The 144,179-nt window shown below is 40.5% G+C and overlaps 1 protein-coding gene and 1 long non-coding RNA gene across 2 annotated transcripts; both read right to left on the bottom strand.

Moving 5' to 3' along the window:
- Nucleotides 1-2,781: 2,781 nt before the first annotated feature.
- LOC310986246 lies at nt 2,782-4,190 on the bottom strand. The gene is made up of 2 exons (XR_014595399.1): nt 3,793-4,190; nt 2,782-3,191 (listed from the first exon to the last, which is right to left on the bottom strand). It is a non-coding gene; the product is annotated as an uncharacterized lncRNA (long non-coding RNA).
- Nucleotides 4,191-30,804: 26,614 nt separating this feature from the next.
- On the bottom strand, nt 30,805-140,555 carry epha8 (eph receptor A8; the record flags this gene model as incomplete). The annotated part of the gene is made up of 20 exons (XM_083972302.1): nt 30,805-30,919; nt 31,863-32,021; nt 32,959-33,149; nt 33,247-33,396; nt 35,877-36,086; nt 36,896-36,957; nt 38,492-38,677; nt 39,206-39,331; nt 39,650-39,717; nt 44,362-44,458; nt 46,607-46,769; nt 53,043-53,167; nt 54,839-55,267; nt 55,490-55,645; nt 89,085-89,400; nt 92,467-92,616; nt 93,142-93,285; nt 94,014-94,067; nt 111,821-111,885; nt 140,468-140,555. The coding sequence occupies 20 exons, from the start codon at nt 140,553-140,555 to the stop codon at nt 30,805-30,807; spliced, it is 3,054 nt and encodes a 1,017-aa protein (XP_083828428.1).
- Nucleotides 140,556-144,179: the final 3,624 nt, after the last annotated feature.

The following is a 144,179-nucleotide window of genomic DNA, read 5'->3' as shown; positions in this document are numbered from 1 at the left end:
TTCTAAGGAGGACAGGGAGCTTGTTGGAGCCATGCTCTGGCAAGGAAATGAGACAAGAGTCCACAAACACACCGCCTGGCAAAGTGGATCTGGATGGTTGCTCTAACAGGCCATATTTCTCTGTGTTGACTGAACTGACACACATACAGCCTTCAAGCAGCACTTTTTGTTTCGCTGGAAGGACTTCCTGTTCTCTCCCTCTGAGCTTCACAAAACCAAGCTTTCCACTTGTTGCTTGTTTTTTCCTCAGTTGCAGTGTACGAAGGACGTGACTGTAGCCATGGCAAGGTGAGTTATGGGAAAATGAAGATTCATGACAATACTGATCAAAGAGAGGGTCTAAAGTGTTGGTGCCGATTAGCAATGGGACACCACTATTCGACCTGAGATCAGGAACAATTAAAGCCAAAGTTGAAATTTCAGGCTCGGACTCAAGAAGGGCTTTCGGGAACTTGAGGTCAACCTCCACATATCCCAGGTAAGGAACAGGTTGGCCATTTGCTCCCTCTACTTCAAGGATATCGCTGATGGGTCTGATAGGATGATCAGACAGATGGGTCTGATAAAAGGACTTGGCCACTGTGGTGACCTGTGACCCGGTATCAAGCAAACAACTGCAGTCCACCCCACCTACATTTACACTGGCCGTACATTTGCTACCTACAAGATGTTTCGGCAATTTTCTTTCTGGTGTGACTCTGTGGGAGTAAATTGCAGGGTTTTGCTCACCTGTAGATGGGGGACATGGTGGTTGCTTGGCTTCCATTTTCCCCTCAATGGAAGCCCGTTCTAGTTTAACCGGGGCGTGGTGGGTGAGCCATTCTGGACTTCCCAAGCGCGCTGCTTCTCCCTGAGCTCTGCTTTCTTGGCCTGCACAAGGGTGGGGTTGGGCATGTTGTTGCAGGTGGATGCAATATGGCCATCCTCACCACATTTAAAGCAGTACCATGGCTTTGGTTTCAACATGGCTGTCATTTGCTGAAGCTGTCCATCCGGCTGGGTATTTTTTGTCTTATATTTCTGTGTTGTACTTACTGTGGCTTTCTTTTTTCCAGGCTTCTCCGGACTGCATGCACTCAGTTTTGCGACCTGAACCTGAAGTTCAGCGATCTGCTTCTGGATGTCTTTGGTCATAGCTAAAAAAGCTTGTTCTGCTTCCTGTGGCACGCTAATATCCTCTGTGTAGGATATGTGTGCAGCCTGCACATTTGACATGGCTTTTGGCTTGGTAAAACCAAGGTGCTGTTTCATTCTGCTAGCTTTGTTAGCCTGTTTGTCTTCCTCGGTTCGCAGTAAGAGAAGAAGCTCTGCAAATGAGGGTGGCTTGCTCTTGAGCTGCTCAAGCTGAAGACTGGTGATGAGAAGACTATTCCAGCATCCACGGCAGAATTGCTTGAGAAGTTGTTTGTCAGCATCAGGAGCAGAAATCCCTCCTTTCGCGACCACATAGTTTAATGCTGTGTGAAGTCGCTGCAGGTAATCTGACGCTTTCTCCCCAGCATTTTGATTGTTGTTCAAGAATCGTGCAAAAAGCTCATCCCCATCTTCGACAGTGGCGTAAGCAGAATCAAGTAAGGTCAAGTACTCTTTTGGTGAAGCTTGAGGTCCTAATGACTTGATTATGTTTGCTGCTGGAGGGGAAAGACTTTCAACTATTTTCCTTACCACTTGGGAGCCAGGGACTGACGGATCATTCAAGCAGAACTCCACACTGTTGCGCCACGTGTCGTAGTCGACCTCAAAGGTTGGCTGAGGAAGCCGTCCGGAAAACTGTTTCAGTTTACAAGGAGAATGAAGGTGAGATGAAAGTTCACTGCTCTTGACTATGTGTTCAACCACAACACGTTGCACTTCCGGCGTGCTGAGTTGGTCTGAAGGTAAGTGGAAAGGGTTGGTTCTTTCTCGTACAGGAGAGAGAAGGTCTCTTACCTCAGTGCCAGTCTGGGGTCTGGAGAAGGTCTGACTCACCTCAGTGGGGACACTGACAAAGCTAGGAGCAGTAGCTTGGATATCACTTTGTGTAAGGGGCGGCTCAGTTTCCACAGGGGCTTCACTGGTTTCAACTGGGGTCTCAGTGCTGACGGATTCACTGATCCTAGCCAGCTCCTTACGGAGGATATTTCCAAAATCCATGCCGCTCAGCTTAGCTAAGTCTTTCAATCCAGAAAGGTAAGTCTCTGTCGCACTGGTTCCCACATCACTACTGTAAACGCTGGCAAGACTCTGCACATGGTGAATAACCTCAGGTTTGGTAACACATGGTCTTCGGAAAGGTAAGCGAGTGGTTTCAAGGTCTTTTACGGCACTGCCATACTCAAACTCTACAATTACCTGAGTTACAGGATCTGTGGTAGGTACTTTGATTATTCTAGAGATAGACCCATATTGCTTAAGAAATTCAAAGACCTCATTGTCAAACTCAGTATCGGTTAATCCACTGACTAAAACAGCATTTGGGATCTTTACCCCCTCTTTCTCAATGATATCCATCTTTCAAACAAGGTAAACAATTGTCAATGCAATGGAAAATGAGATGAGTCAATAAAACCAAAAATACCTCAAAAAAAATTTTTTTTTTCAATTACTCAAAAGGTGTCCCTTTAATCTGATTATGATAGAAATATATTAATTAATTGTCTCCCTCCTGGCTGGCTCGCCAAGTTTTACTGTGTAACCCACCTGAAGGGTAAGTGACACGGACCAGAATTTCCTAGACTCGAGAGGGAGAAATGTTAGAGTAATGAACTGGACACCAATTAAGCAAAAGGGAACATGCAGAGGTAAGTTTAGCAATATTTGAATGTATTGAAAGTATTAACACACATGTAATAAACAATGTTACAATTTCGGCCGGCCTTCTATATCATTTTCAATGTCTCTGAATCGGGTGCACCCTTAAAATAAAATAAAATAAAGTGTCTCTTTTCCGAGAGTAGAAAAATAGTGCTCCTTTAATGTTTGAGTCTTTCTCAGTTTGTTTTTCCAAAAAAAAGAATAAAAATAAAAAATAAAAAATTTGTATCGTTCTCCTTTAACTATGTGAATCCTTCACAGTCCTACCCGACCGATAGGACGGTGGTTGACGAAGAGATGTCCTCTTTGATCCAAGTGGTCACACGGGTTGGCTCGCCACTCTCCCTCGTCAGGAAGAGAATCTCACTCCAAGATCCAAGGTGTCCAAAAAACCCAGCCTGCGTAATACAACAGGGCTTGAATAAATCTATTCACCTTTTCTTTTTAACTGTACAGTTTGCATTTACTCAGTGTAATCAATATCAATATAAAACAACTTTTCCCACTGTTAACTTATTTCAAGATAACATGTTTTACAGTGTTAGCCTGAGGTTAACTTTAACTGTTTTTCTTTTGAAATGAAAAATAAAATCATTTAAATCACTGATAAACAATCAGAAATCACATGTAAACAATTTCAATATTCACAGCTCGACAGTACACTCGCACTGGATTAAGGTAAGTGAAATCAGGTAATATGAACTTGTTTTAAGTTGATATCAAGACCTTTAACCTGTGCCTGAATGGAGCAGCACCATAATACACATAAAAAACAAAGCAGTCTTCTAAATCAACACACAGCTTAATGGCGTTTCTCTCTGCTCACACAACGTGAATAACAGGCACATATACTCTTTCCCCACACATACACACGCATTTCTCTCGTCTATCAAGGGGAAATAAACACCATACAGTGAGCTAAGGCTCCGGCTCGGCAGGTTAGCACACACCGCGAACGAATGCTAACTCATTGAGCTAGCTACTTTTCACCGTACTCACCGGGCAAAGAAAGGAATAAACAAAGGTGGGGTTCCCAGGGTCGCTTCTCGTGGTTACCGGACGCTCAGGTGCCAGCTCCAACAGCTCCTCTTTCTCGATATCCAGTGTTTTCTTCCGAACTTTTATCACTCCAAACACCTGTGGCTCTGCTCTCCTCATGCCATCATGCGCTCTGTGTGTGTCTCGGTGTGTCACACGAACATGCGCCGAGGAGGCGGGCACGAGCTGACTTCCTCCAATCGCAATTCAGCTGCTCCACTCTGAGCGAATGAAACCACTTGCTTCCTCACAGAACCACTACTGACCTCTGACCTCTGGGATAACCCAAATAAATAAAATACAGAACGAAATAAAGACTGCAATTAGTAATTAAATGAAAATTATGCTCAATAAAAGGAAAATATAAAAATAAAATATTTCTAACTGTTGTAACATTTTTTTCTCTTTTTCAGGTAGGTAACAGGTAGGTTCTTTTTCTCTTTTTTTTTCCAGGTTACATACTAACATACATCTCTTTTTCTTTTCAACAGGTTACACACTAACATACTTCTCTTTTTTTTTCAACAGGTTACATTTTGTATTTTATACTCTTATTTATTTTTGTGTTAATGCAGTTACAGTAATTGGCATACTACTGTAAGATCACATTTTCCCTTAATTTTATGAATCAATTAATATTCTATTGCTCCTTAGAAAAAGGTTAATTTAATTACCTACTCATATTAAAAATATACTATGTTTTGATATTAACATTTATCATGGTGCGGTGCTCTTTACATGGTTTTGGTCGTCTGTGTTGAGAACATGAGGTTATCACTGTCTGATGTTCCTCCAGTCACCGCCTCTGTATGTCGGAATATATTGTATTTGATTCATGAACTTCCCCCTCCTCTATGTCTGCTGGTCAAAGGCATACCAGTCACGGAAAGGGTCTCTCTCACACACAAACACACTAGGATTCAAATGCATGCATTTTTAATTGATGAGCAGACGAAAGGCAGGGAAAGTGAAAGTTGTAGTAAAGGAAAGCGTGTGTGTCAGAATGTGATCCTCCATATTTCAGGATGTGTGTGTGTGTGTGTGTTTGCGTGTGTATGCTTAAATTGCTCATTAACCCCACGTCACCCCTTAGGCAGGCTTCCATGTCATGATGTTGTGTTTTAGGGGCAGACAGACACACACACACACAATTACACACATGCACATGCTTGCTTGCACGCACACATACACACACACATCTGGGCCACTGCTTGCGTGCAGCACTCTTTAACCCCACATCAACCCAGATTAGACCGGCTTCCGTGTCGTGTCTGAGGGCATAAAACACACATACACACACACTGACTCACACACATTCACACAAAGTTACTTTTAAGCTGGAGAAAATACAGAGTCTACAGACTGTTGGCAAAAAAAAAGAAAAACCTGAATAAATGAGGGGAGAAAGATCATGCAAGTGCTTCCATACGGTCACAAGGGTTTAGTGAATAATTTGATGAGTATATAAACAATGTGAATCACATGCTTTGATCTTCACAATCACCAGATCTCAACCCAGCTCAACATCAAAGAAGAAACTTGGCGCTTCCACCACCACTACCATTAAAGTACAGTGAAGTTATTTTGACTCAAACTGTAATTTTTAAATGGACCTTTGGTCAAAGACAGTACATGTAAAATCTATTGACTTAAGTATTTTTTATTCTAAAAAAAAAAAATTAAAATAAAATAGAAAAATTAGAAAATCTTAAAGGTCCAGTGTGTAACGTGGGGGGTGTGTAACATAGCGATTATACACTATATACAAATATATTAATGGGTAATATATTCAGATTTTGCCAATAAACCTTGCCAATTATTACACACTGGACCTTTAATGAAAACTGGTGCACTCTATGATGCTTTCAGTGTCCCTGGGTCAGATGAGGTTTAGGTCTAGCAGTCTAGATGAGGTAGATGAGCTGACAGACAAATGAATTTCCCTTTGGGGATTAATAAAGTAATTCGTAATTGTATTCGTAATGTCTGCCACATCACAATGTCTTTTGAGGAACATCCCCATTGGCCAAGTTCAGAAGTTTCCATTTTTCATTACGTATTGTGTGATGTGTATTTGCATTCACAGGAGTTTGTTGGTGCTACATAATAGATTAACTGTTGGCTTTAACATTTTCTTCCAGTGTAGAAGAAACATTGCAAGTTCAGTAATTTATTTGTTTTGTTTTATTTCTATTTTATAACTTATTTTCTTCTACTTTAAGCAGAAGTAAGTGATATATTTGTGTTAATATAAGTCTTAAATAGTTATATCTTCCGACAGCAATCACTTACATAGAGTGTTTGGACCGAAACACGGGTCTCTCAGTCCCTCTGCTCTGCTCTGAGCCGAGGAGAAAACATTTATCGTATCCTACAGTTTTTATCCAATGAGGAGAGAGAACGGCATGCAGGGCTGTGTGTGCAGCCAAGGGACGCCGTGAATGTGGCGACGTAGGGACGAGGACTGTTATGGTGCGTTCAAGGCAACTCGTAACTCGTGTTTTTCCGACCTGTGAAGTTGTACCAGTTTGATCTGGTACGAGTTCATGGGTCGGAAGTTACGAGTGGCCGTTATAGTGACTTTCACCGGTAAAACAGGTCGGGAAAACATGAGTGGGTTGCCTGGAACGCTACAAAGTCGTAAGTTGTGACTTGAAGCTGTAATTTACGATTTCAAAAGCCTACCTGGAACGCAGCATTAGCGAAAACGACCGGATCACTTACTTCTGCTTTAACACAAATATATCACTTACTTCTACTTAAGTTTGCATGTTAAACCTTTCAGATACAGAGTCATTATTCAGTCCAGTCAAACCTGAGTAGGAAGCGCTGAAACTTCTTTGTAACAATTGGCCAGAAAACTAATTCAGGGAATGTTTTTAGGCTAAAGTAAGGTGTTTGTTTCTTCTTTGAGGAAAACAGAACAAACTTAAAACCTGATGAAGATTCTCCTTTGTGGTTGTCTTTCTGATGACCTGATTACATTAATGCCAAACATTCACTCTGTTTTTGAAAACTAAAATAATGAGCTAAAAGATGCTAAAATCTGGATAGAATATTCAAATGTATATAACAATATTCTAGTGTTCATTATTTAGGATAACCATTCACTTTGCTTACTGTGCTTTGACCAGTTGAGAAGAATATTTATAAATCCAGCTTTTGCTGTTACTGTGAGCACCTTAAGGCAAAGTGGATGTTAAAGTCATAGGATACAAGCACAGGCCACTGACATGAGATATGAGCAGCTTCATATGATATAAGCAGTTCTGTTGCTAAATAACTGCTATTGGCCTTCAAAAGCTACTGGATAAACTCTGTGTTGTTTGAGGAAGGCAGGAATCCTGCTGATGTTGGTCATTTTTATTTTGGGAGCGATTAGTCTCTGCATTTGCATATTGGTAGCGCCTGATCTCCCTGGCACTTGTTCATTCATCCATATGCAATACATCTGGAGAGGAATAATTTTCCTTTCTCTTGCTTCAGGCGGTAAGAAAAAAAATTCAACACCTCAAGAATAGTGTTGTGCTTGTGTTTAATGTATGAATTATATGCATGATGCATTTTATTTTTTATTTTGCAGTCAATTTGAATTCCAAATTAACTGGAGGATATGAAAGGAACAGGTCAACAAGGTCTGAAATTTCAAAAAAAGAAAGGCTTTTAAGTGTTTCTTATTGATCTCCTGGGGTTCAGCGGAGAGGAAAAGGTTAAAAAACACACATGATCAAACAGATCATGTGATCAGCAGATGACTGGATTGTCTGATGCAGTGCATTGACTGATATATGAGACAATATACACATACACACACACACATATATATACTTATACTTCAACTACTGTTCACTTAAAGCAACTTAAATGTTTTGTTCTCTTGTTGTAATAGCATTAATCCAATTTACTGGTCCTGTTTTTGATTTGGGATTGTGGACTAAACTTTTTAAATTATGCCAAAAATAATAACATGTAGGATTCTTACATTCATGATGAATTAAAAAACACACGTCCTGCAATACAATGAAGTGTGTCAGCCAACCTGCAGAGCTTCCTTCAACCAATAGGACTCTAAATTTTTCAATCGGCTGCAACTGAACGGGATTTGTCCGGCTGATACTCTGCTTTCCCACGGCCCCTGAACTAGATCGTTCTCTCACAGAGGTGTCACGAGAGGAGCAAAAAAGCATTTCTTAATTTCTCTCTAAACTATTGGCCTTTGTTTGAATATTGTGTGAGTATTGAAGAAAAAGTGAAATTGGTCAAAAAGCAAGCAAAGCCACTCCTGGTTAAGTCTTTCATCATGCTTTAATGCTGAGGTTCTTCATATAATATCAGTTTACACAGCAGAGACTATTTTCTGTTATTTCTCAAAAGTAAATCAAGTTTATCGATGTGCTGTGTTTTCTGCTTGCCTGTGCTGTGTGTGAGACACTGCTCCGCTTAGCGTGCTCCCTCTCCTCGCCCTGCGTCAGATTGCAGCAGGGTGCCGTCACATGCTGTGAACACAAACCACTGGCAGGGTCTGTGGTTAAACTGGGACATTCCACACTCCCCCACCGTGGGCAAACACTAAAACCACTCACACGCACATACATCAGAGACACGCTGATGCATTCATACACACGCACACCTGCAAACCTGCAAACCTGCAAACCTGCACACATGACATGTAAAATGCTGACATAGGGACACTCTGCCTCTCTGCACCGTGTCTTCTTCTGTCGATGTTTAGTTTTAAACTGTCTGTCTCTATAAAGTACATTTAACATGATTATACATTCGTCTTCTCTCCTTTAACTCTCTACATACATGCTGTGAGTCTTGAGGCTTCTGCTGTCTGGCACGTTCCAGTTATAGCATGAATTAATTTCCCATTAATCTCACATCTTTTCCAAATGTGTGTTTAGTTGAGATACCTTTTTTTTTGAATGTGTGTGAAATTAAATAAGAAAAAGAAAAAACACTTTAATATAAAATGAATACTCTTTTGAGACTAATTTCAAGACTAGAAGTTTTAATTAATTTTCCCTCATCAGTCTCCTCTCAGTACCCATTAGTGACAAAGGAAAAAACACTGACTTTAAGAAGTTTTAAGAAATGTATTGAAAAGAAAAACCTTCACCCATTGTGAAGACACTTGAAATTTTACTGAGGGGCCTCCGCTTCTCTCCATCTCTCATCTTGATCTCGTCTTTAAAATGTTTCTATGCATTGATTGGAGTCAACCTGTAGTCAATTCTATTGATTGGACATAGAAAGATAAACACCTGTAGCCATGTAAAATATCTTATCTGACAATGCAGATGAAATCATGGAGGAGGAGGAGGGAGCTGTCTCTACAGCTCAGAGACAGGCTTGTGTTGGTGATCTGGGGGAGGATACAAAAACATTTCTGCTGCTCTGAGGAGAGCACACAGGCCTCCGTAACTCTCAACCAGGACTCTGCCTGGTGCTGAGTAATCAGGGGAGAAGCGCCTTGGTAAAAGAATCAACTCACTGCTGTGCTTAGGGAATCCTTTATGGCAGAGAGGCCTCTATTTAGTTAATTATTGCATGAAAGAACTCTCAGAAATTAAAATTTTCAGTCACAGACCTGACTCAGACAATTACATTGGTATATTTTACTTTGAAAATCGCTCACTCACCTCCCACATTATGCAGAACCTTAAGCTTCAACACACTTAAACAGATGAGTTGTACAAATGCACCACTCAACATGTTTTACAGAGGCACAGGCATGCATTAAAAGAAAAACATTAAGTTGAGATAGCATTAAGAACATGTATGTAAGTATTGTAAGCCCTGATGTAAAGAGACCAGAGATGTATCTGGTGCCCAAGACCTTTTAGTGCTTAATACACAGGTAGAAGGATTTAAAAATCTATCCCTTGGCACATGAACTGCTAGTGCAGTGACTTAAGGCCCAGTGTGATTACCATAGACCCAAACTGTGATTCGCACCAGGCAGTAAACACATTTATTTCTGCTGTTGGACATTTTAACACAAGTCTGGTGATACTGGATGGACTCACAATTGGATCTAAACTAAAGTGGCCATTTGAGGAACTAGAGTTTTTGGCACTTGGCACTTTGTTGCTTGTCTCCAACACAAGTCTTGAGAAAACAGAAGAAATTCCAGCTCTTAGTTACTCTGCGCCTCCAGCACACAAAACTACAAATCAGCTTGTTTTCTTTTACTCTAAATATGAATCATGCCATTCATTTCAGTTGTGACCTAGAAGTCTCATTTTGGTATTCATTAGCCTTGCACATTCTTGGTAAGATCTTGCATTTTGCATTTGCATTCATCTCCCTCTTTCTCTGAACTCTTCCTCTATCCTCTCCTCACCCTTCCTGTTTTTCCCCCCACTGGAAAGAGTTAGTTTAGTCAGGGCGACATGCCTTTGGCACTGCTTGAAAATCAGGTTTCCCATTAAGCCCTGGAAAGTTGAATCTGGGGGCAGGATGTGTGCATGTGTATCTCTCTCTCTCTCTCTTTCTGTGTGTGTGTGTGTGTGTGTGCGCGCGCGCGTGCATGTGTGTTTGCATGGTGGACTTTGTATTTTGGAGGTTCTTGGCAGAGGGAACCACTTTAACGCCAGTAGCCTTTGAGCTGTTGTTTAATATATCGCTGCTTGTCAATCATGAACTACAAACACACTGGATTTGAATTCAGAACATGAGACCAAACAAGGCGTCTTAACTGTTTTCTTGTGTCTTTATGAGAGCGCTTTTTGCAAAAAGGGGTAGCAATGGAGAGAAAAAGTGAAGACAAAATGGATCTCATGAATAATAGGACACACATTCCACACAGAGCTACATTCATCATGCATTATCTCCAGCTGTAATAATGCAGAATCAAAATCATTTAAAGGGTACATTCAGGCAAAGTAGCTTTTTATCTTCACACAGAAGGTGCTGGTGTTCAGATTTAACATTTCACCCTCTGGCAGTTCAAACCGATAAACGCTGTTATCAGTTCCTCCACGTCCAGCCTTTTAAATCTCTGCGGAGTTAAAATGACTGCAAGCGCTGGCAGACGTAGACGACACATTGTGGAACGACAGACAAGAGCAAGCCGTCTTCTCAATCCATCTCCCAGCTTTTCATTGCAATATTACAGCCCGGTTTATTGCATCGATTTCTGTTGCAGCTTAATCTTTCTGCCAGGCTGTGGCAACTCTTCACGTTTTTGAAGGTGTTCACTGCTCCATATGTGCTTTCCACAATCCCCAAAGCAATCCCCACTAACCTTTCCCCAAAATGCAAAAGAAAGGTTACATCAGTGCAGCTCTCTCTGGGTGTTAATACACTCCCCATCTCACTTCAGTGCCACAATTTACCAGCCATTTTTGCTGTTTATTTAGTGAAATAAGTTTGAAAGTCACCTCTTGTCTTTTTTATTTTCCTCCTATTTTCCTTCCGGCTTTGGCCATCTGAACTTCTCATCACACCAAGCATGCTGTCAAGTTGGATTAGTCCATGAAGTTTAACTTGTGGGTATTTTTTATTACAGGAAAGGCACTCTAGCCTTACGTCTGACAAATAAACCTTGCTGAGTTGCAAGTTCAAAGTTTATCCATTTATTTTCTGCCGGCCGTTTCGCCCCCCGATTATTTCTCCTGAGTCCAAAGTTTTTCTGCTTCAGCTTAGTGCTGCACGTGTGGCATCATATATAGCGAGGCAACAGGGAAGAAGGCCAAGGAAAAGAGCAGGGTGACTGAGAGGTTGGTTCCTCCTGTCTCTGCCTGACAGAAGAGACAGACCGAGCATGGAATAAAAATAAAAAAAACATGAGGGATGAGTTGTTTAACAAAATTAAGGAGCTTTTTGTGAACTAAAGTCTGACAGATTTCTGAATTTTGAAATCTTACACTCCACAGTTTGTTCTGTGTGTGTTGGGTAAAATCACACTACATTTCCACATCTGTATCCAGGATCTGTGCTCATGCTGCTGCATTAATTGGACATAACATGTGGAATATCTGGTTAATCTATTCACTGACAATTCAGATAAATGTAGATGAAAAAATAAAAATAAAAACAGTGTCCTTACACTGAAAGCAAAAAAAAGAAGAGATTGAGATTGATTTTATTTAATTCATGCTAGAAAAGAAGTTTCACTACAGTGTGTCATGAGATAATTAACTCAAAACTGATTGTGAATTATTAAAATTTGACAGAGCATTTATAATTCAACAAAGACAGATTTTCAAGCTAATGTATCACTTGTCACGATGCAACTTCAGCCCATTATTGGGACTCGTGTCAGTGAATGTGATACACTCAGGGGAGAGACTAGATAGACTGTAGGTGTGGAAACTGAGGGACAGAGAGAGAAAAGGAGGTGTTACAGTAGCTGAGATGTATTGATACTGTTTTTTTTAAAATAAAAATTGGCAAGACTGGTGAAGACCATTCAGCAGATTCTTCAGGCCTGGGGTGCCTCTCTGTGGAGTTTGCATGTTCTCCCTGTGCCCGTGTGTGTTCTCCTCCCAAAATCTATAGACAGGCATTGTGTAGTTGGGAACATGCAAAAATTGTGAGAGGTTTTGCACTGAATCCAAGTCAAGGCTTTAAATCATTGTTCTAAATGGTATTTTAAGCATGAGAAAATCACAGGATGTGCAGTGAAATAAACAATATCTCTCCACTCAACAAAGCCAAAAAGAACCTCCGAGTTGTTGGAAAGGAGAAGGTGAGAGATTCTGTGTGTGGTGAATGTTTGACAGTCATAACACTGTCAAATAACACAAATACATGAAACACACATCATTTTCACAGTGAATTATGCAGCCAGATGAAGAAAAAAAACAGAAATTAAAACAGAACAAGTAGCTCACTTCACAAGGATGTAGCCTCCAATGGGATCCAAATTACAGCTGGACCTGTGAGTTGACAAAAAAAGTAAATTACATAATGGCAACTGTAATTTCTACTGGGATAGAGATGAAAAATGACCCATATAATGTAATGTTAAAATCACCTCATCTCACCCAGGGAAATAAACTCAGCTACAGCCCAAATGGGACTCAGATACCTACAGTGTCCAATCATCATGCATCTTTTAGACTGGTGGTTCCACAGGTATCACATGGCAAATTAAGGCGTTTCGCTGTGATAAACCAATGACAGGAGCAGGACCACATTATATACTTGTTTTCTATCTCAGTCTAATTTTGTGCTAGATTAACACTGTTAGCCTTTTTCCTGCTGTTTTACAATAACATACTGGCAGCACCGTTGCCTGCTTATTATTGTAAACGACTGTTACAGTAGTTACTGTAAACGGCTAATACAGTATGAAGCAGGCAACGGTGCTGCCAGTATGTTACTGTAAACAAAAACTACAATATGTTACTGTAAATGAAAACTACAGTATTAAGCAGGCAACGGTGCTGCCAATATGTTACTGTAAATGAAAACTACAGTATTAAGCAGGCAACAGTGCTGCCAATATGTTACTGTAAATGAAAACTACAGTATTAAGCAGGCAACAGTGCTGCCAATATGTTACTGTAAATGAAAACTACAGTATTAAGCAGGCAACGGTGCTGCCAGTAAATTATCCTTACTGTTATACCGTTTTACAGTAAGAAATGTATTACTGAAAATATTGATGTATATTATTGAACTGCAGTGGCCTGTAGATTACTGTAAAATAAAAAATATTTACAGTGATATGCAGTAAATTCAAATTCTTTATTTAAAAACATACACACAAAAACAGTACAAATTTTGCAATACATAAACTTTTTTAAAAATCAAAACAGTTGTAGTATTTCAGTACAATTAATTCAATACAACAATACAATTCATACAATATGAAAGTACAAAGTGCTTACAAATGTTTGAAACATAAACACTTTTCAAAGAGTTAAAGACTGCAATCAAATTTTATGCCATGTACTAACTTAAAGGGACAATTAGGAGTTTTGGAAAGCAAAGTGTTTTCAGACTACATTTCCCATGAGCTTACGCGCGCACGGTGAAATTCTTGGACCGGCACAAGATGGAAAAAAGTGAAAACATTTGCTAAGAATGTTTTCATTGATCAAGAATAAAATTCGGAGGTTCAAAGACGATCAGATACCGTCGTAGTTTCGACCATAAACGGTGATTCGACAGCGTTATTCCCATGACCCGCCGGGCAGTGTTTGCGAAACCGAAAGTAGGAAATGCTGGGCGAGCCGACCACTAAATAATATCAAAATTACTATAAAGACAAAACAACATATTTATTGAAAATTGACCCATTAACAAGTGGTAACGTAGATTCATCCACATTAATATGAGACTCCTCGTTGTCCCTTTAAAAAAAAAAGAAAATTCCCAGGAAAGGTTGAACAATACCTCTAACGATGGGGCAAGGGGTCAGGGGAGGCCACAGACCACAGAGCTTCGTTTGGTGATGGGTGTGTCGATCAGCGGGATGTTGGAAGGACTTCAGTGGAGAGTATCTTTCTGAAGTAAATGAAGGAGATAGTTAGATGGAGAAGATGTGTTTAAAGATCACCTGCCAAGGGCTGGTAAAGTACACTACACTGAACACACAAATGCCACACTATCCAGACCTTAATTTGTGTAAGATTTTATCTGGTTTGATTTAGACAGACATCTTTCCTCTGTTAACAAGGCTACATCACTGTATAGATGAAATTTGTTCTTTACAACCACACATTTCAGAATGTGTGAGATGGTTGAAAGTTTTCCTACCTATGAAATTTATAGCTGGAATTCAAGTGTGTGTGCATGTGTGTGACTGTCTGAACATTTCAGGCTAACTAACATCATTCAGAGTAACGTCATGCTAAGCAAATGTTAATTCAAGTCAAATTTAATCAAGATGTTTAATTTGTACAATACAACTTACCAGAATCTGACGCTCTGGTTAGACAGCCCAGTGCCAGAGGCCCCTGGCCAGTCTAAAGGTTCCTCTCTCCTGTCTGGATTTCTCTGGAGCCTGGTATTCACCTGCTTCTCTGGAAGGTCCCTTCCTGCCTCCTGATGCTACAACCAACACAAACAAACAGACACACACATTAAGCACATACACAATTGGCTGCGCCACTTATCAATAGCATTTCCAATTTATATTTTTCCTTACATAAAAACTTACAAATCTCTGGTTAGACAGCCCAGCACTGGACTTGCATGGCCAGCCTCAAGGTTCCTCTCTCTTGCCTGGACTCTCTTGGAGCCTGGTACACACCCCCTTCCTTGGAATGTCGCTTCCTAATGCTACAAACAACAAATTAAACAGATGTAACGTATAGATTCAGCTGCACCACTTAATTTATATTCACAAACTACCATACAAAAATTCGATCACTTTCCCATATCTTTCTATTTTTTCCAACAACAACAAAAAAAAAAAAACTTTCAATACTTTGATAGTTTTTGCCACAAATTCTGTCAAACTTTTAAGAATTTCAAAGACCTAAGGGAACCCTGGTAGTGTAGTGATCTTTTAGCTTTTATGTGCTTTGTCCCACCTAATCCAAACTACGGTACATTACTAGAAAATACACAAACTGTTGTTTACTGTAAATTATCTATAACAACTGTTATCAACAACGGTACCTTACTTGAAAATGTATTAGTGTAGTTAACTGTAAATAATCCAGTAGGTAACCATTTTTGCTTTGTGGGCCCATGATGCATTGTATAAGAGACCAGTATCATACCGTATTTTTGAAATTATACAGTTTTGTACTGTTTTCAATGTTTCTAAGATTTTTACTGGGCATTTTAGTTGACAGTCAAGGCTTTCACAATGGTATTGAATCAAATTAATATTACAGACGCACACACAAGATTATAAATCATAATCTTCTCGACAAGAAACGTGACTGGGCTGGCTGCCTGACTCTCTAAACAGAGTGAGCGCAAGGGACGACAATAGCAAGCAGGCTAAGGCTATCCTAGCATGCTACTAAAGCTAGGACATTAGGGACAAAAATAAAAATATATATTTTAACGGACTCAAGTCTGCAGGACTCACACAGGAGGGCTTGGGTGTTACACCGAGCAGCATACAGCAGTTTGGCCGCATTCAAATGATCATATTGTATGAACATTTATCACCAGAGAGCACATAGCCTAACTAGCTACTTAATGTTACCTCCTGTCATGAAACACAGGCACGCACGCACTCACGCACGCACGCACATAGACCCAGGCGAATTAATAATGTTTTGGTTAAATTCATAAGTGGTGTCTATCTAGATATTAATCTTCTACATGACTTTAGCAGTTACATAATGTTAGCTAACCTTGGTCGGTAAGTAGCTATGTGTTTGTGACTGTCTGAACATCTCAGGCTAATAACATCATTCAGAGTAATGTTAGCATTATGCTAAGCAAAGGTTAAATCAGGTCAGGTTTAATCAAGACGTTTAATTTCTACATTTAAACTTACCGCAAGGGTGTAGCTCTCTCCACCAAGGTTGATGAATGAACTTTAGGGTAAGTGTACCTATTAAGCCCACGTACCATATAAGCCCACTTGTGACTTATGAGTCAAATAAAAAAAAAACTATATCACCATTTTTGCTGGTTCATGGTTCTTCCAATGAAGCAGCTTGTTACATACATTATACTTTTTATTCTAAGCAAATCAGATTTGTCAATCTTGAGTTATCGAAGCATATGTGTGACATGTGCCTGCTGCTCCCGAAGAAGTTGCAAAAAAACTTCAGTGATTTTGATGCCCTGAAAAAACAATATTTATTCCATATTTCTACTCCGACTTTAGCTAAGTACTCATTTGTAACCAAAATTTAAGAGATTAGTGCTTTAAATAAAACATGTGTTAGAATTTTACTAAAATTAGAAAGTTTTTCTTTTGAATTCAAAATATGCATTTTAGCATGCTAGCAAACAGCCCACATGCTGCATCAATACAGCCACTGCATAGCATTGTTCATTGCCATGACATAAAGCATGATAAACATGGATAGTTTACATTTTTGTATGCAGAATATCCTATTGTATTGTTAAATTGATAATACATATGAATATTTATCTTTATTTATTTTTTAATTAACATTTTTACCAAGTGGGCTTAAAGGGGACAGTAGCAAAAAAATCACACCATTTAGGGCAGATGTAAATGAGTATAGCTAATTACTTAAATACATGATCAATTAATACTTTTCATGTTATGTTAGTGCAGCTTATATAGATTCATGTCATGTAGTTGTTTTTAAATGTCATGTGTGTAGAATAAAAATATTCAGATTTTTAACCAGTAATTCACTGATGTTCCCTTTAAGCCCACCTGCTCCCATTAAGCCCACTGGCTGTGTTTCAATGGAGAGTTTCTTCCTTTCAACTTTTGAACCATTTTCCTGCCTAAGTTTGACCTCACCTAATCAATCAGCTTCATAATTCAGATAATTAAATACCCAAATTTAAATATTAGTGATATTGCATCAGCCAGTTCATTAATTTTTATTAATTGTTTCTATTTAAGCTGTGTTTTTATGTTTAAAAAGTTATTTGTTTAGTTGTAAATACTGAAATTGATTCATTTATTATCCTTAAAATAGTATTGAACCAGGAAACTGTCTTTCTCTCAGTCATTGGGTCTTTAGAAATCTAGATAAAAACACTTTCAACCAGCTGGCTGGACCAGAAAATTTGGCCAAATGTAAATGCCAATTGTATAATGTAGGATAGAGATACAGACAAAATGACAACAGATATTGAAAGCTTAAGTACTGAAGAGTAATTTCCATTCTAATTTTTATTTTGTTCATGAATAGTTTTTTGGCTACATTCCAAAGAAGACATGTTGTAAGTTTAGCTTTTTCTGTGTTGACAACACAGCAAATAGGCCGATCATGCCTATTTCAAATGCCATTTACAGGGCCAAGGAGAGGAGTGGAGACAAAATGAAAATAGCTATTGAGAGCTAAGGGATTACCTATTTTAATAGAATAAGTTTGGATTGTTAAGATTCTTAAATATATATATGTATTTATCAACAAATCATGAAGTGGGCTTATTTGGAACACCCATGGGCTTAAAGGGTACATTAAGTACCCATTAAGCCCATGCCAGATTTTTGGTATATTTTGACAAATTAAACAATAAAAACATTAAAAATTGGTATAAATGAATGATTGACACTTCAAATTAGACATTAGACTATCATTTGAACTAAAATGTTTTTACTTAAATTGGGGTGGTATATATTAAAAATGGCTGAAAAGCAGATTTGGTGGGCTTAATAGGTACACTTACCCTACTTGTCCACCGTCTTCTTCGTCCTCTTCTTTTGTTTAACGTAACTGGCAACTGGTAAATGGCTTTTAGATGCATTCCCGCCTAATCCAAACTACAGTACCCTACTAGAAAATACAAAAGTGTAGTTTACTGTAAGTAATCTAGTAAATAACCGTTTTTGTTTTGTGGACCCATGCTACAACAGTATACTACTGCATTTTTGAAATTATACAGTAATATACTCTAGTTTATAATAAAACTCCCATGATGCAATGCATGTTACAGTTTTATACTGTTCAATGATTTTAAGTTATTTTACTGGACATTTTAAAGTAATTAACTGTAGGTTTTACAGCAAAGGCTAACAGTGAAATGCATCGTAGCATACATGTGATCTCTCCCCCGTCAAACAAAAAAATGAGAACTGAGCTTTCCTGCTTTCAGTCCAGTCGATATCATTACAATAGAAATAGAATTTTTCATCTGTATTATTACAGGGTCAGATGTGGGCCGCAAACTTCTTTGAGATTTTCAAGTGGGCTTTGAGTTGGGGCTGACTGTTTAAGAGCCTCAGAGGGCAGGGGACGATAAAATATTGTGCTGGTAAAGTGACGGTCAGAGCTTTAATCAGTGTTACAGACTCGAAGAAGCACTCAAATAATAAAATAAAACAATCTTGCTTGTCATTTTGCCAGCACTACCAGATCACAGCCAAACCTTGCCTTTTCTTCACCTCCATGTTATTGATCTGTCTCTCCTCCTGTAGCTCCTGTCTCCTCTCCTGCTCCTCCTTCTGTTTCTCTCTCCACTTGCTTTTATCTCCCCTGAACTTTTCCTATCCTTTGTCTTTCTCTATGAGTTTGCTTCTATCTCCTCACCTCCAACCATGTTTGTTTCCTTCCCCCCTCTCTGATTCAGCGCTGCCCCTTTGGCTGTGTCGCAGGAAGACGAGTTTATCATCATCATTATCACCATGTTAATTCCAGAGCCTTATCTTCCTAAATAAAGTGTGTGGTTTTGTCTCTTTGTGCTGACATCCCCGGGCTGCAATTGAACGTAGCTTATTTCTATCTTGCTCCACTTAGCATTGAAATGAACCGGTTTTTTGGGGACTAGCACTAGCTAAGCTTGCATCAGCTCTGTGCAAGCTAATAGGGGTATCAGCAGTTGCCTGCATTGGAGAACATCAAAGCGAGCAATTCCCTCTGAACACAAAATCTGAGTGCACACAGCGGGCAAGCATGCAAAAACACACACTCAGGCATGCACATACACACACACACAGACTCGGGTGCATACAGCGGGCATGAGGGAAGGAGTAGCTTCTTGTTTTCACACAGTATTTCCATATATGTTAATAGCATTCTTGTTATTGTGCAGAAACAGCCGGTGGTGTAATGAAGTGATGAGCTGTCCTGACTGCAGGGAAGAGGACAGACAGGGTTAGAAAACAGTGCAGTCTGAGATTTTTTTCTTCCAGCATTGATTTTGCTCTAAACTGTATACACACTCATATGCACACAACAAAAATACACATTCGCACAATTGATTTCCCGCCATTGTCCGTGTTAGTGCTGATATGTATGATGTGTTTGATGTGGAGCACGTTGAGGTGAGTCATTGATGTTTGTGCTAACACCACATGATTACCCTGTGAACGGCTTCATTTGATTCTGCTTCTGAAAAAACCTGCATGGGAACTGGGTCATAAAAATTTCAGACATTCAAACAATCATACTCCAAAGCTAGATGAATGGGGTTTATTTGGAACAAGCACAGCTTTTGACTGGCTAACTGATGCACTATCATGTGTGACTGGAGCGTATTTGCGGCTTTTTTTTATTTTTATCTGCACACCGCCGTGACAAACAAAACACATCAGGGCTATCAAAGTACTGTAATCATATTTGGCCAAGGAGCTTTTTTCTCCCCATTTGTTGTATAATTTGATTTGCACAGTGAGTGGCCACAGAGCTGCTTCTCATTATCATCTGAATAATTCATAATGAATTATGTTTGTAATTTCTGCCTAGTTATCGGATCTCTTTGATGTCATGGAACAAATGTATTGAACAGATAGAGGTTAATATCTTTTAAACACATGTTTTTTTTCCTCCAAGTAGTGTGTGTCTCATTATTTCAACAGGCAAAATTTTAATGTGGGTTGTCAAATGATGACCCAACTTGGCCGTGTACAAATGTTTTAGTAAGTTTGATGTTTTTTGGGGGGTAATGTCTGATTTACTCCAAACATCACCTGCACATAAAAAGAAGAGTGAATAAAAACAAAAGATTCCTAACTAGAAGTATTCCAATCATTCGTGCAACCTTGAGGAGAAGCCGTAGTCCAACTCCTCCTCATTGCATGGATATAGGAAGGTTCATGGTTGATCCAGATCTACCTGAGTTCTGTGGACTTGGGTAATCCATGTGTAACCTGGGGTTTCCTCTGGGAGTCCTGCACATCCCTCCATTGCTTTCCCCCTCCCCCCTTACTCTGCCAAGTGCTTGCTCATGAGGGAATGTAGGATCTCAGTAAATAATATTTCAGAGGTAGGTTTAGATCTGCTCTATATGAAACGTGCTTTGATAAAGCTTCACTGTTGGGATTTGGTGTTATAGAAATAAAATCATCTAATTTGACTTGACAAAATTGCTGTAGAATTACAGTCTCTAAGAAGCAATTGGTCTTTGTGTCTGAATCCCTTGCATTAACTCAAACTTTTCACTAAAGTTGGTTTGTTGTAATTTAGGATCAGGGACTCCAGCATTGATCGTTCTGTCTGCAGACCACAGTTCTGCCTGTTTGTGATCATTCAACCCTGGGACAGTAATAATATTAAACCAGCACTAAGGAACTTTTCAACCTTCATAAAATATTTTCATAACTTTTGTGATGATACATCGACTTACAACAAGTTGAATGACACCTCTGTCGTGGTCTCAGGGGGTCTGTATCTCTTTCTCTGGCACTAAGCAGCTTTGAGGAGCATGGTAGGAACCCTGCTCTCACTTAAGTTTCACTTTCACTTTTGCGAGTCACAACAAGGAGGGAACAGGCAAAACGGCACTTTAGCAATGGATTATGTTTGTGTTTTCACTTTGAAATGATCCACTGGAAACAGAAACTTAGTTTTGATGTCTTCTGTTAATTTTAATGCAGGATATTTACAGGGCTTCACGCTAGTGTTCATGGGAAATGGAGTCTTCCTTCAGGCAAAACACTACCGCTTTGGTCCACAGGCGCTGCCAAACTCAACCAAAACTGAAAGTTCTTTAGTACTGCTTTACAGTAATATACAGTTCTGCTGGTAATGCATGAACCAGATCCACAGGTAATATTTGATTCACTCCAAGTGCAATGAAAAATTATTATGTGTATCTGTTGTTGTATTTGATTTGTATGAGAAGGGTGGTGCTCAAAGAGGAAAAGAGAATCCTGTTGTGTAGTGGCTGTAATAAAATATATGTAATAGTAATTAGGGAAAACCTGATGATCTACATTAGTTTAAACCATAACTAATGACTGTCAATTAGTGAATGAGAGAATGACAGCAGATACAGTGGACTGAAGTGACTTCTTTTCAAGGTAGTTGAGTTGAGCAGCTGCTGCAGTTGAAGCATCTGATGAAGATGTCACACACATGTCTCCCTGTGGCTGTTTTTCCACACTGATTGGGAGGTGATCTCAAACAAGCTGCGGGGACCAGACTGTAAATTTTAGCTGACCTGAGAACGCCTCAGGATCTCACTGGAAGCGCTGTAGGCTTTTCGTCAGGGCTTTACTGATTAGTCTGCTGTCACTGTGACCGAAGAGGTGCCACGAAACTTGATGGACAGAGTGTGTAGAAAACATGATGAACACACACTACAATCCTGTTTCTCACAACAGCAGGCTACATGTGTAACAATGGTTCATTAATCTGAGACAAAATCTCCATCTTGCATGTGTACAGAGACTGACCCCCTATGATGGCGGCTGATGAGGAGACTCTTTAAGACAATAGTATCTCCTGTGATGTCCATGCGCTGATTAGCAGCAAAGGCTTATACGCACCATAGATGTGTGGTCTCGTTGGTTAATGATTAGCAGGTCGTGCAGCTCCTGGAGCAGCCTTTAATGACAGATGAGTTTAAACTATCATACATGTGCTCAGATAAAAGAACCACCTACAAACATACACCACGTGCACATCAATACCTACTTGCAAGACGGCACCAAGCTTTAGCTGGCCCTGCCTGAAGCCAAGGCCAGCCATGAATGAGTAGAGGGCCACTTAGCCTGCCAGTCACAAAGAGGATATCACCTGGAGCCAAGGTCCTTCTTGTAAGAGCTGTGTTCCCAGAGGCATGGTATGTCAGGCCTTGTACTGCCACAGTGAAAACAGCACACACTCAGCAAATGGGGGTGTTGCCTGCCACGTCCATGCGGTGGAACTTGATAGAAGTGGATGAGGTCAACCGAGAGGTCACCTTGCAAATCTTTGATTTTGAAGGGCACAGGGCACCTTGCCTTGGGCTTTCTGTCCTGTCTTCTTTCACGAGAGACTAGAGCTGTGGACATGAGTCCGACAATTCCTCCAGCTGGGTTGGATTTCATATTGGGCAATGACCATGCAAGCAGACCTGATGACACAAACTGTCCTGTAGAAAAGACACTGTAGAAAGGTGGCTTATCAGAGGTCGTTGCTGAAAAACTGTAAGGTTAAGCAAAAACAGTGTAGTTGCATTAAAACCAAACATACAGAGAATGTGGAAAATTGGGTGATAAATTTTGTTTAGGTTCATCAATTACTCCTTTGAATTCACATTGTCATTTGATCCGGTGTTATGTAATGATGAAACAATTTGAATTACTCAACTTTAATTATTGCATCAATGTTGCTTCATTTTAAAAATGTTATAGCACTAGAACTGCCCTTCACCAAAGATCTTTTGAAGAGTGCAAAACTTCACATCGTCTCCTTGTTACTGCCTCATGACATGAACCCAAACAACTCAGCAGGCTTTCCTTTTTTTTTAGCTGATTTAGAAATTGGGCTAGTATCTCTGGGACTGTCAAGAGTTTAGACTCCTGTTAGGAATTCTGTTTCTTCTGTTTTATTGATAATCAACATTGACGGTTGAGCATCAAAGGTAATTTAACATTTTTTATAAGGTAAATATTATGAGACATAGATAGATAGATAGATAGATAGATAGATAGATAGATAGATAGATAGATAGATAGATAGATAGATAGATAGATAGATAGATAGATAGATAGATAGATTTTTTTTAGATGGACATGCTCTTAAAAATCCGGTGTGATCCACTTTTGCAACAGGAATAAAACTCATTTGACAAATGTGATGAAAGTTGACGTCAGTTAAACAATTTAATGATTTTTTTTTAAAAGGTAAAATGATTAAACTCGTATTTCGACCTGACGCTTAGAGGCAAATGAGATGTTTTTTATTTGGTGAGAGAAATACTGTCCAGCAGCGTCTGAGTCTGATTAAAATCTTTATGTCAATATAATGACTTAATGCGATTCATTCTGAACAAACACATGAATAATTGCACAGACACAGCATTAAATCTGTTACCATGTGGCAAACATTTACAGAATGATTATTATTCATTCATCTGCATACATACGTTATTTGGTAAACACTTAGGCTGGCACTTAGAGCTGTCGGCTGAACACAGAGCTTATGTTTGTGTTTTTTTTAATTGTAAGCAATTTATAAATCATTTTGACCTTTTATATCTTTCCCCTGTGTGCCTTTATCGTAATCTACATCCTTTATTATGTTTAATATTTTATTGCTTTGAAAACACTTTGAATTGCACTTCTGTCCAAAATTTGATATACAGCACAAATAAAGCTAAATTGCCTCAAACAACAGATTGAAAAGATCCTTTTGTCTCAGTTTATTGAAATGACCCCATGACCTGACCGCAGCCTGACTCAGTAACACAATCCAAAGGACTCAGCACTATGTTGAGTCTTAAGTATCTGTATTTCATTTGAATTTACATCCCTTTTGTCAGACTGTACCTCATGAATTATATATGGCCTATTTACATGGCAGCACCATTCACTTATGAATATATGCATTATATGATAGTGTTTGTGCAAAACATATTGATTACTGTCTACTGTGACAATCACTTTTCCTGTTACTTGACTATTAAACGATTATAACATTAAAAAAAAATGTTATGCATGAGTGTTTTTAGTGTTATTTATGTCTTCTTATTACTTTTCATTGTTTTTTAACTAAAAATTTCTCTAATGACACCATTAGAACATTAGAACACATTTATTAATGTGTGTGAATAACACATTTTTCAAATAACCTGCATAATTAAACCTCTTTGTATAGGTTTACTATTTATTTGGTTTAATAAATAAAATCTAAAATAAGACAATTGTCTGATTTCACTAAAAGTTGGACATTGTAATTTTTTTTGTATTGGACATTGACAATATTTATTTTATTTTTTATAATAGGCATCAATTCAAACAATTCCTTTAGGATTAAAAAAAAGAATCATCCCTTGGTTCAAAGAGCTGACGTGTAACTAAGTGACAAGATCAGTGTGCTGTCAGCTGTGTTGCACTGCTGCTTTACTGTGGAACATTTTAGTGGAGTTTATCTTTTTTATACAGCTATAAGTAAACCGAGATATTCATATATTTCACCATTCACAAATATGTATTTTATTTGCACTCTCTCTCTCTCTATATATGTATATATAAAAGTGCATTTGATTGGCAGAAGGGGGTTGTTTCAATATTTGTGAATGGTTATGTGTATCAGAGCTTAGCACTGACAATACAACGAGAGGTCAGGCTCTGTGATGGAAGCACGCAGCATGAATGTGTCTGAATATCAGTCAAAAGCTGTGGAAATCTTTGTTATGCCCACGCTCACATGCAGGAACCTGATTAGCAGTCTGCTTACATGAGATTTACTTTCTCCAGGAAAGTAAATCTGCTCTACTGAGGGTTCTTGATTCATGATGTGATAGAAAAATCTGATTTCTCGTTTACATGGGACTGAAGAATGAAGAACAGCTGACAGGGATGTAAACACAGGTGCCTATGTGTTGGCAGGGCAGCCTCCATCTCTCTGGCACATTTCCAGAAGTCATTTATTTCTTTCAGGAGGTTTATTAACCAGTCGTTAGATTGTTCATAGAAATCGTTGCCTCCATATTACTGCTCCCTTTTTTTTTTTTTTTTGGAAAGTCAGTATGGCCTCACGCTGAACCCAGAGCTTTAGGCTTATTCAACAGTCTTCTGTTGCATACGGAGCATCCTTCCTCTTGCAGCTTATTAACCACTATCGGGCATCAAACTGGAGCAGGTTGATTCAATAAGATTCAGCTGTTGTTAAAGTTGCTCATCTTTCTGCCCGTTCTGTCTAAAACAGTATGCTGTGTTTTTGTAAGAGAAGGTCGACTCCACACAACCGTGTCAAAATAATAAAGAATAAAACTAAAACAACCTATCCAGTGCCAGGAAGAGTGATCTGACAAGACAATCCCCAGTGACATCTCGCTCAGCTCCTCCCGGATTGTCTCCTTGATGAAATATACTGGTGGAATTACAACACTGCAAAGCTGTACACACGCATTGTTCCAAGGTTGTTCACAAAGACTTCATTATGACTGTGCAGAGATTTACACAGATTTTAAGTCTTGTTAATGAATTTACATTGTTGCTACTTTATGATAGAAGCAAACTTGACAATAAATGCTCGAGTGTTTAAATCCATCTGCATTGTCTGTTGCTCCCTCGTGATGCGGACCTGCTGCAGGGCGATAAGAAACCGCCAAAAACCACTCGTCGTGATGATTGGCTTTTTGTTCTGTTTGCAGCAGACCTCGGGACATCCGGGGGACACGAGGACACGAGCACAGCCGAGGCTTGGAGAGTTCGTGATTGCAGATACAAAGTGCTATCACTGCTGTTCTCAGAGAAGTCAGGCAGGGGACAGTGTAGATGGTCGTTAGTGATGGGTGGGACTCTGTGTCGTCATGGGGACAAGGCTGCGGCTGATAATTGGGCATGGGACTCGGTGGCAACAAAGCAACACGGCCTTGGTAATGAGATTAATGATGTTGTGTTAGGTCTTGTTTCACCAAGGAGAGGATTATCTCCTAACAGCCTTCCTAAGGTGAAGGAAAGGACAATTACTCAGACACAGATTCATCAGGCCCATTCCCTATTCAGGCTGAGCTCAAAATTATGTTTCAGAGCTGGGTCAAGTCTCATTCCCACACACACAAAAAAAAGCAATTTACTCAAAAACTCAGCAATAAGCATTAAGGAATTCAAAGTCAATTGTTTTCAACCTGAGTGTTGCAGCGTGAGCATAATGGTGCTGCAAAGTTCAGACTGACTCCTGATCAAACACCTCGGTGTAAATATTGAAAGATGTGACCAACAAGAATGAGTAATGATGGTTTGCTTTGTCAGAGATAAGTCTCTGATGACTTTTCCTGAGGTTTCTGAACACGGCAAAAAAATATTTGTTACAAATAATGTTTGGACCGCGTGAGGCAATTATTCAAATTATACAACCACCATGAAGTAGGTCTCTCTCCAAGGGCCACATGTTCATGTGTGTTTCATGTTTGGATAAATCTGTGGAAAAACACATGCAAAGAGGTTGAGTGCATTCAGAGGTGAAGTATAGGCCTACATTAATTTAAACAACACCACTACACTGCACTTGAGTAAGAAAGAGTGAACTGCACAAGACAAATCACTGACTGGAGTTCCTTACACAGAGGCTCATGCATGGACCAACCTGCACATCCTTTTTGTGATGTGCTGAATGCTAAATAACTTGACTTAATTTTCCTTCTGCTTTGGTTTTAACCAATTCCTGAGAACATTTTTTTGTTTTTAAGCTGCTAAATGTAGCTTAGCTGCAAAATGTTAAAAATCTGTTGTGTTTTGGAAGATTTCACGGCCACTGTTCCCATGTGAACTTGCTCTTGGTGGGATCTGTTGGGTCTCTGTAAATACTGATATGAAAAGAAGGTTTACACCTCTTTTTGTTTAGCGCCATATGGTAATTTTGTGTGAATTGGTGCTTTTGTAAACGAGGCTGAGATTGTGGACTAGACAAGAAGAGAATGAGCTAAAGGAGGATAAAATATTATACAGCTGAGGAAACTTTTCTGTGTTCATGACTGCGAGCAGCACCTTTCACGTTACATGCATTCATGTGATCCATTATTGATATAAAAATGTTCATTAGCACAGCTTTAAACGATCATAAAACAAAGATCATTTTGTTTGCGTTCAGCAGATACAGCTCCCATGTGGTTCAGAGTGTGCATGTATTAACTACTGACAGCTAGTGGAAGTGAAGGGAGGCAGGATGTCGGCTCTCTCTTGTGTTATAAATAGGCGGAAAATCACTGTTGCAGTCACACACAGACAAACGTTCCTTTATTGTTTATTTATGGACAGTTTGCACATTTATGATTTATCATTAGCAACAAGGATGATTCATCAACTGTAATAAAACCTTTCAGATTTGTATTATTTGGAAAACAAATGAACATGAATAAATAATGATAAGTGAATAAATCCGGTTGCTGTAGCTTTTTTTTTTTCTTCCTTCCAGTGACTGAACTTTCTGTATACATTATAAATCAGTTCATCTAGCAAAAACATATCCTAACTTTATAAAATATGGGGTTTCATTTCAAATCCAGTGTCTTCAAAATCATTCTAAAGAAAACAAAAAATCAATAGTGTAATGTCACTACAATACATATTCAAGAAATATCATGAGGTTCTTCTCTAATAAAAACTGACATCAACCATCTAGAGGAAAACCTACCGAGGTGCACAAGAAAAGACATTCTCTTGATGGCACAGAGGGGGGTTTGAATTAGGGCTGATTACGTACTTTTGAGAGCATTTAGATATAAACATTCTACTTACATGTTCGTCTTCACCTTTTTCATCAACACTGAGGCAAACAGTGTAATCACATTTAATCAGAAGTTACACTTTATTTTACAGTCTGCGTAGCTTATGTGTACTATATTCCCAGCATTCACAAGAGATGTGTTAAGATATGTACTCAGGGGGTACAGAATTATTGCACCAAATAGTATTGGTGTTGATGTTGATCCCAAAGGTTAAGTTGCAAATAATAAATAAGCTTCTGTACCATTTTCTTCATAAAATGCCAAGAGAATAAGAAGGCTTCCAGGTGCAACACACCTCTCTCAGCAAAACATTATGCAAATGTTGAAACACCAACTTGGGGATACTGGACAGTCCACTCTAATATGTGTCTAATTTTGGTAGTAAGCTAAAAAGACATACAGTATATTAACATTGGATTAATATTCACCGTATTTTAAGTATTAATGATCAAGGGATTATTCAAGGAAATATAAAAAATGTTTAGCAAACTTTTCCAGGGTTGGCAGTCATGGGCTACTTGAGGGTAGATTGACATAAATTAATGGAGCGATAACACCACAGATATTTAGCGAGCACACGTGGTGGGACACTTTGCAGCCATGTTGGGGGTCTTGACATTCACTGTAATCAGGTGGTGTTTCTTGTTAAAACAGACTTTGGCAGAAATACAAATTTATTCCTGTTTTTTTGTTTTTTGTTTTTTTTAACAAAATGCATGTGTCTGGTTTTATATTTAAACAATAGCAAACAAATGGATATCTGTCTTGCTAACTAGCACTATCCAGTGCTAACTAGCACTATCCTGTGGCCTCTAGTTGTCGATTAACATTATTTTCATGAGTTTTCTACTAGCTAGCACACAGCTAAAAACTAAAGAAAACAAAACAGAACAAAACTGCTACAATTAAGCTATAGCTATTACAACAAACCAATATACTGTTTGCTAAATAGCACGCGGGAAAAAAAACATTGAGCAGAGGTTAGTGTCAATATTAGGTGCTTTGCTTTAGTAGCTGTATCCTGATTCAGGGGCAGCGCCCTGTGAAGGCTGCATTGAGAACTGATTGCGTCACCAACGAGGCTGTCCAATTTCAAAGGGAAATGTGTCATCCGTTGTGGCCCAACGTATCCCAGGATTCTTTGCACAGCAATGAATTCGCTGCTAGCAACAGAGAAAATGTTTTTTTAAAAAGTAAAGATTAAGCTGTAATAATTTTGGCCATGATAAATGAATGTGTTGTTCTGCTTCTAAAAGTAAACAAAGACTAGCATGAATCCTGACATGCTATTCCTTAATGACTTTCAAATATAGTATTAAAGAATATATAGATATGTATGTATTATGTATATATAAAAAAGAATTTATCTTAGTCTTATCTAAGTTTCAAACATATTTGTTCTAGAAAAAAAAACAATGGAAATCTAATTGTTCAACAATAATAATCTTACTCTTTTTTTTCTAACCCATCTCATATTTTTCACCAGTAATCAGTGCTGGTGAGTAAATCTGAAGTAAAGGTTCATTTATCAAACAAGAAACACGAATCAGTGTCCACACTCAAAGCCTATACTGGTTTGCAAAAGTTGAAATGGATTTAAAACATATTTGCTCTTGATTTGAACCTGATTTAATATGCATTTTAAACAGCAGTGCATTTGGAATAAACAAGAACCCCCAAACACACTGAAAATGTATCAGCTGCATTATTTATGATGATACTTGAGATAGCCAAAATTATTTTGTGTGCATAACTAATCATATACTGTCTGTAATTTTAATACATTTCCCTTTCAGTTCACTGTTATAGGGAAGAAATTTGGAGAGAAATGCCAAGGGGCGAGCTACTTACAGCATTATTGAATTTTAGATATCTGCTTTTTTCTCCTTGGGTTGGACAATGTATCATTATTATTTATCGTTTATTAAATATTTTGATATGGTTAATTCTTCAACAGACAACATAGTGGCTCCAGTTGTGGCTGTGAGGAGATTTGTGACACAACTACAAAGCCCCTACAACACAGAGAGATTGTAGAATAAAGTGCACTGTAACTGAATCATACACATCTTCCTAGTACAATAGTTGTGCGCTGCGCAGCTTCAGACTGGGCAGAGGGCTCTACAGGGCTCTCTTGGGGTCATTCATCAAGGTTGGACCACGGAGAAATGTGCCTGTTGTTAGTATTAATAGCCTGGGGTGAAATAGGTCTTCTCCACTGTGGAGACGATCTGGCAACTCGGGTGAGCCCTATCTCACTCTTCTCCACATTTTTTTCCGGACACCGGCCTCATTCTTGGCCTCGTACTCCTCAGGCTGTTGCAGCAGAGGAGACACCAAGTGTCGTCAGAACATTTGAAAACACCCTCATCCCTCTTCCCACCCATAACATCACTCCATGTACTCTTTGCTATTGCCCGGTTCCATAAATCATATTACTCTGATAAATTCATGATTGATAAATTATCTTCTCTTTGTAGACAAAAAAATTAAAATAATTTGTGGTAATTAAGGCAGTCTTTCCATTTATAAACAAGACATTTAAACTCAGAAAATGTAATCGGATAGGAAAAAAATGAAAGGTTGGACTTGTCCTTAAGAAGTCACGTTTACTTGCTCCAAAGATAAAACCTTTCACATTTTGTTCTTCAATCTCTCGAGGAAAAAGTCTTGTAAAGTTCCCAAACATCTTCTTCTCCCTTTTATCTGATCATCTTTTCCTGTGGAGTCCCTCTAGACCTTATAGAAGCCCGGGTTTCTACGTTTCAGCAGAGAGAAGCCTCAGCGCTGCAGTTATACGTGCACTGAAGGCACACTCTTGTTGAGGACCTGCGCCCTCATCAGCTGGACGCTGGTCATGATTTTCTTCTGGTGGCCCATCAGCGTCACCCCGAGCCTCTGGATGTCCCTGTGTAGCAGAGACATACAAACACACTGATCCAATTTGGCTTAAAAGCTGTTTAAGGTGAAACAACAACAACAACAACAACAACAAAAAGCACACACACACAGGTATTCTCATCCAATCCTTTTTACATTAAAATGCTTATGTTCAAAAATTTTGCCACAACAGACCTTAAATTCTCTGATGGTGACGAGACCTTTAACTACAGAGGCACAGAGGAACCAAGCTTCTACCATAAACACGCTTTTTTCTTTATTTCCCTGGATTCTACTGTAAGTATATGTTATCATTATGAACCACATTTTAACTTTTCAGCTTTTCTGTAGTTCAACTTTTTCTAGTGTAAATTAATTGGTCATATGCCAGTGTTAATAATGCACAAAGACTCAAACTGTAATTTCAAACAGCTTACAGTGTGGATATAGAAAGGAAATAGGAGGAAAGAGAAGGGTCACGCAGCAATTGCATTCAAACTGAACTGAACTTGTAATGTTGCACTATACTATACACACGGGGACACTGGGTCTTCTCCTATAGATATTCAAATTAAAAGCCTTTGAGTAGCTGATTGATGGGCTTACATATACAGTAGACATAGCTGCAGGAACTTCACTAACAGCAGTTTTACACCACTCATAATCAACAAATTGGACTTATTTATTGAATGTGGACAGTGTTTGTGTGAGGGTGACAATCTGCCTCACCATGTCAGCAGGTCAAACTGATGTTTATCAGTATTTGCTGAGATTTAGCAGAAGCTAGAACTTTCTTAAATGTGCTGGTCAGGCAGTCTGAGCTGTGTGAGCGGTGGTTTCTCATCCTGCAGGGCCGTTCAGCTACATATAGCACATCAGCTGGTAGAAGCCCAGCAGCTAAGTACTGCCAAAGCTAAGTGTTCTTCATCACCTTTGAACCGCTATCACTCTCCATCACAGTCAGCACTTACCCTTGGTTCATGCCTATGACATGTCCCAGAGTGTGGTACCCCCCTGCTGCAAAGTGCTCCTTGTAGCGGCCCATCTTTATAGTGTCCAGCCACTCGTCTACTGAGTTACAGCTACTGAAGTCGGGGATAGCTCTCTCCATCAGCGGAGGACTGCTTAAACTGCGGCCAAGAGTGAGAGTGAGACAGATGGCCGTAGATAGACAGGGAGAGAGGGAGATGAATGAGAAGACAAAAAGATTAGTTGGAGAGAGTCCGAAAACAAGAAAAGAGTCAAAAAGTGAGCAGGAGCGAGAGCGACTGGGGGAAAGGCGGCTTTGAAATGCACTAGTAACTGAGGCAGAAAATCAATAGCAGTTAAAATGATAGAGAAGAGGTGGCGGCTGTGGTTGCAGGATGGCTGCTTTGGGTAGATTAATAAAGGGAAAAATCCTTAACACTCCTCCTTCTCCTCTACCTCTTCCTCTACCTACTGTTTCTTTCACCTCACACACTCATTCTTGTTCTCTCTAGGACACACACTCACACACATAATGCTGAAGCACAATGCCATGCACCACTGACTCTTTACGATCTGGGATCTGAACTGAGCAATTTACACAAGTCCGGCCTCAGCCCAGGTGTCCTCTCAAACCCGCTTCCACATTCACCGCCGATCAATGTCAATATCACAGTCAGGCTTTTACTTAACGCACAGCGCGTCTATCAGAGATGAGCTTATTGGAAAACGAACACGACCGCTCGCTTCATCTGCCAGAGAACTTTGAAGGAAACTTTACAGCGCAACTTTATCCCACCGCGCTCATGTTTGATAGCAGCGGGATGAGATTGGATTTAGTCTGCCTCCCACCCTAGGACAGTTACTTAGTAGCCTAACAGTCTGTCACTATATATTGTCCAAGAGATCATCTTCTCAGCCCCATGCAGGCGGTGTCTTGCTTTGATTTGCAGCTTAATCCGCTAATCACATGAACCAATATTTGATTAAATTTTGGCGAACAGTCTGGCCAAATTAAATCAAAAAGGCTCCTCTGCATGTGACACAGTGCACCCATGTAGCTTCTCTACAAATATGGTTCTATTCAATGGCCCCGCCCACCTGCAGAGTGTGTCCATAGACTTCAGGTTCTCTGGGTTGCGGATTAGCTTGTCGAGAACGGTGACTATCTGGCAAAAGCGCGGCCTCTCGTTGCGATCCTTCTGCCAGCAGTCCAGCATGAGCGTGTGTAGAGCAGCGGGGCAGCCCATAGGAGCAGGCAGCCTGTAGCCCTCTTCCACAGATTTGATCACCTGCACATGTAAAAGCACAATAAGCATGGGACCACAGTGTCCAGCATGAAAATACGCTTAACCTACTATTAATTATTGGTCTACAGTAAGTGCTCACATCTCTGTTGGTGAGGTTCCAGTATGGTCGCTCTCCATATGACATCACCTCCCACATGACCACGCCATAGCTCCACACGTCGCTGGAGGAGGAGAACTTCCTGTAGGCGATGGCCTCCGGGGCCGTCCAGCGGATTGGGATCTTTCCACCCTGTCAGAAGTGACAAATAAATTGACCAAGATGTTACAGAGACACATTTAAAGGCCATCTTAAAATCACAGGCTGTCAGACTCATGATCACCATTAAGTCTGACTTGATTCAGTACTTTTGTTATTATTGTCAACATAGGTTAGTCTGATCTTATTAACAACTTTCCTGAGTTTGATTATCTAAAAAGTCACAGACGTCCTTATGGCTTGTTTTAAGACTCAGTTTTGGCTACAGACTGTGGGCATTTCCCTGTGAACTGAACACCTTGATTCATATAAAACATAAATCTGCCTTATAACCAAAAATGTTACAATATCAAGTAAATAAAGTATGAAAATACATGGAAATAAAAAACAAACAAACATAATAAACACAATTCCCCTTGAAACATACTGAGTTAAATAAAACACTTGAGTAACAATACCACTCAGTAAATGTTCATGAAAGCATGAAAGTTAAATGAAATGCCTTAAAGACTAACGAGAGCCATATTAGATGTGCAGCCTGGACGAGAATAGACTTGCAAATGTTAGCAACTATGTGAGGCCCTTATGTTATTTTGATATAAAGCTGGCACTTAATTAGGCTGACAAATGGATACATCACTTCTTAAACAAACAAAACGCTCCCTGTGGGCTATTTTAAACATCTGAAGGTTACTCTCAAAACATTGGCCATTACAGACACCTGATATCCTGCTAAATATTAAAACCAGCAACACGACCCAGTGGAATTCACTAACCTTAGTTCATTATCCTATCCTTATACTTGCAGGTTTTTCAAAGTGACTTTGCTGTCACTTTGATTCCACACAATAAGCAGCTTCATCCACTTATCCAGATTTTCTGACCGCAATGTGAACTGTATTAATCTTCAGCCATTATCAACCATTAATTGGCGATGTGCTGTAATGACACTGTATTTTGTATAATATCAAAATCTGAGGTCCTTATCCCCTTCAGAGTGTCTCTGAGTGATGCTGCATATAATCACCTTGCTTTCTGTAATCTGATCGCTGCGCTTTAACAGAGTGTAACAGACAAATGTGTCAAATGCTGATTTCCATCTGTGTGTTGCAAGCTGATAGCATCAGCTGGTGCAAGGAGCTACCTCTGCCTTTTTCAGTTAAGACTTAATATATTTGTTCCCATGTGGCTGCAGGTTTAATATCGGGCTCCTTTCAGCTGAAGCTGTTATGATTTTACTCTACTTGCACTTTTATGGGACTTTGATTGTGTTTTTTTTATATTGCCATTGAACAATTGTACTGTAGTTGTTTCTAACTTTTATGTTTGCCTTTTTGCTTCTCTCTTTGACAGCTCTTAGAGGAACAGTGCACTTAAATAAAAGCTTTATAGGAACACAAAACACATTTTAAATTGGTCGTTTAATAACAATATCTAAAGATATGTATTTGCCCAAGAAGCTATAATCACATTTAATGCACATTATGTAATTAATCTAATTTTCTAGCCAATGTATGGATGGATGGATGGTGGAGGGATGGATTATATATAAGTGATTGATTAAACACTGAATAAAGCAATTCACATAAAAAAATTACTCAATTGTAAAAAGTGTGTTGTAAAAATTGATAAAACATCAAATGTGACCTTCTGTGACCTATACTCAAAGTAGATAATTGACAGGTGACTAAAGGTAACAGAATACTGACTAAAATCATCAAAATGATATAGCTGGAAACAAAAGATTATGAAAATACACAGCTCAAAAATATATAACATACTGTAGTTGTAGTAGTTTTTAGACATTTTAATGTGGAATTGTTACATTTCATAACTTTATGCAATGGGAGAACTCATCTCACAATAGTGTTCAAGGCTGCTACAATGCTCAGTCCAGGAACTCTATCAGTTTACTCATCAAAACTGTTGCTTCATGGACAGGTAGAGCTGGAGACTCGTCAGCCTCCTGATTAGGCCTTATCAGTCACAACTAATAGTGCTAAATGCAAGATCCTAACTGTGTTGTGCAGCTGTTGTTACATTCAATATTTTACAGCTGCCTTTGCCTGTATTTTCTAGAAATAACTTCAGTTTGAAAAACTGTAACTTTATGAAGTGCTACAGTATATACTGAAAAGGTAACTAGAATCAGCATAAAAAGTACATCAAAAACTCTTCATTCTTGCCCCCTCGGGATAGCTCAGCCTCAGCTTCAGTTTTTAATCTGTCTCTTGTGAGTCTTCATGGAAATATATTACTAAACCACTTGAGTATTTAATCATCATATAAATGACTATGAGCCTGTAAATGTAAATGTAACTTTAATGTAAAATCCGATATCTGCCTTCATTTTTTTTTTTTTTTTAGATTTTTTGCATATTTGACCTTTCTTTGCAGTGTCATTATTTGTAACTGGTGATCCCTGAAAATGGCCGTCACTTGTAAAGATCTGTGCGTGTGTCTGAATGTGTGTGTGTTGTTGCTTTAATGCTTGCCTCAATGTGAAAACTCACACTGGTGGTGTATGCAGCATCAGGGTCGTCCTCCAGCACTCGGGATAGGCCGAAGTCAGAAACCTTACACACCAGGTTGCTGTTGACCAGGATGTTGCGAGCAGCCAGGTCTCTGTGGATGTAGCCCAGGTCGGACAGGTAGGTCATACCGGCTGCAATGCCACGCAGCAGCCCCACCAGCTGGATGATGGTGAACTGTCCGTCGTGTCTCTACGGGAAAGAAGAGAGGAGGAGACAAAGACTGATCAGGAAGATGGAGGCAGCGAGAGAAAGTTACAACAGCAGATAAGAGGGAGAAAAAAAAAACGTGATAGGATTGCAGCAGAAATGATGAAGAGTGATAATAGAAAAGATTTTAATCAAGATAGAGAACAGAGTACAGATAAGAGAATAAAACATGACGGGGATTTGCTTTTAAGTCATAATCTGCAGTATTTTCATATAAGCAAACACTGTGGATGTCTGACATTGTCGATGTAATACAATGTTAAATCAACCTACAGCGTATCTTATTAAATAAAACTTTAACCAACTCTTACTCTAACCCACTGGCACCCGAGCATTTGCTCCTGGTAACAATCCACTATTATAAAGAATGACTCCATCCATCCCCTGATAATCTACTAGTCGCCTACTGAGGAGAAATTATAGTTTAAGCACCAGGTTGCTCTCCTGTGAAAGGTATGCAAGTTAAAGAATGACATCTTCCTTAATATGTGAAGAAACCTGCTAGAAATCCACTGGACTTTTCAAATGAATGCTATAAGCTTAAATCAAAGCTTTGGTTAAAGTTGCTGAGAAGCTTATATCCAGGTGCCATGCATGTTTCCACTGGACATGGTTGATGAGCAGTGACATCCTCCACCCAAGGAAAAAAGACACATGCTAATGTTTGTGAGGTTTGATGGCAAACTAACCTTAGAGAAATACAGCGAAGAGTAAAATAACAACAAAGTCCGACATGAAATGAAAAGCAAAACAAGAGCCTCTAGACTCCAACTGAAAGCCACAATACCAACCCTGAGGAAGGAGTCCAGGGAACCATTCTCCATGTACTCTGTGATGATCATCACCGGTTTGCCTGGAAAAATTAAAACACACAGGATTATTCCTGTGCTGCACTGAATAGATACAGTATTTAAACAGCTTATTCACATGAACACTGCACGAATTTACTTCACACAAGACTGATTGTATAAAATAATCATCCATACAAATGAGTTAGAGGTACGCTGGGTAATCCATAGACCTGAAACTGTTTCCATTAAGACACGGAGCAGTAATGCTGAACCAGCTGCCTGAAAAGCTGACTTTTCCACAAGGCCACCATGAGTGTGACAACTGTAGTTTTGATTGAAATGTCTCAACAGATTTCGTGCAAAGTGTTATACGTAACATTACATTGCATTGTGGGATACTATGACTACACAGTATAGGGTACAATTATTCTCATTACACATTTACAAATTGATGAGCTAATGGGAGTAGTGAGTGATTTTGGACACAGTATGAACTTTTGCAAAACCAATAAAGTTCCCATAATCCTCACATGATGCTTGTTAGCACTGCAGGCTAACAAACATATGCTAGCGTTTAGCCGAACCACCACTGTGCGTACTTACCACCACTGTGCGTACTGTATGTGCAGCCAACATTGGCACTGTTAGTAATTTAAGTTAAGGGGTTTTCAGTGGAGAGATAGGTTTTTCATGAGACTGAGTGAACTGTTTCCAATTGTACCAGTCTCCAACATGACTGTGGAAACTATAGAATAGCGCTAAATAATTCTGCCGTTGTTTCAAAGTAGTCTGGAGTTTGTTGCAAATACTTTAAGCAGCATATCTACAGCTGCTGCCTTCAGATGGTTAACTTTGGCGGTTCACATGCGATAGTGGTGTTGTTTGAACAATGGCTTCTGCAAAGATGAATGAAGATGCTACCCCTGAGCGTCCATGGCCGTATCTTAAGCCCATGTTCAAGGTTTCTGAAACGAAGAATAATTCCTATCGGTTTAAGTGATTGCTCTGTTTACTACACACAAACAAAACATGGTTTTTACATTTTCTGTGCTCAGTTACCATTACTTTTGTGCTAACGTACCTACAGATCGTTTTATAAATAAACATGATGTGTGAATCTGCTTCAGTTTATTCTTAACTGCAATTGCGATGAAAATGATGTTTAAGACATTTTTAAGTACTTTCAGTACTTTGTATTTTTTTAAACCAATTATTTAAGCAGTTTCACTTGAGTAATATTTTGACTAAGCTACTTTTACTTGTAATATTTAACAAGGAGTATCTGTGCTTTTATTCAAGTAATGAAATTGTGTACTTTGTCCACCTCTGCTAATTACCCTTCATTATGTCTTTCAGTCTGCAGGTTCATGTGACAGCTGGTGAAAAAACTGAGTAAAAGATGTTGTGTTGTGGTTCAAAAGCTGGAATAGCTCATTATACTCACGTACTGTACAGTATATGATGTGTGTGTAGCCAATGTGTTGATTCTTATTTTCATGCTTTTTCCCAGGTGCCTTATTATATCCTTTACGTTATAGTTAATTAATTATCTCAAAACTAACATTAAATACTGATCTAGCTGTTGTGTCGGCATACTTTGTGTTACCACGCCCTCCAGGCGGATGACGTTTGGGTGATCAAACTGGGCCATGATAGACGCTTCAGCCAGGAAGTCCCTCTTCTGCTTCTCGGAGTATCCAGCCTTCAGCGTCTTCAGGGCCACTGGGATGTCTCTTTTCCCGGGAAGCCTCATACGTCCATAACAAACCTCCCCAAATTCCCCTATACACAAGAGCAGACCAACAACATGAAATATTCCACTGTACCGAACATGCACTGTGCATAGCTGCACCCACACCCCACCCTACATGTGTTAAGTTCATTTCCTGCCATAGATAAGGGAAACAAAATTCACTTACAGATGATCTGACCACGTATATGTGCACAAGCTAAAGTGAGCCATCAGCCTTTTCCTCAGTAATGCTTATCCTTATCCTCCTTAGTGTACGTTCTCTTATTTGCCTTCCTCGGGTCTGTACTTTATATGTCTCTTTGTGTTTGCAGGAGTCACATGCATCAGTGTATTGTGGTGCTGACACATTGTTAGTATTCCCTGCCTGTCTAAGGAACTTTGATTGACAGCCCCACGCAACGCTCTGATTCCGCTCTGTCATCCTCCTCTCTGCTGCACACCACAGCCTTTACACCAGCCAATGATTTTAACTTAGCTCAGCCAATGATTCTGACTCTGTGTGTGTGTGTGTGTGTGTGTGTGTGTGTGTGTAAGTGCACACAAGTTCATGGTTTTACCTGAACCAATGATTTTCTCTATTTTGATCCTGGAAGCTTCAATTTCTCGGGCAAACTCGTGGACCGCCTGGCAGGGGTCCTCGTATGTGTGTGGGTCGATATAGAACCTCGCGTCGGGGAATGACACTAAGATAAACAACATTACCATTTGGTCACATATCAGAGAATGAGAGCAACATCACATCTGAGCCCCTGTCACTGGTGTGTGGAGGGAAAAATTATGAAAGGGAAGAAATGACTCAGAGAAAGGAGCAGACAGAGGGAGGGAGAGAATAAACAGCATATAGGGAATAAGGCCTGTGTGCTTCTGTAATCACTCGGACTGAGATGAAAATTGTTTGCTCTGAGGATGAACTTTATTACATGGGAATGAAAATATGAACGCTTTAAGGAAGGTAATTTAATCTATCATTGAGTAATAATTGAGGAATAGGTCAAACATACCGTGACCATTCTGGTAATGCATCTTCTCTTCATCGGAGTCCTGGAAGGCTTTGCTGTAGCCACAGTGTCTATAAAAACAAAACCAAACACACACACACACATGCACACAACACCAGTCATCAGATCACACACGTGCACACACATAAACATACAGCGGGATGAATACAGGACAATAGTGACACATTTGTATTTTCAAACTCTAACTACACCTTATAATTAACAATCAATAATTGATTAATTCATTATTGACCTATTTGTGAGGAAAAAAACACTCAAACCGTTAATTCAGTTTTTTTAAACTCTTAAGTGAAGAGGCAGCAAACACAAAAGATCAAAAAAGACACAGTTCTGTCATTTACTACTCATGGTATCAAACCACACAGGAACTACAACCAGTCTTTTCTCTGCTCGGGATTGTATCGTCTCTCCAATTTGCATGGGCACTTCAATTCAAAAGAATGAAAATACAATTAATTTTCATACCAGCGAGAGTAATAGAGAAAACAACTTTTTCATTTTATTTTGTTTGTCAATCTTTAATTGACTCAACCAATTTAATTAATTACCTTTGTATTATTAATTTGTACTTTTTTTTATAGGAGCTAACAAAAAGGTTTCTGCTTTTATGGCAAGTAAAAAAGCTTAACATTAGGAAGTCACATGAAACACATCCCATTAGGACATTTAACACCTCATTCACAGATGAGACTATAAGGGGTGTCTGAGGCTTTTGAGCTCACTCAATATTAAGCAAGGAATTTGTATACTCAGTTACTGTTTGCTCCTGACTTAAACCCTGTGCCTGTGCCTGTACATACAGGAGTCTGCAATCACAGGTCTGCCTTTTAGTATTTTCCTGCAGCGCTCTTGGAGATGGAATGAATATATTATCATGGTGGCTGCGTTAGAGGATCTAACAATCACTGCCAGTCACAATCACTACTTTTATCCCCTTTTAACACAGGATTGTCCCCGTCACTGGGAATCCTGTGACAGGGAGAAACTCGTCTTTGTTTCGAATGTATAGAGTTAAAAAAAAAATATGCACAAAGCAGTTCTGCCAAGAGCAGATGATGTGTCTTTTATGGTCAGTTCACTTTTGAATTCACTTTAGACACATTGATGCTCTTATGATTATCATATTTTATGTGTGTAATGTATGTCATTTAGCTGTCAAACAATTATCCATTATCTGTCATTTAAAGCAGAAGTAAGCGATCCGGTCGTTTTGGCTAACTTCTTGTCAACCGATGGAGTTAGCAGTCCCCGCCCTCGTCCCTACGTCACCACATTCACGCGCATCCCTTGGCTGCACACACAGAGGACCGCCCCTTTATGCCGCTCTCTCTCCTCATTGGATAAAAGTTGTAGGATACAAGGAAAGTTTTCTCCTCGGCTTACAGCAGAGCAGAGTGACTGACAGACCCGTGTTTCGGACCAAACACTCTATGTAAGTGATTGCCGTCGGAAGATAACTATTTAAGACTTATATTAACACAAACATTCCGCTTACTTCTGCTTTAACTGTTTGCACAGTGAAAGTGGAATTAAAAATAGTGTCAAGTTTTTCCTTGTATTTCTTTTCTCTTGAAATGATTTTTAATGTTTAATTTGGTTTGGATTTGTTAGCTGAATATTGATAATATGCAACATTTTCATCTGCAGTAAAACTGAAAGACAAGCAAAGCATGAATAAAGGAAACTGTGTGTTTCGATGGGTGGTGTTTATATTTATAAGCAGGTTTGTATTCGTGGGAGTTTACCAAATGCTGTGACCAAAATACCATAAAATAATTGTGCGCTCAGCAAATTTTTGCCATGCACTAAATTAGAAATTCCTCTTCTCCCTCTGGGTGTATGTCGAGTCAGTAGGGTACCATAGTGCTGCAGTCAAGATGGTTATCTCAGTGCACTGCTGGAAAATACCAGGTTTCTGGTGCGCCACTGCATTTTGCACCATGCATCGACACTGAAATAGAGCCCCCAGTCTCAAAACCTGGAAGTGATAGGCTGCTATAGTGAATAGGATGTGAGAGTCAGTCGCACTTGTTTTAATGCCTGCGGAAACAGAGTTGTTTACTAGTCCCTCCAGCATAGATATAGAATAATCTGATACAGATACAGAACTGCAAATCTGATCAGTCTTCTGAGCTCTGATATCTGTGTATGACAAGTGTCTCAATAAAACTAGTAAACATGTTAAAACAAAAGAGATTCCTGAACACTATAAGAAACAAACAACTTAGTGCTGTATGTTTGTCAGAACAAAGCTGCCTGAACAGCTTTACATACTCACAGACACACACAGACTAGAAACTGCACTTATGAGTGAATATAAGCATTAAAGCTTGTAGAGTCACTTGTAGTTAGTGATACTACAAGCTACTGACTTTATGATTCTTCATGGAGCGGAGTAAAAACCATTGCAGTTTACTGTGGACATCAGATCCTGAACTACTGGCTACGGACTGGTTGCGTCTGCAATCACTCACTCATTCGTGGTTTGGGACGGTGTTGTTTGGTGGTGTTTTAGCAACTGGACTCATTTGTTTTCTTGGCAGTCGATCACACATGTATGAGGTTGCATCCTTTTGTTTCATCAGTGCTTAAGTCATTATCTGTGAATGAGGTGTTAGGCATCTATTGGGAGTTCTTGTGAAACAGTAACCATTTAACTCCTTACTATTATCAATAACTAACTGGTTCCAAACTGATTCACCTGGATAAATAAAGGTTATTATTAATAAAAACATGGCAGTGTTAGTCCAATTAAAACTTGGACTGTTACAAATGTTCTTCCTGTCTGTACAGGGCTGATGTGATATACACACTGACCAAGCTCACAAACCTCCCCTTCTTCGCTGGCTAAGAGATAATCTACCCATTGTTTGGCAAATGGTCCAAGTAAGTGATGAGATGGAGGAATTAAAATCACCCAAAAGTGTCTAACATGCTAACATGGCATACACTATCTTAAGTGAGAGCAGAGCACTAGTGTTAGCCAAAAGTGCTGTGTTTCATTATCCTGACTTTAAAGATTAAAATCTCATTTACTCAGTGGAGCCACTGATTCATCTGCTGTGCAGGGAGTTTTTCCCCCTCATCATAGAGTGCTGCAGAAATGAGTCCTGAAGCTTGGAAGTTACTTAGCATTTTTAGCACTTCAGGTTCCCTTGTTCTGATGTCTGACTTTACTGAATGTGTTTTTGGTTGGATGGCTGAAATTAAGTCTGTGATTAACACAAGCTTCATGTTTCGTTTTATGAGAGTGCAGTATGATAAATAGCCTAGTCCTGAATCTTCCAGCCTGTCTCTTACGTCTCTCAAGTATTTAAATGAGACTACAGAGATTGTTGGGGATGTTAAACGTCATCACAGTGAACATAAAAACTGTATTTCTCAATCTACGGTACCTTTACAGCTGCATTGTTTATATTTACACTCTTACAAACTATCACTGGCTTTGTAAGATGAAAGGCTTTTGTCCAAAAAATCTGAGCTATATCACACAACAAGCTGAAGTCATGTGACTGTGGTGTAGTTGGTTTATCGCCTAATGTCAGCTTTGTGATTCCAGTGATTGCATTTACAAAACCTGAGCTCTCAGTTGGTGAGGATGATCCTAATGGACACGTGTGTAATTTACACATGTGTCCATAAGTATCATACACTTTTGCTTATCACATTCAGTAGCTTCTTTTCACAAACGTAATGTGAAGATGCTCATGGTCTGTTTGTGAAGGAAAGTAGAGTGATGCAAAAGACCAATAAAGATACATCATCCCTGCAGCACTCTATCTAGGCTTACTTCCTATATAACCCATAAATCTGTCCCTGCTAATTTCTATCACAAGGATTCTGTGGTATTATTTTCTCATTAATTTAATTGTTTCCCTGAGGAGGAACTTCTAAACTCCACCAACAGTGAGTAACTCCTTTTACAATCCATCATCATATAGTGGCATTAAACCGGACTTTGCACTCACAATAACATGATTTTGCCTGGATAAAATCTTTAAATCCTCAGACTTTTTTTTTTCTTTGCAAACAGAATGGAAATGAAAAACTTAATATGCATTGAAATATGAATTAATTAGGTGCAATGAAATTAATTATTCGGTGCAGTACTACAAAGATGTAAGTTGAAGACATCAAAAGAGAGGAGGGGGAAGGAGGGGTGGGCTGATGGGATAAGTGGGAACGTTTGGCTTGTAAGCTACTGGACATGAATCAACATAATTAAATCCACTATGAGGTGGAAATTATGCCTTAGAAAATTAGAAAGTGAGAAGACAGGGAGGGTTGAGGAGATGAGAGGAGCTAAAGCATTCATTTTCAGAACTCCTCTCTACTCATCAGCCTTATTAATGATGGAAGAAGCATGCAGATTATTTGTGCACGCTGATATTTTGAACATTTAAACATGATAAGTGGAACTCAAGGTAGTTTAGCTTCTCAAAAACAGCCTTAAAAAGATCCTTTCCTCCCCCTCCCAAAACATTTTAAGGGTATAATCTAAGAGAGCTTCACACAAATGACAACCTCACTCTCATTTTGCTTTCACCAAATACTACACATGGCTAAAGTAGAAATACAGTTCACACACAGTGTTCATCACAAGCAACATTACACACAGAGAGGCACGATAGAGTAGTGTAAGAAAGTGTTCCACACACAGCAGCGATGGGTAGTGTGGTAAAGTGTAGCCTTGCCGTTTCCTGCAGATGATGATGGCCAGAAAGGTCACAAGGCCGGACACCAGGGCCATGCAGATCCATATGATTGTCATGGTGTTGTAGCGCAGTGGAGCTGCAAACACACACACACAAACACACACACACACGCTGTTTGAGCTGAGGAGAAATATGGCCACTGGCAGCTGAGAGTTTACACTGACACACTGGTAAACACAGGCGGCAGGTAGAATGGTCTTGGTTAAACAAGATAAACAAGAACTTGGAGCTTCATTAAAGAGCTTGGCTTTTCTAATTAAATCCTGTTTGTATTTTGAAAGTGTGTCTGAGGCATTATGGGTAGGAAATATTCAGCCCGATGTTGTCATCTGGTTTGAAAGATTTGAGGTTATTCTGAGTTAGACATGATTAGGCCTGCACTGTTACAAATACTTCTGTTTGATGGAGAAAAGGCAGCTAGTACAAGAACATGCACCAAGCACTAGAGCTGCATTTCTGTTTGGACTTAATCTCATACTGTAGGTCCATCAAAACCACCCGTAATCTAATAAAATGTTGAGCACATAATGTAATAGCTTTTTCCATGTACTTATTACATTTGTTATTGTGACATTTCTTGGTGTCCATTTGATTGACAAATTGCAAAGGAAGGGGAAAGTGACAAACAAGCACTACAGAGAGGACTGAGGGACTCAGCTCGTGGAAGCACGACCTCCTGGTGTTGGTGTGTGGGAAATGAGTGAGGGATGAAGTTTTTGGAGTTTTAACTACTTGAGGAATGGGGGTCTGGATGAGTCTGCACAGCACAGATGTCCTCAAGGCTAAAAGGGCGTCATTGATTATTGTGTTATGTGCTGAACATTTTTAGTATATTTTCTGCAGACTATTCCATTATCAAGTATTTATTTTTATGACTTTATATGCAGTTAGTACAGTTTTTATATCCGTATTTCTTGCATTTCATGTATAATTAAAAAAAAGAAAGAGTGAGGTTTCCAGCATGAACTTTTCTTGGCCCCTGAAAGTCAGCAGCAGTTACCGGCCTCTTATCTTGCTTCTTACAGTCTCGCAAACTGTATTGTATCACTGAAATGCCTGTGGGTGATATGCTACTGTAGCTGTGGCCCAAAAGGTGGAGATGGTTGTCTACCACTCAGGAGGTTGATCCTCAGCTGTTACTCTACATGTCAAGTGTGTGTCTACATATGATCTTGGGTTTAATAATGTGCAAAATGCTCATTTGCAACATTTTCTAGACAGTTTTGACAAAAAAAATACTTCCCTGATATTTTAAAATTAAAATTTAAAAAGATATTTGGCTTCCAGAATAACACTCGCCATCAAAGAGAAAACCTCTAACCTCTGATAAAACTCTAATGTTCCTCTTCAACCGAATGTTAATGGGGAAACTAAATGACATTTCAGTCTGATTCTCCACTCACACCTAAATCAGTTTTCTGTTGTTGTTGTTTTGAGGCACTCAGACCTGGACACGACTCAGCAGCGGGAAACCACAGTGCTCTTCACAGGAGGACAACAGATATAACTGCGCTTGAAAAAGCCTAGTGTCTGTTTTTCATAAACTTTAGGACATATCGACTACTCAGCATGCAGTCCTCTTGTTTTCAGAGTTTGAAAATGAATCAGCATCAAGAGGGGGAGAGTTGGGGTCGAGTGAGCAGCAGAATGAAGAGGGAGACTATTAGTCAATGGAACAGCAATGGGACTCCAACCGGGCGGGAGGTCGAGCTTTTCAGACCCTGAGTCTGCTCTGCACGTTATCTGCCAAAATCCCTATTAGAAAAGAAAGATATTCTCATAAAAGCTTTTCTTTTCTTTTTTTTAGTAATGTCCAACTTTGTGTGTTGTACTTGCCTCTGGTGGAAAGACTCATGAAGACTTCCTCCCTACCGCAGCACTGTGTACAGTTGTTTGAAGCTGGGATAGGCTGCAGTTCTGCTGACAGGGGTGACCCTCTAACAAAGTGCAGATCAATGCAACAGAGGGATGGACCGAGGCGGTTATCGGACTCATTGACACACCAGCCCCTTTAGCCCTGGACCATGCTGTGCAGTCTGGCCTGGCTTTGAGAAACTTTCAGTTCTGAGTCTTTTAACAGAACAAACTGTTTTCTTACTGGACTTTTTTTTTGGCGTATTAAACTGAAGTGTTCCTGTGGCTCGGAGCAGGACATTCACTGATACAGTATGACCCGTTTGTTTCTCTGTCAAATACAGATCATAGTACACACACATACACACACCTGCTTTCCCTGTCTGAATCTCCACATTCTGGCTGAAGCGACCGCAGCCTGCTGATGTTCTGGCTCGGACCTGGAAGATGTACTTGGTGCCTGGCTTCAGCCCCGACACCCGGGCGCTGGTATTTTTAGACTTCAGAGTGGAGTAACTCTGTTCTTCATTATCCTGGAAGACAAAACAGCCACATTTAAAGATTAACGCTGAGGAAATTGAAATACTGGTCAGCTCATGAGCTCACTGCATTTGTCCACATCAAACCTAAGCTCTGCTGCTCCATTTTAACATTTTAAAAATAGAGGTTTATAACAAATTGTAGGACTGTGCACTGTAGATTTTATGTATTTCAAAATTCAACTCTATCAAACTGTTTTAATAGCACACATACAGGTAAAGTTAAATAGCAAACAATAATCAGTTAAAGGGATAGTTCACCCTAGAATGATATTTCGCTCATTATCTACTCACCCTCATGTTGACTAAGGGCTGGAAGAATTATCAGAGTCCACCGTCCCTTCTCTGAGTTACAGGGGGTCTTGGCGTAGCAGTAATTGTCCCGAAAAAAATTAAATAAGTCTATATTTTAAGCTTGTTTGTAGCGGAAGCTTCTCGAAGCTCCTCTTCCTGGTCCGTCCAAATCTCGCGTGATTTGCGCCGGCGTCAGTGCGGTTACTGCGAATCACGCGAGATTTGGACGGACCAGGAAGAGGAGCTTCGAGAAGCTTCCGCTACAAACAAGCTTAAAATATAGACTTATTTAATTTTTTTCGGGACAATTACGCAATTTGGGGCTTCAGCACAAGACGGACATTACATACGAGCATCATGGAGGTATTTGGATGTTTTTTTGTGTGTGTTTTTTTACGAAGAGCTCCGGTGTCCCTTTGCAACCGTTGCATTGAAATGCACTGCGACTCCAAGACCCCCTGTAACTCAGAGAAGGGACGGTGGACTCTGATAATTCTTCCAGCCCTTATAGTCGGGGAGCCACAGGCTCAAAAATGGGTTGAACCTGACATCGTCCGTTATACTTTTTATTTGTGTTTTTTCTGTTAAATTTGAGACTAAGGAACAATAATTGAGGGGTCTGCTCTGCCGGAAATATCGCGAAAAAAAATTGTGGCCATTTCACTGTATGCACCCTTTATTTTTCGACAGGAAATTGTAAAAAATGATTTTTTTCTTCAAATCCTCAGTAGCCTGGGTAGGCTGTCAATTAATGCATTTCAGATACACAGAACACATGTGGTGACAACATCCACTGAAAAAATAACTCTTAAAACACATTTCTACATGATTTTGTATCAATTTTATGGAAAAAAATTAGGCGTTTTCTCACTTTTTCCCAATATTTTCATCTTTACTTCATTGGCAATCAACTATGGGTCCAGGTTATGACATCAGTCAATGTGTCATCATTTTCAGCAAACAGTATACTCATTCCAGTGAAAAAATTATAAAAATCCAACCAAAATCATTGGTTCTATGATAATTTCACTACTAGCTGGCGATCAACAGGCTCAGAACCTCAATGGAATTTTAGGCTAGGCCTACTCTCGAAATTCCAAAAGACATACTGGATGTTTAGCATCATGGTACACTCACAAACACCAGCTTAGTATTTGAATGAGTTTGAAACAACCAACAGTTACCAGTGTTTCTAGTTTAGCTGTTAGTTGAAATTCAACTCCCGTGGGAAACCCCCTAAAAAAAGTAGTTGGGGTAGTTACCTGTAACCAGACTTTCAAAAATTCCGAAATTTTTAATTTGGCCTTAAGTAAGTTGTGAGGGGTCAAACTAGGGGTTTTTCACGATTCTGAGTTGATTGCAAGCATTAGCTTTTCATCCAAAACACTCCTTGGTGTAAAAAAAAAAAAAAAAACAGCCACACCCACTTTTCCTGTTCATCGGAAAGGAACAACCCCCTCCCCCCACCAATAGAATGTATTAGAAGTTATTCCGTAGCATGGCACAGGTTGTCTTTAATGTCACATATGCTCAATATAATATAACTTACATTCTACCCCTTTTTCTTGGTAGGACCCTCCAGGATTTTACAATGTTTTAATTGCAACTATTAACGCAAATTCAACCAGTCCTCATGTATTCTCTTCCGCCACGCAATTTATCACCACAACCTCTCTTTAAATTTGCTATCATAGACCACTGTGGCTAGTTATGGTCACAGGAATTAATGATGTGATGTTGTCAATAGCTATGTGATTTTTTTTTTGAATTAATAATAATTTTTAATTATTGTTTTCATATATTAAGCTATTATGCGGATTGGGAGTGTGAGAGAGAAAAAAAACACTGGGTGCACACCAGATTTCACATACCAGTAAAAGCTGAAATGCACACACACACCTGGACCCATAGTTGATTGCCAATGAAGTAAAGATGAAAATATTGGGAAAAAGTGAGAAAACGCCTAATTTTTTTCCATAAAATTGATACAAAATCATGTAGAAATGTGTTTTAAGAGTTATTTTTTCAGTGGATGTTGTCACCACATGTGTTCTGTGTATCTGAAATGCATTAATTGACAGCCTACCCAGGCTACTGAGGATTTGAAGAAAAAAATCATTTTTTACAATTTCCTGTCGAAAAATAAAGGGTGCATACAGTGAAATGGCCACAATTTTTTTTCGCGATATTTCCGGCAGAGCAGACCCCTCAATTATTGTTCCTTAGTGTCAAATTTAACAGAAAAAACACAAATAAAAAGTATAACGGACGATGTCAGGTTCAACCCATTTCCTTGAGCTTTTGAGCCTGTGGCTCCCCGACTATTAGTCAACATGAGGGTGAGTAGATAATGAGCGAAATATCATTCTAGGGTGAACTATCCCTTTAAGTTATACTGTACACCTTAAATCTATACACCCAATACAACTTCATAGTATAATAACATACTGGATACAGGTATAGTATATAAGAGTTATAGACAATGACATATACTAGGAGTTTTCCTTTTTGCTATTTTCACAATAATTAAAAATTATTGTTTTTAGATGAGGAATCAAATACATAATCAAATCACAAAGGAACATCAGATCAAAGAAAATTATGTTTATTCTGGTAATGCAGAGGTCTTCTAAGCATCAAATTGTTGTACTATTGCCATACAAATAACAACATAACATGTATTATCTACCTTCCCATACAGTATGCCTCAGTTGTTTTTTCTCTCTCTTTCTCATTATTTTCAAAAAGTTCAGGTCATGACGTCCAAGCTTAAATCCAAAGTATTGTTTGCAGTTAAGAAAAAAACTCCTGCTTGACATGATCCTTTCACTGCTTATAATTAACTTCTAATTAATGGCTACTCCACCAATGTGAGACAGTGACAGACGAGACACACCACCAGACGGAGCTGGACTACACTGAGAAACCAAGCCAAACTCAAAACAAGCTGATTGCTGACTGCAACAAATAGCTGCCCCAGTGCTGCCAGAGCAGACAGTCGAGGTTCACAGTATCAAGAGATTAACTTCATTAATGTGTAGCTACTATAATACATCTCTATACACGGGGGTATACAGTCTACAGTACAGGCCAAAAGTTTGTATACTTTCCTTTATTTCAATGGAAAAGTGGGTCCAAACTTTTGTCTTAATGAATACAACCTTATCTGCCAGTCAGGTGTAATTGGCAGCCAATTACACATCCTTTGATCTGCTTCTATTAGCCAGAAAAATGACAGGCGCTTTGAAATGTGTTTGTTTTATTTTCATGTTTCCTTTCAAATTATTGCTTCATTTATGATGCATCATTTGTTCAAATGCAAATTGCCAAGCTTGTTACACCTATTCACTATTCAAAATTGTATTTATTTATTTATTTTTTCATGTTCATATTCATTAAAAAAGATGAAGCATTTATTGTTTTGAAAGAACTGTCTCTCTTTTTTTTTTTTGGAAGTCTCAATTAACAATCAAGTTCATCATTACTACCCTCATCATCACTACTGTCCTCTCCTTCCTTTCATCTGCCCACTGCAGAATCTTTTAATTCAGATTTATTTTCTAAGTTTGGGAGTACGATAACTTCAAGAGCAGTAGGAGGTGCGAGGTGCATCCAAACAGCACAATAAGTGAATCATTCATGTGTCCTTGGAAAGGATAAGAGCCTAATTATGACGAAGTGCTAGGTGAAGAAATAAGAGCCTTTTTTTGTCTTCATTATCATCCTCAGCTAGAGTGCTGCGGCGGAGGCCACCACCCTTGCTGTGACTCATTGTTGTTCGGTACAGTACTACAGAAACCTTAAGAAAGCACATTGCTGACTTGTCCACTCGAAATCCCCCACAGGCGTCTCGCCCCCTGAGTGAGGCCAGATTAAGACACCAGCGCGAGAGGCGAGCTAATCCTTCAGCTCTCCCCACACCATCCTGCTTGTATGGCTATGAGACTGTCTGCTCCCCGGCTGTTCCCTCTGCAATTAGCTCATTTCTATCAACACACACCCACACACATATACTCACATAGACACACTTCCCTCTCTACAGTTACTGTATGGGGACCTGTGATAATTTAATCTTCAGCACCTCACCTTAACTCTAACAATCAGAACTCACATCACAACTAGCCTTTACCCAACTCTATGATCAAGTTAACTATTTAACTGTTCAAATTTATGGGGTCCAGAATTGTGGTTCCTATAAGTCTGCTGCTGGACCCTGGCACAGCAGAAGATGATAAAATTTGTAATTTATGTGACATCCAAGAGATGGAGAATGAAATTCATTTTGTGTTCTACTGTCCTTTCTATGACTTTATAAGACAAAAATTGTTTAGTATAAGGTAGATCCAAATAACGAATGTGTGTGGTTAGACGATGCTGAGAAGCTAAAACATCTTTTTCAGTTGAATATATTTGCATTTTCTTTATTTCTTGAAAAGGCTTGGGCAATGAGACGAAGAGCGATATACTGTATAGTTGAGTACTCAAAGTAATCTTAAATTGTTTATTTATGTGTCACACCTGTGTAGCAGGTAATACCAACAGGAAGGACTGTCTAGTCTTTTTTTTGTATTTGTCATTAAATGTGTCTCGTAATCCCATATGGGATGGGCCACAGTGGTGGCATGACACGAAAATAAAAAAAAATTCATTCATTCATACACACACACACCTGCAGAGATGGTTTGTTCAGCTATCTCTGAAGGGACCCATCTTTGACGAAATCCATTCCTTAGTCCCATACCCTAACCCTCCTCATCCTTAAACCTTAAAGCAGAAGTGAGTGATCCGGTCGTTTTCGCTAATGCTGCGTTCCAGGCAGGCTTTTGAAATCGTAAATTACAGCTTCAAGTCACAACTTACGACTTTGTAGCGTTCCAGGCAACCCACTCGTGTTTTTCCGACCTGTTTTACCGGTGAAAGTCACTATAACGGCCACTCGTAACTTCCGACCGGTGAACTCGTACCAGATCGAACTGGTACCACTTCACGGTCGGAAAAATACGAGTTTCCTTGAACGCACCATAACAGTCCTCGTCCCTACGTCACCACATTCACGGCGTCCCTTGGCTGCACACACAGCCCTGCATGCCGTTCTCTCTCCTCATTGGATAAAAACTGTAGGATACGATAAATGTTTTCTCCTCGGCTCAGAGCAGAGCAGAGTGACTGAGAGACCCGTGTTTCAGTCCAAACACTCTATGTAAGTGATTGCTGTCGGAAGATATAACTATTTAAGACTTATATTAACACAAATATATCACTCACTTCTGCTTTAAGTATTAACCTTCATACAGCCATTTAAACTTATGGGGTCCAGCATTTTGTTCGCCATGAAGCTGCCGTATCTCATAAGTATAGTGAGTTCCCAAGCGCCCAACGCACACCAAGTCTTAACTGTCAAACCACCATGTGAAGGTGTGTCAGAAAATGAAGGACTGGTCAAAATATCTTCACTCTGTTAGATAACCACTCACCCGCACACACACACACAGATTTTTATACAAACACACACACACAGTCGTGGCAAAAAGGTCGTCACAAGGCTTATACGCCCGCCAGCCGCTTGCTGTCACTGTCACTTTCACTAAGTTGCAATCTACACCGTCTCATCCTCTTTCTTGCTCTCCCTCTCTCGACCCCCATTTCCTTTCAATTAGCTGAGCTGCCAGTAGGATCTTTCTCCAGGATTAAGTTATCCAGAGTCTATCCCCACCGCCACTCCTCTGCATTCACAATATCTTGGCTCGGCTTAGTCGCAGCCCTTTGAAGACAATGAGCTTATGCTCTGCAGGTAAAAGTGACAACTGCGTCATTCTGTTTTTTCCTCCCATGAGCAGCCTAAATAGTTTTTTTTATCTCAACTGGAAATAAACAGAATATGTTCACATGAACCTAAAACTTAAAACGTTTGGGCCCTGTGTGAGTTTTTGAGCGTTACTGTACAGGCGCAGCAGTTTGGTGAGTATACAGTACCTTCTCATAGTATTTGATGTCGTACTCCAGAATAACTCCGTTGGGCTGGTCGGGTTCGTGCCATAGCAGAGTCACGCTGTTCTGGCTGGTGTTCTCCTGGCGGATGGCTAACACTTCAGACGGAGCTGCACAGGAAAAAGGAGAGATTGCTGGGTTGTCAGTTTAAGATGTGATGACCTTTCAGTGGCGTCCTGTTCACACTGGAAGTGCATTTCACGATTGATGACAAAATGAGAATGAAACCTTCATTAGCTTAAGGTTTAATTGAAATAGTCCTTACTAATCCAGCAGACACAGAGTAACAGTTTTGGTCTTTTGAAGCTTAATGCTAAACTGTGTTCACCAGCTATTCTCTAACTCTGTATGGTATTTGGTGTAGGTCAGGTAGTGCACACTGGGGTTATTAGAGCTTTTAAGTTGAATAAACTAAGCTGCTTGCTGCTGGAAACAAGGTTGATGAGAGTGGAGAGGCTGAATAAAAGAGCTGAAAAGTCAGGCAGTAACTATTCATTATGATTGACACTCATAACCATATCAAAAAGTTCAACTTTATGTTTGGGAATGGAGAGAGAGAGATCAGCTCCTACTTATGATGCTTTGCACTGCAATAACATCACACTACTTCTGAGACACAATATTTTTCTTGTGAGGATGCTCTCACATAATCAGCATAGGGATATGGAAATATAAGTATCACACCTTGCTTTCAAAAACAAGACAAGCATTTCTAAAGAGAAGACACCCGTCTGTGAGATAATGAAAAGAAATATGAGGCTGCATTGTTTTGCTTAACACTATGTCAGTCATGGAGGTCACAGATGGGACGGAGTTCTGATCTGCTATTTGAAAGATTGAGCAAGTTGTCAAAATGAGGTATCTTGCGCTCAATGATATTCCACCTTTTCTACCTACTGTGAGTCAATCCAACACTAAATATTTGATCTTCAAACAACAAAACTATCAATAAAACTATTGATGTATTGGTTGTGCTTACACTATTTCAAAGTACTCAACCTGCTGAGTTGTTTTGTTTTTCTGAAGGAGAACTGGTTGCAGAAATAAGCGCCTCTAAAAAATGTTATTAAGTTCAAAAAAAGTTCAGTACTTATCAGTGAGCAAACCAACGGGGGGAAGGTTAACACAGCTGTAGCACTAATGAGGATTTAAATAACATTAATACTGTAGTCTTCAGTAAAGTCAGTGTTGGGTGAATAAGTGTCAGAGTTGGACATAAGCATTGTTTGCTGACAGTGGCAGCTATTCCAACCGGTCCTTGTGAAAAACAAAGTGTGTGCACCACAACCTGTTTTTCATTATCAGCACAAAATGTGGTCAAGACAGCAAATTTCTTTTAAAGATTCTTATTTTGGCACTTTTGCTGAATCTGACAGCAGAGAGAGGCGGCAAAGAGGGAAGAGGAAGATATGTGAACATGGGCCAAGGCTGGATACACATTCCGAATATAAGTGAGACATCCACTTGGCCAACGGTTTAATTTAATGTTTTGCTTTTGTGACATTTCTCTTCTTTTGGATACTTTACAGTGAGCGATTCAAGGTCGGAGTTGAATCCGGGACAAAACAGAAATGGCAAATGGTGCGTCATCTGAGACATCCTCAATTCCCAGCATCTCTCTCTATTCATCCTTCGTCCTATCCTGTCTCTTTAAGTTTTTTTTTGGGGGGGGGTCGGGAGCAAAAGCAGAGAACACAACAGTGGATCCACACTGAGATACATGCTGTTCAGTTGGTTAAACTTCATGATGAAAAACTGCACGTCATTGTTCTGAACCCTACCTGCCTGGTTTGTCGTGATGTTGACCAAGGCGTATGTTGACGGCTCGTTGCTCAGGTGCGTCACAGCGTTCATGGCCAGGATGCGGAAGGAGTAGTTGGTGTGTGCCACTAGGTTGAGCACAGTCACCCAGGACTCCGTCAGCCCGGCCTGGCGAGGGACAAACCGAACTGCGGCGGAGCCCAAACGCTCCACCACGCCTCCTCCCCCGGCCCCGATACTCGCCACTCCACCTGCCTTCCCACCAGAGCCGGTTCCCCCCGGGGAGGACGCACAGTCCTCACAGGGTCCTCCTTCCCCAGAGCATTTCTGACACAACAAGCTGTACTGCAGGTCGCTGCGACCTCCAGTATCCAGAGGGCGATCCCATTCTAAGTTCACAGATGTCCCATTGACCGAGGAAATGACATTTACTGGAGCAGATGGAGGGCCTGCAGAAAAGAAAGATGGAGGTTTGAGTTCATTCACAGGTTTGATCGCTGTCTAAAAAAAGGAAATTGTGTTTTTCAGGCACAGATAACTTCAGCATGTCATTCCATGGTTGCTGTGGGTTGAGCGAGTTGTGTCGATTCACAAAAGTCTCCGGACTACTTTGAGGCGTTCTCTGCGTCTGTGGGATTAGGCGATCTTGTGTACGGCGTGTTTGTGCTTACGGGAGCATGGAGCTGCTGGCGGGTCATCTGCTGCTCGATAGTAGTTGGAGTCGCACGGGCAGGAGAGAGCAGCTCTGGTCTCCGAGTGGCTGTGTTGTGGACATTTACCACACAGGCCATCGCCCGCCACCGGCTTATAGAAACCCACCTCACAGGCTGCAGAGAGAGAGAGAAAGAGAGAGAGAGGGGTAGAATAAATAGAGTTAATAGAGAGCTGGGAAGGGCTCTGCACTCCCATAATCATTCAGACCATGATAAAATTGAGAGAGTGCAGCAAGAAAGGCATGAATCACCCTCCATATAGCAAGCTGCGCATATCAACGCTGCTTCAACTTTTTCAAAACTGTGTCATCTCCTCCAAAGCATTAATTTTAGGACATAGCCCCCACCCCCCTCCTCCAAATCTATGTATAATTACAGGCCTTGTAACCGTAGAGACTGCGGAGCAGGGGAGATGAAAGTCATACTTCTTTCTGCTCAGATTTGGGCTGAAAAGGCTCTGCACTGTTGATACTCCCAGTGAGACCATCAAAATCCAGACCGTGTTTCAACCTTATTCAGCTCCTCTGATACATATTCACTTTTAACTCTGCACTGATTAATAATGGAGGGGGCTCTGATAAATATATTCTCTTTCCAGGCGGTTAATAGGCTTCTGCTATGGTAAATGGGGCAGGGGTAAACCACGCATGCACACAGAAAGCAGCAGCAGCAGCAGCAGACACCACCGTGCTTATGTTTGCTCTTCCTCACAGGGTAATTTATGTGTGCTTCCCCCAAACTGCTGTGTGTCAGTTTACAAATGCAGTGTTTTCCTAACCTTTCCTTGTTAAGTTTATAGGAGACCATTTTAGATGCTTAGACTTCAAAGGTGCTGAAAGAACCATGAAATTGGATAACCAACATCAGTGGAAATATAACAGAGCAAATAGTTAAAATGTATTCTGGATTACTAGGTGAGACATTTTTAGATGTTAGTTGGAAAAGAGTAAAATGGTCTCATGTTTGTACCTGAAAAGTGCACAAGCTGCCACGTTCATCATGGTTGCACAGGAACACACACACTCACTTCTGCTTTAATCATACCACTGTGGTACATTCATTGTGTTTGAAATGGTAATAGATTACTTCAAAAACATTATATTGTACAAGCATTGTGAATGATAAGGATTTTGATATTATTACAATACTTAAAATGTACTTTGATATCATTACTTCTTAGTGTTGGCAGCTGAAAACATCCTCATTCAGAGAAGATGCTGGTGATTCACTGTGACTGTCTTGTTCTCAAACTAAGGCCACATCTGCTTCATTCATCAGCGAGAAGCCTGTTATAATATCAGATATATTCAGTGCTTTGAATGACGCAGTTGTCACACACACACACACACACACACACACACACACCTGATGTTCAACAATTTCTCCAGATTTGATTGTGTAGTGCACAAGGATGTTTAATTTCACGGTCCTTTTTTGTAGTCATTTGATATTTAGCTTTAGGTTGATGCCCATGTTTTTTTTATTTTATTTTCTATTTTTTTTTATATAGAGCGGGTCTCTGCTATTTGTAAACAGTTCGAAAGTATGTAAGTAAGTTCTAGTCCACAAATAAATACGTAAAGATTTTAATGAGAAATTGAGCCATCTGGACTTTTGTAACTTTGTGACATCACAACAAAGCCAGTGACCACTTTCAGTCATTCCCCAGGCCTGGACAAACCAGATCCACCACCTGTAGGATTTGATTATTCTGCGTGTTCACCTGAAATATGCAGAAATCTTAAAAACAGAAAAACGATGAGAGAAGAGGGTCAGAGACTCCTCTCTCGCGATTGGCTCACCGACCTATTGTTACTAAAGCCCCAGAGAAATATATCTTCTGATCGTAAAAAAAAAAAAATTCAAATAGAACACACAGGAAGTACAATAAAGTGTGGGACCTTATTAAACAGGATTTTTCTTGAAAATAGTAATTATTTAAAATGTTAAGCAAAGGTTCACAGCCTTATTATCCCAGAAAAGTCATGTTACTTAAATGACCCTTCATCTTTATCGGTGTGTCCAGAGTTAGAGAGTCTGCCTAATTTCTCTGCCAGTGAGAGGTCGAACCATATTATGCATGCAAAGCTTTGATACACACATGAATTAGAAAAATTAGAAAAAAAAGACATTAAGGATGGATGGAACACATTTGTTGCCTTGAAAAAACAATTTAGGTTTTTTAATGTTTCGACAACTCCTTTTCATTACATGGGGGGAAAACACAAATCAAACAAATTGTATTTAGACGAAAAAACGATAAAAGGGTTCAATTTAAAAGAGAAACATTATGTGGTAATAAAGGGAACCATGTCACAAATATAGATAAAACAAAACAACACAAATTGAGTTGCACTTTACTTTCTGAATACAAAGGCAGAGTGACTTATTTTCCATTTTGCATAAAGATGGGTCAGTGTTTGACTCAACTTCACTGTTTTTCATAAACAGGTACAACAGAGGAAAAGTCGAGGCCACCCGAACATCTCTGAGGATCACCTTACTTATTTAAGACTTTAAAAAAATCTCAAACATTTTAGCACCTTTTTGTTTTACACTTCTCCTGACTTCTCCTGTCACTTCAAGCCACAAACACCTCACCACTGGGCTGAGATACCATCAGTATTCATGTGTTTAGCCTGGCAAAGCAGCACTGGAAGGCTAAGTCTCATAGTTTCACATTTAATAAACTACAGTATTAACTTGCTGTGCATACCCCACAGTTCACAGAACAGTATATTATTTACACAACCCTTCAATTGTCCAGTCCCTGTTTCATCTTCTCACTGTTACAGGTTTCATTTAGTTTATTTGTATTATTGTGACTTTCATATGTAAAAGCACCAAAAAAAAAAAAAAAAAAAGCCATTGGAGGCAGTAATAGAACCACAGCTGAAGTAAAATAACAGTTTTTGTCAGTTGTCTCTGGTGGCTTTAAACTGAACAACAAAAATGACATTGCTCGCTATCTCCAGTGAAATACAATCTATAATCAGTCAATCAGACACTTATATTAACAGCCCGATCCTGGCAGTGGCATTTGGTAGCATTTCAGCTGCTGTGAAGTGGTGATTGTGTGTACCACTGAGACAATAGTTGACCCTACCACTGATTTACATGACAAAACATTGGAGAATATGGCTCATTGTGATTACCCTGTAAAAAAAAAACCAGATCTAGCAGCTGTTGTAATTAACGCAGGAGAAAAGGCAAAATAGGACATAGTATAAAGAGGAACATATTCCCTGTTAGGAGGATGTTGGATGGATGGATCAACAGAACTTCATTTAGTTGATGCACTTGTTAGATGGTGTCATCTGTATGGTTGTTCAGGTTGGGGTCTGAAATTTAGGTTTAAGACTAATACAATCAAGACAGTCATTCTTTAAAATAGAGATGAGATGCTACAGTATGACTGAGACACCACACATTAGTGTTTCCACATTGATTCCCACCATTCATCCTTCACCACATCTCAGTTGTCAGCACTGCTGCTGAAAATGACCCATTTCCAGTGACATAATAACATGTGGACGTGGGCCGAGCAGGAGAAACAGAGGGAGCATAACGCTTTGCTTCTTGCTCTGTGTTATGGGAGTGAGTGAAGGAGAGGCAGAGAGTGAGTAATCTAATAACGTCTTCTGAGATAATATTGGCCTGGTAGTCTCTGTGTTCGGTGCAAACTTTTTTGCAATTTATTGTGATAAAGGACCAGGCATACAACTGATTTTGTGTTATACTTTCAAGTGACACTATGGAAAACTGAAATGTGACATATAGTAAATTGGGAACGTGCTCACAGCTTTGAAACCAGTAAAACATGATGGATTTTTCAGCTTGGGACTTGAGCCAGTAGGTGTGAGATGGGCAGGAGCTGTGGGCAGCTTGCAGAAAAGGATTTACCAGCTCAGTTTCGTTCCAGTATTTACCAAGGAATCATGTGCTGAGACAAAAAATGTCTGGATTTTATTTAGACACAACCGGCTGACACGGTTTCAAACCTAGAGGGACATGCAGTGTTTGCGGTGCACATTTCAGCTAAGACAATTTGAACAACTTACACAGAAGTCCCTGAGTTCTGGGGTTCTGCCAAGAAGTTGATTCTGATTTGCTATTTTTAACAAGTGAAACAAGTAGAATTACATCTACGAAAGAAGAAGTGGAACTGCTTATGAATCTCATCACATGTATTTTTAAAAATATATTTCACATACCGACTTCACTTGACCTCGACATAACCTGAGCATGATCAGGATGATCTTTAGTTATTGCTCATTGTCATTAACATCTGTTTAAGAAAGAAACAGTCCCATCTTGAAATGACTAGATATTTTTATACTAGACTATACATCTGGATAGTCACAAACAGACAGCTACTTTTAATTTGACAGTTTTATTTTTTGCCCTTACATGACTGACATTTTCAGAAATACGTATAACTACAACTGGGGGCACATCCATTGAATTGCGATATACTAGATGTATATACAGTACATTCAAATCTGAAAGATGAAAAAAATATATAAATGAAAGATATATGAAGATATGGAAAAACATGGGCATATAGGTCTAGCCCCTACTTTGGTTTATAAATGTATGCTTTTATGGTTCACATATACATGAACATACATATACATAAATATTCATTTATCCCAAAGCCTTTCAATATATGGTATGCTGGTGTCGTATACATAGAGTATCACAAGTAAGTGAAGATAAACATGTTTAAAAATGTATGGAAAATTAATTAGGTTAACATAAATGTAGAAATGTTACTTTTGTCTACTTTTTACAAACTTCATACATACAGTTATGTCTGAAAAAAAATAATGATATGAAGTTACATCTTAAAATAATAAAAAATATAATAATATATTAGTCTATGGGTGACATTTATGGCAACATTACTCTTGATAAAGAGTGATGTTGCCATAAATCTTCAAACCATCTTCAAACCACTAACCAATCCACCCACATTTCTGTGTGGGTGGATTGTGTAGGAGAAAAAAGGGGCAAGACCTTTTTCATTTGCTAAGTGAACATTTTGCATTGAAGAAATACAGTATACGATGTAGATCATTTTTTACATCTTAAACTTTGTCCTAAGGGCATTTGAAGATGGACTTTTTAATAAGGCCACATTCCCTTCTAAACTTCATCCAGCTGTCTACACCACAGCATTCACATGCTTGATCTGCTCTCATCACTTTAGTGTGAAATTAGTGTAAATGTCTGTGATCTATACTGTAAGTGACATTAAGTAGTGGGATATTGAGCCTTTAATTGATTTGCATTACATTTCCAGGGGTAAAAAGCTCCACCATTTAAAACTGTCAAACTTGTGACTAGGAATCACTTTAGTCCTTCATGTCCAACTCATAAACACACCAACAGATGCTCAGAAATGTATATACGGTTATGTACAGTATAACACACATACACAATCTGTATCAAAACAGGCTGGGGGCGATATTGCTCTTCTCTTTCACTGTCAAGGCCCCCCCCATAGGAGCTAGAAACTATTTCTATTTACAATATTTATCCCAAACTGTTCTCTCTTCCTTCATTTTATCCCGTTAATCCCTCCATCCCTTGATGTTTTTTTATGAAGCCCCTGAGTTGAAAAGCAGGTCACGATAAACATCGGAACAGCTCGTTCATCAAGGAGAGAGGCAGCAAGTGCTTTGAAGTCTCTGACAGATTCACCAGGAGTTCTGTGCACGCGCAAACACACGCACACACACATGCAAAGGTTATGGTAATGCTAAACATACACACGGGGTGTCTGCTGCAGCCACAGTAACCACATGCAACATGAATTCATCAACAATGCAGGTGAATATGCAAAGGGTTGAGAAGGCGTCCTCTGTCAGTGCCAGCTGTGATAACCTTTCACTTCACTTCTGATATGCTGCTCATTTGGTGCTCTGGAAAAATTAAGATGTAAATGGGTATAATAAGATCATCATCAGAGGAAGATTAATAATGCTGACAACTATGACATGAATATCATCAATGAGAGGAATGACGGCTTTGGACTGTGGGTTCAGATATTCTATTGAAATTGGAAGAAGGAAAAGAAAACTAATAAACATTCCTCACAATAAACATCCACTTAAAAGTGATTGCAGTATAAATCACATCGTTGTCTTAGAGACTTGTAAAATACTGTTGATGAAAAGATCAGCAACATCTAACAGGCCCTGCTTAATATTGTTTGTTTTCAGTTTTGGCAAAAAAAAAAAAAAAAAAGATCTGACAGCACAAACTTCTTCCTGCTCAAACGAAGCCTCAGTTTAGGATGCCACTTTTTTTTATATTGTGAGCAGTGTGAACTATGGAAGGCAGAAGCACAGAAACCAGTAGTTTCAATTCATACTATCTACACTGGAGTGAGTTTATGTGAGTAATGTAAGCAATGATGTTGCATCAGTTTCAGTGACGTTCTGCAGGTGTATCACACTTTTAACTGCTACTCCTGCTGGTTTAAAACTTCATTTAAACTATTTGTATTTGTTGGGGCTGAGAGGGAATCTTTGCCTTTGCTATTTTCAAAAGACAATTCAGAAATATACTACTGTGTTGCATTCTAGGAAATGTAGGACCTGGTGTTTTTGGAGCTTTATTCATAAAGGACTAAAAGTTATGATATAGCTGCTTCTACTGCTTCGGATTCCACTAGCCTGTATTTTAATACGTCTCTGGTGAGTTCCCCAACTTTGTAGAGGAGCAATAGTAAATTGCCGATATTTTCCTCGAAGGAAGTCAAAGTCACAGTTATTCAGCTGATAAGCAATATCTCTATTGTTTTAAACTACAACCTGCAGTTGTATACACTGTATCTAGAATATGCAATTCAATTAATTGTTGGATAAAACTGACCGGCATCAGCACATAAAGTACTTAATTGTTTGGGACATAGTTGAATAATCAACTAAATCGACAGTGAAACTACAGTACGGACCCAAAAGCCCCATGCTCACTGTATCTTAATATGTTGTAAACAATGTGATCAATTAAAAATTGAGCAACATAGGAATTTTATCCCCAAATGAACAATATCAATTAAGGCCCGGTTCTGCATTATCACCTCATCCCATGGTCTTGACTTGTAGGAAGATGTTTAATCAGCACAATGAACACCATTAATTGAGTGTAATCGAGTTTCCTCAAACTAATCGACACAACCTGGGACCACATAATGTTACAGCACAGGAGTAAAGGCTGGCCTCTGCTTCTTGAAGGGATGGTCCGGTCATTTTAACCATAGATTCAGAAAGCCACGGTAATGTGAAAAGCTTGTGAAATGTGAAAAATGTGCATGTGAAATTAAATGAAAAACATTAAGGGTGAATTAAGAAAGTGACTAATAATCTCTCCTATGATGTATGTCTTGTGGGCTGTTTAATTAAAATAACTAATGATGGTTTTTGACATAACAAAAATTATGTATTAAGGTTTAAAGTAATTGGGTGCAAATAAATGTTTCTTGGGAAGCTGTGTGTCCTTGTTGTTCCTTCATGCTAAGACGAGCTCAAATGAGGACTGATTATAAAAATCTACCTGGAAACATCAGATAGTTTGAAACACAGGTCCACACAGGAAAATGACTAAAACGCCACCGACTGACGAGCACACATCTTGTTAAGTGATGGGAAAATCATCATCATTGGCATGGTGAAAAATCCCTTTATGACTGCACAGCAAGTCATTCAAACTTAATGTGCTGAAGTACAAAGCAAAAAAGAACAAAGATTGTGTAGTTGCTAAGATAATTATGGTCTGGACTGTAAGTTTGGAGTATGAACAGAAGAAGTGATGGAAATAAAAGGAGAGGCTCAGTTTGAAGAGACACATACTTTTCTGTTTCATCCTATTCCTTTAGGTAAACAGTTTACAGGATGTGTACTTTGGTGAATGTGTGTACTTACACTAAGCGTGTGTGTCCGTGTGTTCCTGTTTGTGGTTGCTTGTGTGTTGCTCGGCATGTCAGTGCCTGTCAATGGAGTGAACTCGCTACAAGAGAATTTGCATTACAATGAATCTTAATAGCCGTGTGCGGCATTGTGTGCTGACCTTGATTTATTCCCTGTATAAGTGGATAAATAAATACATTGGAAAAAAAGGGCGAGCTGGAGAAAACACATCATCATCCCACGCGTGAGGAGACTGAGGGAGGAGCGGAGGGGAGCGAGGTCTTAAGTGCAACCGGGGTTTGCTTGTGAAAGCTCCCATTCAGTGTACAGTGCTGGCTTTGGGCCCACTCCGCTTCAAGGATGGCTTTTAGCAAATCTAGAAAACTACAACAGAACAAAAACAACAAATGCATTTCTTCATGAAAAACAAAAATGAGCACTGAAAAAACTAATTGACTTCTCTTCTGTGTTTTGGCTGTTTGGGTTTTGGTTGTTAAATGTCTCGGAAAAATGTAGTACAGTATAGGTTGATGTCACTAAAAATTACCAGAATGACCATGCTATAATGAGGGCTTGCTGCATTATCATCCTCTGATGGTCTTATGGCCTCCAATTAACTTTGTGCTGCTGTTTTGACTCCATTAGTTATTTCTTAATGGCTTTCCAAGAGAAGTTCTGATTTCTTGGTCCATTTTCTTCTGTTAATTTAAAAGTTGACTTGTAAAAACAAAACCTCAACAAGTCCAACTTTTCTCTCAGTGAAGTGCTGACTGTAAATATTCCTAAATTGTCATCAGAAGTTGTCACCAGCTGTTGTCAAAACAACTGAAGTTGAGCCAGAGACAACTTCAAGTCCAAACTGTTTTCAGATTGTATTTATAAATGATTAAAATGTAATACCGATAGAAAATAAATCATACATACAATCATACATCATATATCATACATTTGCACACTTTCTCTAATCAATTGCTATAATTGTGGTTGTTAACATAAAAAACAAGTATAGGAATAGAAAAAGAGGAACATTTAAAAACAAAGCAAGCAATGATGATGATATAATGGCTTCAAGCATACAGATGCAGAGAAAAATGATAATTGGCTGTTATATGGCAAAGACACTGAAAAAGCAACACTACCTGCACTTGTAAACACTCACACTACTGCCAGAAAATGTATTCTGTACCAATTGCTTTTCATTTTGGCTGTATTTAAACATTTCCATGTGAAACACTTTGTTAGGATTAAGGAAAAAATGTGATGGCTAGTTTATATGAAAGCATACATTAACTGCAGGTCATGGGAGAAAAATCCCTCTGCCAGTCTACACATGTAAACAGGGCACAAATCTTCCTGCACTGTCACTGACCTGAATTGAATCATCCAATATGCACATCCTATAGGGATACCAGGCTGAGATTATTGTGTAGAACACTAAATGATTTTTGCATCTGTGTGGAACTGATAAATGACTGAGAGTGAAACAGTCTCTCCAGCGTGCCAGGAGAACATCCAGCAACACTGAACAGGGCAGAAAATAAATACAAATAACAGGTGAGACCATTGGCCAAGACAGGGACATGGCCAAGTCAAAGCCTCCATAAGACACAGATGGATAGAAGTATTTTTGTCACTGAAAGATCAGCTAAAGGCAGAAAGAAAAATACTGGTCTTTTATTAACTGGATACAAGTTGCACTATGTTTGTTCTGCGCCGCAGTCAAAAGCAGATATTTATATTGTAAACAAAGCACCACAAATGCTTAGTTTTACAACTTAATCCATCAACACAGCTGTACAAGTTCTACATGCTCCTCAACAAAATATCCAGTTCTGATGTCCTAGACCTCGCGCAGCGTCGACCTTGTAAAGGAAGTGAACGCACGCCAAAATCTAGTGACAAAGTTAGCCAAAGGCTCCTTAGCCGACTCCCCAGGGAGCACATGTAGCCCCTAACGAGCTCCTGAAGCTGTCTGAGTGATGGATGAACGTGTCGGTGAGATCAGCTGTGGAAATGGGACACTCACCATCCACATTGTCCCATCTCTTACGTTGGTAGTCCAGATATTAACAGCTGGATTTCACTCTGCTAAATGAAAGTCTACTTCCAATTTAAGGTGAGCCTGATTTACTCTGCATTATGTCCAGGTGCGTGGAGATAGATGACCATAGCAACAGAGTGAAACAGGGGTGGTTAAGACTCCATCATGAAGAAAATGAACGGATTCAACTTGTTTGTGGTGGAGGACAAGAGTATCTGAAAGTTGATCTACTCATCACTGAAAGAAAATAGATTTTGAATGTTCCGTGCAGACAAGTGCTGTTGCTTCAAGGTTGTGGTCAGTTTGATATCAACATCCCTTCAATTTATCCTGTGATATAATATTATGATTTATGTGTTAAACAAGCAAAGTAGCTTTATTTAGTTTGAAAGAAACTAAGAAAATATTCCAATGAAGTGTTCCCTGCAGATTGATAACCTTAAGTAGATACTTTAGTGCAAAAATGATTGATGGGGGTAAAAATAAGTGGCTATGGCTGCACCACAGATACAAGATTAGATTGTAAATGAACTAGAAAATGGGTTTAAAAAAATCCATTAAGGATAGATTCAAGATTTTCTTCTTGGTTTTAAAACGCCACAAACATGTCTGCAGAGAAACACTTATAAGACTGTAAAATGGGAACAAGTGAGACCAAACACTGCAAAAAAGCCTAAAGCCTGGTGTTGAGCCACATTTGGCAACCTAACACCTAAGCCCCAACTGAGAAAAAAAAAGGAAAAAAAAATCATCACCTGGAGAAAAATGGCAAATTTGAGACTGTCCAAGTGAAAAAGTATTTGTTTATCCTACTGGGCACCTGGGTTTCCTCCGGCACTAAAAGTAATCTATCACATAATTAGCTAACCTGATTGTGCATTAAACCCAACAGAGGCTGTTGACCATGCAGCATATCTCTTCTTATTTTAAGCAATACTGCTATCATTAAGAAGGAATAAAAAAGCGGGAAGGCATTTGACAAGTTAGCAAGTATAAAGTCAGCTGTCAATTAAGAAAGAAAGTTAATATAACTGTGGAAAAATAAGCACCACAAGATTATACGTAAGCCATTTAGTGTGCCAACAGCTAATACGCTATCTATCCTGAAAACTGAGGTCAGCAGTACACTTTTACCTTAAGAGGACATTTGTTTTGTCTTGCTGGAAAAAAGGCAACGTCAGACATATGGGCATGCAAAGAAATAGGAAAGAGTAATTACTGAAAAAGATAATATGCATTGCCGTTTTGTATTGTGTGACCACTGTCTGGCTGTTTGACAATGTAAGTCACGATTTTAGTTGATTTGTAGTCCAATATCCAGTATTTGTTCACTTATAAATTTTGTATTCTGGGGATCACATTTGATTTGAAATAAAATAATGGATACAACATTAAAGTGTCAAGGATCACCTTTAGTTTGAGCAAGTTCACATCAATATTGAAAGACCTGTGTGGGAGATATGGACTCGCAGTGCCCAGATTGTAAGAGGTCAATAGTACTAATTGGACACTTGGCTACGAAATGTTTCTTGGGCAGCTGCGTGTTTCAACATTAGACTGAGGAGAATTTTTCTGTCGATATGAGGAGTGAAAGGTGACCAGCAAGTGAGGAAGATAATACTGAGACTCAGAAAAAGAAACATCAGGAAATAATTTCTGGGTTAACTGTTAGGGTTTGTCAAAAGTCAGAAATGCTCTCTAGGATGTACATGTAGGAGTACGAGAGAAACTTAATGACAAGAACCAATAAACAAATACCTGTTAACAGACAGAGAAACAGAAAGGCCCCTAAAATGAACCTTCAACAGCTCGTGACTCAAAGCCACCACTCCATATACGTCAAACATACCAATGGTTCTGCTATGGTACATATGGTTGCCATTGGAACTGGCACATTTCTTACATCAGCAGGATAACACTATGGCCAAAACAACCAAAGAGCATTTCACGATGAATATCATGGGCTGTTCGAGTCAGTCACCATATCCCAGTCAGATTGAGTTGCTCTCCTCTCACAGAAGACCAGACTAAAGACAAAGTGTCAATGACCACCAAGAGCTGAAGGATGCTGCATGTTGTATCACTCTATTTCAGAGCCCCCAAAAGAAAAATGTTTCAGAGATCAGTGATGGATGAGTATTATTGCTTGCTCTCTATGTGCAGTAGATGTGAGTTGAGTCTTTTTGTTTGTTTGTATTTCATAGATACAGGCATAAGTAGAGAAGCTAGATTTCATGGCACAATTGATTCCTCCAGCAGACAGCATTTGTGTCACCTGTCAGCACCACATACATTCCTCCTCTCTGTTGGCCTCCCTGCTGGGTTCAAATCAATTCCATCAATGAAGCCATCACAAAGGGAACATTATCGCAGTGTTTTCCTGTGAAAAAGGCCTGGTAATTACAAATCAAACGAGACAAATACATCCCGGTTAATGAGCGTTAAACGGATGTTAATTATCCGATTGAATGGCTGTCACCATTAAACTGTGCCTGATGGAAAGAGTGAGAGGAGGAGAAGAGGAGGGGGAGGAGGGTGGAAAAAAAGATGGGCATTCTGAAAGGCATATTAGCAGCAGACTGAGAAGATCAGACAGTGTGAAGCGCGTGTGTTGTAAAAGCGAGCGAAAAGGGAAAAGGCCTGGGGAGAGGCAGGGTGGGAGGAGGGGTGACAAAAGGGAGGGAGGATAAACTTTTCACTTTTTCCGACATTAGTGATTGCTGCAGTGCATCAGAGGGGAAATTAATCAACTGTTTTTGATTATTTATATATTTGAAAAGGACAACGTGTGCTGAGGAGAGAGCTGAACAGAGGCAGGAGTCACACTGTGCTAATATGGTCACAGCCTGTCTACCAGGAAGCTCCAGTCAAAACAAATCTGTCTGAGAGGGATCAAAAAAAAAAAAAAAAAGAAAGAAAAAGTTCACACACTTCATATTCAAAACAAGGTCTAAGTCCTCTCATTCTCCTCTGATTCATCAAGCAGCTCACATAACAAAGAGGGAAGCTACGTTTGGATTAGGAAACAGACAGGACGAGTTTGGAACAAGTGTTTTGAGATGAAATGTGTGTGTTCGAGACGAGGTTTGGTGCAAATAATAATTATGTGCAGGAAATAGTATAAAAAGAGAGAGAGAGAGAAAATCCTCTCTTGAGAGGAGGATGCACATCAGCAAGACAACAAAAAGAGATGAAGGGAATAGACAGGAAGCCAGGCAGCGCTTCCACAAAGACAAGCAACACCTAGAAGGCTCTGATCAACCTTTGATGCCTGTAACTGTGAGTTTCTCACTGCTCTGGGTCAAAACAACAAATTAGTTTCATGTCCTTGCCTCTGCACAACTCTGCTCCATCAGTATTAGGAGGCTGAATAATTCACAAAAACAAAAAAGCACTCAGTCAAAAGGTAACTCTATTGTGATATAAAAATTGTAAGCCGAAAAATCCTAACATCATCACAGCAGTGTGAACTGGTTATACACAGTTGCCCATAAAGTTGGAACAATTTTGTTTTCAGACACATTCCTCTTTTTACAATTTACAATTAATCCTTTAGAATATAAATATATATAAATCAACCATTATAATATAAAGAGATTGATCAATCAAGTTCAAGAATCAAGAATAAGTCACATTATCACAATCATTTCATGAGAAGAGGTAAAAAAAAAAGAAAAAAAACCTTTATGGGCAACCGTGTATATATATATTCTGTGCAAAATCACCATTTAAAGATAGGAGGAATTTTTAGTCTTTTTTTTCCTTCCTATAAATTTTTAAATGAGGATTTCACTATTCAATAAATAAAAGAAGCACTACTGCACTGCTTAAAAGTGGTGGTTAACTATACATGAATTCCTATCAAATTCTTAAATGCAAAAACATAAATAATATTAATAATAATAAAAAGATTTTTGAGTTTCAGAAAGTGTTTCATTTAATCTTACAACAAGATTTTAAATCCATTTTATTAATTTTGGGCATCAGGGCCCCCAAGGTCCCAAACATCCAGGGCTCTCAAAGGCCCCAGGCTGCTCATTTGTGGTAATTTATTTGTGTGAGATTTGTTTGGTACCTCTACAGAACTGCGTAAACTGCATTACAGCATAATGTTTTCTCAATGTGTCTTTCAGATGCTGAGGTGGTGCATTGGTATTCCTAAATACGTATTTGTTCAGTCCACAATCCACAAATTGCCACATCTATTATTCAATTTTCTATAAGAAACGTATTATTCCAGAATAGTTCTGTATGAGGAAATGTATACAGTAAAGCTACTTAATTTGCTGCGTGCTCTTCATCTTTATCTTCTTAACATCAAAAAAATTGCGTAAAAGCGCCAGACCCACAATGTGATCATACAGCTAATACTGTTATTCTTTTGTGCCATGGAGCTCCATTGTTTCTAAAAACCATTAAAACACACCAACGAGCCACACTAATGCACTAAGTGATATGTTTGTTCATTGCCGTGAACAGGTATAGTTTAATTTGGCTCAGCTCAGGCCCACACAGACAGTCCTGCTGCTGCTCTCTAGACCATATACACAAACACTCTATCTCCTGCTATTGGAGTAGCAGTGCCCAGGTGTGAGGAAATGATTGAGCATTAAAAAAAAGAGACTTACAGCTTAAACTAATTAGTGAGACTTATTAGTAATGACTTACATTTTCATGTGATGAGAGCCACAGAGATATTAATACTGTGAGAGTATCAAAGTTCTCAGAGAAATGCTTAAAGCAGAAGTAAGCGATCCGGTCGTTTTGGCTAATGCTGCGTTCCAGGCAGGCTTTTGAAACCGTAAATTACAGCTTCAAGTCACAACTTATGACTTTGTAGCGTTCCAGGCAACCCACTCGTGTTTTTCCGACCTGTTTTACCGGTGAAAGTCACTATAACGGCCACTCGTAACTTCCGACCCGTGAACTCGTACCAGATTGAACTGGTACGACTTCACAGGTCGGAAAAACACGAGTTACGAGTTTCCTTGAACGCACCATAACAGTCCTCGTCCCTACGTCACCACATTCACGGCGTCCCTTGGCTGCACACACAGCCCTGCATGCCGTTCTCTCTCCTCATTGGATAAAAACTGTAGGATACGATACATGTTTTCTCCTCGGCTCAGAGCAGAGCAGAGGGACTGACAGACCCGTGTTTCGGTCCAAACACTCTATGTAAGTGATTGCTGTCGGAAGATATAACTATTTAAGACTTATATTAACACAAATTTATCACTTACTTCTGCTTTAAAATAAGAAGGCCTATTTAAAAACTGAGCTTTCAAACAAGCTCTGAGGACCCTTTAACTTTATGATGTCACAACAAAGCATGTCACCACCGTCTGCCCCAAGCTCCGCCCACCTGGACTCACCATCCATCTGCTTTATTTTTGTGAGATCCCTCAGAAAACAATCAGCCTATCAGGGAGCAGTGCAGAGCCCATTTACCTGCAGCTCCAGGGAAAAGCCAGAGAGAGCAGATGAAAAAATACTCTACAATGAAATGGATTTTGGTTCTGCAAATAAAACAGCAGACAAGTATAAAATACACGAAATACACAGTGTACAGAGAAAACAGTGGATGTTCACACAAGTGGTCCTCCTCTCAGTTTTCCCCCTCCTCCTGCTGACAGTTTGTTCCAGTCCAGGTTGCAGCAGATGCACATGACAAATACCAGAGTTACGTTGTGTCAACTTTAAATGAGAATACACAGCTTAAGTACAACATTTCAGATAAAAAGATGTTGACTTGTTACGTTGTTTGGAAATGAGAGTCAATATAACCTTCAAGTAAAATTTTTACCACCATTTATTACTGCAAAGTCTTCAAAAACAAAATGACACAATACATAATATACCCCAGCGTATTTAACATATTTCTATAGTCTCGGTGTGATTTATGCAAGCAATCAACTGACTTTGATTGACGTCTCTCCAACAACAGCTCCCCCTATTTGAAATGCCAACATCATTACAATTCACAACACACACACAAACATACATTCACCCAACCACATCCATACAAACTCCGCTCCCTTTGGCGGAGGCCTAGAAGAGGGAGAAGTAAATGACAGCGCCCTGTGTGCACATCAGTTTAACTCAACAAGAAGTCAGGGCAGAAAATCATTTGAAGAAGTCCCGCAGTCCCTTCAGACGGAGGCTGCCAGCTTCTCAGTGATCTGCTATCATGTTGCCTGTCTCTTTACTGTCAGCACTAATAGCTCTTAGACACTGGACTGGGACATGGGTGGCTACTGCAGACCAAGGGTGGCACACATTCAATCAATAATTTACCCGGCAGCTCTCGGCCTTTTGTGTGTGTGTTTTCTGCTCTGAATTAAGCATTCATATGGACTGCACATAAGAGGATTTGTTTGTGAGAGTGTGCCTTTGTGGAGCTGGTAGCATGGGTATGCAGGCGCGTGCATGGGAGTGAGTGAGTGAGTGTGTGTGTGTGTGTGTGTGTGTGTGTATGTGTGTGTTAGCAAAGTTGCTTTGTGTACTGATGTGTAGCCCTCTGCACCTGCTGTGGAGATAGGGCTCCGGCCAATCACAACAAAGATTGGAGGGAAGTTTGAGTGACACAACAGTGCTGTGTCTGGTTGAGATATGATTCATTCTGTTATCTCTCTCTCTCTCTCTCTCTCTCTCTCTCTCTCTCTCTCTCTCACTCTCTCTCACACACAGACCTAACGGCTCAACAGTATTAAAATGTTTAATAATACCATCTCCTCTCATTCTGTCTCCTCTTTCCTTTCCTCCTCTCATTTCCTCTCGTCTTCTTCCTTCCATCATTCTCCCTCTCCTTGTGCCTCCTCTTTAACTTTTCCCCTTCTCTCCTCTCTCACCCTCATCTCATCTGCTCCTTAATGTCCTTGTTTTCTTTCCCTCTCCTTCATCTCTCTTTCCTATTCTCCTCTCCTTTTCCTCCCTCATCTACAGACTGACCAATCAAAACCCTCGGCAATCCACCGACAATAACCAACCAGACACACACACAAAAAAAACTAATTAGTCTTGGCAACAACAAATCCCTTAGCACTGATGCTCACACTCTCTCACAAACAGATGTAAACTGCTTACACACACACACACACACACACGCACACATGCACATTCATCAACACACATGCTCCTGCCGCCTTGTTTCCCAGTGCACAGCATGCAGCCACAGCAGCTGTGATAGCTCTTGTTTTATGCTTTTGTAAAGTTTTTGTTCAGCCACATCAGTTTGTTGACAATGCTCTGTGTCATGTGTGTTTGCTCGTACACAGTTTGGACATGGCAGGTTTTCATCAGCATGTAAGGAAAACATCCAGGGCTATCATGAAGGTAAACTGAGACATTTCAATTAGTCAATTGGTGTTAACATTTATTACAGTACAGTAATTCTAGGATATTACTTTTTTTTTTATTTATTAGAATGTCCACAATGTTCCACAAAGCAAAATGTTGAATTTACTTGACTTGGCAAGACCACAAAAATGACACAAGCACCAACCTTTGGGGCTAAAGAATGAAGCTACTTTAATAAGGTGGTGGAAAAAATGAAACTGCCTCCTAACTTTACAGTAAGAATAAATATGTTTACAGCCTGGTTCCTCCTTCATGATAACTGTGCAGGGATACAGAACTCGCCTATTTAAAATGTACCAATGTTTAAAGTTTTACATAATTATAGGCATTGGCTGATACTAAGTAGTGGGAATCTGCTCACCAGAAGACTCAGCCGCCACATACAAAACCTGTTTGAATTAGCTGCAGTAAGGTGGAGTCACTCGGGTGATGTCATGGCTATGTCCATCTGAATGTAAAATCTATTTGTGTAGCTCACATTAAAATAAGGTTGAGTACTTTATCTGACAGAGAGTGAAAATACTGTAACTGTAGTTTTATACCCATGTTAGCTAGCTAGTGAGCATGATAATCACACTGATATACAGTATACTGTGTTTTGAATCAGTCCTCAGTCAGTACACTCACATGTAATAAACCGTGTACACAGTCAGCTCACTACAGTACATGAATGGTGGGTGGTGTTGTCCCAAATCAAACATCGCCATTGTGCATTTATCAGCAAAGACGTCACCAGCCTACTGCTGCCATGCTCTTTTGATTTGAAAATGAATGTTTAGTTTTTCTTGTGCATTGTTCTAAATAATATTAGTACGTACAGTATACAGCAAAACTAAGCACACCCCTGATCAACCTTCTCTATAGCTAATTTCCTCCGTCATAACTGTGCTGGAGGTGACTTAAATAAGTCACCTTTTAAATTTTACTGAGGCTAAATGTTCTGCTTAATTGTGGGCGTGCTGGTTTGAGTGACAGGTGGGTGAGCAAATCCTCACCAAGAACCAGCATGAATGGAAGACTCAGCACCACGCCATCTTATAATAAGTGTATTATTAATAGAGCATCAGTGGCTACTGAACAGAAGCTGAAGCACAGCTGCAGCAGTGGTTTATAGCACCAGGAAGAGTCACCCTGCCAGTCACAGAAGGCTCAGCGCTCGTCCTTGGAAAATGACGCCTCATGCGATTCACTATTTATGTGACGTTTTAGCGGAAAACGCACAGGTAAGTGCTTCTGACACGGCAGGATAATCTGTGTGCTTCAGGTGACTGATCCAATAGCGTAAAGGACGCATGAGGTCATTAACCTCTACGCTATACATCTGAGAAGACAATACAAAAACTGCAAGATAAAACTTTGTTAAAGGACATGAAAGAAGACCTGATCAAGGTTGGCAGCACACTCTGGTCAAACGAAACAAACAAAAAAATTGCCTTTACACAACACAAATGACCATCAGGGCCAACAATGAAACATAAAGATGGGGCAGGATGAGTGGGAAAGATATAGGGGAGATGTAAATTATAGATGTCACCAAGAATCTAAGATGGCTCCCAGTGCCAAGCGCTTGGCAGGAGAGAAGGTCTCCAATATAATACAGAGTTAGTAAAAGAAAAAAAGTTGAAGATTATGACTTGGGGTATTTTAAAACAGAAGGTGGAGTAACAAAGCCCCTGTACCACCAACTGTAATCAATGGAAAAACTGTGCAGGACCAGACCCATGCAAGTAAAGAGGGATCAAATCTGTTGTCAGAAACACAGGCAATGATAGAAAATAACAAAAAAACAAACAAAAAAACAAAACATAAATTACATAAGGAGCTGAATGCTGAATTTGAATGAATTTTGCTTTCTAAATATGATTTGACATTTTTTGCCTGCCTCACCTCTGCTGTGCTGTGGGTATGAAAGCTGCAATAGCCTATAGGCCGCATATTTCACGTGGCATTCTCCCCTCTTTCAACTTCTTCTGACTGATCCCATTTTCAAAAACAAATGTGCTACATGAAACAACAACAACCAGCAAGTTACATGATGGAAACAGTTTTGATTAACTTTTGTTTGTTTAAAGAACGCATCTTCCTTGCAAGGAATGAGCCCTTTTATTGGCACTGATTGAAAACTGACGACCCCGCCCCCTAGGTTGTGGGCTGGTCTTTGGCGGGCTGCTGGTTGGTCTGCTTTGTGTCCAGGTTCAGCGGAGATGGGACTGCCATCAGGGGGAATGCGCTACACCTGGGCCCGGTGGAGCGTATTTGACCCGACGCTGGAATCACGGGCACACTCCTCTCCACGCCGTTCCAGAGGACGCCACGGCGCGGCTGGCTCTTTCGTTTCCTCTTTTGTTTCGCACCCACACGCACACATGCATCCACACACGCCTACACCACTGATCACTGATACTGACCTTTTTCATTATCATTGTTTATGTTAAAATAAATCACTTGCGTTGGTACCTCGTCTCCTCTCCCATCCTTTGTTACCGTCTCAGAGCCGGACCGTAACATGTGGGGGCTCGTCCATTTTCGTTGACCCAGGAGCGCAGGTGAGGCCTGTGGGCAGATTTGCGTGGGTTTTGTGAATGAAGTCCGTAGCGGTTGTAGTGTGACGTCAGCACACAGCTGTTGCTGGTTGAGTGAACGCTCAGCTGATCGCGGGAGTAGTGTTGACGAGGGGAAGTGGTTATGTCTGGGAAGCCGCTGCTTGTTGCAACAAAGTAATTGTGGGCCTGTTGGTCAGTTTTTCTTTTTTCTTTGTGGCAGTGGACCTGACGGCCAGTCGCGGCCATCGTAAGTTGCCGTTGTTTCTGTCCCTGTTAGGCTGAAGTGCGGACTCCCTTTGGTGTTCGCAGTGGGGGGGTTGTAGTGTGGTGTGAAAGTGGCTGGAGCAGTTGGCTCGGGAGCACGGCCGAGGCTGCAGGTAAGGTCGCCAATTACTGGTTGCTCTGCCGGGTCTCTGGTAAAAAGTGCATAAATACCCACCGCAACTAACGCCTGAAGACTAGGGGGGGAGTTTTAGCTAGTCTGGTTAGGCAGTTAGAGGGACGGTGCTACGGTGACGCGTGGGCTGTGTTGGGCTCCGCGTGCTGCAAGTTTTGTTTTGTTTTTTGGCCAATTAAGCAGCGGGCGCAGTGAAAGTGAGTGTGGATGAGAAATGGCGAGTGCGGACGTGTTTTTGAGGGAGCCTTCAGAGGAGGTGTTGGAGGACTTGTCACGTGAACAATTGATCCGTGTTGCGGAACATTTTGACTTGGATGTTGGTGATAAGAGAATGAGGGAAAATATGAAGAACATTCTCAAAGCTAATTTGTTTGATGAGGGGTGTTTCAAAGCACCGGCTGCTGGTCCTGTGGGGAGCAGTGTTGTGTCTGACTGTGATGATGTGACTTTGACGTTTGAGCAGAGGAAAGAGTTGCTGTGTCTGCAGATGGAGAAACTGAAGCGTGAGACTGAACTGAAAAGGCTGGAGCTAGACGAGCGGAGGCTGACGTTGCATGCTAGAGATGGCCGTGGCCTCGTTGGTGGTTCCAGTTCTTCATTTGATGTTGGTGGTAGCCTGCGTCTGGTCCCTCAGTTCAGTGAACGAGACCCTGACATTTTTTTCTCTTTATTCGAGCGTGTAGCTGAGAACAGGGGCTGGTCTGACTCCGAATGTACTCTTTTGCTGCAGTGTGTGTTAACAGGTAAGGCACAGGAAGCCTATTCAGCGCTGTCAGTGGCGGAAAGTAGGGTCTACCCGTCTGTTAAAGCTGCAGTGTTGAAGATTTATGAATTGGTTCCTGAAGCTTACCGCCAGAAATTTAGATCCTGGGAGAAGTCGGGCAAACAGAGCCATGTTGAATTTGCCAGGGATCTGGTCACGTTTTTTGGTCGGTGGTGCGTGGCTTCAGAGGTGGACACTTTTGGCGCTTTATGTGATATGATGGTGTTGGAGAAATTTAAAGATTCTGTTCCCGGCCATATTGCAGTGTACATCAGCGAGCACAAAGTGAAGACGGCCGCCGAGGCTGCTGTATTGGCTGACGAGTACGTGTTGACGCACAGGGGCGACTTCAGAGCTCCTGAGTCTGGTGTGTATCGAGGCCCCAGCCAGTGGGAAGAGAAACGGCCTCCACGCCATGGTAAGTCTGAGTACACTACAAGGGGACAGTTTCATTCTGACATTTCAAAAGTTTGTAACTTTTGTAAAGGAAGGGGACATTGGAAATCTGAATGCCCAGAAGCTAATGCTCGCCGGGGAAATAGCGGGGGCCAGTCAAGTTCAGGTGTTTGTGCTGTGTCTGTGGTTCCTGTCTCTCTGTCTTCTTCTCAGCAGCTCAAGTGTGGGAGAGGACCTGACTTTTCAGCATTCATGTCCGAAGGCCGTGTGTCGCTGGTGGGAGGTACCAGTGTGCCGGTAAAAATCTTGAGAGATACAGCTGCACATGACTCGTACATTTTGAGCTCTGTGTTGCCCTTTTCTAGGGACTCTGACACTGGGGACTTTGTACCGATGCAGGGTATGGGATTAAAGATTGAGCCTGTTCCATTGCATTCTCTCTGTATTGACTGTGGTTTGGTGCAGGGAGAGGTTGCCATGGGAGTCCGCCCTGAGCTGCCCATCAGAGGAGTGGATGTCATCCTGGGAAATGGTCTCGCTGGCAGCCGAGTGTGGGCTGACAGTCCACCACCCTCAATTGTGTCATCTTCACCTGTTGTTGTACCTGGTAACTTGGATGAGAATGCTCAGTGTTTTCCTGAAGTGTTCGCAGCTTGTGCTGTGACAAGGGCCATGAGCCGTGCACAGCAGGAGCCTGAGCAAGGAGAAGAGGTGAATGAGATTGATGTTGTAAATGTCCCTGATTTGTTGTCTGTTTCTCGCAGTGTCCTAGAAGCAGAGCAGAAAGCTGATCCTTCTTTAAGCCAGATGTTTGACGCTGTTCTCTCCAAGGAGGCTGAGAGGAGCGCTGCTGGTGGCTACCTGCTGCAGGAGGGTCTCCTGGTGAGGAAATGGTCACCACATGGTGTAAGCTTTGTTGGAAAGCCAGTTTTTCAGGTTGTGGTTCCTGAGAAATTTCGTGTCAAGGTCCTTAAAGCTGCACATGGTCAGTTGGGACACCTTGGTGTTCGGAAGACGTACAATTTGCATCTTGCAATATTGTTTTTGGCCTCGTTTAAAAAAAGATGTGTCGCACTATATTAAAAATTGTCCCACCTGTCAGAGCAGGGGGAACCCCAATCAGGGAATAAATCCTGTTCCACGTTATCCCATTCCAGCGGTTTCACAGCCGTTTGAGCGTGTGGGGATCGATTGTGTCGGCCTTTTACCGCGCTCTAAGTCTGGTAGAAAGCCGAAACGCTTGTATGACCGGAAAGCGGGACGGCGCGTTTTTCGTCCTGGGGACCAGGTTCTGGCATCGCTGCCGGTGGTTCATTCACCTTCCCAGGCTAGGTTTTGTGGTCCATTTACTGTGTTGCGTCAGGTGTCTGACCAAAATTATATTCTGTCAACCCCAAACCGCAGGAAGGCGACGCAATTGTGCCACGTTAACTTGTTAAAGCCATATTACTGCCGTGAGTCCAAATCTGTGTCAGCTGTAGCAGCAGCAGGGAGTCCGTTCTTGGCGGGGGAGGACGATGGGGTTACCGCAACCGATGATGGGCTGCTGCGTGACCGACTTTCGAACAGTGAGACGTTGAAAAATCTGCCGTTGTTGCTGGCACATTTGACTGAGGAACAGAGTGCTCAGTTGTCTGTGTTGATTCTAAATAAAGTAAACGCTTTCTTAAAACCTGATGCCCTGTCGAGAGGTTATAGCTCCTGTCTACCTTGTTTGTCCCGTTGTGTGTAACCCTCTAGTCTCTTCTGTCACTCTTAAACGCTTCTCCAGGCGCCGGAGTTGCTGGGGGACAGGATTGGACTCGTTGGCGTACCAGGGATTAGCGGTAGGACGGTCAGTGTGAGCTGTGTAAATGTATTTGTGGGTTATGGGTATAAGTAATATGTACAGTACCATGCAATAGCCATGTATTATGTCACTGTTAGATTTTTGAATGTGTTGATTTGGGGGCTAGCAGTTGCGGCGTTCCGAGTGGGAACCCCTCTCTTATGGGGGGGGGTGTGACGACCCCGCCCCCTAGGTTGTGGGCTGGTCTTTGGCGGGCTGCTGGTTGGTCTGCTTTGTGTCCAGGTTCAGCGGAGATGGGACTGCCATCAGGGGGAATGCGCTACACCTGGGCCCGGTGGAGCGTATTTGACCCGACGCTGGAATCACGGGCACACTCCTCTCCACGCCGTTCCAGAGGACGCCACGGCGCGGCTGGCTCTTTCGTTTCCTCTTTTGTTTCGCACCCACACGCACACATGCATCCACACACGCCTACACCACTGATCACTGATACTGACCTTTTTCATTATCATTGTTTATGTTAAAATAAATCACTTGCGTTGGTACCTCGTCTCCTCTCCCATCCTTTGTTACCGTCTCAGAGCCGGACCGTAACAATGACTACATCATTGCCTGTTAAATTAGTTACGGTTCGGACTGACAAAGGGATGTGATACTTTGTTCTACCCAGGATGCGCATGTAGATTGACTTGACAAGATATTTGTTTATTGTTAATGCTAGGATTTACCAGCTGTACATTGATTTGGTGAGCGCCGTGTTACCATGAAATGTGATCCGCCTTAATTAATTCACTTCAATAGAAATTAATGATATCTTCCTCAGAGTTCAAATACAGTTGAGATAAATCTCTGGTGAAATAGTGTCAGAGGATTCAAACCTGTGTGTGTGAGAGAGAGAGAGAGAGGTTTTGTCACATATGTTTGTGAATAAATGTGTGTGTGCGTTCACACTGGGCAGCTTTCCCTCCCCGAGGCTGTGAGCGCGGGCGTGTTTCGGGAGCCACGGTGTCATTTGCCTCCAAATAGAAACAGTGTTGTTGATCAGCAGTTGTTTGCAAACCGCCAGGAGGATGGAACTAATTTGATCACTCACTATTCCCCCGTCTCTCCCTCTCCGGAGACCGTTTCAATTTGAGCGTATACGTTCCCGATAGCGGCCCGCCACAAGTTGATTCTGACAGCAATTATGAATATTGTGTTCCACTCAAGTGGTCATGAGCCAGGGAATAATGAAGTTCTCACCAAATCATCTGTTCCTCAAATCACTTAACTGCATCTTCATTAGGAACTAGGAAATGACAGTGGGAATCAACTAGCAGCTACATTGAGGTCGCTACACGACAAAGAATTAGATTTATGAGCTTAATTTCACCTTAAAGTCCCAAACCGACCCTAAATCACATGGATTATGAACACAGCTGCTTGAACAGGGTGTTTCATGATGGCTTGCATCACGGTCGTTTTAGTCTTGGAGGATGCTATTTCTTTTTCCTTCTTCTTTTCTGCATTAAAAATCATTGCTTGACATTTTCTACCCACACTGATTTGCCTGATTTTCCAATTTTATCTGGTTAACACTTGACATTTGACTTGTCAGGGCTGAAAGCACTAAAACAAACAGCATGTTGTCACATCTCTCCAGTTATTATTGTTAATATTCATTTAATGTCACCTCTTACTCTTTAAATGACAGTTCAGTTGCTGTTGTCGTACATTAACTGTCAGTTAAGGTTTCAGCGTTCAGTTCTTCTTATTCATTAAAAGACATTTTCACTGCTGTCATGGCTCCTACATGTATGCTGCTGTCTTCAGCTGACCATTCAGCTTTTATTACCTTCTGTGGTTCTTGTTATCCTGGTTAAGGTTGGCAAAAGATCCTGGTCTGATTTTACTACAGAAAACATTACTGACTCCAGACACAACAGGTGTATTTACATTTAACCAAAACCACCTCCCCTACTGTAATGTGCATTAATTGCTTAAACCACCGACGGGTATCAAAAAGCGATCCAGCAGAAAACAGTTTAATACTTTACTACATATAAACTTTGTAACAGTTCATATTCTAAAACATTTTTTTTCTGTTTAGGATGTTAAACTCACAATCTTTAGTCCATTCATTAGATTAAATGATTAACCTGCATCAGCTAGGTGAACCGCCTCTTTTGTCTGTACAGCTTTACAATTTTTCAAATTTTCAAAAAAGTGAGTTTAATGCATTTTTTCTTTTGGAGATCCAATTCTTAGCTTATTCAAATTAGTTAACTTGTTTTGAATGTATTAACTAATTCAAGAATGTTTTTTTTTCATGAAAACTTACAGACAATTTAACAGAATAATCAAAAGCCTTGAATTAATCATTTAGTCAATTGAAACGGACAACATACCCTGATCATTTTTGGCTGGTTTCAGGGGGAAAAAAAGAAGAAGAAAAAGGACAGAGACAATTAATTGAACCCAGTATTAAATAAAAATAACAACCTTGGCCACATAATCCTTGATCATATAGTATATAAGGAAGCTGTTACACTGCTCTAACCCCTTTTCCACAGCTGAGTGTCAGCTATTCTCACCTGCCTGGACCTCAGGGACCTAGGGCCAATGAGACGGCTTCACCCTGTCAGAAAACCACTGCGCGCAGCTCTGTCTCGGGAGTTTCAATGACCTGTGTGTGAGCGTGTGTGTGTGCATGTACAGTATGTGTGTGTGTATGTGTATTATAGAGGAATATTAAGTCCTCCTTGTCGCCTGCTGCTGTCGTCCTCTGGTATTTCTCAACAGAGCCAAATTGCTTCATAATGTGATAGTTATCTGCCAGAGTCACACCTTCTCTCCACCGAAGCCTCAGTTCACAGTTTATCCATTCCTGTCTTTAGTGTTTTTATCCTTTTATTTAAGTTCTGCTGCTTTTTCTTTCCCTGTCCTACTCTGTCCCTCCACTTACTCTCTCTGACTGACAGGGGGGTGAGTTCGCTGACAGAAGAGCCAAAGAGACTGAACTCTCTTGCAATCCCTCATTGGGCCAATAGCTGCTGTCTGCTTAAGGAGAGGTGACAGATTAAAAGACCTACCAGGATCTCACAGAGAGAGAGAGAAAGATAGAAAGAGGGAGAAAAAGTCCCGTTCCCATTACTTTAGAGGCGATTACATTGATTTACATTAACTCCCTGGAGATTTACCTTATACTGCCACCCATTCCTATCTTAAACCATGACCTCAGCATAAGTCTTTACCCTAAAATCACAGTTACATTTTCAAAAAGCTATCAATAGTTTTTGTTAACAAAGTACTGTAGTTACTGTGTGATGATTTCAGCTGTACAGTCAGGCCCAGTGCTATGTACTAAGTATTAATGCCACACATACACAAAAAGCTCTGCACAGAAAACGCTAATGCACAATGTGCGAAAAATAATTAGACCTACTTAAGAGTAAAGTGTAAAAGTGTCCATGTGAAGGTGACATCATTCCATTAATGCATTACTGTAACTGGTTGAGGTGAAGCTAATCTGAAGCAGAGTTGCAAGTGATAATTATGTCCATGATGGTGTAATCTGCTAAATATTTTCTCCATTAATCAATTGATTACTTGGTTTATGGATAAGCAGAAAATGGTGAGAAATTACCCTCAATTTTTAATTTAATTCCAGAGGCAATGTTACTCCTTATTATTTATTTTGTCTGGTCAATGGTTAAACTTCAAAAGTATTCAGGTTACTATGATTTAAGACACAAATTAGCTAATTATCAATTTGTGAGGCTGGAAACATGAAATATATACTGAACTTTTATATTTAAATGTTATGTAAGACCTTAATTTGTATCTAGTAACTATTATTGATAAATGTGGTAAAAATAAATAAATAAGTATAATGTTCCTTATTGAATATGGAATACACAAATAAGTGACTCAAATTTGTACTTGAGCACAGTGTAAATAAATGTACTTTTTAAAATTACACCATTGACTCAGCCCCAGTTCAGAGGTATCCAAAGCTACCACAATTTAAATGCAAAAAATAAAAATAGTTCAGTCAAAACACTGTGTGGCATAATCCTTTCTCTTGTACAGTTATCTCTGAGTGACAAAGCAATTTCCTAAATCTCGTCATTTGCTCTCGTCATGATTTTATCTTTACAAAAGGAAATAAATCTGAAGACCATAATAATCTGTGATGAGAAACATACGGACAGAGCTGCCAAATATATTGTAAGCAGGATATAACAACAGCAGGCAGGATTAAAGCTGAGACTTTCAGTCATAAAAAAGGTGGCGAATGGCAATTAGCATTTTTGTAAATGCACAATCAATAGTTTAATTATTTTTTGCCTGATACCTTTTTGGTTTCCCAGCTATCTACAACGTGTGTAGTAAAGGTAAATACTGTAGTAATCTCATGAAAGATTCATTGCATTTATGTATTTTTTTCTTTAAAATATATTTTAAATTTTTAAAATGTTTATGCTTTCAATCTCAGACTGTACATAATATCAACATACAGTACATGGATTTTGGGATGTATATGTTTTCATGGAATTCCTACAATTAACACAAATGTACACATTTGTATAGACAAGAAATAGTCTTATTAAACATATATACAGTACATGGAAGTGTACTTTTTTAATTATTGCTCTTTATTATACATAAATAACTATTAGTATTACACTTAGGAGATGAAATATGCGACTTAGGATATGGAAAACCATAAATGGAGTATTATATATGGAAATTAATATGATACATTTGAGTGTGAGATGCCGTTGATTTGTTCAATCATGTTGGTTTAAACTCATTTAGCTCTTCGCCCCTCACTGACCAGGTGTTTGTTCACTCAAACATTACTTTCCTGAAAAACCAGTCAGTTGTTAACCAACAACAATTTAGCATAAAACTTTGATTATAGTTTTGGAGATTGTTTACGTATGTTGCCAAAGCATTTTCAGTCGATTACACCTCAATCACACAGAAGAAACAGGAAAAAAAGACCAAACAAATTGTGAGCTTTACATGCTAATGCAGAAAACATATGCTGTGCAGTATTTAAAAAAACTATAGTCTTGGTTTGAATGCTTTCTGAAGATGAGATAATGAATATACTTTGTGAAACTTACTAAATAAAAGGGTAAAACTATGATTTTTAATGTGGTGATTCCCAGTAAATTTTGTGTGAATTTCTCTTCCACAAACAGAGTTTTGTTGTATCCTGCACATTCAATCATAAGTATCACAGGCACAGTGCAGTTCACAGAAGAACAGGACAGGCTGTGGTCCATTGACTGAGCAGAGGAGCGAGCTAACCCACATGTGCACACCAACATCTCTCTCTCTCTATGTGTGTGTGTGTGTGTGTGTCAGGGTTGGATGAGCCGGCTGAGCTGAGTAAATGTGACCAGCCTAAGTGTGTGTGTCTCATATCAGTGTGTCCTCGATCGCTCTCACTGTATGGGGCACTTTAGTCCATTCTTCAGTGGCACTGGGAGGCACGCATACGCACACATACAGTACGCACCTGCACACATGTATGCACAACTACACACACACGGGCACACGCAGACTCAGTGTTTTGACGTAAACTCAATTGGACGAGGGGTCCAGTCAACCACTCCACCAGAGTCTCCCCCCTCCCCCCCTCCATCCTCCTTCCTTTTTCCCTTCGTCTTTCATTGCTTAGCTCCCTGTGACACTTTTAACGGCATGTCACGCAACCCTGTGCTCAGACACACACACATGCGCGCATACACACACATACACACACACAACATGTCGTGATCACAGCCAAAGCTCTGCACCTTTGTCAAGGGAGAACCACTTAAGCACGCTCATATACACACACATATTCACGCACATTCATGTCTGATTTTTTTTTTTCTTCCTCTACAGTACGCACACCCACCAACGCACACACACTCACACACACACAAATCCTCACCACTTAAGCCGTCTTCCTTTCACCATCTCGTGCCCACCCCTCCTCTCTGTGTCTTGTCTGGTCTCGTGTGTGCGTGACTGTGGCTGGCTTTGGCGAGGGTGAATTAGCACAACGACCCAGTTTGGTGCCAGAAGAGACAAGAAGTCAGCAGAGGATATATTGAAGAGCTCTTTTATTTTTTTATTTTATTTTCCCTCCACTGAAAATGCTTTATGCTCTGGCCGCAGTGATGTAATAGTGAGTAAAATGGAGGGTAAAAACATCACCTGAGGAAAATTATCATACAGCAAATTAACTCTTTTCATACGGACCTTATCTCTGTAACCTCAGATAACTTCCATCAGTGTGTTACATTTAAAATCAGCCTTAAAACCTGGATAACATCAGCTCCATAAACAAAATGTGACATTTTCTTTTCCCTCCACCCTTTCCCTCGGCTTTCTCTGTTTTGCATTTCCTTGCTGGCGCTAATTGCCTCCAGCTAATTATAGAAAGTCTGTAAGTGGCCCTCTGAACCGGACACACACTCACACACTCACAAACAGGTACACACACACACACACTCCATGTCCGACGGCGCATTTAAACATATTTTGACAAGGAGGCTCTCGCTGTTCAAGCAAGAGGGTATTTGCTGCCGGCTTCAGGTTGGAAGCACCACAACAGATTTGCGTGTGTGTGAAAGTGTGTAAAGGGTGGTGTAGGAGGAGGAGGAGGAGGAGGGGGAGGAGGGAGAGAGAGGGGGGGGGGGGGGGGTGCAACCGGTGTTGCGTGTCTCGTTCGGCTCGTTTAGCTGACAAACTGCTTTTAGCGTTTAATTATCCATCGCTCTGTGATTAATAGGTTTTAATTACAGTAACCCATGGCAACCTGAAATATGCACAGGTCTCCAGATGAGGTCACCCTATCAAAACCCTGTGGGAAACACCCCCCCCCCCCCCCCCCCCCCATAAGAGACAAAAACAAACAATGTCGTTAAAAGAAAGAAGGATCAAGAATCTTCACATCTCAAACGACTCACTTGTTATTCATCATAGGATGAAGACACGCCGATGTTTTCTCTGTATTTAGCTACCTGAGGAAAATGTTACACCTCAGGAAAGCTTTTGACCAGACCTTGAACTCCTTCACTTCATTTATATTTTTTTACATGAGCCACAGCCAGAGCTTCAAACAGACTCCTTGATTCAGTTGAAAGGTTCGAACTTTCCTGAATTCATGTTACTTCCAAGGCTTTTTTTTTCATTGTGGAGACATTTCTGCTGATGCTCCATGCTCAGAGGAAACTTTCACATAGTCGCCAAAAAAAAAAGGAGCAACTGTGATGCTTATAGGAACACTTTTCTTCTGAGAAAGTGAAATGGCAAGAGGATGACTGCCTTTCCTTTCTGGTCCACTTTGGGCTCCACTTTTGTAGCAATGCAACGAACAGTGAAAGGCACACTCGGTCAGTTTGGTACTTTCCTGACCTTGAAACTTGCTTTGTCCATCTGTGTGGGATTTCGGTGCCCAGTGCAGTGCGTGTGGTGCAAACAGGTGGGAGGTTCATTCAGATCAGGAAATGAAAAGCAACTGGTTGGTGCTGTGGTGTAAAAATATGTCTTTTGAGAGTTGATGTCTGTTTCTACTACAGCGCCAATCTGCTGCAAGTGTTATTTTATGAACTGAGCCAAAAGTACATGCACAGAAATAAAGCAGTAATACTTAAAATGTTGCAGCAGCAAACCTGTTAGTCCAATTTTCATCCACAACCAAACTGGTTCGGTTTTACTAAACATTACATTATTTCCATAATTTTAGGGACATGATGTCTATGAAAAAAGGGCGTCACTCTTCACTACGACAAAGCAGCCACATCCTCTATTGAGGAGGCAAGGGCGTGCGTAACAATCATTTTGAGCCTTAAAGGTCCAGTGTGTAATAATTGGCAAGGTTTATTGGCAAAATCTGAATACACAGTACAACCCATGTATATATCTGTACAAGTGTATAATCACTATGAAATTAAATTCGCTTGGTTTTCCAGTAGCCTTATAATTATTATTTTATATATACAGTACATATAAAAGGGTCTTGCTTAAGAGAGTGTCGCCATATTGCACCGCCATGTTTGTACGGCAGCCCGAACGGAAAATCCAGCCAGTCAGAGAGCACGTTTCACAAGTTTTGCATTCATAAATAAACCGAAGGAGTAGGAAACAGCAGACATATTGTAAAATGGTTTACATCTTCACCTCATTGCTTCATGCTCCTGAAATACTCCCAGTCATGGTAAACAAGTTTTTTTGTCCTTGGAGGCCACCGTCACTTTGCCGACGGGAGGGTTGAGTGTGAGCGAGCGAGTGCTGCAATCTAGAATCTGAATGCTGGATGTCACGGTTTTTGCCCCATTTTACACACTGGACCTTTAATAAAATTCAAACAGGTGAGTCATATAGAAATTAGCTATAGGGACCAAAGCTGTTGTTTGTACCAGGCTCTTAACATGTTTGCTGTAAAACAGACATTTTAACCTGGGAGTCTGTGGCGACTAACTCACTTTTTGGAGTCTGATGCAACAACTGCAATTTTGGAACTTCTCTTCCAATTTTAGCCCCAGAGACTTTCACTCAGTTAAAACATTTTGCTCTTACAGTAAGACTTTTTTACTCTTGGAATGCATCAAAAAGCAGATGCTGCCAAAATATGATGTAAATGAGATACAGTAGAAGTAGGAATGAAAAAACACTATGATGTGATGGTATAAACAGCTTCAACAAACTTTGTAAACTCCTTAAGAAAAACAACATGTGTGGTGCAGTGTGTTCACTGCAGCCGTCAGGCAGCAATATGATTTCCTGTAAAAGCTTCTTCCCTTTTCTTGAGCTGCTGTTGTTGTACTTTTCTCTGACTGGCTCAGCTGTTTCAGAGTGATGAGACCGTGATAGGAAGTTGATGCAGGAGATACTCACTAACTCAGACTGTTCCATCCATTTTTTCACCGAAATAGGGCTGTGGATTGTGCCCCTTATCACTAACAAGACTTGCTTATATAAGGGATGTGTTTGTGGCCAGTGTGGCCAGTAGAAACAATGGCTGCAACAACCAATAACGATGACAATAATATCCATCAGAGTGGATACTGCAACTACGGTACACAAGAGAGAGGAGTGTATTACAACGAGTTTAGAACTGTAGGCATCACATAGCCACAGTGGTATTTCTAGACTTTGGGTGGACCCCATTAAAGTTGTCCATCAATGTCCAACCAATTAGGGTGACCACACACGTCCTAAAAAATTCGGAACAGTCCCGAAATCCCAAATCCTGAAATACTGTCCGAACTGTCACCGGAGCAGAGTCTGGAGTAGTTGTTACCTGATAAAACATTAAAAACGGATCATCGTGGTGGAGTCGTCCATTAATTACCGCTGTTTTTTAAATTGTGTACAGCAGCGGTGCGAATTGATAATCAAATGATTTTCTATTCATTGTTGACGTTGAGGCTGGTGTCCTGGGACCTGATAAACACACAGCTAAAATGTATATGAATATGATAAAATACATGTGCAGAAAAAAAAAATTGGCCAAATCCTAAGAGCAAATAGCAAACTGCAGTTTTATAATCCACTTTATCAGGTTAGGCAGGTTTAGGGCAGAGCAATAGTTCAGCTGAGGTTCACCTCACTCTGATGAAGTCTCCCTCCAGCTCTCTGCAGAGACTTCATACTCATATAGTGTTCTTCTCATCTCCTCATCTTCTGTCTCATCCACAGTTTGTTAATTATTTCCTCTTTTTGACGATATAAATCGTTAGGAATGTCTTGTGCTTTCGTAAAGGAACAACTTTAGACTGCGACTGGACCTCAAGTGATGATAAACTGTCACAATACTGTACATAGAGCCTTCGAGACTCCAGCAGAACACCTCTATTCTTACTTCTGAGCCCTCCGAGCCGATTGAATGAAATACACCAAATGGTTGGTTGGTGGGTCAAAGTGGGTGGGTTTGGCTGAGAGCAGTGAAAACTTGTTTTGCACCGAACAAAGTTACAGAAGTTCCGACGGCTTCTTCTTAGCTCTGTGTCTGAATACAGACTGTGACCATTTCTCTGCGGACTGATACTGATACTTGATCACAGTATATACATAGAGCACAGACCTGCCTTACTACCAAAAGAATATGTGGAATTCACACTGTATAAAATGGTACCTTTTAGCTTTTGCATTCACACTAAAGTCATATATCTGCAGTCACAGAGACGTGAGGTTAGCTCTTTTTACCTTCACATCTCAAACTGCACCCAGCATCTCTGTGTGACTGTGTAGTTGAGTTCAAATCACATCCTTTTGCATAACCCATAGAGACCAGCTGAAACTGGCAGAGGTACTGGAGGAAAAATACCAAACAGGATAGAAAGTATCATCAGTTAACTCACCCACACAGGAGTCTCTGTGCTCTTCGAATCCGGCCGAGCACACACACCTCCCGATGGGCACGAGCCACTCTCCCTCGGCGCTGCAGTACATCTTGGGCGTGTCCCTCTCCTCGGCATGATCCACACACTGACCCCTGACCTCCACCAGCGAGGACGAGTCGGCGCCCGTCACCACGTCGGTGAACACGGCCAGGTTGCGGCTCACGCCCACGCAGCGTTTGTAATAGACCCGCACTGAGGTGAGGGCGATGCAGGCACCGATGTCCTGAAAGGCCAGGTAGAAACCACGTCTGCTCAGAGGTCCCACACCTCGCACCTGCGAGAGAGAGAGAGAGGAGTAGTTGGCACCTCATCTAACACGTTTCAGGTCATCATGGGGGTGTTAATGCCTTTTTGACAGCGACGGAGCCTGACTCTATGTGTTCATGTCTGTCCTTGTTTCGAGGGGGTAAACAGGAACAGGATCCAGCTGGATGTGACAACAAGGTGAAGCTTGAAGTCAGAGAACAAAGAACAAAGTCAATGTCTAAACAAGAATGAAAGAAAGCATTAAATACCCTCTGTGTATGCTGCCACAAAGCCAGCGGTGGTGCAAACAAAGTCACACTGCAAATTTCAGTGGGTGGTAGTCTCAACAGGCTCTATCTTTTTTCATACAGCTTAAATGATGCAGTGTCATATCAGAGCTTGTTTTGGCTGAAATTGCAGTTGTGCAGGAGGAGAAAAATGCAGCACTAATGCAGTGCATCCCTGTAACACTGTCAAACTCATGACTCTGGTTTGATTTTGACTAAACATCGCACTTGCTGTCATTAGGTTCTGGTTCAAATGTTGCTCAAGCTTGACTGGTGAGCTAAAGCATATCGCATTGCCTTCCTCCACTTGTTTTCTACTGTACCAACTTCAAACAGATAAGAAACAGAATAAAGGAACTGCAGAAATCTCCACTCTCTGTCGTGTTTTTTTTATAGAGTCTAGGTATTTGAGTGTTACAAAACCTGCAGGACCAATTCACAACTCATGACAAAGACACTGGCCCATTATGAGGGGCTATAAGAGAAGAAAACTGCTGCCCTAAGCCATAAGGGAACTGCAGGGTGACAATATAGTCATTTAATTGAAGAAGTAAAGTTGTTGAACTTTACAGACATTATTATGTTGAGCACTTGTGGTGATTTTATAGGGGTGCTTTCAGTATACGTGGTAAATGTACATCTGTTCTGTATATAACATAAAGAAAACATGACATATGGACACATCAAACCTCCCTATACAACAAACAGCTTGCAGGGGAAAAGTTCTGTCACTTTTTCATGCTAGAAGTTAAACAGTGGTTGATAAACAAAACAGGTGGAACAGTGTGAACACAGCCTTAATTTAATATCTGGACTGGTGTTTGCTGTTGTGTTTTGGCAGCAGTCATTAATCAACTGCTCCACTCCCAACTACCTGGGAACATGGATCTTATTACATTGTATATGTTTGTTTTTTGTAAAATATCACATCACAGTTGATCTTGTTAACACACAGGAACTGATCCAACACACTGTTTTAAAAGTTTGTTGCAGAAGCATCTAAAATTATAGAGGCACCTATACTTTGGCATCACAGATGTCCGTTTAATTATAATTACATCATTATTGTAGCCAGAATTGGACTTTACCTGATATTGAACTTAAAGGCAAAACTAACACAAACCTAGGGCAAAAAGCCAACTGTGAATCACAAAAGGGGAGCATTGTTGCTTGTTTTTGTTGTTTAAAGTAAGCATTTTGTGACCATCACTCTACACTGAGCTACATCAAGCTGTATACAGGAGGCTGATTAAACCAGCTGCTGACTACAGATGTTTGGGAACTGGTTTAACTGCTGGCCAACAGGGGGAGAATACATTAGTCCGACCGCCCAAAAGTCCAACCGTCCATTTCTCCGACAACCCATTAATTAATCCGACTTATTGTAGACGGTTATGGTTAGGTTTAGGGTTAGGGTTACTTAAGTCGGAGGAATGGGAGGTTGGACTAATGCACACAAAAATATAGAAATGTATGGTTGGAGAAATGTGAAGTCAGAGAAATAGGAAGTTGGACAGACGCCATGCGCCCGGCTAACAATTAGCTCACTAGCTCGCTGGACTTGAGCTACTCAGTCACAACTGCTCACATTATCATTTTCTTACTTCTGATTCATTTACTCCTCCTTGGCCTTTTGTTGACCATTGAACACAATTTTCTTCAAAAAAAATAGTACTGATGATGAGGAAGATAAACCTATCCAAGCTAACAAACCAACTGTTAGCAAGATTAGTTCAGTAGCTTAATTGGGTCTCTGATGGGATCATGGGAATAGTTATTCACACAGATCATTCAAAAGGCATACTGTACTGTATGTGTAGCATCAACTCCTGCCTACAAACCGTTGGCCTTAGAGCAGTTAACACTCCAAAGTGAAAAATTGAGCTGTGCAGCACAGCTAAAAGCTACAGTAACTTCCTCTATTTTGTATTTTACACACAAAAGAGACTCTGGTTTAGGATTTCAAGGATACTACTGTACACTGTTTCTCTTCAGAGGGCATAGTTTGTATTTCTCCTGTAGGCAGACTGATGTACAGACAGTACTGTGTCTACATGCAGAAGCAACATTACTACTGCCTAATTAGTAGCTTCTGTTTACAAACTCAGATGATGGATTGAATAGATTTTTCACTGTCAAACTGACGCACCAAGATCCTGATTCGCATCAACACTGTGTGCTAATTAGATAGCTAATTATGAGCCTTGCGAGTCTCTCAGAGTTGTTGTACAGATGTTTTTCCTGCTATTTCAGGTAAATGACAGGAACTAAACATATGTTGCGTAATCAGAATCAACAGGATTCAGGATTTATTTCCCTGCATTAATTTTCCAGTCATGGGCCACAATTGTTTCAACCCTATAGGTGTAATTTTTCCTTCCTTCCTTCAAATAGATTGATAGATAAGAGCATGAATTATAGAGAGCCTTTTATTTTGTCATCTTTGTAACAATGTTAGATATCAATAAAACTGTGGTTCCACTACCCAGCATCAAATTCGAAGCTGTTATCAATATCAAAGTATTTCCCATGGTACTGATCCGAGTCCTGCTGTTTGTTTTCATTCACAGATCTGCAGCAGAACCGAGCACAAAACAGCTTCAGTGACGAGACTGGAGGAGGCTCTCCAGGGCTGTGGATGTTTCCAACTTGTCTCGAACTCCTATGGAGGTGTACGTGCTAAGAATTGGAATAAACTCACTATCCAAAGTGAGAAATTGCCTCATAGAGTGTGCACTAACTTTGCCTTGTACCATCAGTCAGTTTGCTTGCTGGTGTTTAGTGCCGCAGCACATACTGTACTGTACCTCAGTGTTGAGTTTAAGTCTCCGGACTCCGAGGTCCACCCCCGTGAAGCTCTCATCAGCAGCAATGGTGTCAATCTTAATGAACTGGTTCTCCCGTATGGCCGAGCCCACCGCTCTGTCAGACTCGTAGTAGTACAGGTTGAAGGTTTCCTAGAACAAACACAGCTGTTTCAGTCTGGTATTTGTGTTTATTGCAAAATGCCTCATACAAACCGGATTTATTTCTCCAGGGGAGAAGTGTGGGTCTAAATATAGGTCTGTTTGGACTACTAGAATAATGGCCATGAAAAACCTACATGAATGTTAGACACTGATAAATTCAGTCGCTATTTTACAATGAATTTGTTCAAATCATGCAAAAGTGACATCATTAAATATATGCCAAACTTGCTGTGTACCTTTGTTTCCATTTTCCCCAAAAGTCAGGTCCATATTATTTAATCCTAAATATCCTAAGAGCTGCTGCAGGTTCTCCCTTTTTCAGTTTGTTGCTTGTCCAAGTCCAATTGTGCATGATTTGATTATGGTTTATAAATGCTAAATGTTTATGTTAACAGAACATGTTTTAGACTATAATCATTTAGGAACTAGTTTTTTTTATTTTTTATTTTTTTATCTTTGCCACCTTTGTCTGTTTCTCCCACACATTCATCCATCATCTCCCTCCAGTGTTACCTTGCAGGTGCCCAGTACTCCAGGCATGCTGTTGCAGTCTCTCAGGGTGAACTTGACCTCGATGTAGATTCTCCTGGCTCCCTCCCGGGGGACCCAGCCCGTCCTCAGCCAGTTGTTCTGGCTGGGACTCATCACATTACAGACCTGATGCAGAGACACATTGTCATCAATTTAAAAAAAAGATTAGCCATTAAAGATGCTTTGTGTGGATCAGTGTTTCCTCAGTCATAGCCCTGTCTCAACCAGTCAGTTCATTTATACAATATGGCTTCATATTCACAAGACTCAAGTCCCAGCATCCATAACAGTTTTCTTCATTTTTCCTGGGGAATCACAAGTTTTTAGTAGAATTCATCTCACACAACTTAACACCTCTTGGTTATTGTGACCTCGATGTGAGAAATAACACAAGCAATTATCAGTTCATTCAATCATTATTTGTTGAATAATGAATAAACATCAAATGTGTGTATAACGTATTTAAAAAATAGAGAAACTGCACATAACAGGTTATTATAATGTCTTCTTTTTAAATCTGTTAGTTGGAGTGTTAAATTACATTCAGTGTTACAGAGAATGCTGAAAAGAAGCAAATACATGGACTTGAGTTGAATCTTTGCTTATAAAAGCTGATTTGGATAATTTACTCTTACTATAAAGTCAACAGTTGACTGACTAGTTGATAAATTAATTAATCATCATTTCAGCAGAACAATATACTGTATAGCCAATCTAATTACACGGTGAACTGATTAATTATAATGTCTATGATACATATTTACCCTGGGACCAAATTGATTGCAGTGAAGTTCATATAATAATTGATTTTAATAAAACACTCAACACCGCTACACACTGAGAACATTACTGACCTGGTAAGTGTGGATGGGAGTGAAGTACTCGTCCATCTCATTAATGGCATCCCACTGTGTGGAGAAAGACAGAGGGGGGAGAGAGGGGGAGAGGGAAACGTGCTTGGGTCAGTTGCAGGTTCACACTTTGTCTCAATGTTTTTCAGATTCATATGCAGCAAATCATGAAGCTGCTGTCTATATTTCCCACGTGATTATCTGAGCCTGTGCGTCTCCCTAACCACATTGGAAGATTATTGGCTTTGACTTGAAATGAAACATGTGACGACTCCTGTCACACAGTAGGCAGTCATGTTGGTGTGGCAGGTGTATGATATGCTATATTTGAATCTCTCTGAAGACCAACAGTATGGTTTTCCAAATCTCATTATCCATATGACTTGAGGACAGAAAGGAGGGATATTTTTGCCTTCTACCTTCTCATTTACTCTCTAATTCTTCATTAAAAAACAACCTATTTTCAAAGTCTCCTAAACACAGTTAAACTGGAATTACTTCCTGTTTTAAGTATGCTGTATTCCACTATAGTGCTCCAGCAGTTAACACAATGCAATCATGTGCTCTTCATTTCAGCATGTCGGTATTCACTTAATGTGATTCCAACAGGACACATTTCCCTTTAATGAGATGCCCCTCATGTACTGTATGTGATTATAGGTTTACATTGTTTGCTGAATGCTTCTGGCGCCCAATAATAGAGTTATGCTGGGGGGATATTTCTAAATGTGTGCATGTGCGTTACACCTCTGTGTGCACCTTCTGCATCCAGCACCAGGACAAATCACAGGAAACAGTCTGTTCCGCTCCCCCTCTGTGTGCTTTATGACAAGATATAAGCTGCACACCCCAAAAAACCTCTATCTATACACATGCACAGATTTTATATAGTACGACGCACAAGAAGATTAAACTCAAAATTCTGATTTATTTGAATGCATCAGTAGGTATGTACGCAGACACACTTGCAATGTAAGACAAGATGATTGAAAATAATCTCTTTTTCTCAGCCCCACTTCACATAGCAGCCAGTTTATTTTTTGCGCCAGTGTTCACAGGCGGTACAAATGTAAACAAGACATTTACATATGCATGCATTAGCATTTCATTATGGAAGGATACACTTGGAACTGTATAGTTAGTTGTCACTTAACAGAATAAATAATCAAATCTGTCAATCAGTCTTCAGACATCTGTCCAAATCACTTTATCACAGGACATACGTATATGCAGAATTTGTTTTTTCAGCTTGGTTCTGAATCTCATCTAGAAGACAGGGTGTCAGAGAACGTGTGTGTTATCTATCACTCCACATCGACCAACTGTGTTGTCATTCATATTCGCTCTAAGTACTTTTGATATCCAAGGTGGTAGGACAACATTTCAAATGAACTAGGTCTGTTTGTAAATCCCAAACTGCAGGGATTTACACTGGGTTGTTCACCTGCAGTGTTTGAAGAAGTATTTGAGATCATTCCTGTTGAAGTTTTGCCAGCAATCTGGCTCAAGGGTATCGTCTGTCTGTCAGTCCACTACTTTCATCTACACTGAGTATCTCCAGTAGCATCTCAACACCTACTGGATAGACGGCTGTGAGATGTTGTACAGGTATTCATCCTAGAAATCCTCAGAATTTTCCCATTATGGCATCAAGTCATAAATGTAAATTTTGTTTCAAGTTTATCCAAGCAGTAACCTCCAGTGATGAAAAATGAAGTAACCACTGAAGTGCCGAAAACTGTAGTTCCTTTTATGGCCAATTGAAGCTGACTTCATGAGTGACCATAGACTGTAAAAAACATGGACGTAGCATTCGTGATGTCACCCATTGGTTTTGGGGAGTTGTTTTTGTGACTCAAATATGGCGGCCTGAACAGCGCCATGTTGGAATTTGGTGGGCATGTACTTTCCATACTTGGAGGAGAGGCGGTAAATCAATGGGTCAACTTGCCCATCTTTGGATAAGCGAAGGGCAGGCGGAGGAAGGAAATGCCAAAGCGGTGCCAGTAGATCAGCTTCGTCTGAGCTACAAACGTACTCATTGGAAATCTTTGCTGTCAATGTCAACAGACTCACAGTGCTGCACACTTGTTAGTTTCCTGGCCTAGTATTGTTGTCAGTGTTGTCTTTATCAGGGTCCATGTTTCCCAAATCTCTAAAAACAGAGGTGGCGAGATGACTAAAATATCATCACCATGACTCATAGTCATCAAAAATAAGCAAAATTAGACCAGTTTAAAAAGTAATGTAATTTCCCTTTGTGCACCAATTGCAATCCAGCCAAATAAAGCTGCTTATTTTACTCTTCAACAGCTTATACAGTATGTTGTTGTTTCCATATAACATTATAGCGACCCTTAAAACCTCCATTTATGATTGCCATTATTAACTGTAAATCCAGTTGCACAGTAAAGTGGTACATTTTCATGTCAGGAAGAAAACCATATCATCCCTTTTTTGCTGCTGTATTAAAAGTAGCCCACCACAGCTCAGTCACAGAAGAAATAGATATTCTGTCAACTGGTTTATTCATGGTAACATGGAGACTCAATTGCAGGGTGTTAAAAGTTCAAGAAAACAGCTTAACCCAAACTGCCGGGGAATGGGAATTTCAGAGCAGCTTTCTTCCTCCTGTATTGCTGCCGAAACAGGAAATTTGCATGTGACATATGCAAAAGGCAAACAATAGAATATCAGCTACAAAAAGAAGCAGAAGATTTATTGAGAGTCGAGAGAGATTATTACTGTTATGTTTAATGTGGTTAGAGCTTTTGTATGAGTTCATTTGTGCAAGATGGTCTTCCAGCATTTAAAACTAATGTTCATGTGGGTTCATGAGGCATAGGAGGAGGAAGCAGGTCGCAACAGGTCACATTTGGTTGAACAATTTTATGTCTGTGCTCCCAAAAGCAGGATGAGTCATCAAATTTATTTTAATACAGGAAGGGAAAAGAGAGGGATTTTGATATAGAAACACTAAAAATCATTTTTGGCACAGACTGTGTCTTCCATGTACCAAAATATACCTGAAGAATTAACACAGGCACACAGTTACTACATCTAAGAAAATCTATTTTGTTTATTTTAATTAGTAATAGGCTAGAAAGGGGAGATGGGTGGGAACTGTGATGACTACCACACTCTTCTCCTCCAGAATAATATTCTATGAGTTTGCAGTTTAGTCCCATTTCTATGTGCCAACTCACATAAGTTCAATAGAGATGACACATTAAATAAAGTCTTTGACACTTGAGAATCTGATTTACATTTGGTTGCTATACAAACGGGGGTGGTTTTGAGGAAATGGCTTGAGGGTGTCTTGGTTGAGTCAATAATTTAACACGTTTTAGGATACATGGACCATTTTGGATTTTTTTGTCACAAAAATTGCTGGTAGCTTAGCGTCCTTCGCAGTCTCTGCGAGCTTGGCATGGCATCACTTTATAGGTCTCAAATGCAACAGAACAAACTGCTGTCAAAGATGGTGGAGTTGTAGTCTGTCTGCAGGAAGAGAGACCTGCTAACCTGAGGTGAAATGAACTGGGACTAGCTGTTTAACAGTGATATTTGACAGTGCTGTACAAATGAATGCTGCATATGATCTCAGAAGTAGAAAGAATGTGCGAGTGGTTTTGACACAATACGTAAAACAGAAGGGTTCCAGCCAGGACTAAAAGTGGATGCAGCGATTTGTGCGGTGGGTTTTTAGCTTTCTTTTAAAGTGACAGGCTCTGTGTGCTGATAACCACATGCACAACTTGTGATGTGATTACATGAGTTTAACTAAATCATATTGTGTGGATTGTGATATGATTAATTTGCTTCATTGTCCAGTCAGATACGAACCCCAAAAGAAATGAAAGATACAATTAGATAGGAGGTGTAGAATATGTAATGGAGCCCCCATAAAACAGTGCTTCTCCGCTAAGAAACCCTGCACATTAACAAAAAGCATTTCTGTAATTCTGTTTCTGGATTAACAAAATAAAAAATAAAAAAAGATGGAAAAGAAGAACAACCGTGGATGTAAACAGAACCAGTGACTCACTCAGAACTAAACTACGTAAATGACCCACCACCACCAAAGGAAAAGCAATTCTGGGGCTGGAAATTGGTTCGCCTGAGCCAAAACTGATGTTTCTCCAATCACGTCCACAATAAATTTCAACCTCCAACAATATACAGCGCTGATCATTTTGCAGGTATTGCCAGAATACGGGCAGAGTCAATCTGTATGCATGTGTGAAGACACGCATGTGTGTTTAACCCTGGTGTTACCCACGATCCTCCTGAGCTGGGGATCCTTGTGCGAGTGGTGGAGTAATTGAAAGGGAAAGTGTCGACCCTGCAAAGCTTCGGGGCCGTGTCCATGCTGAACTTGGCCTCACATAAGACGACTGGGCTTTCCATGGAAGCCCTCCAACTCCTCTCGTCAGCCCCAGCTCACCCTGCTCTTCTCCCCCGACACACACACACTCCCTCAAGGCACCACCCGCCAAAAAACCATTGGGATAATTAAGATGTAGGAAGTCTCACCCATCTCACCCTTCCCTCCCTTCCTCATCCTCTCATCTTTATCAGCTAAATTGAAACCGTCCTTGAACTTGTGAGGACCCCGGCTAATTAGTGAGGTATATAACCTCTCTATCTCTCTCATTATTCTCATCTTGGCATCTCTGCTCTCAACCTTTTTTTTTTTTTTTTTTTTGGGCTTTTTTTGCTGCTTTTTTCTTGGGAAATCTTAGATTTTAGCTCCTTATAATTTCCTCAAGGAGTGAAAAAAATCAAAAGCACCGAAGGCAGATTTTCAGGAGGTTGGGAGCTGTACTGCCCACAGGGAGGGGATGAGATTGGACCAGATTGGTTGTTGTTTGGTTGTGAGAATAATGGAAATCCTTTCTGCTTGTCCTCGGCAGACAGGCAGTGAGAAGAAGGAGAAGAAGAGGAGAAGTCAGAGAGATTCAGCGGTGCGTGTTTATCTACTGAAAACGCGATAAGAGAGTTTTCTATCACGACAACAACAGGAATGCACCGCTTTACAGACCAGCAAGTGACAATGCAGTGTGTGTGTGTGTGTGTGTGTGTGTGTGTGTGTGTGTGTGTGTGTGTGACAGACAGAGACAAAATGAGAGAGGGAGTGAGAAATTAATTGGCTGTAAATTGCACATCTGTTTCCTGCCTGTCAGCTCATCAGAGCTCTCATCAGAAGAAATCAAACGTGGCAGACAAAGAGCAAAGCTGTTAACAAACACAATAACATGTGCACAGAGTGCAAATATATACAAATGCAAATACTGCAAGTCGACTTAAGTGTGTGGAAATAACATGCCAACAACACTAAGCCTAAAACTACACTTCCACTGCATTTGTCAGTGGATTTGCAAACATCCCCAAACTAAATTCAGATAAAACTGAGAAAAGTATGTTGTCGAAGGTTAGATGTGTTTCAGATACTCCTCAACTCCCTTTCATATATATATATATATATATATATATATATATATATATATATATATATATATATATATATTTTTTTTTTTTTCAATTTGGCTGAGGTCCAGCAAAAGTAAGCATAGCTCAAATCAGTTTGCTCAGATTGGCTGAGTTCTGTCAAAACCCAGTATCTGAAAATCTCCCCAAAAAATTGTATATTTAAGTTTCAAAAAGGTCAAAGGTTAGGTTTCCTTTAAACTTTTAAGTGTGTAGTCGTCATGTCTCAATAATAAAACTAGAGGTGGAAGATGTCCCACCATAACAGGTGCAACTATGATAACAGGCCCACACAGTCTTGAAAGGAAGTCTAATCAGTTCAGTGTGAGAACACTGATGTTAAGGATTTTGCCTTTGATTTTAATTTTACCTTTTATTTACTTCATCTTCATCACAACCCTCTCAGTCACTTTGCAGCACTGTTTTGAAACGCTCCATGAAGTGGTACAGAGTAAAGAGAGAGGATGATTATCTCATCACACTGAATTTGAACTTGTGATGATGTGACTCATCCGTGCCTCCATCCACTGATCCCCGAGTGAACCGATATCACGACTTGATCGTCCCTATCTTCATTACATAAAACACAAACAAAGACTGGTGCTGTAAAATCCAGTCTGGTGATATTTTCTTCTCTCATGTTCTGCTAATTGCGTTTCTGATCTGGATGTTCTGGGGTCACGCAGCCAAACAGCTCGGTCTCCTCTGACTTTGTGCCACAATTAATAAACGTATAATCCACATTCCTCGATTTCGCTGATTCTCCACGCTCCCTTTCTCTCTTCAATCTCCTTTGTTTTATTCAGCCCATTTAGGGTTTCCACAGCGACAAAGAAGTTGCAACCTGAGTCGCCTGAAGATCAGAGAAGCTGTTGTTAAGCAAGAATAAAAGCATAGTTGCCTCTAAAGCTGGCGTCTAAATATTGGGGTCTATTCTCATATGAGTCTGACGCCCTGTAGCATGAAATCAATATCAGTCTATTCATAACGTATGATATGAGGGAGAGTGAATGCCAAAAAAGATGAAAGAGAGAATGAAAGATTGATTAACAAATACAGAGAGAAAGTGAGTTGAAAAGAGAGATGATTATGTGCTGCTGGTATGAGGGACAATAGAAAGGGAGTTGCCTGTTTAAGGCTCCATTCATCATTGTTGTTTCAGAGGAAGCTGAAGGCAGCTGCGGCTACAAACACACAGATTCTTGCAGAGAGTCTCGTCTTGTGCGTTGATGGAAATTATTTCCTGCTCAACTCTGCATTTCTGATGAGATTTGCTCAGAGGCTTCCATACTACAAAAATGTACCAACATTTTAATGAAAACTATATAGAACAATGAGACAAAAAACTACCCACAATTTATTCTGTGCTCCGAGTTTCCGTGTTATTATTAATGACTGAATAGATGTTGTCATTTGTACTCCGTTTGTATCGTCCCATGCAAGCTTCCTAGTGCCATTAATAATTAACAAACAATAGATGCATCACGCGCTGAAAACACCGGAATAACAAATCTGACCTGTAACCTCTCAAACGGCCTGTGTACACATCACTTACAATTCTGACTGGGTTCGTGATGATTATATTGAACTTTAAACAGTGATTAAAAAAACAAAACATGTTTGACTGAGAGGACGAGGGGTTGAGATTTTATACAGACCAGTTTTTTAACGTATTAATTGTTAATGCACACACATTGTGCCACACAGTACTGTGCTGGATGGGAAAATGACAAAACCTGCTGTGTCTTTATGGGGATGCACTGTAGAAATGAGTGTAGAAATGTACTGTCCAAGCTCCGTCTCTTATCCATTCTTATTATGAGCTGAGGTTACCTAACCAGATGTTTACAGCCACTGTCTCTAGTTTTTCTCATGCTGGACCTCACCTGACCCCTTTGAAACCTCTACTGTACTTCATATGAAAAAAGAAAATGATGAGATGATGATTCACATTGACAGAAGACTGAAATCTGCCCATACTTCCAATAAGCAATAGTCCAGTCAGTAATCTATGTACTGTTAGACCTCAGTGCTTCATGATCAGGGTATAAAACATTTCTGCTTCTTGTAATCCATTACCATCACTCTCCCCTTCGCATTAAAGTGCAACAGCTGCAGACAACACACATGTTTTAGCAGGAGAGGCGTCAAAAGAGAGACAAGACAAAGCCGGAGAATGGTGTCTTCTTTGAAAGATCTAATTTCAGATTAGTATGTTTCATGGAGGTTTCTTTAGAACTCATAGAGAGAGTGACAGAGGAACGGGTAGGGAGAGGGTGATGAAAAAAAAGAGAGAGAGAGAGTCAGTAGGGTGTGATGGCTATGTGTGTGTGTGTGTGTGTGTGTGTGTGTTTGCTAGTGGCATTTCCAGGTTTAATGCTGGGCTCTATGTGAAGTAACAGGTCTGCATATTAACTGGGTGGAAATATCAGGCTCTGCCCAACACCTTTCTGCCTCTCATACTATCAGCCACAAGACCACAACAGACTTAATAACTTTGCTCCTGTGTGTGTGTGTCAGTGTGTGTCAGTGTGTGTGTCTGTCTGTGGGCTCTTTGACAGCGATAACCTTTCTGGAATAGGAGTGTTAATTGCACTGGTCTGGGATCAGTGGGGTAGATGGTGTAATTGCTATCTATTCTGAGATGCAATTTTTATGGGACAGTGTGTTGTACTTCTGAGCAAAAAGATCAAAATATTCTAATAAAGAGCAACATAAATAAAATGTAAAAAAAAAAAAAAAAAAAAAAAGAGAGAGGGAGGGAGGGAGGGAGAAAAAAAAAGAAAAAAAGAAACTGTTCATGCGTATGTTGTACTAAATACCCAGTTTTGCAATGGTTTACAAATGAGAGCCACATTAGCATCTGTGCAGCCACTGACCAGTCTCTCCAGGCCTCCTCCCCCTTTGGGAAATGTCCCATTCAATTTGGTTTCAAAGAATTTTATTCTTTCATATTATCCACCTGCTCACTAGGAGATGATGTTCTGATGGACACAACGTAGCCAAGAAACATGGATACATCCATCTAGATCCATTCACTCAGCCGCTTCAGTGCCAGTCTGTGAGTTTGGAACAAGCAGCTCAACATCAGCAGCCTTTCGCACCAGCTGAGCCTTTGAGCATTTAAAAGTTCGATGGCAAGTCACTTTGTTTAGTTGCAGGGTTATTTTCCTGTTCTGTTTTTGTCCATTCATTTGTGTTCAGCACTCAGTTTTACAAAGCAGTCTGACTTTTAAATTTTACTTTACAGTAGCAACACTTAAAAAGTATAGTACAGAGTCTCCTCTGTAGTTCATAACACTCTTCAGCAGGTGACACATCAACTTGACAGCAAAACACTGTCTCATAAAGTCTGTAGACTAAAAGCAGCAGCAGCACAACAGTGATTTTTTATACATCTCACCTGTTCAACTTTAATAAAGGCTTAAAGCAATCGCTCAACATTTTGGCAAATTGCTTATGCCATAATCTTCTCTATAGTCTTAGGAGTAGGTTCATTACCTTTAATTATCAGTTTTTAGATCGGCGGGGCACAGACACGAGCTGCTTACTGTAGCTAACGCAACGGAGGCACACGGTAACGCAACGGAGGCACACGGTACTTTGCCTTTCCCTCATCAAACTCATCAAATACATAATCCAACAACTCCAAAACGCTCTCGTGGACAAGTTGTGACCTGCACATTCAGATAATGAGGTAACATTACAAGACAAGTTGTTTTTGAGGCAAATGTGTAACCTTAACTACAGTCCATTATTTCAAAAGTACAAGTTGTTCAGAGTATTTGCCTCATATACGTTATTATTTCACAGCGTGGCGAATGTGCAGGTCGTAACTTCTTCACGAGAGCATTTTGGCGTTGATGGATTATTTGATGAGTTTTGAGGGAAAGAAGAAAGTACCGCTTCGTGAGCAGCTCGCATCTCTGCCCCACCGATCTAAAAATAGCTTGCACTGACAATTAAAGGTAATGAACCTATTCCTATAGAGATTATGGCAATAGGTGAATTTGCCAAAATGTTGAACTATCCCTTTAGTTGATCCATCTGCAGCAACCAGGTTCAACACAACCAAAGCCTCAGCTCCACACACACACACACACAATCTCGGTTACTTTTCTGTTTTAACACAGTTTCAGCCCATCTTTTGAGTTAGTTGGGTGTAGTCAGGCACTGCCAAGATGGCGACTGAGTGGCAGCTCACTCTGAGCCTCAAAAGTGCTCCTCACAAACCTGTGAATGAGGCTCTGTATGTTTATATACAGCCTGTGGTGTTTTCCAAAGGAAAAGCTGTTGCATTAAAGGTTCAATGATTTTTTTTGATGACATTGTTTGATGGCCTGTGCTGAGGCACCCTGCCTGGAGGACGAGCACCGTGCTGTCATTTGGTCAAGTGCTGCTTTAGACTGCTCAGACCACAGCAGACAGATTACCTCTTCAGCGTGTGGGTGCTTGTACAGTTTGTTTGTGGGGCTACATCAGTGAACAACCTGTGTGGGTTTTGTTCCCCACCAACATGAAAGAACAATGGAGACAGTATAAAGGAGAAACTAAGAACACATGAGAACAGCTGGTTCAGCGGTGCGCTGGTCTCATTGAAGCTACAAAGACGGTAGACGATCATTTCATTCTGAGCAGATCATCCCTTCAGCACCAGATAAAGCTGACAGCAGAATGGAGCTGTCTGTCAAACCCCTGACGTGGCTGAGGTGGTCTGTCTCCGTCTACCTCGCGCCTCTCAGTCAAACACCTGGGCAGTTTACCTGCTGAGGTCTGAAGCAGCGATCAGGAAAACTGGCTTATGTGGGCCTCTGTTTCTTTCAGGGAAGCTTTGGCACAAGATCTTTCAAAGTCAAGATGGTCCATCTCTGTGCTCATCCTACCATCTATCAATGTGTGTGTACTTGCACACACACACATACACAAACCACTGTGGTGCTTTCAGATGTTACATCAAAACCCTTGAGTGATCCAGCGCATCTTTTCCTTCACCTGGCCTGTTTATTAGGCAAGATACTTCCAAAGAGCAGCTGCAGAGGTGTGCGAGCACCACCACTGGCCAGCAGCAGCTGTGCTGTATCGGCCATGCTGCTGTCTCATGGGAGCTTGTACGGCCAATTACGCTGCAGCGGGCAGTCACTGAGAGGGCAACGGAGGAAGTTCAAAGACTGGCTGAGGGTGCGTTAAGCAAGTGTGTAATCAGACCTGGGGGATGGGGCTGCTGATAGCAGCAGAAATGCAGAGTGGTGAAAAAAATGTCACCAAAAACTTGTTGGACCTCATTTAAAAGACTCATTCACAATTCATTTCAATATGAAGCTATGAATTGAGTGAGAATAGAGCTTAGTAAAATACATAAAGTTTGATTTCAAGGCTAAACAATTCATAATGTATTACCTAAGTTGAAAATTAAAACCATACATTAAATAAACTGAGCTCAATTAAAAGTTTGAAAAGATTTCTTTAAAGCAAAGTGAAATAGATCATTAAGTTGTGTCAAAGACACTGTTCTGTATGTACAGCAGTACCTCTGTGTTTGCTTTGTAACAAATAGTTATATTACTTTTCTCTTTCACCCCCAAAACTTTAAATTGCATCCTCTCCTCCTTGGAAAATCCAAATCATAAAGTTTGTTTTTTGTGAAATGATAAGAAAAAACAATCAGTGCTGATGGTCAAAGTAGTTTGATCAACTGTGGGAAAACATCTGGATGAAGAAATAATTACAAACAGGGGAATAACAGCACAATGTGATAAAGATGCTCAGGGGTCTTCTATTACCAAAGGATGGCAGTTTTAAGTACAGAGAGCAGACCAACATTAAAACACACACACAACCTGTGGTATGAATATAACAATAACTGGGTTTCAGGATGGCAAACTAACACTGGCTCAGGATAGGTTCTAATCTCCAACATGAACAACATTCGACCTCCTTATTCTAACCCTCTGATAAAGCCACTGGTTACAATTATAAACGGTTCTTTAACAATCCTCTCTGTCACTGTTACAATAATAACAGCTTGGTTAACTCTGTTGAACGTTCATGAATAAAATAAACTCACTATACTTCCACATGGGAAGTAATAAATAAACTCAGTAGCAGTGAGTTACTGTGCTTTGCTGACCCATCCATCCAACATTTATTGTGCACTGGTAGTGAAAGTAATATGGCAGCAAACCAAAAAAAAAAAAACAGCAACTGAGAGTGAGAGGATAACACTTTCAAATGTAAGTATTGGGTTTCAGCTCAGTTCGACAGCTAATGGCACAACAAACCAAGGACCTGAAAAACCTCAAGTTTCTGTAAAGAAAGATTATTTTGTGGCATAACACTAAGGGTAGGCACAGCTCCTGATGAGGGAAAATCCTTCATAGTAATAATTTGTGTTACATTTTTTACAATATGCGGGAATTTGATATGACTTTATTTTACAGGATAGCCCCTTGAGATGTGCCATCTCATTTTCGAGGGGGTCCGTATGATCCAATATGGATACGAATCAGAAGCACATGATCAAATAAAAATGTGTCTTTGTGGAAATATGTGTGTATACACCATCATACCATCTATTATGTCAGTGAATCATTAAAATTTATACTTGGTGAGAAAAAACAACAACCTAAAATTGAATATATCCACATCCACCTCTTCTACAGTACACTGTGGCATTTGCATGGCCATCTTTAACAACCAGCAGTAGAAGGTACTGTCAGATCAGTTCAATATGCAAAAAGTGTAGGCTATATGTATATATATATATATATAATATATATATAGTATATAGATGTGTACGTGTGTGTGTGAGAGAGAGAGGGAGTTTGAAAGAGGCAGAGAAGTAACAAGGAGTTCGAGAAATAGTTAGTAATGTCTGCAGACTGTGGGCTTTTGACACCTCAGCTCATCACTTGCTCATCCACATCATGGCTTCCACAGACCACGTTAATCATCACACACACACACTCTCTCTCTCTCTCACACACACACACACACACACACACACGAACACTGTACTGTCAGCTGTATCGATTGTGAGGTGGCCAGTGGATGAACCTGTCATGGCCAACATAGATCGGACTGGAGGATAATGAAGTCTTCCTGCCCCATCTGACAGGCTCCGAGAGGAAGTGTGCGTGTGAGTGTGTGCGTGTGTAGTGTGTGTGTGTGTGTGAGTGTGAGAGCGAGGCAGAGCAAGAGAGAAAAACAGAGAAAGATGCTCCTGGGACAGCCCACGGGCTAACCACTGCCTGAATAAATTGGATGGAAAGAAGCCCCTCGAGTCGAAGACGTGATCTGTCATGATGTCATCTAAACGAGACTCAAAAAGAAGGAGAGGTCAGGGTACTAATAAAGACCAAACCCCCACCCTACACACACACACACACACCATTGATTGAACAGTGAGTGCAAGCTGACAGTCTTCAGCTATTTTCGTGGAAACATTTTAATCTGGTTGTAACACTGCTAAAAAGAAAAAAAAGCTTCCTCCTTCCCTCTCTCTCCATCGTTTAAGTTAAGTTAAGTTAAGATTCCTTTATTTGTCCCACAGTGGGGAAATTTACAGTACAAGGTTACTGTTTCTTTTTCTCTCAAGTAAGGATTCTCACTGTATGTGATTTATTGTCTTGATTGCTACAGGATGAAGAAGGTGGTGTTCGCTCATTCTCAACAAATCCACAGAAAAACCCACAGAAAAATTAATCCATTCCTCAATACATAGACTATGTACTGTATGTACGGGGGACTGTTAACTTCCCACTGTGTATTTATTTACAGCAACACATTTTGTCTGTGAGACAGAGACAAAATAGATTACCATGTATGTGTGTTCCTAGTAATGATGGAACTTACTGTAGTACATTTTGGTATTTGGTATTTAAGCATTGTACAACTCCAGCAGCTTTTAATGGAATCTGTCAGCAGTGATTGGCGTTATTGTTGTTTGCCAATAGTTAACACTGTGTGTTTCATTTTGGTTTTTTATTGATGCTCTTTGAATGAGCCCCCACATGTCATGTTCCACATATTTAATTAATACATAAACAATTGATCAGTGCAGCTGAAGTCTGAAGCCCCAGTAGTGTGATGTATGACTGGATGTGGGTTTCATGTCTGATTGCTAAAGTTGGGGGTGACTGGTAAACATGGAGTCTGATGGGAGCTACAGAAGATTGGAGCGTGCAGCTGTATCGCCCACTCGGAATGGTTTACAATACTGCTAAAAGACTAGTGCGGACTAGTGAGACCGATGCGTACGAACTGATGAAGCCCCTTGGATAAGAGGCGAAATGTCTTCCTAGACAAATACAAGTCCAGTTGCCTACGATTCAATTTGTGAGAGAGAGAATAATGACCTGGATGAATGAGAATATTCATAGACATGCTAAAAGAATATTTTAACCATATTTTTATTATATTTGCAGATATTGCAACCTCAATTTTCACAAAAAAAAAAAAATCTAAAAATGATGATCGGATTTTTGTTAGTTCTAGTTATTTTATATCGGTAGGAGGGGGGAGTATGTGTAGCACCAAAACACTTATGGTGCCAACAAAGCACTTCAATGTGACATATTTTAGCTTTATCAAAAAAATTGTAGCTGCTGTGATTTTCTATGGCTCATGCGATTTGATTACACCTGGCCACATTGGAATTTAATGTGCAGACCAACTTTACAACACAAGCAACATTCACTGAGCAGTTTTCCTGTATAGCTCTTCTCAGGCCAGGAATAAAACTACCAACCTTCAGATTTATGAACAAGCCGTCCTAACCCTAACCGCACAGCAATGACATATTTTTGCCTTTTTTTTTTTTTTTTGCCCAACTGACAACAAACACAAACCTTTGACATAAATGCAAAGGGAATTCATCTGCAGAGAATAAAAATAAACAGTTGTTGGCGCTGCATTGTGGAAACATCTGACCCCCATTCCTGTGTCTGAAAATGACTCCACATTCAGGAAACTACACTCTGACAGTTTTAATCCATCTTCCTCCGGCGTGGACTTGACACTTACTCTTCTTGTATTCCCTGTGGGCAAACTCTCTCTCTCACTCCCGCTCACCTTTGGCTCACTCACTTGCTCACAGTCGCATGTGTGCCACCTCTTCTTTGTAAAAACAACATTGTTGAACCTGTGAGATAACAGCAGAGCCAGGTTTTAAGTATTTGTTATGTAACATTACATTTCACGTGACGGTGCAGAATCCTAACTTCTCAGCCGCTTTGTGAATCAAACACAGAGTCACTCCCAGCATCAAACGATGTCGGCTTTTTAGTGAAGGCAGGAATCTTCCCTTGCGAGGCAGTTGCATTTTCTCGACCTAAGACCATCAAAGAGCGGCTTGTGCCTGCATGCAAAGGGCAGCTGAAAAACTGATGCTGCTAGCATGGTGCATTCATAACACTGTAAACTGTCAGGGTGGCTAAAAATGACCTTATACTGTACTGTACATCTGCTGGATGTGTAAATGTGAAACAGTGAGAGTGCGAGAGACTTTAAGCCGCCAAAACATCCATTTACCAAAGAGCCCAGGAGGTCTCAGCGATGTTTTTCTCTTTCACACACTTCACACAGACTCTCAACAAACTGTCTGAAGCACCTTGAACATCACTGACATCATGAATGCTGTCTCAGTTAAAGAGAAGACTCAGAGTTTTAAAACCTATAATATTCACAAGCCATAATATGTCAGGAAAGAGATTAACAGCCGCCCAGTCTGACTCTGCAGTCCCCCTCAGCTGCACAGTGTGTTTCAGCATCTTTAAGCTCATTGTTCTGGTTTTCTGGTGCCCTGAATTACAGGAGCAGAAACAGCAAATACACACAGTTAGCAACTAGATAGTGAACATGGAGGAACAAGAGGATAGAGATATTTCACTCAGCTATAAGAGACTAAATACTGTTGAACAGAAACACAACCAGAAAAGATGTGAAAATCTGTGTCTGTCAAATGTTTTAACAGGCAACAGCAGCTGTTTCCTGCTACTGTATGTTTGCCATATCAACTTTTTACACATCAATATTGTGTTTACAGAATACGCCTCTTCCATCAAGCTTCCCAAAATCAATGAAATGTCCTTGTGCTTTAGATGATGCTAGACAGTACAGCTCTGCTGTTGCCAATTGAAACCGTCTTGGAAGGAAAGATTGTGACAATCCCGCTATTAGATTATGAATGACCAACATATTGTCAGTCCAAAATCTGATTCAAAGCCATTTTATAACTGAAGACACACTGCAGCGGAAGAGAAGACCATTTTATCTGTCAAACTCAGAAGGGCTTTGGTTTTTGTTCATCATCATTCCCATCATAACCCGATGGTCATTCCTTGTAAACTCTTTGTAAACTCAGTGCCAACTTTAAGTTGAAGAATTCAGCCAATTTCTCCGGGAGGAAAAGCACTGGAAATGTTGTCTGTAGCGGTGCAAACAAGTGCATTCAAACCATCAGACAGTACTTTTCTGGTTTCCACTCAGTGTGGCTGAAAACACTGAAAGCAGAAGCGGACCTGCAGCAATGAAGTGCTGCTGCTGCTCTGATAGCTCTGCTGAAGATTCATTTTGAATGCTTCATTATCAAGCTCAGAACATACTCCGTCTTCAGTGGCACTTAGTTTTCAGAGAAAATCAAACCTCCCACTTGGAGGAGAGCAGCTCCTTTAGTGTTGTGATGTACCAAGAAAACCCAGCTCCTTCTATCAAACAGCGAACACACAAAAAATGACTCAGTCAGTAACAACACAGTCCGCAGGTGCCAGTGGACAAGATGTAAGGTGTCTTAATTTAGCATGTTTACATGTGTCACATGTAATACAGTAGGAGCAGAACAAAACAAGGCTTCATACTAAAACACAAATTCTATACATAAAGGCGTCTTTCCTCTTGCATCTGAGGTAAATAGAAGCCCTGGTCATTCACAATATATTTTAACTTTCTAAATACCAGTATTAATAACCTTTCTGACAGCTTTGTCACAGTAATACAGCGCGCTCTCTAGCCTGAGATTCCTACACAGCAGTAGAAATAGCAGCTTTACATTTTAAATGGAGCTCAAAGAAATGCTGATGCACCTTAACAGAGTCCACACCTGAGGCAATTAAAAAAAAAAAAAAAAAAAAAAACTGACTGCACTGAAAGCTCCTGGAAGCTGAGAGCTTCAGACACAGTCCAGTAGCTAAGTAGTTCACATGGACCGTCAACTGCACCCTTAAAGACAACAGTGCAGTCAATTCTCCTTTGTAGTGGATGCCATGAGTGCAGATCATCAAACAACTCCTTTCCATTCAGCACAAGATGCACACCTTCTATAATCTAACCATAATGCCACAAAGCTGAGCTCCAGCTTTAAATCCACTCAATCAAACATTTGATGTGCAGGAGTTCTGGGTGAAAGAAAAAAAAAAAAAAACATCTCATCAAGTCAGTGAATATTTCTGGCATATTGAACCAATTAAATGAAACACTACTGGCAGAGTTTATGTAATCTAGATGTTATAACATGTGCCTGTCAGGACGGAGCAGATTCACTTCTCACGCTGATTTTACACAGAAGGAGTCATTTCGCTCAAAACTCTAATCCAATTCTTCCACCTCTTTTCTCGGGACTTGAAAGACAATCCATCTGTTCCTCCTGGCCGCTGTTCAATCACGCCGCCTTCTGTTGTGCGGGCCGGAGGTGAGTTAAATGTTTCTACCACTCCGCTGACAGCTGGGGGAGTCAGGGACACGGTGGCATCGCGCTGCTATAAAGATCACGGCTGGAGTCCTAATTCATCACCCCGGGCGTCATCATGTGGCATTACAATATGCTAATGTAGCGACGCCGTGCCCTCGCCTTCACCTCGCACTCTCTCTTTCATCTCGCCCCCTCTTCCTTCCACCCATCCCCACCTGAAATGCCCCCCCACCACCATCACCACCCCCCCCCCCCCCTTCTGCGATGTGCACCTTGCTGCCAATATGTGGTGGGGGGCTGAAAGCGATGTCGAGGCTGATGTTGGAATTAGCAGAGCATTGCGTGTAGTTGTCTGGCTCCAACTGACGAACATGTAATTAGCCCGTGGTGACGGCGCTACAACCAGGCTCCATTTAATAAGCACTGGCTCCCCCTCAACTGGTGATTCACTGACTCACATTCCTTTGAAAACCTTTGTAACAGGTGCCGCTTTGTGGTCGAATTTAGTACAGTTGGGATTTCTAAGAAATATAATGAGGATTTTGCAGCGAACACAGAGACGCTGTCCGAGGTTTGCCTTTCCGGCTGTATTTCTATCCTGTAATAGTTTTGTGTTACAGTACTGTACTGTACTTACCCCATGTGACGGATACGTTAGCCAGCCCCAGTCTCCGCTGACCGTCGTTGTGTCCAGTAGATTCACTGCAGAGAAAGAACAAAACAGGTAAGTGATGAACTTTAAATCAGAGGTATTTTTTCTCCTTATCCTCCGCCTGTCCATCCTGCCCTTCTTCACCACCCTCTGTGCGCACCGGCACTCGACAGAATCACACATATACTATACACACACACACATAGGCCTACAACTGTCTGACAGGTGTGACTGATGAGGCAGCACTTTCGTCACGGCAACTCTGAGCTGGGTGTCACAGTGTGGGATGTCACCTTGACCTGGTTCGCCCCCGGAGCACCTCGGAGCCGAGACCTCAGCGGTCCAGGCTCAGAATAGAACAGGAAACAAGTTGAATGTGCAGTGTGAGACAGTCTCAGCGGGGACCAGGTGGGAGTCACTACTGATCAGGGACGTGCACATGACTATAGAGGGGCAGGGGCTCAACATCAGAAAAGGGCAGTATGTACAATTTTTTCAGGCCTTAATATCAAAATAAATAAATAAAAATAAATTACAGTCACTATTTAGTCGGTAGAGAAAGCCTGCACGCCTTCAGGACTGCTGCAGTCAACACGCTGGACCAATTTCCCAACTTCCCGAAACAGTCCAGACTTCTGAACTGGTAGGCTAAGGCCAATATGGTATTGGGTGCACATTAACATTGCAGAAAAAAAAATCATGTGAGTGCAAGTGCAAAATAGAAGTAGGCTAAGCCTACAGGCTACACACACAAAACTAAGAAATGACTACTGTGACTGCTACTGTGCATATTTCAGAACAGCAGCAATATTTACCACAGCAAAGTCACAATTACCAGTAACTCAATATCTGGAAACAAATTCAAATAGTCAGTGAAATCAAGCTGAGTGAGTGATTCCTCCTGTTGCTGTTGTTGTTCACTACATTCAGGTGATGTTAGACAGAGGACGAGGTGGGGCTTAACTCTTAACAAGCAGTCAGCTAAACAAACTATATACGAAATATGACTCTTATTAAGCTCGTTGAATAAGTGGACGGCGACTTGTCAGAACCGACAAGGAAGTGATGTTGGTGGATTTATAACTCACAAGATTCGACACAAGTCGCTCCACTGTCACGTCTCATCTACATGCGGCACACACAGAGTTATCGACGAGGCAGCAGCCTCTACTTCTCTCTCTCTCTCTCTGGACGTGCATGTGAGGGAGCTCACATGCACGCCCCCCCCCCCCCCCCCGCCCCTCAGTGAGGGACAGAGCGGAGCAGCAGCGGACACACACACCAACGTACATACACAATACCGTGTATATTACAAGGAAATGCGTACGGTAGATAACCGTGGCATTTTTACAGCGCGGTTGTTTACATCCTCATGCACAACAGGAATGCATTTATTGAAAAAAAAAAAAAAAAAAAAAAAAAAAGGGCACTTTTTAATACGGGGCAAAAAGGGCAGGGGCTCAAGCACCCTTTGGGCCCTATGTGTGCACGTGCCTGCTACTGATATTCAGTAAACTGTTAATTTCAATATGGAGCAAGAATGGATGGATTATAGGTGTGGCCGATTATCTGTTTTCCAATTATTAGCATTGATCTCTTTCTTTTGTGAGTAGTAAACGATTAAATAAATCAGTTAAAGTGGCTGCCTGTTCTCAGAAAAAAGTACAGTGAGCCATTTCAAATCTCTGAGTAAATACAGCATGTTAGCCTACTGTGTCACATTTATTTTAAAATTAATGTGAATGGTCACACACAGTCTTCATATCAGCAAGCAACTAAAAACAGCAGTCAGACATTGAATTGTTCAGTCAGCTGTATGGTCAAGTTGGAGGATGTAGTGTTTTTCAGCCGTGTTGCATTATACAGAGATGTGTTCTGAGATATGTTCTCTGCCTTCTGACTGCAAGAGGAAGCTGCAGTATCCACACAGAAAGCCTGCAGACCCAGGGATCAAACCCTGAACCTTCCTGCCGTGAGGCAACAGGACTAACCACTGCTCCCACATTCATTGAAATAGGTGGAATACAATAATAAAAACACCTGGATGGCACAGCAATGTGGAAGTAGTTTTGTGTTTGGATACCCGTTCTAAATTGATTACCAGTATTCATATTGGACATAACAAACAAAAAAAAAACATGAATTGTCAGTCTCTACTGTCAAGGTCACCAGCTTGACTAAAACTCAGTGGGAAATAGCAAATCAATTCATCAATAGCTAATATTTGCGGCTCCAGGCTGTGTACACCATAACAAGAACAAAAAAAAAAAGGAAGAAACACACTGACAACCAATTCAACAAATTACCAACAGGCTTTGCTGTGGCCGGTTAACACACTGACTGTAATTTACCAGGGTAGCTGTTCTGCTCAGCCTGATCTCTGAAACCACCAGAAAACTAGCTTCTCTCATTCCTGTATGAGTAACATGTCAATCAAGGGGCATTTAAGACAAGTTGGTGCCGTGTTATTTTCACTAAAACTATGAAACATAAAAATCAAGAGGTTAGCCTTATAAACATATTACCATGATAATTCAGTTATTTCAGTCATCATCCTACAGAATAGGCTAAATCCTATCAAACTGTGAGGACGTAGTTTGGGAAAAAATAAACCTTTCCCATGAAGAGATGGAGCTTAGCAACACGCTCAGCCACTGACACTTACAAGCTAACAAACAACATGAATACAACATGAATACAATATGCTAACTTTGCTAACCATTCATATGCAACTCACTGCTAGTCTCTGGTTTTGCTCTCAACTGAGACTCCTCATCTCAAACATGTCATGTGGCTGTTTAACCAGTGAGCAAAACCTTCATTTGTCACAACACAGAGAGAGAGAGAGAGAGAGAGAAGAAGAGAGTTATCATTAGCACTAGCACAACCACACTGTTAGCTACTGCCACATAAAAGTTAACAAACAGCATCAACAAATAACAATGCTTACCTCTGATATGCTACGTCCTCTAGTCACTGAGTTTAGTCCATATAGACTGTAGGTTTAGTCAGAACAAGCTCCTCAACAAACCCTAAGTCTGAGGCTCAAACACAGTCTCTTTGTGCTCCTACCACAAGCACAGGTGGTGGGCGGGGCTTAAGGTTAAGGTAAGTTTCCCATTTTTCACTCTTTATTTAGAAAACTAGAAACCTTTTACATTGTTATTGGTTTAATAATAGTTTCTCTCTGAAGTTTTTCTAAATGGTAATCATTTTAGCTTTGCCTGTTAAGTCTACTAGTTGTATTAGACTGAACTACTGAAATAGAAGTTTTATGGTAGGTACAACAATCAGTCCTTGTCCATTCATCCCAAATGGTGAATATGGTGTTAATAGTCCATGTTCAGCTCAGCTTCACAGTAAACATTTTTTTTTTTTTTTTATCTCCATTTTCTTATTGACAAGTGTATAGCCTCATTAATTTCCTTTCAGACAATGTGTTGAGATATAGCCTAGGCTAGTACACCATGTTAGCCTACACATATGATCAATGTTTAAAACTTGTCTAAATTTTAAATAACATTCACTGTATTATTAGGCCTATGTCAGTGCCACTTGTTATTTTGTTTTTGTTTGTCATTTTGGAATGGTGATTTATTTTCTGCAAGTAGCCTGATACAAAATTAGTGCAAGGTAGCTAACAGATTAGCTTTTCATTAGCTCTATTATAGGCTACTGCTCTAATAATTCAAATGAAATTTTCATGTCAATGTGTAGGCTAAATCTGCCAAAATGTTTGTGCCCATACAGATGGTGCAGATGCCAGCAATAAACAGACTGACTGCAGGCCTAGGCTACTTTGCTAGCTGACTGCCAACTAGTTTGCTTGTCTGACTGATCTCCAAACTTTCCAGTTCTTCCTATTTTTTCCCCACTCATTCTGTCCTCTTCTTATTTTATTAGTGTTTTATGTATTAGATTCATAAATGCTTATAAGAAGCACAAATTTTAGCTTAGTTGTAACAATTCCCTACTCACACAGATGTGTCCTCAGTCTTTGCCTGGAGCTTTGCATCTGTTTAAGCTCACAACATCTTTCCATTAACTACCGTATACAATCTTAGCACATTCGAAGATCAGTTCACATCCTGTCTGAACTCAGCTGTAGCCCATATAACAAGAAGGATTAACAGATCTATGACAAAAAAAATGGTTAAGATTCACTGGCAGCTCCGTATCTTAAACTCAAACAGGTGTATGTAAGAGTGTGTGAGTGTGTGTCCACTTTAATGATCTCTGCCCCAAATCTGCTTGTGCGACAGCCAAGTGACGTTCCTCACATTAGAACAACTTTAACGACAATACTTAGCTCCCCCGTCTCTCTCCTCCTTGTCTCTACTGCAAAACTGACAGTATGCAACGTTTCTGCCTTGAAGCAGGGAGTGAACTGCATGGTCCGACCTCCTCCCCCTCAGCTAGCCAAGTTCACATCCCAGTGCTTTTACTCATAGCCTACTGATGAGATAAACACTCAGATTATATCACATTGCTAACATAAGGAAATGTTTCACACTGAAAGTTCAAGAAATGTTTGACATTACGCTCTGAATAAGAATGTTTTGGTTGATATAACTCAGGCCACTGGTGAAAAGGAAATTATGTGATTTTCTTTTTCTTCTTTTTGATAGCAAAGAAAGAGGCAGTAATGGTTGAAGAAAACAGAAAACAACAACATCTACACAAAATTTAACAGAGAACACCAACCAACGGGGACAAGTGACATCTGCTAAACAGCAGCCAGCTTTACTGTATTTTTTAAAGCTCACTAATATTAATAATAATGACAAAATCACTGTAAACTTACTGTAAATCTCTACATCTTCCTAACTGACGTTTCCCCCAGACACCCAGTCTGTGTGCATGCTCTCTCCCTTCTCTTCCTTATCTTCATCTTCCAGATCTTCACTGCAAACAACTGCACCCTTGATTCTGTTTAACACCTTCTGTTCATTTTACTATAATTAATGACAATAATTATGACTGTTATTAGCTTAGGGTTACTTCTTTGACCAGTAGGATCATTACAGTTACCATTACATTATTATTGCTGAAACTATCATTCTTATTAATATCACCATCATTGCATAACGGTCTTCCCCTCTTTTCTCCTCTTGCTCTCTCTCCTGCTCCCTCTCTCTATCTCTATCTCTCCATCTCTTCCAACCCAACCAGTTGAAGTCCCACTTTGAGTTCACATCTACTCAAGGTTTTTTTTTGTCACGAAGTGTTTGCTCTTAGTGAGAATTGTCTCTTTTTTCTCTGAAAAGAAAGTCTAGACCTGCTTTATTTGAAAAGTGCCTTGAGACATTGTGACTTGGCAAGATACAAATGAAAATTGACGTAACTTGATATACTCATTAAACATGAGGCAACAACACGCCATCTAGCTTTGTTTTTATCACCAACCTTATACAGTATTTTTGTTTAGTTTTGGTATGATACCAAGCTATTCAACACTAACCACAAAGTGCATGCCATTTCTTTTGGTTAAAAATCAAATACTTGCCATTTTAAAATCACGACTTAATGATGCTGCTGAAGACAGAAATCACAACAGTTGCAGTCAGAACTAATCCAGTGTGGCAGGCGAAAGGTGTTTTCAGTGAACCAATCAGATTTTTGCCCCAATCTCAACCAGCCATTCACATTGTATCAAATTTTAAAACCTGTACCCTCCTCTTTTCTGCTGGCCGCTGTTATTTCAGACCCTCCTCCATACCATTCACTTTCATGTCAAGGGTCAGGTCAAGCTCATCAGAGTCCACTCCTCATCAAACCCAGACCTCCAGCACTCCCCCTTTCTGTCACCACCAGTGTCAAGTTCCTATACTTCACACAGTTTCACCTCCCATTTAAATATGATTTTTATTTTTCATATGATATGAACAGACTTGCACATCCCTTACTTTCCTCTCTTGTTTTGCACATGAAAAGAAAAAGTTTATTTGTTAACTCAGAGTGAAGCCTCCTGATTGAACTATACTTATCTTGATGTGAACGTCTCTAGATAATTGGCTGGTGCATGGTCCATCCAAAGGAGTGGATCAACCACTGCAGGACAGACATTTATATGTTAATATATAAAAATACAAATGAGTGCAGCTTTTAGTGCTCACAGTTTGGAGACTTTAACAAGCTCTGCACAACTCCAGCCAACTAAAACAATCTAATTAGCCATAATAACTGAAAATACCTATGTGGGCTGACAAGGCTGCATCACAAATGATGTCCAAAAAATATAACTGATTTTGCAGATCACTTTATTAAAGCTATTCCAGGCAGTCAGTCTCTTTGGTGGCTCGAAATAGCAGAAGTCAGCCTTTCTGAAACTAATGAACCTCAATAGCAACGTAGCTTCCGTAATGTGACAATAAACTGCACACAGGATGTGTGTGTGTTTAGAGATGTGAGATAACCTGGGTTGGTGCCACACTAAAGAAGTGTGTGCTTGCTGCAGTTTTGGATTGAGTTTTAAGTGTCAATTTGTTGCTTCTTTTGGGTCAAGAAGTGCAGACACTGACAATCCATGGAGGTAAATGGGATGAGTGTAAAACGTGGTAATGGGGATAGAGCACTCTTGTCTGCCACAGCTCCACTTCATGATTTACCCTAATAAGACGGGAGTACTTTTCCATCAAAAATCTTGCCAAGTGGAGCCTCATAATCTTCTAATTTCTCCGTGCAAAGACTGTTGCTTCTCTCTCTCTCTCTCTCTCTCTCTCTCTCTCTCTCTCTCTCTCTCTCTCTCTCTCTCTCTCTCTCTCTCTCTGTCTCTCTCTCTCTCTCTCTCTCACACGCACACACACACAAACTCACATGTTGCAATTAGCTGGTGTGTCACTTCTCCTAATTTGGGCACTGGGCCGCTGAGGAGAGCAGTGGGTCAGAACACACAGACAGATGGCAGTGCCACCATCCTCTCATCCCTCCATCCATCCCTCCCCCATCTACCAGCCTTCTCTCCGCCTCTCCCTCCCTCAGGCCACCGACATCCCGTCGTCTCGTATTGATGATGCGGTGGCCCCCTCGCACTATAGCCAAGGTCACAAATGGATGCCGCCAATTACACTCCTCTGAGTGCTCTTCATCAGCACACTAAAGTGACATAATGAAAGCAGTGTAGTGGTGCAAGTGGATTTAATAATTCTTCAACGTACCGGGGGAATTTTGTTCTGCTATACTGTTATTATTAAAGGACCAAAAAAAAAAGAAGACAAATATAACCCCTCCCTGAATCCGACAACATGTGAGGTGGTGTGTTATCGCCACACTGGACCAAGTGATGATTCACAAGCCGTTCCCTGTGGTGTTAATATAATTTCCTCTCAAATGAGAAATCCCCGTCTTTGAAGGTTGTGGGAGTCATTTATCTCATTTGCTCTAGTTGTCTGAATTATGATTTGTATACAAGAGAAAAGGGTTTAGTGGGATGACACGTTTTTAGTTTAATATGACAGGGGCAGCAGGAAAAAAAAAAGTTTTCTTTCTTCCCTTATCCCAGCTCCACCCTCCTCACACAGCTTTTGTTTTTGCAGCCAATTTCCTAAACTTAATCTTAAGGTTTTTCTACATGAAAATGTTATGTATATATATGAATTTGCACATTCAATGTTGTAAATAGAAACAGTTCAAAAACACATCTCCCCCTGCAAGTGTATTTAAACTTTTGACATCTGTATTTAAAAAGTGAGAATACTCATATTTGCATTTACTATGTCTATAGTCCATACAGTTATGTCTGTTTATATGTATTGTAGCTATATCAGTATATTGTCTACATCCACCTTAAATCATGTTAATATATGTTGGAATTACACAAGTCTAAGTCCAAAGGCAGTGAGACATGTTTAAAAGTAGAGAGAAATGAATAGGAAAAACTTTAAGATTAAGATTAAGAACATACTGATTTTTTCTGTTGTTTTGATGAGCTTCTTGCACTTTAATTTTCTTAACCTGGAATAAAAATAATGTGTGAAATGAATGTTGTATTTACCAAATTGTATTAACAAATAAAAAGACATGAAAAATAAGGATTGAAAAAACCAATAAATAATCCAGGTTAACTTCATGTGAGCTGGAGAACATGTTAAAATTGCCTGGTAGAATAAATGAACAAGTCAAACAATATACGTATATATCTGTATGTACTGTATGTGCCCTGTAAACCTTGATATCAGGACATATACGTTATATTACATTGCTTGTTATGACCTGAGGTCATAGATGAAAAAGCGGTTTGACATTCAGGGCACCTTGATGAGTAGAAGCTTAAAAGACAAATATCTGAACTCTGCAGCAATGAAGAGGTTAAAGTCTTCATTTGGAGGTGGAGGCGGGTGGAGGCAAGTGTTTCTCCTTGAGGACTCTGGGTTTGAAATTGAGTTTGCTCCCATTTCACAGCATTCTGTTCATAACAGAAACACAAAGCACCAATACCAGCCCTCCCCGTCCCCACGCCACCACCTCCACCAATTCCTCTCTCACCCTCTCTACCCTGCACTCCTCCACATCGTGGAGAGCGCCAAATGAAAAAGCTGTCCGCCAACTTGAGAGCTTGTTTTCACTCGCTCAGAGACATGCCACATATTTCCCAGGGCGGTGGTCAACTTTCCTCTGCCATTACTTCCCCCCCGCCACTCCGCCCCCACATTGCCCCGCAACTCAATCTGGCCAGTAGGTTAGGGGGTGTGTGTGGATGCCTGCGGCCTAGCATTCATGTCTCGGGCATGTATCAAATAAGCCAGGCCCGCCAATGCTTTTGAAATGCAGTGACGCGCGCACACATACACACACACAAACACACTCTCTTTCTCCAGCAGCGGTCATGGCGGGCTGAAAGAGAGAGCGTGTGTGTCTGAAGTCAACACAGAAGAATTATGGTCTGTCTAGGAGGAAGTGGAGTTTGTCTGCAGCGCCTGCAGTGACTCCATACACCCGACAACAACAATGTCGCCTTTAAAAAATAAAACACACGCACACAGAAAAAAGGGGGAAGTGCATGGCAGAATAGAGGAGATGCTTTAAAACCTCATTTCCACCTGAAAAGACACGGCCATACATTTCAAAGGAAAAAGTGCAGCCATTATTCTACACCAAGTGCCTAAACACACACTCACCAACACACACATATGGTATGGAGCATATACATACACACAGACAGCAGACATGTGAGGGCAATCATAAATGTGCATTCCACCGTTTTCTGAAAAAGGATGTTATTCTGATAAACAGACATGTACAGACACACGCAGCTGACATATACTGTATACACACACGCATGCACGCACTCTCACACACAAGTAGACACAATGATGGCATGGCTCTTGGGCTAGACAGGGACTATGACAGTGGTGTAATTATCTCATCAACACCTCCCTTCTCTAACAAGCTGCTTCTTCTTCTCGTCTCTCTCTCTCCGCCTGTAAAGCTCCTCATCAGCGCTGCGACCAGAGGAAATGATAAAAGCCTTCACAGAGATGAGAGGAGCTTCACCAAAACACCAAACCCTCTTTCTCGCTCGCACACACACACATTTTCCATCCTTTCTAGTTTTGTTTTGCATTTGCTCCACAGTCGTAACACCAATTCCCCACTCTCCAATTACTAGAGCAAGTCCACATAAATTACTACCTCTCAAAAAAAAAAAAAAAAAAAGAGAGAGAAAGAAATGTTCTCAGCCTTTGCTGGTTGAAGGGAGCAACACACCAATACAAAATGACTTGAAATAATTGTTTTCTTCACCAGTGGTGCCCCCCCCCTTTTTTTTCCTTCTTTTTTTTGTAACAGTAACGCCAAGAATTACTAGTGATGGAGGTGTGCTGAACTAAATTAGGCATGTGAAATGAAAGGTGGAATAGAATTAACGATGTTCAATGGCTGCTTTGATTCACAAATTGTTAATTTGGTGCCCGTGAGCAAATAGAAGAGAAAGGAGCACGGAGGTAGTGGATCATGTTATTGCAGCACACAAGGACACTCAAGTACACAGGCACGGTGGGGGCTTAAAGCAGGTCTCTTCAAGCATCCTCAGATCGAAACCATCAAGTAGGAAAAGTACGACTGTGCTGCATGACAATATTTAAGATGTATGATTATCACTTTTGTGGCACTTACTGTCACCATGCATGTTTAAAATATGAAAATTATTTTTTTCTGACTGAATGAGCTAGATCTTACCAAAGTATTTTCATTAAAAACCGACACAGTTAATCTATTTAACTGGTCATTTAAAATGTCAGTACAAGATACGGTGGCTCTATGTAGGATGGAACTAGTTGTCCTCCCTATTAAAGGTGCCCTGTATTATTATTATTATTATTATTATTTATTTTCTTTTACATCCTGTCAGTGGATGACAATGATCTGTTGATTGACAGCTAAGAACCTACAGCAATGCACAGAAATACAGTACACATTGTAGTATGTAAAATAACCCCCGAACAAAACCATACAAAACAAACAAAAAATGGCATACATTTTTTAAGAAAAGAAATGTGACCAATATGTTTGACACAATCATAATATATGATATACAATATCATTGCAGCACTGCAGTTATTACTCACAAAAAAATCTCCTTCTCCCTCGTCTGACAGGTGTGGCCAATCAAGATTAATAAGCCACACCTGTCACCTGACTGATTACACGGCATGATCAGAGCACAGGTGTGACCCTTGATGCTGCAATTCTAAAAGGCCATTTTAAAATGTACAGTTTCATTTTGAAGAAAGACATTTGTTAGTTACTGAACTGTGTGACTTGGGCTACAATTGTTTTTGGTCAGTGTGTGTGTGTGTGTGTGTGTTTGTGTGTGTGTGTGTGTTAGAGGTTAGAGTTAGAGGTTTTATTACGACTCGTGAAGAATGGGAGTAAAGACAAAAGTTTTGGATTATTTCCCTGTTGAGAAATACTAAATATGAAAATGCTGTAACTGTATTTAAAATAAAAACATGGAAGTGTAGATATGATGTTAAATGGTTTGAGCAAACAGTACCTCTTATAAGGTTTCTTAATTTATCTAATTTTAATGAACATTTTTTTTATTCATTCCTAAACATTTTCTCTAAGAAAATCCTGTGTCCACTGAAGAAGGTACGAGGTATAACTCAAAATAGACGCTTTGTAACATATAATGTTGTAATATCTGCTCAGAACTCCATTATTATGTATTGTAAAACTATATGCTGACTTTGTGTAACTTAATTAAATTAAAACTGCTGAACCCAGTGCAGATTTTGGATGCAAACTTCTTCAGGAAAGTAAAACAGTTCATTAAGTGTCACTCCTCCCTTAAGTGTAGAGTTAACTTCACTGCTGCTCCCTTCTGTCACAGATCACTACCTTCTCATCAGTGATGATCATTCAGAGTCACATACAGTGTGTGTGTGTGTGCGTGTGCGTGTGTGTGTGTGTGTGTGTGTGTGTGTGTGTGTTTTAGAGCTCTTAAACATCCATTCACCTCAGCTCATCACTAATCTCAGTATGACAAAACACCATCAAGTTTCTGTATTCTGTTACCCTGTTCCTGTGGTTATGGCAGTGAGAGATGATCAATAGGAAGCAGCAGCGGTGCAGGTTACAGACATGAAGATTTTCCTGGAACCAGCTGTGTCAAGAGTTTATGTCTCTTGGCAGACGAGGAGAATGTTAAGTAGAAAATGGCTGATCAACAACAACATGATCATCACAACAAAACATGTAGTCCGTTGTCAAACTGGACTAATTGAGGAGGCTAAGATAAAATGAATTGGTTATAATAAGTGCTCCACCTGCCAGCCAGGTCAGAGCGATTGGCATTGCATCAAGGCGGCACACTGGGACAGGGAATGAGTTAATAATCAATTTATTTATAGTGCTTGTAGAATAGTGGGGGATGTTCTTATGGATTAAAAATAATCATGTAAAACTACCTCTTTTGTTATTCAAGCCTCATGTCACCACTTAGAACTGATGGTGTAACCCCTTAACAACAAAATCTCCATTCATCCATCTGTTAGCCATATAATAGGTACTACTTCAGATCATCATGATGGAGTGAAGCCAATCCCAGTTTATCATTAATTATCAAAACAGTGGTTACCCATAAGAGAAGTCCAATTTTGATCAACTATAAGCATGAGAGATCTGTTGTTTTGTAGCTGGTAACACCTGCTCCCAAAGGAAAACACACATTATGATTATTGGTAATCACCTAAAAAGGTCAATCAGCTGACTTAATCGCTTTATATCTTTCCCTGCTTGTGCTGATAATGGTACTAGCACTTGGCAGACCAAGTAATGACCAAGGCACTGATGACAAGAGGTCACCAGTGTCTCATACTCACACTCATACCTGCAGCCAATTAAGACTTTAAACTTAGCTCAACTGACCTTTGTGTCGTTTGGCTGTTACAGGGAACCAGAAACAAGTTCTTCAAATTAAAAGCTTGTCCATGCCCTCTGAAATGACACTTGCTAAGGGAACCTTTGTCATCTTGATGACAGTAAACTCGTGGTTAGGGTAATGGAATGATCATTGTCACTCATCCATTCATTCATTAGTCATAATGCGTATCCTTTCAGGGTTTTGGGGGGAATGAAGTAAATCCTGAAGGGTTGGACAGTGGGCAGGGCATGGGACATAGCTGAGAGTTTTGTTGTGACATCACAAAGTTACACAAATCCTGTTAGCATGCAATCCAAATTTTCTGAACTAAGGCAGTACAAATTGTCATGTCTTCTGTTTATGTCACATACACTGTCGGCTGTATGTTGTCTCAGCTGCCTTGATGCCATCTTTCCATACATATTCATCCAGAATCAATTGATCTCCAACTATGGGTTTATCAGTGGTGGTGTTCTTACAGATATATAGGAATGTCTTTTCATCTTTGATGTGACGCTCTTTCCTCCCCTTTTTTTTCCTTTTTCTCTCTCTTAGTGTTTGTTGTAGCAGTGGCCTATTTTCCCCACAGGGATCATTAAAGCTTCATCTCATTACCTCAACACCCACACTCACCTTCCTCCTCCCTCCTCCTCCTCCTCTACCTTCTCCTCTCATCTCTCTCCAAACTCTCCCTGAAGTTTATCTCCCCAGAGGCCCTTCTTTTCTCCCTGTGTCTCCATTGTGGTGTAAGCATTTTGTCCTTGGTGCAGAGAACGGATGGAGAGAGAGAGAGGACTGCTGAGAGACTTTCTATGACACTCTGATGCAGACATCACCCAAAAAACACTTTGTTTTCTACTTTTCATCTTCTCCCCCTGAACCCTGCTCTGTTTGTGGTGAGAGTAGGGAATGGTATTTTGGAGGTTTATAGCGTTAAACAAAGCCAACAAGTGCAAACAACACTAACCAGCCACAAGCTCAGACAGACAAAGACACAGACACGCTGTTTGGCTCGTATGAGAGAACCCTTTTACGTTAAGTGATTTTTATAGTTTTCATTTAAGTGTAGCGATGATATGATGAAAGAAGATGCAAAATTGCGACACTGGCACATATGTTTATGTTTATGTATGATCAAAGACAAATTGAAAATCGGCTGTTAAGAGTAAGAGCGTTCATTTTATTCCACTGACTTTCAGCTGAGAAAATGTTTTTATCAGTGGTAGAAAGCAACAAGGTGCTGTCCCTTAGTGCTAATGCAGTTGATTATTTTCATTCCATGCTACATACATTTTCAAATTCACAAAATTACTGATGAAAATTGTACGTTGAAAACCAAACACACTCTCGCGCGATTTGCGCCGGCCTCAGTAATCGCACTGACGCCGGACGGACCAGGAAGAGGAGCTTCCGCTGCAAACAAGCTTGAAATATAGACTTATTTAATTTTTTTCGGAACAATTTCGCATTTCGGGGCTTCAATACAAGATGGACATTACATACGAGCACTATGGAGGTATTTGGATGTTTTTTGGTGTGTCTTTTTGTTACGAAGAAAAGTGGTATCCATTTGCAACCGTCATATGGACATGCAGTGCTGCACGGAGCCCCGCTGTAACTCAGAGAAGGCACGGATAACTCTGAAACTTCTCCCAGCCCTTAGTCGACATGAGGGTGAGTAGATAATGAGTGAAATATCAATTTTGAGTGACCTATCCCTTTAATACTGTTAAAGTATCAAAGTGCTGAGCCCTAACAAGCCATCAGGACTTCTTTAACTTTGTGATGTCACAACACAACAGTCATCACTCTCAGCCTTGCACTCACTCTTCCTTGTCTCAACATCTATCCTTGCAGGTTTCATTGATAAATCACTCAGCCAATCAGAGGAGAGGTTCAGAGTCTCCTCTCTACTAATTGTTGTAAGTGGTTGGAGCAAAAATAGGAAACATAGAATATGACTGAACATGTTTGGTCCACAGATGTCCATTATGAGGCAAATGTGAAAATATACACAATCAGCCGTGGACACATTCTCAAATGAAAGACTTGAAAATGAACAAATGTATGAGCCAGTCATTGTGTCCAGTTGCTTTGGGATAATTGTAAAAAAAAAAAAAAAAATGCCACACAAAAAAAGGACTTTGACATTTAACACCATTAAAATATAAATAAACACAGAAAAAGGACTATCAGGCTGCAACTGGGCACCATGCAGCACAGCAGGGTCCCTCGGGACACCAGCAAACAGAGCTGGCACTGAAGACTTGATTTGTGAGGCGAACTAAACAGTTTCTAGCATTATCCTAGAGTAATGGGACTCTGTCACATGCTTGATACTTTTTTGATGAAATCGTTACCTGTCTCATGCATTTTTGATTTGTTGATTTTGCCAGATCAATGTTACAGGAGACAACAAGCACAGCACAGAATTTTAATTTCACTGACGTATCAATGTCAAACTCACTTAACTTTTTGTCCTTCTAAAGGTCCTATATTGTGTAGAAAGTGAAATTTCTACTTCTTTTTTGTCTAACAAGCAGCTTTTGGTTCTCGCTAGACTAATACTGTGAAAATGTTAGATGAAATTGAGCCTTGAGACGAGCTGTCAGGGCTTTTGTAACCTTGTGTTGTCAAGATAAAACAGTCATCAAGCTCCTAACATGGCAAACCTGGATGCATTGCCTCAGAGAGGAGATATAAAAAACTTCACTGTTTTTACAATTACAATTTGTCATTGACCAACAAAATGCACTAAAAGTGTACAAAATGATATTCAAGATATTATCTAATCAGGCATTTGAACCTTTTTTTCAGTTTTTCTGCAAATACAATACATTTGTGGACATCCATGTTTCATTTATTGATTAATAAGCACATGACTTGAAATATGATTCAGTCAGGGATTCATGCATAAAAGGCTCAATGCCCCAGTTCTAAATGGGAGAACAAAATACGCAGAAAATCCAAAAATGGTCCATCCCATTGCACACACACATGGATCCGCTGTTTCTGTAACCTACAAGTATTTTTACACAAGAGGCAGCACACATCATCACTGCCGGAGCATCCAAAATTGTTATGGAAATGAAGCAAGGTACTGTGCACTGTGAAACTTTTTCTATGATATCAGCACAAAATGCACTAGAGACAGCGCTTTTTCTAAGAAAAATAAATAAATAAACAAACCCTATTTTACTCCTCCCCAAAATCACAAGATTGAGAAAGAGCGGGCAGTAGAGTGTCGGCTCCTCTGCCGGAGTGGTGATGAGATGACTCTGTTGACGCCGGCCAGCGCACCCCGGCACAATTCCTCATATCTTATTTTAGCAGGTGCTCCCAGGCTGGGGCATGAGGCTCTGCTTTGTATATCCCTGCAAGGCATCGTGTTTGCTGCATGATGAAGGGTGGAAGATGCTCAGGGCCAGCGAGGCTCATCCTTCTCCCAAGGGAGAGGAGTGAATAGCAGGCCATACTGCTGCCCAGGCCTGCCTGGCTTCCCCTGGGAAAGATTCGAGAGGGGTATAGACGTAGTGGAGGAGAGGCATGCAGAGCTATTTATAGAGCAGGTAAAGAGGAGAGGAGAGGTGAGGAAAGAAAGGGAGGGGGGTGGGGGGTAAGAACGAAGAAAGGGCGTTGAAATCAAGAAGAAGAGAGACAGAAGAGGCTAAAAGCAGATGACAGCATGATACCTGCAGCCGATAGCGTCCGCAGAGATCTGGGCTGACGTTGTCTGCAACACTTGCTGAACGGAACAGAGCCCCGGACTTTTAACATGTCCTGCCAGTGCCAAAACTAACACAGTATGCCTCAACTTATTGATTTATGGTCGAGAGAGTTCACGCAGAGGTTAGCTGTGCTGAACTGGAGCAGAGAGAATAGCGGAGTCAAGACGACAGTGATATTTTATCAATACAGACTCGACTTGTAGCCCAGAGATTTTTGTGATGTTTCTATACCAGCCCAGTTCTCACTCTCTGCCTTCCTCTTTAATAAATAAAATTACTTTTATTCTTTATTTATTTTCCCAGTCTCTGCTCCACCCGTAGGCCCCCGCGCTGTCAGCTTGTTTCAGCCCCGCTGCAGCATGTATGTCTCTATTTCACACTGATGCCCTTTAATCATTTTCATCATTTCACTGGGCTGACATTTTACATAAAGAGCTCTTATCATTCCTGGCTTACGGTTAATGATGAATGCTGATAATTACTGTCAGTCTGTGTGTCTAACGTGCCGCGGTTGCATCAATATCTCAGCTCTGGAGTGTGCGTGCTTAAAAGAGAAAGGAATCTGGAATATCTAAAGCTGAAAAACATGTTAAAGTGGGCCATATACTATACTGTTCTCTACCATACTGAGTAATGACGTCATGAAGAAGTTCCAGTAACATATTAAATATGTGTGTTGCATGGACGTCTTTAAACCAGCAGTTTCTTACCTCCCTGACAGTAACATAAGAAAAAAAGAAATACAATTGATCTCAGACCGTCAACATCTAACCCCATAACAATACACAGGCCAAATAATATGTTTTCATATCACTCTCTATTTTGATGATAACAATCAAACAATCAGGACTGGGTTGAAAGCAGGGGAAGCTCGTTTTCATTTTTGTTTGACAGATCAATTCACCATCTGTCTCTCGATTGACTCTCTTTCTTTTTTTTACTCTCCCTCTTGCTAACCACCACCCATCCATTTTGATACTAGTCTCTGCCATGGATGTGATCTTTTAGTGCACAATTAAAGAGACAGCAAACAAGTACAGAATGTGGACTGGTGGCAAAGTGCTCCATCAAGTTTCTCCCCTCTGTCTGTTAAAGGTCCCTTACAGTACAAAGGTAAATGTTAATGTCTTATTTGATTATAATCAGATCTTGCTCTGTATTAATCCTGGGAAATAATCAAAGCCTCAGCCCACAGAGAAACGCACACACAGCCCGTTTTCAAAAACTCAGCCTTGAAACAAGCTGTCAGGATTTCTGTAACTTTGTGATGTCACACCAAAGTCATCACTGATTCACCTGTATCCCAACATCCAACATTACAGGATTTGGTTTGGCATTTCCTTTGAATTTTATATCTTTATTCCTTCTGTCAGAAAACTCACTGACCTGCAGAGCTCCAGAGACAAGCCCGAGATGTTGAACTACATTGAGATGGTTTTTGGTTCATAAAAGCAAAAATATATCTTGTTATGGATTGACATACCTTAAGTGACAACTTTTTTCTTGTAGTGAATTTATATTTGAGCTGACTCAGTTTACGGAGACGTGTACTTTGTCCACCTCCGATCACCGCCAACAGCTGCTCAAATTTCATCTTTTTGAACAAGGATCACTTGAGCTAACAGAAAATGCACAGTGTCATGTCCCTATACACTCTTAGTAAATGTTCCTATACATGCCTGTAAACCTACATGATCTTGAGAGAGAGAGAGAGAGAGAGAGAGAGAGAGAGAGTGTGTGTGTGTGTGTGTGTGTGTGTGTGTCAGGCTCAGTCAGGGCAAAGTCCTGATGCTGTACGCTTGAATGAGCGCCGTCACACAGTCACCAGCTGTCCATGCAGCGACACCCCAAACAGCACACTGACTTTCAGCGTTATTAGCAACAACTAAAATAGCCTAAAGATGGAAATATCAGCAAGAAGAAGTGAGATGCATGACTCAGTATCCAAGATAAAACGTTCCAACACCTAATGTGATGACATGCTGCTGTATTAATGTGTTTGTTTTCCACACAGAGTGATGTGTCGGGGTGTGGAAAGTTGCAGCACTGAGCCAACTGTCATCACAGCAAAGAGGAGTCACCAGCACTGTCTCAGCTCTGGAGCCTTTAAGGGATACACAGGCTTTGTTGTTAATCTAGTTCAAGTGGGAGTAAATGAATGAATTTAGCTTCATGCATTTAAAAGCGCTGGTTATGAACAGAAGACAGAAGATGACAGAGAACAGAGAGGGGAGTGAAGGAGCTTTTGGACTCCCTGTTTGGCTGTGTTTGTGGGTTAGCTGCTGCTGAATCGTCCCATTAAAGGCCACTGGAACAGATGTCTTTAAGATCTTCTTGTGTCCTCTTTCTTTCCAGGCTCAACCAGTGCAGTTTGGGTAATATCTATTCATTTAGGGTTTTTTTTCCCCAGCAACTTTCTACAGTCAGCCAAAATATACACGGTTACCGATAAAATTGGAATAATTGTTTTTAGACACATTCCTCTTTTTATTCCTATTATTAGGGTTAATTATGGTTTAATTTTCACAGTGATACGTTTGGAAGAGATTGATCAGAGTTTTGATTAGATATACACTTTTTCTATCAAGAATAAATCACATTGTCACAGTCATTTCATGAGAAGAGGTAAATTATATTCCAACTTCATGGGCAACCATGTATTCAAATGTGCTGTGCATATTTTGACTGGATCTCGTAAAGTAGTAAGGCATTCATGCACAAATTCACACAGTGATAAAACACACAGGTAGAGGTGTTTAATATTTTTTACAAGTGGTAAATACAATAAATATGGCCCAGTGGTTCAGCAGTCTGGAGATTAGTGTCTCCTTCTTTGACAGCCAACTTTTCTAACCTCTGTCAGGTGTTTTGACTCTAAGACATTTTATCGCTGAAGTATATACAAATGCTCTCCTTGTCTTGGCCTGTGCTCTGAATATGTCTTGAGATGATGATGAATTTGCCGTAAAATGTTGATAGTACAGTGTAAAAGTCAGCGGGTCAGGACGGGCAAAGGTTCTTGTTAGGCTCCATTTACCACACAAACAGTCCTGTCCTCCAACCAAGGAGAGGGTGTTTTTAACTACACCCCCTCACACACACACACACACACATGCAAGCACACACACACTTTTTTAACACTAAATGCTGTGGTTACTTCAGCAGGAGGTAACTCACAGGCTAGGCGCTGATGCAAGACATTGAAATAGACTTTTACAAACCTTTTTCCAAAATACCCTTCATTTCATTTATTCACTTCCTCCCCTTCTCCTCCTTTTGTCTTTCTTCACCATTATCTGTGTGCAAGTTAGAGATTGTAAACGCTTGTCTTCCCTTTAGACTAATGCTTCACATACACCAGACATTAATATCATAGCCACACACATAACTCACTTAGGTGGAACTTGTGTGTGTGTGTGTCTGTGTGTGAGACAGAGAGAGAGAGAGAGAGAGAGAGAGAGAGAGAGAGAGAGAGCAAGCATAATATATACATGCTGTTGCTGTGTGCTTGCGTGCATTTTTTTTGTGTATTGTGTATGCACATGTGTCTGGATTTTCATCAGATGAGAGATGAGTTATCTGCCCTGCAGCCCCTCCCCGCCACATATTAATTACATCAGGCCTGTGATATATGGACTGATTACTGAGTGTAAAGCACATTATTTCCTTATGGAAACAGGCTGAGGGAGAGATCCATCAGCCCACATCACGGTCGGTTTGAGATCCACTGCATCATACATGAACATCCAGCTCACCTATACCACGATTACAGTGGGAATCTCAACTCCTCCACATTGTTTAAAATCTAGTCTGTCCGCACCAGAGTAATGACAGCATCAGGTGTTAAAAATACCTGAAACTGCTCGTGTCTGGTTTCACCTGACAAGGACCTCTTCTCTCAGAGCAGGAGGAGAACCTCTTAACCTCTCGGTGAGGTTAGTGTTGGGCCAACAAAGACACCGACTGAGCGGCAGTGGCAGAGAAAAGCTGTTTCACCGAGGGCCAACACCACTGTTGACATTTTGCTAGCACACAAGCAGTAGCATGAATCATGCTCAGGCTGTTTTATCTGCAGTTACATGTCTTACCAAATCACATCTACTCTTTCATTGACTGGCTGAAGCAACAGTGTTTGTTAAATGTCCAAAACAAGTATCACAGGCAAACAATTGGTAATCCTGTAGCTAACCAATATGTAATTCTGTCATTTAAAGTATCTATACAACAAGGGAAACAACTGTGCTCAAATTGCAGATTGTGGTTCAGGAGGTAGAGTGGGTTACCCAACCATCAGAGAGTTGGAGGTTTGAACCCCGGCTACTGTATGTAGTGCACGTGCGAAAGCATCATAGCTTGTAGTATGAAACTTTTGGGGTCAACCAGAGTAGAAAACTACCACATTTGCCGTCCACTTATATTTATGAAAATTTGAATTTCTGTCTGACTGTGGCAAGCAGGAAACAACCAATATTTTTCATGGTTATCACACAGCCTCTTTACTATTAAGAGTAATTTAATGATTATTGAAATGTTCTAATTTATTTATAGTGACCATGATACGAGCAACGAAATCAGGTCTTTCAAAAAAAAAAAAAAAAAAAATTGCGTAGTGTGTCTTTATAGTCTGAGCAGATAGCTGCTTACAGGCAAAATATGAGTGTGAACCTAAATTAAAGCAGAAGTAAGTGATATATTTGTGTTAATATAAGTCTTAAATAGTTATATCTTCCGACAGCAATCACTTACATAGAGTGTTTGGTCTGAATCACGGGTCTGTCAGTCCCTCTGCTCTGCTCTGAGTCGAGGAGAAAACATTTATCGTATCCTACAATTTTTATCCAATGAGGAGAGAGAACGGCATGCAGGGCTGTGTGTGCAGCCAAGGGACGCCGTGAATGTGGCGACGTAGGGACGAGGACTGTTATGGTGCGTTCAAGGAAACTCGTTTTTTTCCGACCTGTGAAGTCGTACCAGTTCAATCTGGTACATAGACTGTACAAAAAGACGTACTGGTACGATTTCACGGGTCGGAAGTTACGAGTGGCCGCTATAGTGACTTTCACCGGTAAAACAGGTCGGAAAAACACGAGTGGGTTGCCTGGAACCCTACAAAGTCGTAAGTTGTGACTTGAAGCTGTAATTTATGATTTCAAAAGCCTGCCTGGAATGCAGCATTAGCGAAAACGACCGGATCACTCACTTCTGCTTTAAACTCCCAATAGTGTTGTGGGCAGAAATAAAAGTGATGAATTTCAGCAGATGAAAAATACATGTACATAAAAAAAAATCGCTAAAATAATATAAAAATGCACAATGTTGGCACTGCAGATTTGCAGATATGCAAGAAATTGTTGCATATTAGAAACAGGGGATCGAGGGTACAGACAGTAGAAATCAAGACCCCTTTACTGATACTGCTTAGAGACCAAGAGATCCAAGTTTAAATGCAACCCTCTGCCTACAGTTTGTCTCATTTAGCCATGACCACTGTTCTCTGGAGGTACCTTCAATTGGCGGATGAAAAAACCATCTGAACAGACAGAAATGACATTATACCGCTGAGATTGGCACAGCAGAAAAAAAAAACCATAAACGTTATTGTGGAAGGTAATGACAAGCATTACCTGCTCAGACATTTAGTTTAGAGGACTTGTTGATGAATTCACACTCTCAGCTTGTTGGTGTTGGCGCCGCCGTGACTCAGAGGAAAACGCTCTTCACAAAGTGAGCCGAGCACAAACTTTGAGTTTGACCTTATTAGTTGGACGGCTCTTTGTTGCAGCAGCAATTGGAACAGGTTGGCAGGTTTGCCAGCGTTTATCAGAGCATATTAGACCTTCGCTGGGCTTCTATTAAACTTAATGAACATTTAAATCCTTTAATGGATTGAAGGGAATTGAGAGCGGCAAATTATCAGCTTGACGCTCTCCGCTGGTGTTGATAAAGACACCCACCGATGGAAGTTGAAGAGACGCATTTGAGACAGCTGCCTCCCCCTCTTTCCCTCTCTCCGTCTCACTTTGTTCTCGCGCCGTGACCGCCTCACACTCTCGCTTCTCTCCTCTGCTCCTTCTTCTCTCGGCGCATCCCTCCATCACACAGTCTCTCTTTTGTTTCTAACACACGCTGTGTTCCTCTGTCTGTCTATAACAGAGGAGAGGAGGCTGTTGCTGCAGAACCAGATCTCCGTCATTCATCAGTCCCCATGAAGGGAACATCATAGAGATCTCTCTCCAGGAGGGATGTGCGAACACAACCACAACACCATCCCATTACAGAGCTGTCAAGCATTGCCTGCAACATTCTCTCCCCGTCTCTCACTCTTTGCCTTATCCTCAGCTATTTCAGCGAAGGATCTTCTACCCCACATCCTTGCAGAGCACAGAAACATAAATTACCCAGCAATATAGCTGCAATCACTGAGCATAGCAGAGCCGGCCCAGGGGTGGCTGAACTCTGGCCAGCCCAGCATCAGGTCCTGCTAATGGGTGGAAAGGGCTCAAGAGAGGCCCATGCTTTGTGAGGCCTTGCTCGTTTCTGGCTGCAGCTCAGGAGGATTGGCAGACCCAGCCGTATTGATCTGGTAGCTCCTATATTCCTGTCGACAGCTGGCTAACAAGGCTGATGTCTCAATAAAGACCGGTGCCTTAGGGAGAAAAGGGGGAGCAGCCGGTCAGCCGATAGCAACCTGTGTTAAGACAAACCAGCAGACAGGGAGGGAGAGGAAAGGTTCACGCCCTCTCTGCTTTTTTAATGCGCTCCCACAACGCTGCTAACACACACACACGCTCACACACTCACACTCACTCTCCCGCCTTTAAGACGACTCTTGAAATCGGTACTGCTGGGCAGGAGGTGAGAAAGGGTCATGAAACAAGGGACCAGACAATGATAGCAATTACAGACATGAATGGTTTGAAGTTTTGCTTTTAAAATGATACAGGGAAATCGATTACATGCACTTGATATTCACACAGCTAATGTTGCCTTTCTTTAATGTTTCAAGGTGAAATCTTGAGTAATTAATATAAAGCATCAGTAGGACAGAGCAAAACCCGATAGATGTTCCCTAGATCCTGCTGTGTCTCCTAATGCCTCTCTATCCATTATTGACTGGGAACTGACAGCTGTAAGCGACTGAGCAAAACAAACAAAAGAAGCAAAAGAAACACACTGACAGACTGATTGATGAGGCCGGTGATCTATTTTTGATGCGCGAAGCTTACAGGATACGGTTTGGCCAATGTGTGCGGCAAGGAGGTGGGAGCAAGCGGCAGCGAAAGGTGTTAGGAGCTGAAATATGAGACACTGCGAAGAAAAACATCTCTCCTCGTCAGCAAAGCTGCTAAAGTGTCCTTGAGCAACACACACTGCAGCAACTTCTGCGCTTTGTACAACAGCTTAAATGTGTTTTTTTTTTCCTTCTCTCTCGGTAATCTGTTGCAGAAAGGTTTCCCCTCCGAGCTATTAATTATGACAAATTCTCATGTGATGATACTTAACATGCAGTGGTTACTTTATTGACTGGGGAGGGATCAATACAAATAGTGTCTGAGCCAATTGGAGCAGTGATCACAATCAAAAGCCTCGCTTTGCTTTTTTCTTTTCCCTTTTTTTTTGTTCAACTGAAATTGTCTTTGCCTTTTACCGCACAAAGAGGACAAACTGCATCTCTGTGCAGTCTGGCTCTTTTCAACTTCGTTTCCTGTCCTCCCTGTGAATTTGAAGCTTCCAAAATGAAGTGCTCAAATGTTAAAATAATGTAAAAGAAAAGAGGAAGAAAATCTCTCCTGTTATTCATTGTTCCCTTCCTCCGTCTCTCTCTCTCTCTCTCCTGTTGGTCCTCCTGCAGCAGAGGTATGTGGTAATAGTCATCCACCTACAGTTTGCTCATTAGCAGCGAGTCCTGCTCTCTGCATGAGTCTTTTCATGTTCCGCAGTACTAACAACAACCTGAAGGAACGCACTCTATCCTCGCTGGAAATGTGAAACGGTGTGTGCGGGAGTTGAATCAGGGACAGTAGACCCGCAGACAGGAGGAGCTGCTCAGGGAAACCACCACCTCCATACAGGCAAATGACTCACTCAGACACACACACACACACACAAAACCACAACAAATGAAGGAGCTGCTGGAAATACAGCGAGATCGGTCTCCATTTGTTGCTCCCTATGTGGTTTTTCTGAAGGCTGATTCAAATACTGATGATCGCTGTTGTGGGCCAATAACTTTAATGTGGCAGTTTTTTTCATCCCAGCAAATAACAGAGATACAGTGATAGCTCCCAGAATTGTTTTGCGAACCAAACAGCTCCTGTTTGAAGCACTTTCACTGTTGCTGTATTGCGGTGATGTTTGGTGTTTAGAGCTTCCCCAGACTTCACAAGAAGAAAGTTTCTCTTCAAGTACGAGTGCGTAATGTTCATTGATTCTTTGTTGTCTGTGCGGAAAACTGTTTGAAGCAAGATGTAAAATGTGAGCTTCTCAATTTTGCCCTTGAACTGCATGAAAGTACTGTGGAGAGCAAAAACTTGAAACATTACGAGACAAACAAAACAACCAAAATGAGTAAATAAAGGTGATGAAAAGAATATTTGATAAAATAATTTAATTCCATTTCATTATTTAACTGTAGCAATTTTTAATTCAAAATGTCTTTTTTATTTCATCCCCCATTGTGGGTTGTGTTAGGTGAGACTGAACAATATAACTGGTTTAAAACTGTTCGCCTTGAGTTGCAGACACTTTGTGATGAAAGGTGGTGAAATTGGGATGAAGTTGTTTTGGAAAAAAAAAATCTCTACAACATCTCAAAGGATTGTATAAAAACAAAAATGACCGAAAATAGCATTTCACTAAAAGCAGAGCTCCATTTAAAAATCTGTTAGTATATTTCTCAATAACAAATTAGAAAACAAAAAAACAAACTTAATTGTATCTGCATCTATTAATTTGTTTTACAAATGTCTTTTGGGGTGCCATACGTCCGACACAGACATTAAATATAAATAAATATACTACTGAGTAGCAAAAGTCATCAAACCAACCTCCCACAACTTTTTAGGAATCATAGTATCATTATGTGTAGATATTATGGATTGATGCCCCCAGTTGTTGCTGTTTTTTTTTTCTTAAAAAAAAAAAACTAAAGGAATATGTATTGTTTTGTAGATTTTTTTTTCATTGCTCTAAACATATTTAAAGATCTATTGGATTATGTGAAAAACGAATGAAGCCCAAAACAGACATGTTTTTATTATTAACCTATGGAAAGTCATCAGGTCATCAATGGGATGCAAGTAAAGCACTTTATTTCTTTTGTCAAAAAAGAATACGCACAACCTCAACTTTACCACTGACGTCGCAGCATTTCACTTCTGGGATTTCAGCTCCTATAGAGTTCAGCCTTACATTAGGTGAGAAGGTACAAAACTGCAAATGAATCATGTGGGTAAGATGAGCAGAGGAGGTTTTACCGTCCTCGTCATTCCACATATTCCTCCTGTTTCAGTTGATAAAAAGCTGATTCTATAATTATTGCTGTGTCTCTCAGGTCAGGCAAGATTCAATATCTCACATCTCCCGAAAAAGAAGCACGTAAACATGTTATGAGACGTCAACATATTAAGACAAGCTTTCCCTTTGTTTCCTTGCTCCTCCAGCTGTGACCCTCCTTATCACACATACACACTCATATAGTGTGCACACACAAACACCCCAACACAAGCGAATGACAGCATTTGAAGGACACGTAAGTTATGATGTGAAAACGACTTGAGATTCAAACACACACACACATATATATATGATTCACCAGCTTGCTGTAGCCAGTCAATAGTGTAGTGTCCGTATAGAAACACGTACTGTATCTGCACAAGATGTGTCTGACTGCAAACACGAACAATGAACAAGAACAAAATGGCTGTCTACGGCTCCCGCTCCAACATCGAACATACATACAACACCCAGTCATGGTGTGTGCGTGTATGTGTGTGTTTGCATGTGCATGTGTTGTGAAGTGGAGCTCTGCGTGTCTGTGTGAACCGTTACCTGTTCTTCCGCCAATTTAATTTCCAGCTCCACATTCATTCCAGAGGTTATCTCATCCATGTACATGTTATATTTGTAATAGCCCTGGAGTCGCGCTGCTGCCAAAGATGAGAAATTAAATTTCCACTACTATCATTTTTGAACGTGATCAATTATCTTTTTGACATCAACTATTTTCACGGGGTTTAATCACAATTTTTTGCTCCTAGTCAACTGAAAATAGTAGTTAGTGATCAACAGGATCTTGACATGGTTTCTGTTTATTTAGATAAATAAATGAATGGGATAGGAGCATAATCTCATTTATATTCACATCTCACTGAGTTTTTTTTTTCTTCTTTTTTAATGGAGCGAGAAGGTCTTTATGGGAAGAACTGGTGTGAATACTAACAAACTGATTCAACCACAATAACTTAAGTGATGGAATTGGGGAAGTTTATTATGAGTTTTGAAAGCTGCTCAGTTTTTCTTGTGACAGAACAAATACATTTACTGAGAAAACCATTAAACATTTCTACTCACAACTTTCAAACATGTTGTTGTATACTTTGAGCATTGCGCCATTTGAATTAGTTCAACAAAAATATAAATATTCTATTTTTCCACATTCAGTAGTTTTTCTACGATTTTCAAATGCATTTATTTTACTGTTTATTACAACATGTGTAAATTATATTTGAAGGGGATTTCCAGTCCGGAAATTCTACAATGCCTTAATATTAAGAAACCATTTTCACATAAAAAAAAAAAAAAAAAAAAAACACTTGGGATTTCCCTGTGTTATGTTATGGCATTTAATTATTTTCTCATTGTCAATTTATTGCATGTCAGACCCCTCTCTCAGTTGTGTGTTCCTTTTCAAATTAAGGTAAAAGCTTAAGAGTGTATCCTTCAGGATATAAAATGCACATTGCACAAAATCAGCATTAATTAAAATGAATAATTAAGTGATTTAGATTTTTTTGCATAGCAGATAATATTTTGTTGCAGAGTTCTAGTTTCAGTAGAAGTGTGTGTGTAACTGCTAAGTTTGAGGCGAGTGGCTCAAACTTACTGTAGCAGTTGCACTTTTAAAAACCTGAGGATAAATGATGCACACAAACTTCTTGACAGGAACTCTTGTTTTCAGACTGAGTTTTTTCATCCAGACCCAGACAGTAAGTTGTTGCTTATTCGGTGACAGGGATAAAGGAATTAATGGAGCCGGCTGCAGGTGACGGGACAGAAATAAAGTGTGTCTATCACCTTATTTATCTAATTACACTGAATCATTCATTGGTTAATGAGAAGCGGAATGATTCTGACAAATGAAGACACATGAGAGGGAGAAAAAAGAGATGAGGTAGCTTCACATGGAAGTCAATGAGTGAAGTTACAGGAACAGGCAGACAAGCAAATAAAATGTGACATGTAAATCATATGGACCTAATGGAGGGTTATGAATATGGCAACAAATGAGGACAGGCCGTCTGTCTGTCTGCCTGTCTGCATGGAGGTCCATGCCTCTTGCTCTGTCTGACCCGAGGCAGCCTGACTTTACAGAGCTTAATACAGGATAAGTGGCTGCCCTAACCTCTCCTCCACTGCTGAGGCGATCCCACCTGAACCAAAGCACTGATCTCCTTCTTTTTCTCCCACTATCTCTTCCTCCTCCTCTTCTTCTTCTGCTGCTGCCTTTTCCCCCCCACCAGTGGTAAAAGCCGAGTCTCTGCCGTGCGGGGCGAACAGGGCCCTTACAGTGGAATTGCTGCTGTCACTCAGCCTCCTGAGAGCAGACCTTTGTCAAGAACCCTGTCACACAGACACAAGCAGATATACACACACATATAGGAAGGCGCTGGGGGACTTTCTGGTGTGTGCGCGCGGCATTAGTTGAACAAGTGACAACAACAGTTTTCCGTCTCGTGGTGGAAAGATGAAGGACAAGGAGGATGGAGGTAAACAAACCCAAGCTGGGCTTAGGGGAGTACAGAAACACACACACACACACACACACGTACACACTCGAGCATGTAGTTTAAGAGGCTCAAACGGAAAATACACAAGTGAAATCCATGAAGATGTTTACTTTGGATCACATATGAGGAGACAGCGAACACACACACACACACCAACACACACACTTTTCACGTCACTACCAAACCTCACATCAGACACATGCGCTGTCACTGCTGCTGACACGCAACCCTGGCAAACATGAGCAATGTCAAGACAAGTTCACACGCACGCACATGCGTACACGCACAGGCACATAGACATTATTACCCAGATTGCATTGAGAGATATTGTGTGGAGCAAAAACTTTGATGTCTTGCTCCAGGTTATGATGACACACAAACTGCTCTCACACTGTCTGTGAGTGTTTCTTTACATCTGTTTGTGTGTGTTTTCCAGGAGCTCCACATGTATGAAGTCAGTCCCCGCAACCAGAGATGCATTATTTAATTTTCAAATGAGCACACACACACACACACACACACACACTCTTACCTTCGTTGCTGTTAGTTCCTGTGGTGCCCAGAGCCTGTAGTGATATAGTCCATAGCAGCATCGCAGTCAGCCCTGGATCTGAAGCCATGGTGTTCTCCCTGACACCCCACCAGTCTCCCTCTGCCTCTCTCTCCCTCTTTCCACTCTGACTCCCTCTCCCTCACTCTCCCTCTCTGCCACTCGCTGCCTCTCTCTCCTCTCCTTCTTCTTCCTCTGTGTCCCAGGGTTGAAGCGAGAGCGAGAGCCGGCGCTGAGGAGGAGAGAGGAGTGTGTGTGTGTGTGTGTGTGTGTGTGTGTATGTGTGAACGTGAGGGGCTGCGAGCTCATTGGGTTGGAGTTAGAGCCTGCCTGCCTCTGTGTGGCTCGCTTCAGTCTGCCGGCTCCCTCGCACACACACACACATACATACATACACTTTCAGCAGGCAGCCGGAGGGAGGGGGGGGAGGGACGGGCGCGTCTGTCAAAGTCTGAGTAGCCAATCAGAGCGCAGGATACGCTGGCTCTGCTCACTTAATGCTCCCCTCCGTTGCCACACCCTCCTACTACCTGCCCGGCCAACTCTCACTTTCTGTTTATCTCTCTGGGTCAAGAGCAGCAGCCCCCCCCCACCCTTCCATGTTATTTACCCTCATTTGTCATTGGCTCTCTTCTCCCACGCACAAACAGACACACACTCACCTACCCAGTGGCAAATATCTGACTGATGGGATGAAGTAAAAACAGAAGCTTGTCCGCGAGGCTCAAGTTCAATGATCATTTATCGATCTGCTATATTGAATCATAAAGCTATTATCTACAGTATGTCCAGGTGCAGCAGAGTATGACCTTACACACACAGTGTTTGTTTGTTTGTTTGTTTGTGTGTTTGTTTGTCTGTTATTCAAGGACTGTGATCATGTATTGATTAGTGTGATGGTGGGGAACTCTGCAAATGTGCCAGATCACAGTACCTGTCCTAATCAATTGCTTCTCCCAATCTGGTCACACTGCAGCACAATACTCACACACGCACACACAGACACACACACACACACACCTACACACACACAGATACAACTTCCTTCACACCCGACTGCAGTGACCTGAGCTGTGTTGAAGTAAAATCATTACTCATACACACACAGCTGATGGAAAATGAGATTTCTACTCATGTGTCACGTCTCTAAAACTGCGTTGAGCCACATTTGCATTCATGAGGTGAGATTCATGTTTACTGATGTTAAACTGATGTAAAACTAATAATAAAACACAATGACACATCAGTCGCTCCATAAACACCCAACAACAGCTGCCCCACTCTTCTCATTTGCAGTTTCTATAGAGTCACAATAAACTTCAAGTTTAACAGAAATATAAGAATAGTGGTCACCATGCCAACCAACATCAGACAAATTACTATATACTCATACTACCACTTCTACAACAATTGCAATAATGGTATTTCTGCTTGATGATGCTATTAAATGTACAACTGTTCTAACTATTTATGCAATATTCATATAATGTGTTGATTTTATGCTTTATAAATAATAAAGATAAAGATCAAAATAAATGAGCCTACTTCAGCATTATCACAATAATAAAAATAACTTTAAATTCATGTTTTATTTTTTGCTATTTCAATTTATGACTAAATTGAAATAACAAATCTTACTAATTGATAAAAATTCTACTGCTATTACTACTGGTAAATAATAGTCTTTTTTTATACTTTGTATATGGTCAACTATGTCTTTTAATGCAGTAATAACAGTAATAAAATAATAAGAATAAATTAAACATTTAAATAATTATGGCAGTATTTGAATTGTTTTTAATTAACATTTGAAGCTTAAGATATTTCATAATTTTGAAGGGTAAACTCATTATGTTTTCTTCTGTGCTCTAGTGGTTTGTAGTTCACTTTCCTCACACGGAGGGAACTTGTAACTATGGTCTGATGTGGACAGGATGAGTCGTGCTCAGGGGTCTGCCAGCTCTGCTGCCGTGCTGAGTCTCCATACTGAACTTTACGCCCTGAAATCCACAGGACACAGCAACGCAAGACTGTCACCACTCGCCTGCCATCACGGCACTGCTGCTGCTGCTGCCGCTGCTGCATCGCCACTACATTCACCTCGCACGCACATGTAACATAAAGAACGACATTGCAACTTACAACACGCAAAAATGTGTCCAATGAATATTGAGTGTTAACATACATGTATATGCAGCTGGCCTACTAAGTGAAGGAGATGGAGAGTGGGTTGAGATGGATGTCCAGGCCAAATTCAGGCGGCACTATGCCTGCCAACCCCTCCCACCCCCCTCCACCCTCACCACCACCAGGCCTGGAGACACAGGGGTTTCTGTGTGAATTGATAATGCTTCCTCCACAGCATGTATAGGGGAGCCTTGTGCCTACGTGCAATGTCCCGATAAAAGGGTGGAGCAGGCGAGACACGCATGTAAACACAAACACACAGAAGCGCAGACGGATACGCATCGCATCCGAGCAGACGTGGTTACTCTGTGTGTCTGTTTTTGTCCCCATTCTGCAGTGTGTGTGTTCATGTGTGAGGCTCCATTGCTTTGCCACTAGGCTGCACTGTCAGTCTGCCTGTCTAATAGGCTGCACGCCTGTGAGGACAACAACACTGTCATCTTCACCCTATAACGCTCCAATCTTTTAAGAGCAGAGGACAGAACGCTCTCTGAACCCGTAAACACAGCCATCTTCACTTGAAAATATAACATCACTGATTCCTGTCAATGTCTGATGTAGATGCGTGACCAGAGGGATTTGTAGGAGGCCGCTGGCTGACAAAATGAGAGTTCAACTAGAGAGAAATTAAATCTATATTTTTCTATCAATTTAACTCAAGAAATATTAAAATAATGATTTTCCATAAATGTGCCGCCTGGTGCGACTTGCTTGACACAAAATGTTTGTTCTGTTTTTTTTACAGCCAAACATGATCTCATTCACCGTGCTGTATTGGAACAGAAAATAGATGTGTATCGCCGGAGTATACTCACACTGGCTGCTGTCTCAGTCACCTCTCACATCTTTGGTAATTGATTTTCTACGCAGATACACATCAGTGTAACATCTCAGTTTAAGTAGCAAAGTTAAATCTCCCTCTTATTTCCCAGCCAGCGGTGGGACAATATTTCCACATCGAAAATGAAAAAGTCCAAGAGTGTGTCTTGAGGCTCAGGTATTATAAGAATAGTAGAGTGGCTCAGAATATGAATATAGACACAAAGAGAAGTAATAGCAAAATTGTAGGGTCATTTTGTTCTTTTACCATAATGGAAGCAGTGTGAGGTAGAGCAATGTGTGATAGATGTGCTATTATATACTCAGACTAAACCTCCATACACACACACACATACAGACACACACACACACACACACACACATACAGACAGAGGCAAGCTCATTAAAATGGCTCCCCATAGCTCTCTGCTCTCACAGTGACTCTTTCAGAAGCCTTGTTGTTGTATACTCATACAGTATATGCATCCACCATAATGAGAAAATTTAGCACCGATTGTATCGCCACGGCAACAAAGTGGGGAGTCCCACTGTATATGTGTGTGTGAGTAAGACCACCTTGTGATAATAAGTCCACCTGCATGGGCTTACCTGGAGGGTATATGAACAGCAGTTGGTGTTAAAACCTTCAGGTGTGTGTCAGTTATACGGGGCCGTACCTGTGTGTGTA

This window comes from Trachurus trachurus (assembly GCF_905171665.1).
Source record: "Trachurus trachurus genome assembly, chromosome: 5".
NCBI lineage: Eukaryota > Metazoa > Chordata > Actinopteri > Carangiformes > Carangidae > Trachurus > Trachurus trachurus.
This window is presented reverse-complemented; position numbering and strand designations above follow the sequence as displayed.